Here is a 143,085-nt window from a genome sequence, read left to right on the forward strand (position 1 = left end):
ACCGTTTTGGTTAAGCACAACAACTAAAACTCTTAGTTCCTCATGTTTCTAATGACGTAGAGTTGCAAAATTGCCAACTCCTTGTTGAGACAGAAAGAGATAAAATCTACCATCTAATTGATAAACTACTCTGTCTACTTGTTAGTAAGGTCAACACATGCCTTTTCGATAATGTCTGATTAACTGGGGCTTTTGATTTCAGCCGCCTGTATCATAGCATCGAATTTTGATCAAGTTCCGAATTGTCGGGTGTTGCTAAACTGCTGCTGGTGTGCTGCCTACACTAGTGAAAATTGTGAATGTTTTTTTTTGAACCGGGCGAATCCCCTTTCCATCACTTGAACATAACGGAAATACAACCAAGTTCAGCAAATAGGACGGGAAAGAGGAAAGCGGGTTCAAGCATCGCCGGGAAACCCACCATGAGCACTCGCCATCGAGATTACTCACCATGGGGCGAAAACCCAACGACACTATAAAACCAGGACCCCAACATCTAACTCACAGTTTATCAAAAGACCATTGCTCACATCAGAGCAACATGCTCCACAGCAACCTCACGCAGGAGGTATCTCGACCAAAAGCAATAAAGCAACAGACGCAACAGATCTTCTTCCTTCTTCTCGATCTTTTTTCTCAACGCACTCCTCCATCCTGGTGCGCCGTTGCGCGGATCCTCATCATGCGAGACGTGTTGTCCTTCAGCAGAGCTCCTCCAGCCCTCAGACTCGCCGCATCCTCCTGCTTCATCAGTCCTGCCCAGTAACAAAGAAGTGCACACGCAGAAAAAATGCATTCAAACAGGGTTTTGAGAGGGGTTTGCTCAAAAGTAGCTCGATTGCGGCAGGTCCAAATAGCCCAACATAGAGCTGCAATGCCCACCGTATAAAAGACATCGCCACCCGAGAAAAAAGTATAACACCAAACAAATGTTTGCCACAAGTTGTTAGGGCATAAATCTGTGCCAAACATGCATCCAACTACTCTCCAGGTAACCCTGGCAATGGGGCAAGTGAAAAAGAGATGCTGGGAGGTTTCTCTCTCCCCACAAAAGGAACATTTGGGTTCGTCTTTCCATCCTCGACGTTTCATCACATCTCTGGTCAGCACCGCATCTTGCGATAGCTGCCACATGAAAATTTGAATTTTCAAAGGAATACGGGCTTTCCATATCCAGCGATAATCGCAACCAGCAATGTTTCTTTCCAGGTAGGTATATAGAGCTTTAGTGGTATAGTAGGGCTTGGGACCCAGGCCCCATTTGATACTATCACTTTCTGTAGATACACAGGTTTCCCTAACCATCAAAACCAATTTCTTCCATTGCTCATTAAGTTCAGAGTTCAATCTCCTTCGGAAGAAGGCGATAGGGTTAGCATCCAAACAACCTTCACGGCACAATCAGGATTATTGCAGATGGCAAAAGGCTAGGGAAATTGTTCAGCAAATGGAGCTTGGTCGCCAACTGGTCAATCCATAGCCTAGCTATGTTACCAGAATGCACGACCACTTTCCTCCCAACCATATATAGATCTTTCACTTTCATAATGGCCTTCCAGCACGGAGAGTCAGTGATTCTCCCTTTAACAGAGGCTACCGTGTCTCTACCAAAATATTTGGCTCTGATAATATCTTGCCAAAGCCCCTGTTTCATCTCAAGTTTCCACCACCATTTCACCAAAAGGCATATATTTTGCCTGTGGAGGTCTTTCACACCCAAACCCCCCTTTTCCTTGGATCTACATATCCTTGACCATCTAACCAGGTAGTATCTCTTTCTGTTTTTAGTCACCTGCCAGAAGAATTTCCTTCTGTGTTTATCCAACCTCTCTATGATGGTTTTAGACAAAAGGAACATAGACATATAATAGTAAGCAATGCTGGAAATATTAGCATTAAATAAAGTCAACCTGCCCCCCGAGGAGGCATTACTTCCCAGTCCAGATTCATATCTCTTGACAAATTTTGCCTCTAGGTATTCCCAGTCTACGCCCTTCAGGGTCGAATAACTAACAGGAACACCAAGATATTTCATTGGGAAATGCCCAATCTGGCAGCCAAAGATATTAGCATATTCTTTCAAAATATTCTCATCTCCTCCCACACTAAGAATTTCACTTTTCTGAAAGTTAATTTTCAGTCCTGACATGAGTTCGGACATATACAGCAACAGTTTCAGGTTGAGCGCTTTTTCAGGGTTATGTTCAATGCACAGGATTGTGTCGTCTGCATATTGCAGAATGGCCACTCCCTTATCTACCAAATCCGAGGCCAACCCATCAATTAACCCGTTTTCTTGTGCTTGCAGTACCATCTTACACAAGCACTCGGCAGCAATATTAAACAAGAAAGGGGACACCGGGTCTCCTTGCCGCACCCCTTTGTGACTCTGAAAGTAAGGCCCCGAGGTATTATTAAGCTTTACACTCACCGTGCCATTATGGAGAATTTTCTTCATCCAACCGCACCAAATCTTACCAAAGCCTCTGATCTCAAGGCACTTAAGCAAGAAATCCCAGTTAACCTTGTCATAAGCTTTTTCGAAATCAAGTTTAATAATGATGCCAACTCTCTTCTTAATATGAGTATGATGCAAAATCTCATGTAAAGTAAGCACCCCATCCATGATATTTCTGTGTTTAATAAAGGCATTTTGGTGCTTGCTAAACAAGATGTCAGCATAGGGGGCTGCTCTGTTGTCTAACACCTTTGTGATCAACTTATATGGGCATCTAAGTAAACAAATAGGCCTAAACTGTTGAATTTTGTTCGCACCATTGATCTTAGGAATCAGAGTAATGACCCCGTAGTTTAGCCTTTGAACATCGAGTGTTCCCTCATACATGGCCTCAAAAAGCCTCATAATATCACCCTTCACAATCTCCCAACAGTGTTGGTAGAATTCTACTGGAATGTTGTCAGGGCCAGGGGCCCTGTTGCTATTCATTCCAAACAGAGCATTTTTGACTTCCTCTTCTGAGAACGGCCTACATAAATTTTCATTGTCCTCAGCTTTTAACTTCTCCTCCAGCCCCCATATATTAGGATCCACCTGGAGCAAATTTCCAGGTGCCGGCCCGAAAAGATCTCTATAAAATTCAGTAGCATGATTTAAAAGATCCTTCGTCCCCTCTATGACTGTATCCCCTACATTTAGGGAGTGAATAGTATTTTTCCTTTTATTGCCATTAGCTATTTTCTGATAGTAGGCAGATTTACTATCCTCTTTAAGTAGCCATTTCTCTTTAGATTGTTGTAGTAAGAAAAGTTCTTCATTTACCAATATTTCATTTAGTTCCACTAACAGTTCAGTTTTCCTGCAGAACATAGCTGGATCTAACATACCCCCCTCTTCTTCTTTCTCAATTTTTGCCAACTCATCTCTGATGTTTCTCTTTCGAATCTTCTCATGCCCAAACTTATTAGAACCCCAGCCTTTGAAGAACTTTTTGAAGCGTTTCAGTTTGATGTTTAACACATCAATGGGGTCTGTAGCTTTAACATGTTGGTTCCAAATCTTTTCTACCAAAGGTAGGAATTCTTTAGATTTGAGCCAACTAATTTCAAACCTAAACTCTCTTTGCTGTGGGACTCTGACAACATGGTTATCAGAGGACAGCAAAAGAGCATTGTGAATGTTATATTATGTACAAAATGTTTTGCTGCATATACAGCAGTGTACAGATGATAGTGCTTAGGACAATCAGAGTCAACTTGCGCTTTGGAGTGGAATAATTAGTTCGATGTTTCTGTATATACACACTAAACTACCTCCCTTTGTAAAGGTTTGTGTCAAAACACTCTTATATTATGGAGGGAGTATAAGAAAGTTTTAGTGATCTTTATACAGGGATTTATCTTTTTTGAGGTGTGTGTGTGTGTGGAGGGGGGTATTTTTTTCACTAAACTAAATAAACGGCCATATTTCAATTTTTTTTGAGACAATCAGCCATATTTCATTTGGTGCTTCTGGACTGGTTTTGCCGTTGCATGGGCTTTAAAGGTGTCACAGACTGGGCCAGTTTCCATGGTTAGTAGGCTGCACGCTCGTGCTGGTCCACGGTGCTCCGCTCCCCGATTTCCTAAAGCGAGAAAGAAAAAAAACTCGGCTCAACACTTGAGTCTCCAGCATAACGGCGGTCGGGATAAAGGAGGAGCGGCGCCGCCGGCGACTACGGACCTCCCCGTCCCCGGCAGCAACCAGAGATTTGAGGTCTGGAAACTCCATTCCCTTCCTCTCCTTCTCTAACCCTAGTAGTAATTACTTAAATGCTAGTATTTCCTTTTCATGCGGAAAACCCTAGCCTGATCCCCCCCCCCCCGAACCCTAACTTTCCCTTACTACAACAGTGGACAGAAGAGAGGGTGCTTCCATAGGTGGGAGGTAGATAGGCGAGGTTGGGTAACAGCCAGTTTTTCACACTCGGTATGTTATGCTGCATGGATGGATGCATCATGTATGCTTGTGTTCTATGTGCTGGATATTTGCAACCACACTGAATGAAAAATCTGTTCATTAACTTCACCCATTTCCATTGATTGCATCTGTCTGTGGCCCTGCTGTTTCAGGGTCGATCCCGTTCCCAACTCGCCTTCTGTGGATGGAAAGAGGTTGTGGCAATCTGCGACGCCGGTTGACCCCATGTCCAAGGTGCTTGCCTACTCATCGAGATCCTACTCCTAATCGGCTACCCAACTACCCTCGTCCGTGCTGCTGTCGTCTGCAAGCGATGGTTCTCTCATGCCTCCGACCCCACCTTCCTCTACCGCTTCCACAGGCTCCACCCTCCCCGCTTCTACGTCGACACCGGGACGCTTCGGAAGAGCTCACGCTTCATGCCGATGCTACCGCACCCCCCCCCCCCCCAGAGTTCAACGTTGTTATCCGCTCTGCAAGCTCCAGCCTGGATGCCTGCAGTAACACACATAAATTCATCTTGGATTACTGCAATGGCTACGTCTTCATGAACACGTTCAAAACCACGTAGAAGATCCCGACACCCCGGAGTTGAAAATCCGTTCTCATCACAAAGTTAGAGGTTGATTGGTTTGCTACCAACATTTGACATTGTCAATATTTGGCAAGCCAACATTTGGCAAAATCAAAAATTGCCAGTATTTGACAACCTTTTGTGAGATTGGTAGCGAAAATTAGTATGCAACTAATCTCTAGCCAACATTTGGCAGTTGCCAAAATTTGGCATGCCAACTTTTGACATCAAACCAATTAGGCTCTTACTCCCTCCGTTCGGAATTACTTGTCACAGAAATGGATGTATCTAGACATATTTTAGTTGTAGATACATCCATTTTTATCTACTTTTAAGACAAGTAATTTGGAAGGGGGAGGGGTAGTTCCTACACTATTCGTACACTTTTAGTGAACTCCTTTTCAAAGAACACAGCAACGATATGTCCTACTTCTAAGCCAGATCCATCTAACATAGGAAATCCTCTAAGGAGGGAACAAAATCTATGGTGCACATGTATATGTTGCAAAGCTCCCTTGTCTACCACAGGAACTGAATCCTCTGCTCGTTGGCAATAAAATCTATATGGCAGCCACCCTAAGAGAAATTCTTGTCTTGGATTTGACAGCCTCAAGTTTATCCACATTTCAGCTTCCACAAGGGTTCCTTTCACCCCCTTTCGTCACCATTTTGTATGTTGTAGTTGGAGACTTCCAATGAGGTCCTCTTTTGTAGCCATCTTGTATGTTTTAGCTGGAATTCTGTATTGCTGGAACAGTTTTTATCATTTTGACTTTTGCCTCCTACATGATAATTATTTGACTTTGTTTTACAACTAGTTATATTTTTACTTGTTTTGATCTTGTCGCCATTAATTGTCTCCATCCTTATTCTTGGTCTATTTTTGCTTGCAACAGTGACGCAGCGTGAAGATGAGGAAGGTCTTGGATCAAAGAAGAGTGAGCTGCATTTCTTTGCTACCAGCTGGGTGTGTGGGTGGTAGCAAAAATACCATCTTAGAGAAAGAAAAGAAAACATCTGCTAGCTGTGTTTTGTATCAGTGAGAAGTTATACTGAGTACTGTATTAGGATGCTAGATGGAACCAGATTAGGTGATAAAAAGCCCATCTTAGAGAAGGCAAGTGCATGTAATACTCGGTTAACCGAGTATTACAAGCAGTTATTTGGACCTCCGGAGGATAGTTGTGTGTCCCTCGATAAGTCCAGGACTGAGGATGTGCCTCAACTATCGGCTGCTGATAATGATATTCTGGTTGCCCCGTTCTCAGAGAAGGAGGTGTTTGATGCTATTGCACAAATGAAAAACAATAAGGCTCCCGGACCGGATGGATTCCCGGTTGAGTTCTACAAAAAGTGCTGGCACATTATTAAGGGGGATTTGTTACCTATGTTTCATGATCTGTTCTCTGGACAGCTTCACTTATTTCACTTAAATTTTGGAACAATCACACTGCTTCCTAAGAAAACGGAGGCTGTGAAAATAGAGCAGTTCAGGCCGATCTGCCTTCTCAATGTTAGTTTTAAAATCTTCACCAAGGTCGGGACTAATAGGCTTACATAGATTACGCATTCTGTGGTGCAACAATCCCAAACTGCTTTCATGCCCGATAGAAACATCCTTGAAGGGGTGGTCGTCCTTCATGAAACGCTCCATGAAATCCATTCAAAAAAATTAGATGGAGTAGTTTTTAAGGTGGATTTCGAGAAAGCATACGATAAAGTTAAATGGCCATTTCTCCAACAAGCATTGCGTATGAAAGGTTTTGATGAAGCCTGGCGCCGCCAGGTTGAATCGTCTACGCAAAAAGGGAGTGTTGGAATTAAAGTGAATGACGATATTGGTCATTACTTCCAGACACATAAAGGCATAAGACAAGGAGATCCGATGTCCCCTATCCTGTTTAACATTGTGGTTGATATGTTAGCAATTTTGATAGGAAGGGCTAAGGAGAATGGTCAAGTAGGTGGCTTGGTACCTCATCATGTTGATGAAGGTGTATCCATCCTTCAGTATGCTGATGATACAATCATCTTTATGGAGCATGACTTGGCCAAGGCGAGAAATATGAAGCTGGTGTTATGCCTTTTCGAACAATTGACCGGGTTAAAGATTAACTTTCAGAAGAGCGAGTTGTTCTGCTTTGGTAGAGCCAAGGATGAACAAGAGGCTTATCGGCAATTGTTTGGGTGCGATTTGGGGGCTTTACCTTTCTCTTACCTAAGTATACCAATTGTTTCGCGAAAAAGAAACGTCCCCGGGCAGGGGTATTTCCTAAAGCGCAACGGCAATAAAATGAAGTGCGAGCGTGCCAGTATACATTTGTATACAAATAAATAAAAGAGACACAAGATTAGGGAACTCTATATTTCATTAATTCTTTTGGAGAATTACATTAAATGGTTCCCACACAAGTACATCATGTTTCTCTACAAGACTGTGGTTCCCGGAGCCTCGGAAGACGATCCGATTAATTACATCCACAAGATGCATCTTGTAGAAAACCTCTGATTAAGATGCTCTTGATGGTCGTCGTCTTCAAGCCTGTGTGAATTGTTCTCCAAACGTGCATGAACAGTGCAAACATGTATTCTACCAAAGCCTCGTCGGTCCATGGTGAATGTCATCTAGGACCGCTGGTGGCGGGATTTTTGATGAAGTCTATAAGCGAGAAGTGTTCGGCCTCGTCGGCACCGAACAAATAAAAGTCCAACCTCGTCGGGTTGGACCCTTTTCCAGCCTCGTCGGTCGCGGAATGCAATTGGGACTTCTTGACAAATCACAAGCGTCATATACAGTTGCGTATTAATTCATAACTGTCAACTACAAGTATCATGCTGTTGCACCATGCGTGCACACATGGGATGGCAAGGCTTTGAGTCTGAGAGGCACACCATAAATCATCATGATGGTGAGTGCCAACGTTTGCCCCAAATTTATGAGGGTTGCTCCACACGACCAAGCACCACTCTAATTCTAGTACTAAATTGCTACACCTATTCTCTGGACGCAACTCATAAAAAAATGTTGTTCTCTGTAGCTTTGAGCATTTGAGCCCAAACTTTTAGAGACACTTCTTTGATAATTTAACTTGTTCTCATAAAACTCTCAAGCTTTGTTGCCGAACAAATCAGCCTACACAAAATCATCAATCGGGCGTACTAATTTGCTTCGCCCGACATTAAGATCTACTTGTGCGCACTGCTGCTCCTATTCTCTTGCCTCAAAAATTCTAAAAAAATTACTGAACATATCTGGGCATCTCTGGTTTGCCTCAGAAAAAATTCAGATCAAAACACTTTCAGATTTGGCCGGCATGATTTTTCTGAAGCTGGCTGTACCACCAAGCACATATCCTGTTTTCTGCAATTTTTTGTCTGGCCTTCCTCTCGGCCGAATGACCTAAAATTTTAACACGACATCAACGTGTGTGTCTTCTGCACCTGCAAAAAAATTTGAACCTCATACTCATCATGGAACGTCCGAAAATAATTTCGGAGTGCACCTATGTCAGCCCTGTAATTTCTGTCGAATCTAACTCTGAACATATATTGCTTTTCTGGCCTGATCTCCTCCTCTCCTTGTCCTGTACCTATATTCTACTTGCTTGTTTTATGCAACAAGCATCAACAACAAATCTTGCAACTTGAACCTGTGAGTAAAAAAAAATTGTAGACTGAACAAAGCAATCTACTTTCCGAGGCAACGAAGATCTGATGAACCAATCTATTTCTCTTTTTTCGAGGCAACAAAGATTGGATGCACCAATCTATTTTCCGGGGCAACATATTAGACGGTGTGAACCAATCTAATTTTCCGAGGCAACATATTAGACTGTGTGAACCAATCTAATTTTCCGTGGCAACATATTAGACTGTGTGAACCAATCTAATTTTCCGAGGCAACATATTAGACTGTGTGAACCAATCTAATTTTCCGAGCCACAAAGAACGAGAGGGAGAGGATCAAAGGGATCGCTGCAACGAGCGTGTAGTCTCACCATCATGAAACGCCATGGTTGATCTTCTCTGGAACCTGTTCGCCTGATGTGTTTACGTAGGTGGAGGAACAGCCTTACGGCGTGTAGATGGGTGCGCGTGGATGTGAAGGGCAACGGCCTTGCGGCGGTGTGCGTGCGTGCCTCCCCCCTTTTGCGTGAAGACCTGATGGCCTTATATAGGGAGAGGCTAGGGCTAAAGGGGGCGCCTCGTGCAGTGCGGGCGCCGCCGGCTTTCTGTTAAACAACGAGAATAATCCTGCCTATAAAGCCGGCACCCATTGCTATCCCTTCCGTAGAGTATGCTGCTAACATGTTTACCCCCCGTTGATTAATTATTAAACTAACCATCGTGCGTACGCGGGCGAGCGCTGGCAGCCACGACACATAAGTACACAAATCGACCTGATCAATCACGTTTCGGCTCGTGTCACGGTACTGGTGCTACTGTGCGTCTCCATCCATTACGTACGCTAGTGCATGCCTAGCTATGCCTCCTCACGCATGAAGTGCATGCATGTGTATAAGACTGATAGAGCGTGATAGTTCTGTACGTGAGCCCCAACTCTTGCATGTATATGCACCTTTGATTAATCAGGGGAGTAGCTTAGCATACGTACGTCCTCTACTAGTCACCACGTCCATTGTTTTCTCATTCTTTCTTTTTTCTTGTAATCTTTTTCTTACCAAGTCTAAACACATGGCCTAGCTAGCAAAGTGGCCCATGTAAACATACTCAGACAACTTTATTATAGACGGTGACAAAATTTCATCAAACAAATGCCCCCCACCAAGTGGAGTATGCGTGCGGAGCAAGACAAACTCGACTTGGTGCAAACTTATCTAATATGGCGCAAATATGAATTGATGCCTCAGTTTGGACAAAATAATTATACCTGTTCAGGGTACTAAAGAAAGAACTCATAGAATTTGGCGAAAGTCCATGCCAAAATAATGAATGAATGGAACACCACGGCAAAAGTCCATGTCATGAGTGGACCATATAGATTGTAAGTATGGTTGCAGCGAATCCATGCCACAAACAGTAAGAGAAAAAAAAAACACGGCGAAAGCCCATGCCGTAGATGAATACTAGACGTTGTGGCGAAACCATACCACCAATGAGTGTTACGGATATTATGGCGAAACCATGCCACAAATGAGAGAAGAGATTAATGCAGCGGAAGTCCATGCCGCAAATTAGTGTGTCCATTATCTATGATGCAAGACTAGGAAAACACTAGCACTCATAGAAAATAATGAGAGACCATGAAGAAAGTCCATTCCATTGCCTCAAAATATCTCAAGTACTTGTTGCGACCGCTTTATCACTGCGATGCCAGCCAACAAAGTCACCTTGGATCTTCTTTAATATGTAGCGAAAGTCCATGCCACTTCTTAAAGGAATTTATCAACTGTATTGCGACCATGTAACTGCCACGGTGCCAGCCAATAGAACTGAAGTGTTTCACAGATTCATATGTACCGCACTGGCATACTTCACTGCTCCCGACATGTGAAAGTTGGTCAATGATCTGACCGAGTTGTACCTGAATAGGCAATTCTGAGTAAACCCAAAAAAACAGAGTTGGTTGTTTGTTTTGTTTGAAATTTTGGTTTTTTCTCTTATCACCGAGCTATGAGGTGGCTTCGGGTAAAGCTGCAAGGAGACTAAACCGCTAAAGGAGGTGGTGGTCTGAACATCACAACTTCACTTCCATTGTGTCTGTGTGTAAGAGACAACATTTTTCAATGGGGCTTTGACCAAGGTTGTGTCGACCTCCTCGAGTCATCTATCTGGTTAGAACCCATCATTGGCATTGTGTGTCGGTCCCGTCATGGGACTTAGGATATTGTTGATTGGTATTGGTTTGCATCGGTAAAAGTTTGCTGGGATTCTGCCATTAGTTTTGCTGAGGGGTGGTAAATGGCTACTATCTGCCTTCCTTCCGGGTGGACCCTTTGTTGCTTGGAGATGATGGATACGCTTCTTGGGCCTGCTAGAGATATTTTCTCTTATTGCTAATGCGGTTTTGCTTAATGATCGCAACTTTAAACTGATATTCTCTTGCTTGTGCGGCTTCCTTTGGCTACCGCTGACTTGATATTGATGTTTCATTCCTGGATTTTGCTTGAGTATTCTTTGCTGACCCACAAACTACTTCATGAACTGGACCTGTTTGCTGGGGGGTCCACCTTGAGAACTTGGATAGTAGCCACCCACCTTTGTGGAAACTAGAACCCTCGCAGGCATTTTATTTGGACCCTTGTTTTAGGCCTCACCGGGGTGGCAAGAAGCTACACACTGAGACAACTTTTGTTGAAACAGGCAATAATCTCTGCTCTTTTCCCTATAGTTTCACCCGGCTAAGCAAGATGAGACGCAACACCAATGATAGGCTTTTCACTCGGGCTCAAATCAGTCCCCACAACTTGTTTGCCCCCACTTAGCATGTGACATTAGTGCATTATGTGTAGGTCACTTAGCTGTAAGCCAGATCCACCACAACCTCCCTTTGACAAAGTGACAAGTCTCCTGGCAGTCAAACCTTGCACCACCAGCTCAACGATGTTTGAGAAAAACCATTTTACTGTTGGGCATGTTGATGCCCTTTTTGAAAGAAGAGGGAAATTCATTTATTAGAAATTCCCTCTGAAAAAAATGAAAAGGAAAAAATCACGCAAAGTACTTCTTGAGGAAGCGGCCATTTATAGGGGGCATTGGACGAACGCCCTCCTGATTAATGAGTTGATAGGCACCTCCATCATATACTTGTTCAACAACGAAGGGTCCTTCCCACTTTGGCTCAAATTTGCCTTTCCCCTTGCCAGTGAGGATGATAGGACGCCTTAAAGCAAGCACTAGATCCCCTTTTCTGAATACTCGTGGCTTGACAAGTTTGTCATATGCCTTGATCATGTTCTGTTGATAGAACTGTAGATTTTGGAGGGCGTTGAGACGCCCTTCCTCAAGTGAGTCCAACTCTTCAAACCTGAGTCGGATTTGTTCATCCTGTGTGACCTCCTCATGTATAGCAACTTGAAGTGCAGGAAGCTCCACCTCTAGAGGTAGGACGGCTTCAGTTCCAAACACAAGTGAATATGGTGTTGACTGAGTGGGTGTGCGGACTATCACACGGTATGCCCATAATGCTTCAAAGAGACGGTCATGTCAGTCTCTCTTATGCTTTGTCACTGTCTTCTTTAGAATCTTGACAAGTGTTTTGTTAAAAGCTTCTGCTAGCCCATTTTCTTGTGGATAATACCTAGTGGAATAGTTCCACTGAATCTTATACTTGGCCGCAAATTTGAAGATCTTTTGTGACTTGAAAGCCAGGCCATAATCAGATGTTATGTGGTGAGGCACACCGAAGCGATAAATGATGTTATGCTCTAGGAATCTAATGACATTTTCTGATTTAACTTCCCTTAATGGGATAGCCTCGGCCCACCTAGAAAAATAATCGGTGATGGCTAAGATGAATTGATGCCCCTTAGAAGAAGGAGGGTCAATAGAGCCTATCACGTCAATGCCCCATGCATCGAATGGCCATGAAGGTACTATGGGGTGGAGTGGTGCAGGTGGTTGATGCTTGAAGTCTCCATGCACCTGACAATCATAGTAGGATCGTGATATTTTTATACAATTAGCCATCATGCCTGGCCAATAGCTTCCTGAAAGCTTGATGCTATGATACATTCGTGGGCCACTTTGATGGCCACCACATACACCAGCATGCACTTCTTTTAGGGCGATATCGGCCTCACTTCTGGAGAGACAACGGAGTGGTAGTTCATGCCCAAAAGAACACCTATACAAAACACCTGCTTTAAAGATGTAGGAAGGAAGTCGTCTTTGGAGTTGACGTCTTGAGACAGGGTCACTCGGAAGTGTCCCATATTTAATGTAATCTAGGAAAGGCTTACGACAATCTTCCTCACCAACATCATTGGTTACCACACTATTGACATCATACTTCTCAGGCACAAGCTCTAACACTGCAAGTAAGAGCCATCTTTCTTCTATTCTAATATCGGCTTTACCATTTGGCAAGACAAGGGATGAGGCCAATTTGGCAAATGCATCCGCAGATGCATTTTTACTACGTGGGACATGGTCGATTTGAATGTATTCAAATCTTTCCATGAGCTTCTGGGTAGCTTCACAATATGGTACTAACTCGGGTTTACGAACCTCGTATAGGCCATTAACCTGCCTCACAATTAACTGTGAATCCCCATATGCATGGAGGATGCGCACATCCATGGAGAGTGCAAGCAAGAGGCCAAAGATGAGCGACTCATACTCGGCTTCGTTATTTGAGCATTCTTCTTTGAGTAGTGAGAAAGAATGATAAAATGTCTCACCCTGGGGGTTCTTGAAGACTAAACCTGCACCCGCTCTTCTTCTGGGGGTGCCATCAGGGTCATATTCAGCTCGGGAGTCCCCATCAAAGAACAACTCCCAGGGAGCCTCTGTACTCACAGCAAATACTTCCTCATCTGGGAGGTCGGTAACTAACGGTGAGTCCTGTGGTAAAGGGTGGGCTGCGAGAAAATCAGCTAACGCTTGACCCTTAACTGCCTTTTGAGGGATATATGCAATATCATACTCCATCATGAGTAATGCCCATTTACCTATCCTCCCAACAAGAACGGGCTGGTTAAGCACATACTTTATAGGGTCTGCTCTTGTGACAAGTTGCACATCATGTGCTAGGAGATAGTGTCGTAGCTTCTTGAGAGAAAATATCAATGCCAGACATAGCTTCTCAATAGCGGAATAGTTACATTCAGCCCCTGCCATGGTGCGACTAAGATAATAGCATGCCGCCTCTTTTCCTTCATCATTCTGCTGAGCAAGGAGAGCTCCGACAGAGGCAGGTTGCACTGCAATGTAAAGGATGAGGGGACGACCTTGAACGGTCGCCATCAAGACTGGGGGTTTAGCAAATATTTCTTGATGCTATCAAAGGCATCTTGACAATGTTCATCCCACACAAACGGCGCTCCTTTCTTCATGAGCTTTGAGAATGGTTGAATGCGCCCTGAGAGATTAGAGATGAAGCGCCTTATGTACGCTAGCTTACCCTGTAAAGACTTCAGCTTAGTCAAATTATGTGGTGCTGGCATATCAAGGATAGCCTTTATGCTCTTTGGTTGAATTTCAATTCCACGATGGTGCACGATAAAACCTATGAAAATGCCCGACTTTACAGCAAAAGCACACTTTAGTGGATTCATTTTAAGCTGATATTTGCGTAATCTCTCAAACACCACATGAAGATGTTCTTGGTGATGCTCCCGCTCTTGGGATTTGACAACCAAGTCATCAATGTAACATTCTACCAAATAATGGATAAGGTCACCAAAAATGATCCTCATGGCTCGCTGATATGTGGCTCCTGCATTTTTTAAGCCAAATGGCATAACTATATAATAGTAATTCCCTTTTGGAGTTCTGAATGCTGTGTCGATGACGTCCTTCTCGTCCATCTTGATCTGGTTGTAACCTGAAAAACCATCCATAAAGGAAAGCGCACCATAACCTGTAACAGAATCAATTAACATTTCGGTCATGGGAGTAGGAAAGTCATCTTTAGGGCAAGTGCGATTCACGTCACGGAAATCTACACAGATCCTAACTTGCCCATTCTTTTTCATTACCGGAACAATATTAGCAAGCCATCGAGGATATTGCACCTCTTTTATGAACCCGGCCTTAATAAGCTTGTCTACTTCTGTGATGATATCATCCTCCAACTCCGGTCTGAAACGACGTGGTGATTGCTTGATGGGCATGTATTGAGGGTCTATTGCTAACTTATGAGTAGCGACACTTGGGTCTAGACCCGGCATTTCCTTATAGGACCATGCAAAACAGTCCATGTATTCCCTTAAGAAATTCCTATAATATTCACGTTCCTCAAGTGTGAGGGTGGCGCTAACAAAGGTGGGGCGCGGATCATCCTCGCTCCCAAGATTAATCTCTACAAGCTCATCAGTAGTTTGTTGCCCTCCATCCTCAAGCTGCGGTGGAGCAGGAGTAGGATTAAGGACCTCTCCATGGTGAACTGTCATCGCTTGATGCATTCTATCAAGGAGGTATTGCTCATCATGCCAGAGTTCTTGGGTATCAGAAGTACCATAGAAGGAATATGATTAAGAGAGGATGTCACACAAGTGCACCAAGTCCTCCTCATCGGATGTAACTTCTTCAATATCTTCTTGCCCCCAATCATGGCGTACGTGTGTTACATTACACAAAATATGATCATCAAAATCATACTCATCATCACCATCAGATAGGTCAAGAGGGTGGTAACCAAGACCGTACCTGGGCTGGGACATGCGCCCTTTCCTGATGAGCCGCTCTGATCAACTCCACCATTCCTCACATATGCTCGGTGGTGCTGGCAGACGTTGATTTCTTTGCATCTCGATGCCAGCTTTTTCAAGCAAGGGGACCATTTTTGGTTCAACCCTCATCGTGACCAGGATTTCCTCCGCATCCGTTTTAGCATCTGAAAAGTTTAGCAAGACATCATGAGGTTGTGTTTGCGGTACTTTATAAAAGAGTGTCAGAAAATTATGCCCATGTGAGTCAGGGATGGCCCAGACTTCTAGAGGCATTGCTACAGATGTATACAATGAGGAGGGTTGCATGAGCGGAGAATTTAGCGACACCTTTTCTAATTTTGCCACCATCTTTTTCACTTTCCCTTCCTCTTGAGTTGGGGGAGTAGAAGTAACCTCCTCATTAGCGGGTTGTGCGAAAGTAGCCTCAGCTTGATGTGCTGGCGGACTAGCTGAAGTGGGGCCACCAAGGCCCTCATTGTCTGCTATAAGAGACTTATTACTATGAATATTGTATTCAAATAATGCAGAAGAGTTTGTTTCTCCTCCATGCTTAACATAAGAGGCTCTTATCAAGGGCTCAGATTCTAACCTCGATGTTGGAGGTGCTGGGGAACATGAAGCCTTTACCAATTCTGAAGATAAAGGTGTCTTTGATGGTGTTGGCTGGAGGTTCCAAGTCCAAAATGACGAACTATCCTCCTTTGCCAACTCCTGATGTGCACATTCATGACTCGTATTATACCTAGGTCGCCCTCTGTCTCTACTTCCACGTATCTGTTGGAATGCATTTCTCCTTGAAGAGGATGAGCATGGCGTGATTAAAAATTCCATCTCGGATGATGATGGAGCCGTTGTCGGTGTGACAAGGACATCAATTGCTGGGGTGGAACATCTCAACTGTCTTTCTGCCCCCACGCTTGGAAAGAAATATTTGGCATCCGCATGATGAACTTCCTGAACTGTATACGGATTAAGATTCCCAACAATCCTTTGTTGCTCCCCCTTGTTATCAACAAACTTCATGCACTGGTGAAGAGTTGAAGGAACTACTTGATACTTATGTATCCATGGTCTACCCAATAAGGCAGAGTAGAAGGTACCAAATTCGATCACAAAGAACTTGACTTTGAAGCTGAAAGTTGACATCTGGAGCTTCAAAGTGATTGAACCCAAAGCTGGGTTACCATTACTATCATAGCCACATATCACCACACTCGTCGGCTCAAGGTCCTCTAATGAGTAACCTGCTCGTGTCAAGCTACGGATAGGCAAAATGTTCACAGCTGAGCCAGGGTCTGTAAGGACCCTACGGAGGCGGGCATTGCCAATCCTCCCTTCAATATAAAGTGGATGGTTATGATTGTTACTATCCACTATCTTGTCTTCTTCTGAGAATGTAACTTCATTGGCCTCATGTAGGTTGCTGAGGAGGCGATGCTTAGCCATTGCTGTTTCATAGAGATGAGGCTTTTGCAAAGCCTTTGCTAGTGCATCTCGAAGATCAGGCATTAACATCAGCGCATCATACACGCTCAACATAGCAGGTATGCGTTTCAAATGAGCAATGATATTATACTCCACTTCATCATCTTTAGTTTGCTTACTAGGAGCAGAAAGTTGATGCTCTTGAGCGGGAGTTTCGGGCTCTTGCAACACTTTGGCCCTATCAACTCTATGTTGTTGAGATCTTACCGGTTCGGGCAGTTCTTTACCGCCACGCAAATTCATATTAACCTCTTCTATATCCAAGGTTTCACACTCTTCTGGGGTAAGAGCAATTTCGGATTCTGACTCATCCTCAACACTAACAACATTGCATGATGTGGCATCTGAGGTCATGGTGTGGTCACCATTAGGCTCTTCCGATTCTTTTTCGCCTACCCTCTCCCAATGTCTCGGAAATTACTGGCCTAAGGTTGGCCGAGTAAGCATCACACGGGGAAAAGGTTCACCACCTTCTGACTCAGGTACAAACCGAGGTGGCATGCGTCGTTGGCTTGGGTTGAACCTCCTTGTGTAAACAGGAGCTGGCCTCGAAGGAGCCCTTGTAATAGGGGCCAGAGAAGGCACACGTCGTGGTTGGTAATTTCCTCTTATGGGTTGCCTTCGGCGTACCACCTCCCAGGGTTGGCAACTCATGTCGGGCCTTACTTGTGTAAGGCCCAACCTCTGAGACTGATGCTCTACTTCAAAAAGGGGTACCCAATACTCTTCTTTATCCTGTAGGACTTGTGGTGATTCATCATTTTTTACAGACACCATGTGTGTTGCATGATAGTTTGGATTCATTGCTTCAGGCTTCAAGGCCAGCCTATTTTCATCAATGGCTCTTTCCAGCCATTCTTTGAAAGCAATGCAATCTTCAATTACATGCCCAACGTACCTATGGTACGGGCAATAAAGAGGGTTGTCATTCATAGCCACCTGCTCAGGCCTAGTGGGATTAGGCAAATTCAGAAGGAGTTGCTCATTCATATGTTCTAAGAGATTTTTGATGAGATCCCTACGGAATACATATTGTTTATTGAGGAGCTCTCTGATGTTAGGGCGCCCAACTAGCATTTGCCTCTCATTTCTTGGACCCAACACTGGTATTGAATTGGTTACATTAGACTTGGTCGGAGATTTTGGCTTGTTACCATTGCACATAGGCTTGGTTGCCGAGTTGAACCTCCTTGTATTATCAGTGGAGCCTGCATTTTTATACATTTCCATAATCTGTGGAACCTTTTCAAACTCTAACTTTGTTGCTGCAACTGCATCTCCAAGTGCACTGAATGTTTTGGGATCACACCTTGACACTCCAACAAGCCAGTGTTGTTGCATCCCATGCACACACATTTGTATGGCATCCTCTGAGTGCATCTCTCTCGCAAGGCGCACATAATTGTTACGAAAACGAACAATGTAATCCTCAATTTTCTCATCCGCCTCTGCTTGATTTGTGATAGTTCTAAAATGGATATATTTTTTCTCATGCTAATGAAATGGGACTTGAAGAGGTCCTTCATGGCTGTCCAATTGGGTACAGATCCAGTCGGGAGACGACTGTACCAGTGGAAGGCAGCCCCTGTTAAAGACGCTGAGAACTGACGTAGCAACAATGATGATGTGTTTGCTGTGTCACCACAAACTGACTCAAAATATGCAAGATGTTCCATAGCATCCCCTGTCCCGTCAAACTGGCGGAACTTTGGTGGATGCCATCCAGCGGGGAATGGAACCTTATCATGCCATGCATCATATGGCTTGTCAAGCTCACACTCGGATATTTTCGGGGCTTGTTCAGCCGCCAATTGCTTCATCCTTCTTTCAAAAATATTCTCTGCGATATCATGGTAGTCTCTCAGTGTCCCCACTGTGGCATTAGCCATACCTGGATTCACATGGTCAATCAACACAAGCGGTGCGGTAGAAGTGCTTGGCATGTGTCCTTGATTCCCTCTCACTGCTGAAGGAGCACTAGGTTGCAAAGAGGCCTCTAGTTCAGCAAATTGAGGATCACTATGCGGCTGCACTGGTACTGGCGCACACATACATCCTGCTGTCAAGCTCGCCATCATGGTGAATAATTGATCTAATCGTGCTGCCATGTCATTTACCTTGCGATCCAACAACCCTATGTCATTCACTGCACCAGAACCAGATGCTCGCAATTGCGCTGCCATAGCAGCCTCACTTTGCTCTTGGGGTACTGCCAACTTATTGAGCGGAGATTTTCCTGCCAAATTGTCAGATACTTCATTTTCACCAGCCATGTTTACAGGGGCAATGTCGTCGCCCACAACAATGTTTTCTGCCTCTGATGCTAATGAAGGTGCCAATACGAAAAATTGGGAGATCGAGAATGCATCACAAGCGAGTCTGCAGAGTCACCCCTTGAGCCTTCGCTGTATTCACTTTGTTGCTCGTCGTCAGAGACTTCTGGACTACCTGTTACATGATGGCGAGCACTTATTTTCAAACGTGTGCCTATTCCAGGACGCAAGGCCATCCTTTCAAGGAGTGTGTCACTTGGAAGACGCGAACTGATGTTCTTGTATGGATGATCATAAGGTGTCCTTTTTCTTTTTGAGGATTGACTCCTCCTAGTTACTGGAAAACAAGGAACCGAAGTGAACCCTTCACCTGAACATATTTTTAGTTGCAACTTGATTGGATGAGTTCGACCAAAGAAGGGCTTGGGATTTGGGAGAATTTCCTCTTCTGAAGAATATGTCAAGTCCTGCGTGATGGGAAGCGGTTCCCATTCCGAATCTGAATCTCTTCCCAAAGCCACGTCAACCACCCCACACATTGAAGTGTTGGTATCCACCACTCCTTTACCTGAGCCCTCAGAAGGGGTCTCATAACCTGTCGAAGTACTCATGTTCGTTCCCCCAGGGCTCTGGGCGACACCATCTTTCTGCTCATTCTCCCCAGAAGTGTTCACTAATGGCCCATTATTATGAGTAGTGGCATAAAGCACATTTGATGCTTGAGGAACCAATGGGGGTGTCATCGCTTGCTCATGACTTATCACATTCGAGACCAAAGTAGGTTCCGAAGGGGCATCTCTACGAGCTCGTGGGGCCAAACGACCAACTAGATAGTTGTATCTTGGGTTTTGTTCAAGGTTTGGTGCAACTCGAACACTCACCCTTCCATTGTAAGGATCAAATTGTCCATCGGCCCGTACACTGACTTGTACATGTCTCAAAACCATACTCTGAAGCTCTTCATACATTGCTTGGCGATTCCTTCTACGCCTTTCTCGCCTTTGTTGGTTCATGTTTGCCACATATTGTGCTCTTTGTCTCATTAGCGGGCGTTGCGGAACTGGTGCAACATGTTCCGCTGCTATCACCTCACGCCTTGGGATCCATGCTTGAGTAGGGCCCTGGGCATGCCTCAGAGGTGTATATTGTCTTTGTGGAGGTGAATACTCAGGGCGGCGTGGCCCTTGGTTCCATCGGGGTTGATAATGACTTTGCCTCTGTTGATACACAAAAGTTGGCGGATCTCTCTGACGGGGTGCAAAAGTACGATAGTTATGTTGAGGACAAAGTATCGGAGGCCTCTCCCCGCCCCTTGAGTTCGAGGATCCGACCATGTCATTGGCTTGAAGCTGCCTTTCAAGTACATTCATCTGAGCTCTCAAGTGCTGGAGTTGTTGTTGCAATTCATTGGCGCTGGGTGCTTGCACCTCATTCGGCAGAATGGCAAACTGATTGCCATTGTCAGAAGAGGACGGGTTGCCCCTTGCACTTGTATGGAAGCATGATACTACATTACTCATCTGAAAGCAGTCTTTGCTCCTGTTAATGGCATTGCACTGAGCATGAATTGGTACTCTGCCAAACCGGCGCTTGCAAAATTCAGCCATAATTGCTTGCTGAAGTAGAGACTCAGCACTTGTATCCCCACATGCCCACTCTCTTGGGGTTAACTCAAAAGGCTCCGTGACAAGACTTGGTCGCTTGTGTACCTTGTCCTTTTTCTGACTTGCATTCGAGTGACTATCTTTCTCTATACTCGCACCCTGACTAATGCGAGAGGTAATCCGTTCTCGGAGCTTTCGTGCCTTAACACACTTCCTGCGGTTATTCCTTCGTAGGTGAGAGCTGCATGGAGCATGGGCTACCACCACGTGATGATGCAAGTTGTAACAAACTGCATCCAGAGTCACCATTAGCTCAGCCTCGGTTCGCTGCACTGCTGGCACCTCAGACTTGGGCGATTCCTTCAATAATTCACGAGCCTCATGCATTACAGCACTATACTCTCTCCTTGCCTCTGCAGCTGCTCGCTTCTGAGCCTTTTTTGATTCGATGGCTTGGAGTTGAGCTAGGCCCTGTGTTGGGCGAGCATACACCTCATCGTTATGCTTAAGGATTGCCACAGGTGGTACTGAACCAAACTGGAGCATGAGCGAGACCGGGTTGTCGGTAGCGGCGAGTCCACCTGCGAGAGTAACATCCCAGGCCAGTCATTCCTTCAAGGAATTTATAATCATGGCAAACAATGTGTTTTGCACTTGGGAGAACTTAAGAGGCGAATCTGACGACCATCAACGCGCAGCAAAGATGGGAGGAGAACCTTGTCCCACCGGGCGTGCCAATTTGTTTCGCGAAAAAGAAACGGTCCCCGGGCAGGGGTATTTCCTAAAGCGCAACGGCAATAAAATGAAGTGCGGGCGTGCCAGTATACATTTGTATACAAATAAATAAAAGAGACACACAAGATTAGGGAACTCTGTATTTCATTAATTCTTTTGGAGAATTACATCAAATGGTTCCCACACAAGTACATCATGTTTCTCTATGCAATCTGACTAAGTTTAGCGACTGTGTAGCTTCAGGTTCCCGGTGCATCAAATACCCCTGCCCGGGGGACATTTCTTTTTCGCGAAACACCAATCCACCACCGTAAGCTGACAAAAAGAGAATGGAAGTGCATGGAAGACCGATTTGAAAAGAAACTGAGTTGCTGGAAGGGCAAGCTCGTGTCATACGGAGGCCGATTAATTCTGACAAATTCGGTGCTCACGAGTATGCCTATGTTTCTCTTGTCGTTCTTCGAAGTCCCAGTTGGAGTCAGGAAAAGACTGGATTTCTATCGATTGCGTTTCTTTTGGCAGGGTGATGAACTAAAAAGAAAATACCGACTAGCTAAATGGGATATCATCTGTAGACCGATAGACCAAGGGGGTCTTGGTATTGAGAATCTCGAAGTTAAGAACAGATGCCTTCTCAGTAAGTGGCTGTGGAAGCTGTCCAGTGAGACTGATGCCACGTGGGCGCAAATCCTTCGTAGCAAGTACCTTCAGACCAAAACTTTGTCCCAGGTGACAGTCAGGCCGACCGACTCGCCTTTCTGGAAAGGACTGATGAAAGTCAAACAATCCTTGTTTAATAGGACAAAGTTTATTATTGGCAACAGTGCTAGTACACGTTTCTGGGAGGATACTTGGCTCGGAGAGACACCCTTGGCCATTCAATACACGTCTTTATATCGTATTGTTCAACAATGTGAGGTGTTCGTTGCAACGGTATTTCAACCTATCCCCCTTAATATTCAGTTCAGACGGTCGCTAGCGGGCAATCGTTGGGAAGAATGGCTCCGTCTAGTTAGGAGACTGATGGAGGTTCAGCTTTCTCAACAAACCGATGAATTACACTAGAAGCTTACTAGGTCTGGAGTATTCACAGTTAAATCAATGTATATTGATGTTATCAATTCGAGCTTCATTCCTACCTCCAAGCATGTTTGGGCTGTCAAAATTCCATTGAAAATAAAAGTGTTTATGTGGTTTGTCCATAAACAAGTTATTTTAACCAAGGACAACCTGATAAAGCGTAATTGGTAAGGACCTACTAGGTGTAGTTTCTGTGATCGGGATGAGACGATCAAGCACCTTTTTCTTGATTGCCCGTTAGCCAAAGTTCTTTGGCGGACGGTCCACATTGCTTTTAATATTACTCCACCGAATTCTGTCAACACGTTATTTGGGACATGGCTTAATGGAATTGAGCCTGACTTAGCGCGACATATTCGTGTTGGAGTATGCGATTTGTTGTGGACTATCTGGAATTGCAGAAATGATTTGGTTTTTAACAGAACATCACGTATTCAATTTTTGCAGGTTATTTTCTGAGCCACGGCATTGATCTGTTCGTGGTCGCTACTCACTCCGATGGATGCCAGGGAGCATTTGGTTACTAGATCTATCCGCAGGGAGATGGTAGCTCGGGATATCTTCAACCGGTTTGGATGACTGTCATGGAATAGGATAGGCAATTAGTTTACCTATCTCTCTTTTGCCAGCCGGTTGTGGCGTCCTTTATTTGGCTAGTCTGTGTTTCTAGCCCATTTTGGCTCTGTGTGAGCTTGTTTTCAGTTTTTCCAATTGGAGACTTTGAGACCTTGTTGGAACCTTTTTATTTGGTTAATAAGATGGCCGTATGCATTGTTCTGATGCAGAGGCCGGAGAGATCCCCTTTTAGAAAAAAAGAGAAGGCAAGTGCAGTATCGGTTAGCTGTCTTTTGGGTCAGTAATAGCTTATACTAGGTACTGGATTAGGATTTCCTATTGTTAGATGGAACTGGATCAGGTTCTCCTATTGTTGATTTGAACTGCCTGCTATTTATATCTTCTTTGCAAATCTTGTTCTAGTTAGCAATGTGCTTGTGAAATATGAGGAATGACATTTGTTGCCAGGAGCCCAGGAGTAACAAGACAGTTATGGAATTACAATGAAACACAAACATTGAATGATCACATAGACTTTTTATCCGCAAAGCTTAGTTGTATTTCATGTAATCCCTCATGGTAAGACTTGTGGGAGACACGGAACATGCAGGGGTTGTGGCCTGCCTGGTCTTAACAGGGCTCTAGAGACACGGAACATGCAGGGGCCAGGAGTTGTGGCCTGCATGGTCTTAACACGGAACACAGGGAACCTAAGATAGTGAAGCAATATAAGCCCCACTGTCTCATCAAAAGATTTTATCATGATACTTATTTGAACAATCCACACATTTGTTGGGATGAACTTGCCGGTTCCAATTTAAGTTCAGGGTTTTTGAGCTTTTACTTTAGATTCTGAACATCTTCTGTTACCTGGTACATACAAGGTGGGAACTGATGGGTTTTTTTTTTGCGGGTGGGAAATGATGAAATTAATCCCAGTCTGTAGAAAAAGAGAACAGATCAGAACTGTAGTCTGTATTATCAAACATGCATAGACACAAAAATTTCTCTATCCAATATAAGGCTATAACCTGCGAGCATTGGCAGGGTGGTTGTGTTCCTGCCTAGCCTGTGCCCCCCAAGAGCCTGGAGCTGCCTCCATCACCCGCTGACATCTTCCTGTCGAGGGGTGAGACAGCTGTTATGACCGCTCGCAAGGTGCTCTCAGTGACTAGGCCATATGGATTTGTGTTGTCACAACATGGTTCATTGCTTTTGATGTTCACGTTCTGGGCAGATTGATACTAGTCATGTTCATCCTAATTTTGGAGTCTGAATCTAATATTTGACAGTCTGAATATGATAGCTTACTTCTGAATTTTATGCTTGTAGGTGGATACACGTCGGCTGATTGTGCGGACTTTGAAAGATTACTTGTGGTTACCCGCGTCCAGTCTTGACATTCTAGGCCAATACTCCTCGTGTTGCTGGTTTGTAAAAACTGGCATTCTTGGATAGCTTCCCTCGGTTTACTGTTGGTCGTCAGAGTGTGACAGACTAATTGAGCACATACAGGTTGGTTCATCTTTTGTGATTTGCAAATCCTGGACTCAGTCGTTCTCTCAACCTTGTTTGTCTATAACGACAAAGGGTGTTAGTATCAGTTTACTAATCCCTCCGATCCATATTAATTATCACTGATTTAATACAAAGTTGTACTAAATCAGCGATAATTAATTATCACTGATTTAATACAAAGTTGTACTAAATCAACGACAATTAATATGGATTGGAGGAAATAATATTTATTTAAGAGAGCTATGTTAGATGTGTATAGTTTTTATTTGTACATCTTCATTGTATAAGAGGCTTTTCTGCACTTTAGGACACATGTATATGTTCTGGCCTTTGATACTCAGTAAAGCTCATTGCTTATTATCCAACATGATATCATATGCTAGGTTAGCTTCTCACCTGCATGCTGCAACTCCGTGCGTTTCCCGTTCTAGCCGCTGCCGCCGCTGCTAGTTTTCTGCCCGGATTCGTCTACTGCTGCCTCGTCTGCCCGCAGCTTGCCACGTCCCGACTGGCTGCAGCTCGGCCTCGTCCAGGTCTGGCCGGCTCTGCTCCGGCCCGACCTCGTCCAGGTCCGGCCGGCTCCGCTCCGGCCCGGTCTCGTCCAAGTCCGGTCGGCTCCGTCCCGGCCCAGCCTCGCCCTTGTCCCGTCAGGCCTCGTCCCCAGCTGCCCTCCCGCGCCCAGGGCCCGCTGCTGGTCGGCCGCCTCGTCTCCCGCTGCACTCGCGCCCAGGCCTGCTGCTGGCCGGCCGCTCGCGTCCAGGCCCTCCGTCGCCCCCCTGCCTAGATCGGCTTCTCATGTCGGCCTCCCACTTCTTTGGTTGCAGAGCTCCGCTCGAGCGCAGAGGCTCAATCTGGTTTGAGATCGAACGATTGACTTTCCGGAAAAACAGAGCCCACCATGTCTTCTTCGGGATATGTGGTTGTTCCTAGGTGCACGGTGATCTTGGATGGCACCAATTATGCTGAGTTTGTGGGCTTCATGCGTATCCACATGCGCAGTCTTCTCCTGTGGGGAGTTCTCTCTGGCGAGGTCCCCTGTCCACCATGCTCTATTGCTCCTGTGGCTCCTATCCCGCCGGTCCCGCCTGTTCTTGCTGTTGAAGCTTCTCAGGCTGATCGGGATGCAGCCAAGGCCCTTGATGATGCTGCGGTGGATGCTTATGATCAGCAGGTATCCGCTTACTCAGATGCTCTTTCTGTTTACCGGGATGATCTGTCTGCTTACACTCAGTGGTGCAACGATGATGCTCGAGCGGCTGCTGTTCTCACTGCGAGTGTCTTACCTCAGTTTGCGTCTGAGTTCATGGGTCTCGGTATTGTTGCTGCGATGTGGTCCTATCTGTGTCAGCGATATCAGCCATCTGATGATGCCCTCTACCTATCTGTGGTGCGTCAGGATCATGCTCTTCAGCAAGGTGACTCTTCTATTGATGAGTTATATACAGAGCTCTGCCATCTGGCGTCAGCTCGACTCTCTCAGGACTGTGGTTGGTGGTACTTGTCGCTGTTGCCAGACTGTGCAGTCAGATTTGGAGTTTCATCGTCTCCATGAGCTCCTATCTCGCCTTCGTCCCTAGTTTGAGCCTTGGCGTGCTCATCTGCTTGCTCGTGGTCGTGTTCCTATTTCAGAGATGCTTGCCGAGCTTCGTGCTGAGGAGACTCGCCTCCAGTCTGCTGGTCTGCTTTTTGTTCCCACTGTTCTTGCTGCACGAGCTCCTGTGTCTTCTACTCACCTCACCACTCCACTGCTCCTGCCCACACCTCCAGGGGGACGGCTCACCCTCCTTCAGGAGAGGGTTGGTCGCGCTCGCACACCTTCTGTGGTTACTGCAACAGGCCAGGTCACCCAGAGTCAGATTATCACAAGAAGCGGAGAGACCTGAAGCGCTCTTCTTCTAGTGGGACTCGTGTGTCTTCCTCGACTTCGTCGCTCACTGATCAGGATATTGTGCAGCTCAAGCGCATGTTGGCTGCTATGACAGCCACCACCACTCTGCCCCCGCCGGAGCCTACTCAGACAGGTAAATCCTCGTGGGTTCTGGATTCTGGAGTTTCTTTTCATATGTCTTCTGATTCTTTTGCTTTATCTTCTCTTTGGCCTCTTGATTTTCCTCTTAATGTTCTCACTGCCGATGGCACACCTCTTCCTGTTGCCAGTCGTGGCATCCTTTCCACTCTGTTTTTCTCGGTTCCTAGTGTTTCTCATGTTCCTCGTCTTACCATGAATCTCTTTTCCGCTGCCCAACTTATTGATTCTGGCTGTCGTGTCATTCTTGATGCCGACTCTTGCTCTGTTCAAGATCGTTGCACCCAGGCTCTGGTTGGCGCTGGCCCTCAGCGCCGTGAGTCTGAGGGCCTTTGGGAGGTTGACTGGCTTCGTGTTCCTTCCGCTGCTACCACATACGCCAGCTCACATGCTCTTGCTGCCTCCTCTTCTGTGTCCTTCTAGAAGTGGCATCATCGACTTGGTCACATATGTCCACCAAGGCGTCTTAGGGTCTGTCTCTGGTGATGTTTCGTTGCGTTGTGATGGTTGTAGGCTTGGCAAACAAACCCAGTTACCTTACCCTACTAGTGAATCTGTATCTCAGCGTCCTTTTGACTTAGTTCATTCTGATGTATGGGGTCCTGCTCCTTTTGACTCGAAAGGGGGTCATCACTACTATGTTTTGTTTATTGATGATTTCTCTCGCTACACTTGGCTTTATTGTATGAAATCTTGCAGCGAGGTTCTCCCCATATACAAGCATTTTTCTGCCATGGTTCGCACTCAATTTTCCACGTCTGTCTGTGTCTTCCGTGCTGACTCAGCTGGAGAGTATCTCTCACATGTTGTGTGGTTTTCTTGCGGAGCAGGGTACTCTTGCCCAATTCTCATTCCCTGGTGCTCATGCTCAGAATGGCGTTGCTGAACGCAAACATCGCCATTTGCTTGAGACGGCTAGGGCGATGATGATCGCCGCCTCTCTTCCACCTCATTTTTGGGCTGAGGCCGTTTCCGCATCCAAACACCTCATCAACATTCAGCCCTCGGCTACCTTAAAGGGTGGTATTCCTATGGAGCGTATCTTTGGTTGCTCTCCTGACTACTCCGCTCTTCGTATGTTTGGATGCATGTGCTATGTTCTTCTTGCTCCGCGAGAATGAACCAAGTTGACTGCTCAGTCAGTTGAGTGTGTTTTCCTTGGCTACAGTGATGAGCGCAAGGGCTAGCGCTGTTGGGACCCTGTTGGTCGCCGACTGCGCATTTCGCGTGATGTGACTTTTGATGAGTCTCGTTCTTACTATCTGCGTCCTTCCTCCTCGAGCTTTTCCGTGGAAGAAATTTCTTTCATTCTCCTTCCCGACACCTCTCCCTTTGTGCCTCCTGTTCTACCCTCTCCCTCGATGAGTCTCCCTCCACAGGTGCCACCATCCCCTCCCTCCTCCTCCCCTCCCTCGTCATCTCCCTCCCCACCTTCATCTCCAGTCTTTCGCCCTCACTCCCCTTTTCCTCACTACTACACTCGTCGTTCTCGTGCTATGGATGATCCTACTGATGTGCCCTCTTCTTCCGGTGCACCACCTCTCACGCCTACGCCAGTTCATAAACTTCGTGTTAGGCCTTGTCCCCCACCTGATCGCTATTCTCCTGATTGGTATGGTCTCTCTGCCATTGCTGAGCCCACCACTTATCGGCTGCCATGACTCAGTCTGAATGGCAGCTTGCGATGGCCGAGGAGCTTGCGGCGCTTGAGCGCAATGGCACGTGGGATCTGGTTTCTCCTCCTTCTGGTGTTCATCACGTCACTTGCAAGTGGGTCTACAAGATTAAGACTCGCTCCGATGGTTCTCTTGAGCGTTACAAAGCTCATCTTGTGGCCCGTGGTTTCCAGCAGGAGCAGGGATGCGATTATGATGAGACATTCGCTCCTGTGGCTCACATGACCACTGTCCGCACTCTCCTTGATGTTGCTTCTGTTTGCAACTGGTCTATCTCTCAACTTGATGTCCAGAATGCCTTTTGTGGGAGTCCTGGATAAGGGGGTCTTCGGACAGCCGGACTATATCCATTGGCCGGACTGTTAGACTATGAAGATACAGGATTGAAGACTTCGTCTCGTGTCCGGATGGGACTCTACTTGGTGTGGGAGGCAAGCTAGGCAATATGAATATGTGTATCTCCTCCTTTGTAACCGACCTTGTGTAACCCTAACCTCTCCAGTGTCTATATAAACCGGAGGGTCTTAGTCCGTAGGACAACATACAATCATACCATAGGCTAGCTTCTAGGGTTTAGCCTCTCCGATCTCGTGGTAGATCTACTCTTGTACTACCCATATCATCAATATTAATCAAGCAGGACGTAGGGTTTTACCTCCATCAAGAGGGCCCGAACCTGGGTAAAACATTGTGTCCCCTGCCTCCTATTACCATCTGCCTTAGACGCACAGTTCGAGACCCCCTACCCGAGATCCGCCGGTTTTGACACCGATATTGGTGCTTTCATTGAGAGTTCCTCTGTGTCGTCACTGTTAGGCTTGATGGCTCCTACTATCATCGATAGCGATGCAGTCCAGGTTGAGACTTTTCTCCCCGAACAGATCTTTGTGTTCGGTGGCTTTGCACCACGGGCCAATTCACTTGGCCATCTGGAGCAGATTGAAAGTTACGCCCCTGGCCACCAGGTCAGGTTTGGAAGCTCAGACTACGCGGCCGATATCCGTGGAGACTTGATCTTCGACGGATTCGAGCCTCTGCCTTGTGCGTCACGCGGTCACGATGAGTACGACTTAGCTCTACCATCGGACAGTGTTAAGGAGATCGCACCGGTGGCCGCTCCGACCCTCAATTCGGAGCCAGTTGCGCCTTCCGCGGACGGGTGGATGGACCCCGCCATGGAGGCCTTACCCTCAGCTGTGATCGAGCCGAACATCGACTTTACCTTGCACGAGAGCTGTGTTGTTTAACGGCCGGATACTTCTCCGGCCACGGACTCCGAACCGCATGTGCCCGTTCTGATCAAATCTGGTTGGGCGCCAATCATGGAGTTTACCTCTGCGGATGTATTTCAACACTCGTCCTTCGGCGATATACTGAAGTCATTAAAGTCTCTCTCCTTGTCAGGAGAATCCTGGCCGAACTATGCCCGGCAGGATTGGGATGCGGATGACGAAGAAATTCGCCGCCCATCCACCACCCACTTAATAGCCACTGTCGATGACTTATCCAACATGCTCGACTCCGAATCCGAATACATCGATGGTATGGACGACGATGCAGGAGACGAGCAGGAACCACTGCCCCCAGGGCACTAGACGCCTACTTCACCACATGGCGTATACATGGTGGACACACCAAAGGAAAACGACGACGAGGAACGGAAGGATGCAACAAAGGGTTGTTCCCTTGAGAAGCAGTCAAAACGGCGGCGAAAGCGCCGCCCCAAATCCTGCCTCGGCAGAAACAACGATCATACAGACCCAGCGTTAGAGCAGGGGGAACCATTGCCGGACCACGGCAACACAGAGAATCAAGCCGAACAACCCGACTCTGTCAAAGATCATAGTCCAGCTGACGTCACACCGGACGGACACCCGGAGCAATAGAATGCCCATCAAAGGCTCGTTGCCACCGCGAGGAGTCTAAAAAAGCAAAAGCAAACGCTCAAGGCTGCGCAAGACACACTCCAAATCAGATGGAGCAAAGTACTCAACACAGCAGCAAAGTACGGCGGTAATCGCCCCACCAAGAGCTACCCGAAGCGGAAGTTGCTACCTGAATTCGATGAGGAGGCCTTAGATCCCCCACAACCAAAAATCAAAACAGCCATCTGGCCGGATAGGCGACCTCACGGCCAACATAGAGCGGCAAACAACACCGCACATAAGCCAATACGCGATCCATGCGAGGACTCGCATCAAAAGGACGGCACAACCAGATCCATCTATGGACCACGTAAGCGCACTCCAGCATACAACGCAACACAACAAACATCCGAAGAACACGGTACACCCGGATACAGGGGTGCCGCACACCCCCTATGTTTCACCGATGAGGTGCTGGATCATGAATTTCCAGAGGGATTCAAACCCATAAATATAGAGGCATACGACGGAACAACAGACCCTGGTGTCTGGATTGAGGATTATATCCTCCATATCCATATGGCTCGAGGAGATGACCTCCACTCCATTAAGTATTTACCCGTCAAACTCAAAGGGCCAGCTCGGCACTGGCTTAAGAGCCTCCCCGAAAGTTCCATTGGAAGCTGGGAAGAGCTCGAAGATGCTTTTCGAGCAAATTTTCAGGGGACTTACGTCCGACCTCTGGACACGGACGATTTGAGTCATATAACTCAACAGCCGTCAGCCCAAAAACTTTGGAACAGGTTTCTTACTAAAAAGAACCAAATAGTCGACTGTCCGGACGCCGAAGCCTTGGCAGCTTTTAAGCATAGCGTCCGTGACGAATGGCTTGCCAGACACCTCGGCCAAGAAAAGCCGAGAACAATGCCAGCATTAACAAGCCTCATGACCCGCTTTTGCGCGGGTGAGGATAGCTGGCTAGCCAGATGCAGCATTAGCGACCCAAGTACATCCGAAGTTGGAGATGGAAACGGGAAATCACGGCACAACAACAATAACAAACGCCGGAATAAGGAAGATAGCACGAAGAGCACGGCAGTAAACGCCGGATTTAGAAGCTCTCGGCAAAGTCAGCAAAAGCAGCCCTCTAAAGGCGCCAGAGACGAACTGTCCAGCCTAAACAAAATTCTGGACCAAGTATGTCAGATCCATAGCACCCCCGGTAAACCTGCTAATCATACTCACAGAGAATATTGGGTCTTCAAGCAGTCCGGCAAGCTCAACGCCGTACACAAGGGGGAGGATACACCAAGCGAAGACGAGGATGAGCCTCCTAAGCAAGACACTGGGGAACAAAAGAAGTTTCCACCAGAAGTCAAAACAGTCAACGTGTTACACGTGATCAAGGGGAGAAACAAAGCGGCACTCCCAGAAAAATATGCCCAAGGGCCTATCACCGCGGAGTCCTGCCACTGGTCATCTCAACCGATCACTTTCAACCATCGTGATTACTCAGCAAGTATCCAGCGTGCAGGATGAGCTGCCCTGGTATTAGACCCAATAATGGACGGATACCACTTTACACGAGTCTTGATGGACGGTGGCAGCAGTTTAAACCTGATATACCAGGATACAATCCGCGAAATGGGGATAGATCCAACGAAAATTTGCCATAGAAACACTACCTTTAAAGGAGTAACGCCAGGCCCAGGGGCTCACTGCACTGGCTCCCTGCTACTAGAGGTTATATTCGGCTTCCCCGATAACTTCCGTATCGAACATTTAACCTTCCACATTGCTCCGTTCCAAAGTGGCTATCAAGCACTACTTGGACGCGAAGCTTTCGCTCGCTTTAATGCAATACCACATTACGCTTCCCTCATGCTCAAGATGCCCGGTCCACGTGGCATCATTACAGTGCATGGAAATATTGAGCGATATTTGCGCGCCGAAGAGAGTGCGACTGCCTTGGCAGCCGCACACTAAAAACGGCCTCACCAACTAAAGCATTTGATAGGTCGTCAAGACCACGGACACGGTTAGACGAGTCCGGTGCAGCTATATGTAATTCATGCCGGATTGATGGCCACACCCCTATTACAAATACAAGGGGCTCAACGCGCGCAGACAAGTGGCAATTTTTACTTATCTTTAATTATACATGGTTTCTTTAAAAACTACCTTTTTGCATGACAATTTTTCACCTAAGTTTCTCTCTTTTACAGATGACCATCGTGCTATACCCGTCTAGGATACGGCACAATGAAGACACAGGCGCAGACGTGCAGCAGGGACCCGCTCCAAGGATTCTTTTTAGATTAAGACCCTGTGTAAACCTTTTTTACTGTCTCTTGTTGATATACATCCCTCGGATTCTCAGTACAAATTGAGAATGATGCTGACGTCTTGGCATGTGGCCACGTCAGAATAACGCACGTACCCGGACACAAGGGGCTTCTTACAAAGGGCATTATTTAGGCCCGGTTTATACCATAAAGACCAAATACCTTAGGGAGTGTTCGGTGTCGCGAGTTTGGCCTTATATGCATCAGCTCTGAATCATGTCTTTGGTCAAATGTTGGGTTTGCCCAGATCCTGTGTTTTGGTGCCTTACGTTTCGTTCTATCGGCTAAGGCAGCACCAGGAGAACTACTGCGATTGTGCCCTGGTTCGTCCGGATGAGCACCTTAGTAGAGAAAGCCGAAAACTGACTGTCATGATATAGCGCGAGACTGGTCAACCACTTGATGACCTATCGGAATGTTAGAATTCCTCTGCTTTAACGAAGGGCCGTTTCCCGGCCAGGCATATACGCACCCCGAGTTCGGGAGAGTGCGGAGCCACCAGGGGCTATATAGTAGCCCCACCGTCAAACTCCTATGGCTAAGTGAAAGTGTTAAAGCATCATAGTCCGGTTGCCTCGTTCGCTGCGCTATCACCTCCTTAATAGGACCAAGACGCTGGGTTAAGTGTGAACATGTGTTTTCTGCGAGCACCTCCACATTATATGCGTGGGGGTTGAAGCCGACGACTGCAATCTTTCAGGTTATATACATATATACATAAACGGCCGCACAGGAGGCACCATATTACTTTCCGGCAAAAGTATAAATACAGCCTTACTACATTTCATAAAAACATTGTGTTTAAAATGGGGATACATGTCACTCAAACATAATATTCTTCGAGCATTGGGCCTCTATCAAACGAGCACCCTCAAGAACCTCTTCAAAATAGTGCTCGGCAGCTACTCGGCCTATGGCCGAACCTTGCGCCGCAACAGTGGCAGCATCCATCTCCGCCCAGTATGCCTTGACACGGGCAAAGGCCATCCGCGAGCCTTCTATGCACGCCGACCTCTTCATTGCATTGATGCACGGCACCGCACCAAGGAACTGCTGCACTAAGCTGAAATAGTTGTTCGGCTTCGGCTTCTCCGACCACAAATGATCTACGATGGACCTCATGGCAAGTCCGGACAACCTATTAAGTTCGGCCCATTCGGCTAGCTGATCAGTCAAGGGAAGCGGACGCTCCAGAACGTTAAATTGCGACCAGAACAGCTTGTCCACTTCATGTCCTGTCTGATCTCAGAAGTATTCGACCGCATCGACAGCGCTTGCCGCCAAGTCCATATATGAGTCTGCCGAACTCCACAGCCGATGCAGAGGGGCATACCGCGGATCTCCGAACTTCCTCTGCAGCAGAAAGGGCTTCCCAGCCGCAATATCCCCAGCTTCAGGCAGCTCCTCCTTCTTCGCCCTCATAGCAGAGCGAGTGTCTTTGGTCTCCATCGTGGCCTTTTCAAGGTCCGCTGTCTTCACTCGGTTCTCTTCTTCAAGGAACTGGCAACGGTCGGCAGTATCTTTTAATTCTACGGCCATCTTGGCCATCTTCTCTTTGCTTTCGCAATGCGCGGCCTTCTCGGCTCTTAACTCTTCGGCCGCCTTCAAAGCAGCTGCATTACTAACTCTTGCTTGTTCCTTGGCTCGGGCAAGTTCCGCCCGAAGGGTCTCCACGGTGGCAGCTCCGTCTGCAGTCACAACATATTAAAGATACTAGCATCATGCTGCTCTTATTATGTGACATTCACCAGAAAACATTACTTACCCTGTGACTCGTCAAGTCGCTTGTTAACAAGCTCGATGTCGGCGTCTGCCGCATCCAGTTGCCGCTTTAGTTCGGCAAACTCATTAGTCCGGCTAGCCACCAGAGCTTCCACCACCTGCACATAAAGGCAGTACTGGTTATTACCTGGGACTATGATCCTCTGTTCGCCGCCGTTCTCGACGACAACCAGAGTCTCAGGGGCTACTATCTACACAGGGCACACCTAACATGTGAGGTACTATCAAAAAGTATATCATTTCACGTACCTCAAAGCCCGTCAGTAGACTCATAAAGGCTTCATGTAATCCGCTTTCGGCGGATGAAATTCTTTCCATCATCGTACCCATCAACATATGGTGTTCTTCTGAGATGGCCGCTCGCTCCAACAGCTCCCTCAGAACGTCCGACCGCATACCAGATGGTGTCGGACTCTTTTGTTTGCTCTCTTCGAGAGCCGGACGCTGGGGACTTCGGGTGACTATGGGATTATCTTCTGGCCTCACCGGATCCAGAGAGGCCCTCCGTGACGACACTTCGAGGTCGCCCGCTTCTTGAGCGGGGAAGTCCGGGGGAGGCGTTTCGCTCTCCATCATCTCCGGAAGAAGATCCCCCGAAGACGAGCTCAGCTAAGAAGGGCTCAGGTCCGAACTGCAAGATATATGCTTCGGTAATTTTCCCCATAGGAAAGGTAGTATACCTTCACTATTAAAGTATTTTTTGATCACTTACGACTCGTTGGAGGGCCGATCCCCGCGCGGACTTTGTGTGGCAAAAGCACCCCCCGAGGCAGGACCCTCTGTTGGAGACTTCTTCTCCCGTTTGGAGGCCTCGGTTTCGGATCCTCGGAGGCGGTCCTCTTCCTCCCCGATAGCGAGAGAAGGTCAGAATCTTCTCCCTGGTTATCCTCCCTTATGGAGGCGCTCATTCCCTCGGTTGGAACTGGCAGCGATGGGGGCCTGCTTTCGCCCATATTATCCCCCCCCCCCGTATCTTCCTTCGAGGGCTCCAGGCAAGGTGCGAGCTCGAGCATCTTTTCCAGTACCGGGTTTTCCAAACCCTCAGGGAGGGGGGCCGAACACCGAATCATCTTCGCCTTTGTTAGCCAGTCCTGGTCAAAGGGCGATTTCTCGGGAATGACGTCATGGTAAATAAAAGACGGTGTGTCCAGCTAGAGGATTACTTACCTGTTCGGCGGCGCAGTTGCTACTCAGGCCCACGTCCTCGGTAGTATCCGGATACTCTGTTTGAGGTCCGAAGAATGACTTGTACATCTCCTCATGCGTCAGGCCGAGGAAGCTTTGAATAGCGCGCGGTCCTTCTGGGTTGAACTCCCACAAGCGAAGGGGCCGGCGTTTGCAAGGCTGGACTCGACGAACCAGCATGACTTGCATTACCATGACGAAATTAAAATCTCCCTCGAAGAGATCTTGAATGCGGATTTGCAGTATAGGCACGTCCTTGGTTGGACCCCAGCTCAGCCCTCTGCTGATCCATGACATCAGTTGTGGTGGGGGCCCGAGCGGAAAGCGGGGGGAGCCACCCACTTAGCACTTCTGGGAGCTGTGATGTAAAACCACTCTCGTTGCCATAATCCGGACACCTCTGGAAAGGAACCTTTTGGCCACGGAGCTCCCGCAATCTTGCTTATTAATGCTCCTCTGCACGCTGCGTGCTGTCCCTCGATTGTCTTCGGCTTCACATCAAAAGTCTTGAGCCACAGGCCCAAGTGAGGGGTAACGCGGAGGAAGGCCTCACACACGACAATAAATGCCGAGATGTGAAGAAAAGAGTCCGGGGCTAGATCGTGGAAGTCTAGCCCGTAGTAAAACATCAAACCCCTTACGAAGGGATCCAGAGCGAGGCCTAGACCTCGGAGCAAGTGGGAGATGAACACGACATCTTCGTTGGGTTCAGGAGTAGGGACGACCTGCCCTCAGGCAGGCAGCCGATGCGAAACTTCGGCGGTCAGATATCTGGCCTCCCTCAATTTCTTGATATCTTCTTCCGTAACGGAGGAGGGCATCCATCGGCCTTGAAGGCTGGATCCGGACATGGTTGAAGATCCGGAGCACCTGACCTGGGCTTTGGGTGTTAGAACTCGAGGCGGGGGAAGGATTCGATTGAGCACGGGAGGGAAAAAGGTGAAAGCCTTGGCCCTTTATAAAGAGGGTGAATACCAAGCGTCCTCTCCGTGGCCGTTTGGGGCTTGCCTATAATCTAGGAATCCTAGACGCGGTTGGGTTACCCACGCCTGTATTGATGAGAATCCCGTGATAAGGGGACATGATCTTTGCTTTGACGAGACGTGTCAAAAAACTGCCTTGCGTTATGTGCGGGGCTAGTTAAAAGAAACGGTTCGAATAATCACCGGGCCATGACATAATGTCGTGTTGCCAAAACAAGTCAGCAAATTGGATTTGTGGAAATATTATTCTCTCTATGGTGGTATGTGGAACTTATTTTGCAGGGTCGGACACTATCCTTGTATTCAAATTCTTCCGTGGTGTATTCGAAGGAGGAACCCGCCTTGCAATGCCGAAGACACTATTGCGCGCCGGACTCATCGTCATTGAAAGCCTGGTTCAGGGGCTACTGTGGGAGTCCTGGATAAGGGGGTCTCCGGACAGCCGGACTATATCCATTGGCCGGACTGTTAGACTATGAAGATACAGCATTGAAGACTTCGTCTCGTGTCCGGATGGGACTCTACTTGGCGTGGGAGGCAAGCTAGGCAATATGGATATGTGTATCTCCTGCTTTGTAACCGACCTTGTGTAACCCTAACCTCTCTGGTGTCTATATAAACCGGAGGGTTTTAGTCCGTAGGACAACATACAATCATACCATAGGCTAGCTTCTAGGGTTTAGCCTCTCCGATCTCGTGGTAGATCTACTCTTGTACTACCCATATCATCAATATTAATCAAGCAGGACGTAGGGTTTTACCTCCATCAAGAGGGACCGAACCTGGGTAAAACATTGTGTCCCCTGCCTCCTGTTACCATCCTCCTTAGACGCACAGTTCGGGACCCCCTACCCGAGATCCGCCGGTTTTGACACCGACACCTTTCTCAATGGCGAGTTGCGTGAGGAGGTTTATATGCAGCCACCACCGGGGTACTATGCTCCTGATGGCATGGTCTGTCGACTTCGCCGCTCACTCTATGGTCTTAAACAGGCCCCTCGCGCCTGGTTTCAGCGCTTCGCCTCTGTGGTGACTACCGCTGGCTTCTTACCCAGTGATCATGATCCCGCGTTGTTTGTTCACACGTCTCCTCATGGTCGGACTCTTCTCCTTCTCTATGTTGATGACATGATCATCACTGGTGATGACTTTGACTATATTGCCTTTGTTAAGGCTCGTCTTCGTGACCAGTTCCTTATGACTGATCTTGGTCCACTTCGCTATTTTCTTGGGATTGAGATCTCCTCGACCTTTGATGGCTTCTACATCTCCCAAGAAAAATATATTCAGGATCTTCTTTCTCGCGCTGCTCTCGGTGATGAGCGCACTATTGTGACTCATATGGAGCTCAACGTTTAGCTTTGTGCCTCTAATGGCGACCCCCTTCCTAATCCCACTCGCTATCGTCACCTCATTGGCAGCCTTGTCTACCTTGCTGTTACGCGTCGGGACATTTCCTATCTTGTCTACATCCCGAGTCAGTTCTTTTCAGCCCCCACCTCTGTCCACTATAGTCACCTCCTCCGTTTTCTATGATATCTTCGTGGCACGCTTTCTCAGCGCCTCTTCTTTCCCTCCTCCAACTCTCTTGAGCTCCATGCCTACTCTGATGCTACCTGGGCTAGTGATCCCTCTGATCGACGCTCGCTGTCTGCTTACTGTTTCTTTCTTGGTGGCTCTCTTACTGCCTGGAAGACAAAGAAACAGGCTGCAGTTTCACGCTCGAGTACAGAGGCTGAGTTGCGGGCCATGGATATGTTGACGGCTGAGGTGATCTAGTTGCGGTGGTTACTTGAGGACTTTGGTGTGTCTGCTACTACCTCGACTCCGTTACTGTCGGACAGTATCGGTGCTATCAGTATTGCACGTGACCCGGTGAAGCATGAGCTCACCAAGCACATTGGTGTGGATGCCCACTTTGTGTGTGCTGCTGTGCAGGATCAGACTCTCGCTCTCCACTATGTGCCCTCTGAGTTACAGTTGGCAGACTTCTTCACGAAGGCACAAACTCGAGCGCAGCATAGTTTTCTTCACTCCAAACTCAGTGTTGTTGATCCACCATGAGTTTGAGGGGGGGTGTTAGATGTGTATAGTTTCTCTATGTACATCCCCATTGTATAAGATGCTTTTTTGCACTTTACGACACATGTATATGTTCTGGCCCTTGGCCCTCAGTAAAGCTAGTTGCTCATTATCCAACAAGCTCATGGTTCTCGTGTTGATTATACTCCTGGTCAGAACATTTGAGTATATAATGTTGTTTGGTCAGCATTATAAGGTGATTAAGATATGATCAGACCCTGATTAAGATATTATGGTCAGATCATCCTTCTACATCGAAGACTTTGGACCGTGCCTTCCATAGGGTAGAAAGTTGACCAAAATTTTCGCACCACTCTTCATCTCTGGCTCTTGATTGATTCATATCACCTCATTCACATTTTCTTCAAATAGATGTCCTTTTGCTTGGGCAACTTTATGCAGTGTGAATGTTCTTTACACTCTACCAAAACTTTTTAACCAAATAATGGCCGAAAACGAAAGTTCTATAGTTAATTCCAACCAGTGCCATCCCTGTACAACGTCGCACTTAAGACTTATACATAGCATTGACCACCTGCACCATTTCCCCGGTTATTATTTGAAGATCACATGGTAGTTCATTATTTGGCTGCTTGAAGTGTTCGCATTATCTATGCAGTGTGCACTTGCTTGTGTTCATCAAGCATCGTATGGAAGCATTAAGCAAATAAGCATTAGCAAAAAAACTCCACTGTGCAGCCACTGTATAAAAAAGATTTTAATACCACTCTCAGTAAGAATAAAATGTGAGTTTCAGTTTTTCTTTCTGTCAGCTTCAGAAAAAATGTGCCTGTGGTGTTCTAAAATGTCTGAAATGTTTGCTTTTGACTTTTAAACCAACATGGAAGAGCCAACTCAATGTAACCATATTAAAATAACAAGTCTGCTCATCTAAAACAACCACTACTATTGACTGGTTGTTAAATATTGTAATATCCTTATCCTTCTTTGAATTTGACCTAATCTTTGAATCAATCTTTCTATTGTCTGGCTTAAGATGGGTAAGCAGCCATCCCCAGATAGCAGATGGAAAATAAGAATTGAGGCTTCCTAATCTGGTTCTATCAGGTTTTCTGGAGGTTAGCCTCGTTCTAACCAAAGCCATGGCCTCCAAGCAGATGGTGCATATGAACCAAGGACAAGGGGAAAGAAGTTATGCTCGCAACTCTGGTATTCAGGTATGCTATTATTTGACACTTGGCTTCTCAAAACTGTCCATCAGGAACTTGTTCATAATATAGTTTTTTCTGTTTTTGCGGGAGTTGATAATATAACTATATTCGTGAAATTCAAAAGAAGAAATGAGGAAGTCAAGAAGCATGCTATTTAGCTGAAAGATTATAGTAATAGATTTTCTGAAGAAGTTCAAATCGACTGCAGAATGCTCAGCAGAACAGGATGAAGCTCCTGATAGAAAGAGCCATCATAGACTTATGCAGCAGCACCTTGTTACCTGAAACAATGGTGATCGCGGACTTGGGCTGCTCTTCTGGCCCAAACGCGCTGGCACTGGTATCGGTCGTTGTCGAGGCGATCCATGGTTACTGTCTTCAGTTCCAGCAGCCACCACCGGAGCTATGCGTGTTCCTCAACGACTTGCCTGACAACGACTTCACTACAGTGGTGAAGAGCCTTGTCACACTCCGTCGAATTAACGACCCTGTTGTCGTGACGGGAGTCGCACCGGGGTCGTTTTATGAGAGGCTCTTCACCAGTAGCTCAGTGCATCTTGTGTGCTCGTCCAGTAGCCTGCACTGGCTCTCAAAGGTGTGAGTGTGACACTGCTCGATGGATCCGCTGCATTAACTTGCTAATTCTATAAGAAAAATCTTGATCTTCACAGGCTCCTGAAGTTCTAAGGAGGAACCAGATCCCGGCTTACTACATTGATGAGCATGTTAGGCGTGAAAAGCTCCCTATGGTCCTTGAGGCTTATGTACAGCAGTTTAGGAAGGACTTCAAACATTTCCTGGAACTGAGAGCCAAAGAATTAGTCCCGGGAGGCCAGATGGTTGTTTCCATTATAGGAAGGCATTCTGATGGCATCGCCCCCTTTCACATCTGGGACATCCTTGCTCAGGTTCTAAGCCTTATGGCCTCAGAGGTACAATTTCTTAGTTTTTCTAGCATAGAATTTTATCATTTGCTGACGAAGGCACAAGTAATTGATCTTTCGCGATGATCGACAGGGTGTAATCGACAAGGCGAAGTTTGATTCTTTCTGCGTGCCAGTCTATGGACCTTCAAAGGAAGATTTAAGGGAGATCATCCAAGAAGATGGTTCCTTTTTCATCAAGGAGTTTCTGGTGCATGATTTTTTAAGCGACCTAGACAGTGCACTCGTCACCCCAAGCTGGATCGCCAACCAGATAAGAGTAGTGTACGAACAGATAGTCGTGCAACATTTTGGGGATGTGATGGACGAATTCGTGAGGATCGCGGAGCGGCGCTGGAGCCTGGATGCAAGCTTGCTGCAGCAAGACCATGCCGGATTAGCTATGCTGACTCTGTCGGTCGCCAAGGCCTGATGGATTGATGGTCTTGGCCGGTGGTGTGACTGCTTTGCTTTTTCAAAAGGTACGCCACATTTGAATGAGACTGAGCCGTTGGTTTCTTCAAGGCAACGATGTCAACAGTTTCCTTTGATCTTGATACTCAGGATGGTGAGTTGGTGGCTGGTTTGGAAGGCAACAACATGTTCGCACTTCATTAATCTATTTGCATATTGGAGTGGGCTTTCTTGCGTCATACTATGTCATTGCTTCTCTTGTATGTTTATGGATTTTATACATTTCTATTAATTTTTCATTTGAATGGACTATTCTATATATTGTAAAAATGTGTGACTCGTTTGTCCAAGTACATGTTCACACCATGACCATATTCTAGCTTTCAGTTATTGCCCCAGCTCGTTTTTTCATCGTCTTAAGTGTTCTTTACACATTTGACCTTAATTCAGGCCAGTGACTCTCACTGTATTCTTAACTTTTGTCCTTAATCATGCTAGTTCATTATTTGTCTGCTGATGCATTAGTTGTGCAGCTTCCTGTGTCCAATGTCAGTGGCAATTTGAGCACTGTAGTTCATTAAAAGAATGTGATAGTTTTTACAGAGATAGGATATGCCCTTTTCTTCATATGGTAATTTTGTAAGCATGAAGAAACTTCTTAGATACCATGTTGGTCTAAAATGTTTTCCCTGTTTGCTTTTTTCCATTGGATACCATGTTGGTCTGCTATTGACAGACAGGTCGTTAGTATTGTATTATGATCTGGATTTGACCAGCCTTTCAGTGACAGACAGGTCGCTAGGCTATCCATAAGATTAAAATAATAGAGCAAGGTGACTTACTATTTGCCCCCATTAAGTAGCCACAGGCCTAGATTCTGAAGATTTAAGATCTGAAGTGGAGCAGATTTAAGATCTGGAGTTTAGCCTAGCTTGCTCCAAGCAAAGCCATGGCCTCCAAACAGACGCTGCATATGAATCAAGGACAAGGGGAAACAAGCTATGCTCGCAACTCCAGTGCTCAGGTGTCTTCTCCTGTCTCAACCAATTCTCTTATGTTCTTTGACACTTGAATTATCGGAAGTGCTTCACCAAAAACTTGCTCATACCTAGCTTATATTATTGATTTATCAAGAAGTGGGGAAGTTAAGGAACTACAACTTGACTGCAGAGTGTTGAACAGAATAAGATGAAACCCCTGATAGAAGCAGCCATCCTTGACTTATGCAGCACCACCACCACCACCATGTTGCCAACGGAGATGGTGATTGCCGATCTGGGTTGCTCCTCTGGCCCAAACGCTCTAACATTGGTGTCAATAGCTGTCCAGGCCATACACAGTCACTGCCTTCAGTTCATACAGACACCACCCGAAGTGTGTGTGCTCCTCAACGACCTTCCTCACAATGACTTCAACACGGTGGCGCAGAGCCTGGTCACGCTCCATCAGGGAAATGACCCTATTGTCGTGACCGGTGTCGCACCAGGGTCGTTTTACGAGAGGCTATTCACTAGTGGCTCCTTGCATCTTGTCTGCTCGTCCAACAACCTGCATTGGCTCTCAAAGGTGTGAGTCTGACACTGCTCAATGGGTTGATTTGTTCCATTACTTTTGGATTCGTAGGCAAAACCTTATCTTTACGTGTGAATTGCAAAAAACCACCACATTGAAGCATAGGTTTGTAGAAAACACGGGTTTACGAATTTGTGCCAGAAAGCACTGATTTCTGGCCTAAACTTTTGCAAAAAACACTGATCGATCTCTTTGGGCATCTTAACCACGATTATGACATGTGGGTCCCGCAAAAACTGACGTGGCATAATTGTTGGTCCTTGGTATTTTTGCATAGGCACCCTTGGGAAAAAAATCTAAAACGCAATCAGCTCCTGTCAAGCCGTGCACAGAACTGAAGAACGATGTGTCGGTGCTCATGGATCTCATCGCCGGCCATGCCCACCGCGCCCGAAGGGAGAAGGGGCGGCGCGTGGCTGTCTGCCGGTGGTGCCGCATCCGCATTGGGCGGGCGTCAGCTGGGTCACGCGCGCGGCTCCTGCTGCTTTTGCGTTGCCGCACGACTGCTGCTGCCGCCGCCGCTACTTGCTCCCCTGCTTCTGCCGCCGCCGCCGCTTGCTTCATTGCTGCTGCCGCCGCGTCGCCGCTGCTGCTTGCTCCGCTGCTTCTGCCGCCGCGCCGCCGCTGTTGCTTGCTCCGTTGCTGCTGCTCCTGCATCCATGCCGGCGCGCCGCTGCTTGCTCCGGTGCTCCGCGTCGCCGCGCTACTTGCTCTTGTGCAAGCCCTGGATCCCGACGACCACAAGGGCGAGGACTTGCGGCGGTGGCTGGACCTCGCCGGCGTCGAGGGCGCACCTCCTCTTCCCTCTGGATCGGGGCAGGGAGAGAGAGTTGTTTTTGGGAGGGATTTTTTTTTTTGGAAAAAGACCAGTCATCAAATGTGGGACCCACATGTCATAATTGTCATTAAAATGGTCTAAGTCATCAATCAGTGTTTTCTGCAAAAGATTAGACCAAGAATCAGTGTTTTCGGGCATAAATTCGTAAACCCGTGTTTTCTGCAAACCTATGCTTCAATGTGGTGGTTTTTTGCAATTCACTCTATCTTTACAGGCTCCTGAAGTGCTTACTAGTAACAAGATCTCGGCGTATGACATTGATGGGCATGCTAGGCTTCAAAAGCTCCCTATCGTCTTTGAGGCTTATGGACAACAGTTCAGGAAAGATTTCACACTTTTCCTCAAGCTAAGAGCCAAAGAATTGTTCCAGGAGGTCGGATGGTTATTTCTCTTCCAGGGAGGCGTTCCGATGAACTTGCTTCTGAATTCTGTCACCTCCGGGAAACATTGGCTCAGATTTTACGTGTCATGACCATAGAGGTACGCTGCCCTTACTTTTCTAACATAGCATTATATGATTTGCTAACAAACTCACGACTATTTGATATTTGTGGTCTTTTGGTACTATCGGTAGGGTGTGATAGACAGAGTGAAATTTGATTCTTTCTATGTGTCAATGCATGGACCTTCCCATGAAGAGCTGAAGGTGATCATTCAAGAAGAAGGATCTTTTTCGATCAGTGAGATGCAGGTGCACGACCCCCGAAGCTGTGTGGACAATGCGCTCATGGTCCCAAGTATGTTCGCAAGTATGATGAGAGCCGTATTTGAGCCGATAATTGTCCAACATTTTGGGGATGTCATGGATGAATTCATGGCATGCACGGAGCAGCGATGGAGACAACCGGGCAGCTTGGAGGAAGAAGTTGCGGGAAACCCGCTAGTTATGCTGGTTGTATCACTCACGAAGGCAATGACCAGGTAACTGATGTTTATACTTGCTTGCCTTTTTGTAAAGGTACACTACACACCTTGTGACCTTGTCTCCTTTGATCTTTATGGTTAGTATCTAGAATAGTGACCTGTTACGCCCCTCTTAAGAGGTTATAGTGTGTCTTGAGATTTTAAAAGGCGACGACCAATGCATAGCACTTCATTATTTAACACATCCCTGAGTGTTGTGAAAGTTTTCATATCTATATATGACTGCTCAAGATTGTAACCTTGCTCTCTCTTTTTCCTTTTTATTTGACAAAATGGTCTCGATGTGTTATTTGTTTCTGAAGATTAAATTTGCTCGGGAGATTATGAACCAGACACGGAAAAAGAACTTACAAGAGACTGCAGGGAGGATATAAGAGCAGAAACAAGACTAAAACTAAGTGCCCGGGCTGCCCGAGACTGTAACACTTGTTCTGGTTATTCTTTATATCTCCCTTTTCTTTCAGAAAGATGACGGGTGTTTCATTTTTTCATGTAACTCAATTTTATTGCAATGTTAGTCATGGCGACAGTTGACAGTATTGTAATACTTATTGTGTGATCTATTCCATAACAATGTCTGGAAACTCCAATTTACTGCTCTTATTCTTATTCAGTGAAAGATCTTACTCAGCTGACGGTGTTCGTGTTAATGACTTAATGCTAACGATGTACTGGAAATTTCGGTAAAACAGAGAATGTACTGGAAGTTCAGTTAACATTCTGTTTCTATATATGCTCAGTAGTAAGAGCCAACAAATTTAACCATGCCAAATAACAATTCTGCTGGTCTATCAAAAATACAATCTCTAGCATTGACAGGCTGTTATTCTTATCCGAATATGACCTTATTATTGGCCGTTGACCTTATCATTGCACCCAGTAAGCAGCCAGAAAATTCATCCCCAGTTGAGCATAGAAAAGAAGAACTGGACTTGGAGTTTGCAAGCAAAGGCATGACCTCAAAATGACAAGTCTGCTGATCTAAAACAAACTCTAGAAGTGACAGGTTGTTAATGTATTATATGCTGATCTGAATTTGACCTAATCTTTTATTCAGTCTGTCTGTGAGCTGTCCCTCAGATTGGTAAGAACGTCGACCCTAAGTCATCCCTACTTCCATCACATGTTGCTCTCTCGGGTTCAAGGTCTCTGAATTCCAAGACAAGCACCTTGACAAAAATTATGGAACGGAGGGAGTATGCAGCAACACAAGCACCTTGTCGCGTGGAAAGATGGTGATAGCGCACTTGGGCTGCTCCGCTTGAGGACACCTGCAGTCACTTTCTTCAGTTGCAACAGCCACCTCCTGAAGTCAGTCTAGTCCTTAATGATCTCCCATACAATGACTTGAACGCAGTGGTGAAGAGCCTGTTTGCGTTCATGCGAATCAGCAAGCATGTTGTTGTAACTGGTGTTGTGTCTACGAGAGGCTCTTCCCTAGTGGTCCCGTGCATTTCTTTTTCTGCTCACCCTACCGCCTACACTGGCTCTCAAAGGTACTCCCTCCGTTTCAAAATAGATGACCCAACTTCATACTAAGTTAGTATAAAGTTGGGTCATCTATTTTGGAACGGAAGGAGTATGAATCTGACACCACTCCAGTAGCCTTGGTGCCTTCACTAACGGTTTAGAGGTACAAGCTCCTGGAGATTTAAGAATAAACCAAATTCCAGCATATGACATCGATGAGAATGTCAGATGTAAAAGAGCTGGGATTGAATGTCATGTCAAATAAGAACATAATATCTCCTGCAAGAAGTAAATCCCTTTGAATAACATACATAAATCATACAATGTTAGTTTGATTCGAGTGGGTACGAGCAGCAGAGTGCTGTGCTGACAGAAACGGTTGGGGGCACCCAGACGCAGAACATGGTTCTTGCGAAGGAACAGAATCCGTCTCCGCGATCCCTCTCCACGAAACCAGCTCAACTCTGCTTGCCGTCATCACCGCCACCTCCTCCCACCGGCGGAATGGTCTGCGGGTGGATCGGAAGAAAAGAAAGAGTGCTGAGCCATGAGCGTGCATTGCGTCGAACACGTTGTGGGCATGGGGCAACGTACGGGTGGGTGGCAGAGAGAGACTAACGTACCATGTCGGGCTTGTAGACGTTGTGGACGACGGAGGCCCCCGCGAGGAGGGAGACGACCACGACCACCGATGACCAGGCCAGCGACGGAGTCCCCGTCGGCGGCCGCCCACCGCCGAACTTCCTGCCGCCGCCGTTCATCTTTTGCTCTCTCTCTCTCTCTCTCTCTGCCGATCTCGATGAGGACTGAACCGTTCCTCTTGCTTCTGGCTTCTGGGCCGTGTGAAGCCCACGCTTGATTGTAGGTACAAAGAAAAAAAAATATCTGGTCCTGCAAAAAAGAAAAAAATATCTATCCTTTATTAAAAGAAGCACTATCTCAAAAAAAAAAACCTAAAAAATGCTCGAGGGGGAAGTGCTCTGTTCCAGCCTGGAACTCTCTGAACTGAAACATCTGCACTTTCTGCGTGTTTTTCTTCAGCGAAAACTGGTTTTTTCGCCCATATGACCAAACTGGTCGGATACCCCTAAAAAGAAACTGGTCGGATTAGACTTTCCGTATGATGCGTATTTGAGAATGCTTTTTTAGACAATATATTAGGAATTGCTTGATTACCATCTCGATTTGCACTGTATGAATGTGTCTTCTGGAAAATGCCCCTTGGATCTCGGGCGCATATGCACCTGATATGTCAAAATAAACTGAATTTGCTGAAAAAGAAACTAAAAATCTTAGTTTTTTTACAACAAACTTGACCTTCTGTTGTACTCGTATAAGATTTTACGCAAAAAAAAAAACCTCTGACGACTGTAGGGACAAAAGGTGTGAATAGTAACTTCATTATAGTGTTGACTGTGTCTTTGGTTCGGAACTAATGTTTGATAATGCATTGTAATGTGCTTGCGCTGTGTGCTGCTGATTCTGTTGCGTGATTTTACCGTCCAGGCACGTGGGCACGTGCCCGGGCTCGATGCCGCCACTTACCAGGATTTGGGCGAGCTGCCCCAGCCGTGAAATACGCTTCAAACAAGAAAACTGTCCTAACTGGGCCGGCGTGATCTTTTCCTTGCCTATTGGGCCTTACTTAACATAGCCCGAAGACCCTAGGTTCATGTACCGAAATCACTAATTGAGTTGAGGATTGTCTCAAAAAAAAAAACTAATTGAGTTGAGGAGTACTTCTTGCAAAGATCACTTCAACTTTTCTGATTGCGACAAGTGGCGAACATGCAGCGCGCCACTTATCGTAACCTGGAAGTTTTCCTTTTTTCGTAGATCCGTTTATTCAAAATGTTTTATCTCTCAAACCGTGCGTCTAAATCTCGAACCGCTTTCTTCGTTGGATTCCTCGCGTCGAGATCTTCAAAACTAGATCCCATGCTGATAGATTTTGATGAACTTTTTTCACAAAAAAAAACCCAAATAAAAAAACCGTACGAAAAAACCAAACCAGGAGCACGGGTTTTTTTCCTTTCCGAAAGAGGCACGCCCGTGCCTCTCACAAAATCACAACCGTGCCTCTCGCGGAAGCAAAACCGTGACTCTCGTGAAAAAAAAAGAGAAAATGTGTTTTTTTCCGTTTCCGAGGAGGCACGGTCGTGACTCGTGAAAGCACAACCGTGCCTCTTGCGGAAGCAAAACCGTGACTCCCGCGAAAGAAAAAAACAGAAAACGCGTTTTTTTCGTTTCCGAGAGGCATGGTCGTGACTCTCGCGAAAGCACAACCATGCCTCTCGTGGAAGCACAACCGCGACTCTCGCGAAAGAGAAAAAAACACGTTTTTTTTCGTTTCCGAGAGGCACGGCCGTGACTCTCGCTAAAGCACAACCATGACTCTCGAGAAAGGAAAAAAACAGAAAACACGTTTTTTTTTCGTTTCCGAGAGACATGGTCGTGACTCTCGCGAAAGCACACCGGTGCCTCTCGCGGAAACAAAACCGTAACTTTTGTGAAAGAAAAAAAAAGAAAACGCGTTTTTTTTTCGTTTCCGAGAGGCACGGTCGTAACTCTCGCGGAAGCAAAACCATGACTCTCGTGAAAGGAAAAAAAAGAAAACACGTTTTTTCGCGCAATTTTTTTAAAGAAAAATTAATCGAAAAGGTAAGGAAGACCGATGAAAAACCAAAACGTCGAAAAAACCGGAAAAAACCATTTAAAAGGCCAAAACACGTGTGAAAAAATAAAAATAAATAAAATCCGGACGGAGCTTCCAGAGCGTGACATGTGGTGAATGGCTGAGAGCGCGTCAAATAGCGTTGATCGTTGGGAGGCTTCCGAAGAAGCGCTCGTTAACTAGTTGCTCTCTCCATGTACTCTTTTCCTCCTCCGTTCAAAAAAAATATATACTCTTTTCCTAATGTAATCTGGAGAGAATTGATCAATTCGTTGCCTAGTAAGCAGAGACGAGGTCCGGCAGTGTTCGGCAACCCACCCCAGCTCCTCATAATACGAGAAGCTGCGGAGTGGAGGGACTGCAGCTCTGTACTATTTAACTACAGCTCCGCCCTGCTCCCAGAGTGGAGCGGCGGAGTGGAGGGATTCCGAACAACGCTGAAGTTGGTCAGACTAGAACGAACGCTCGCGCGACCTTCCCAAACCCTAGCTCGGTACTCCGGCCCCATAGATGATCTGGCCACTGGTGGAGGATGCCCTGGAGAGCATCGATGGCTGGCAAGCCGTAAGAGAGATGGCGCATGGTGAGGCCGTGACTCTGGCAAGCAAGGCGGGCGAGGGTCACGATTGGAAGTGCCGGTGCCAAGGCGGCAACTCCTCTGATGAGAATTCCACTCCGCCTGCCGGTGGACGGTGGCTCATCGTCGACGACAGTAGCCACGGAAACAGCACCGGCAAGTGTTCGACTTGTGCAAGGCCGGGTCCAGGAGGCGGTACCGGTGGCACGCGACAATTTGGTGAGTTGTTCTCTGTAGCTTATCCAAAAGTTGTGCAATTGAATATCGATTGTGTCGTAAAATTATGTTTGTTCAAATTTTCGGATTGAGCAAATTTTGGCATACCAAGTATGTGAATTTATGGCTTTTGAAAGACAAAAAATATACTTGAGCTTACAATGTGCCCAGGCTTCGGCAATTTGCTAGCTCCGCCGCTGTATCGCTGGATGTATATAGCGAGTGAAGCACAACCGTGACTCTCGCGAAAGAGAAAAAAACAAAAAACATGTTTTTTTCGTTTCCGTGAGGCATGACCGTGACTCCCGCTAAAGCACAACCGTGACTCTCGAGAAAGGGGAAAAAAATAGAAAACACGTTTTTTTTCCGTTTTTGAGAGGCACGGCCGTGACTCTCGCGAAAGCACACCCGTATATCTCGCGGAAACAAAACCGTAACTCTTGTGAAAGAAAAAAAACAACAGAAAACGCGTTTTTTTCGTTTCCGAGAGGCACGGTTGTGACTCTCGCGGAAGCAAAACCACGACTCTCGTGAAAGGGGAAAAAAAGAAAACACGTTTTTTCACGCAATTTTTTTTAATTTTTTAATCAAAAAGGTAAGGAAGACCGATGAAAAACCAAAACGTTGAAAAAACCGTTTAACAGGCTAAAAAAGCGTGTGGAAAAATAAAAATAAATAAAATACGAAGGGAGCGCCCAGAACGCGACACGTGGTGAATGGCTGAGAGCGCGCCAAATGGCGTTGATCGTTGGGAGGCTTCCGAAGAAGCGCTCGTTAACTAGTTGCTCTCTCCATGTACTCTTTTCCTCCTCCTTTCAAAAAAAATTAAATGTACTCTTTTCCTAATGTAATCAGGAGAGAATTGATCGATTCGTTGCCTGGTAAGCAGAGACGAGGGGAAGTTGGTCAGACTGGAACGAACGCTCGCGCGACCCGCCCAAAGCCTAGCTCGGTACTCCGGCCCCATAGATGATCTAGCCACTGGTGGAGGATGCCCTGGAGAGCATCGATGGCTGGCAAGCCGTAAGAGAGATGGCGCACGGTGAGGCCGCGACTCTGGCAAGCAAGGCGGGCGAGGGTCACGATCAGAAGTGCCGGCGCCAAGGCGGCAACTTCTCTGATGAGAATTCCACTCTGCTTGCCGGTGGACGGTGGCTCATTGTCGATGACAGTAGCCACGGAAACAGCACCGGCAAGTGTTCAACTTGTGCAAGGCCGGGTCCAGGAGGTGGCACCGGTGGCACGCAACAATTTGGTGAGTTGTTCTCTGTAACTTATCCAAAAGTTGTGCAATTGAACATCGATTGTGTCGTAAAATTATATTTGTTCAAATTTTTGGATTGAGCAAATTTTGGCATACCAAGTATGTGAATTTATGGCTTTTGAAAGACAAAAAATATACTTGAGCTTACAATGCCCCAGGCTTCGGCAATTTGCTAGCTCCGCCACTGTATCACTGGATGTATATAGCGAGTGAAGAGCCGTGCCTCTTCCTATAAAAAAAGTAAACAATAAGCCAGTTGGTGGAATAGATTCATAACTGCATGTCTTTTATGAAGATGAGATGCACATCACATGTACGCAGTTTATTGTAAGATGCTCACTCCCCTACGACCACTCACTGCCGACTACCAGAGAAGATTATTTGTAATTTTGTATGCAATAACAAAAGTGACAGAAAATAGAGTCAAACAAACACAAAATAGGCGGGAAAAAAGGCCAAGCAAACGAGATTACAATAATCTAGCAACACCTGTGTCAAGATTGCTCGTCATGAATACTGTGTTTTCTCATGCAGCCACCTCCTCCCATAAGCCTAGGGCTCCTCTGCCTTCCGTTGACGCTGCCGCTAGTCCGCCTTGTCTCCGACCGCCACGGCGGTGCGATGGATCCTGACCGTTGCCGGCAGGAGGGCTTTGCTTTTTAAATGTTTCTTTGAATTTTGTTACGGTTTGTGTCCTGTTCAGGGAGACGAGACGATGACGACTTCTTGAAGATGGAATAAGATTCTTTCTGTCTAGCTCCCGTTTTCGTGGTGTGTCTAGCATCGTTGATGGGCATGTGGGGTTGTATTTCCATCGGGTCTATCCTGATCTGATTGTATTTCGTTTACGTTAGTGTGTTTTTAAGTTGGATCCGTCCGATCTAAGCTACTCTGTATGAGCGTAGATATGACCGAACACTACTAGTTCCTGGCCTTGACTTGTTAGCAATCCCTTGCATGCCGTGTGCAGGATCCGTGGATCTGATGTTGGCTATAGAGAGCTCAAGCTTACCTGACACCAAAGACACACATTAACTTGTTGCTAAAAATGTCGGAGCAGGTTGTTGTTTCTAGCGTGGATCTTGTCCTCGCGTCGTGCCTGACCGAGTTGTCCGATGGTGTAGTTTCTGGAGATCCATTCGTGCCGGAAAGCTCGCTGGGCAATGTTTTCTTTTTTTTTTAGAAAAAGAAGAAGACCCCAGCCTTTGCATCTGGATGATGCATGCAGTCATTTTATTAATTGTTTATACAAAATCTTACAAAATAATACAACAGTAAGACTAAAACCACCGTTTAGGCAATATCTGTCGCTACTCCTATCCAATTGATGAAGGGATGTTGATAGTCTGGACCTAATACCAAACAGACCTCGCAGCTAAATCTAACATCTAAGACGTCCCATCCAGGACGCCTGCTGGGTATGGGTCACTCACCGGTCCGGCGTGCTCTCAGAGGCCGCCGCCGCCAACTGTCACCACTCCATCTTCAGAACTGTACTGATGCATCAACCTTACTCGGTCCAGCTATCGTCGACGCCACCACGGCACCCAACGGCACCTCCTCCCTGCGCGCAAACAGCTGAGCACGTCGCGATCGCCACTGATACACCTCAGCACCATGCGGCCAAGTACCACCGGCCGACATAGCTTGAAGTCTTTGGAAGATCTGTCATGCGTAGCACCTGCTGACCAGGCATGACAAAGCGTAGCACCTGTCGGTCAGGCATGACTCGACACCTCCACGGAAGCTCCGTGCAAGACGAAGCCGCTCCACCTCCTGCCTCTGACTTCCAGCGCTACTCCACAAACAATGCTCTTAAGAGAGAAATGACACCGCGGTGCAGCCATCGTCCGATCCGGAACACCAGATCATTGGGTTTCCCCTGGAACAGGACGAGTGGGTCGACAGTAGTTACACGATGATGCCTTCATCAAGGTAACGACGTAGAACGTCGCCATCGCCTGCCGTCGGCTCGGTTTTCACCGGCAACCATGTCTTCCCAACTCGCAGCTGGGACTAGATGATGGATCTCGAGATCCGATCACCAAACCTCTGGCCGGTCACCTCCGACGAAGAAGATGACCACCATCACTGGCTACACCGGCCAGAACAGACCAGAGGTGCCGCCAAGCAGTCCATCAGGCCCTCGACGTCGTCGCCGATCTAAGGCCAGATGACATACCGCCGAAAACCGCATCGCGCCGCCGTCCGATCCAGGCCAGCCGCCGCAAGGAGCCGGCCGTGGCCCGAGAGCTGGCCAACCGCCGCCGCCGTCGAAGTCATCGTCGTCGCTTCTACATCGGCCGCACCTCCACGTATGTTGGGGCCCCACCACCCCTGAGACGCGGGAAGGAGGAAGGGCCCCCGCCATCGCCGTCGGCCTCCGGGCGCAAGCCGTCGGCGTCCTCCGGCAGCGGCGGGAGGAAGCGAGGAAGATGAGCTAGGCCCCGGCGGCGCCTAGGGTTGGGGAGCCATCCGAGTCGCCCGAACGGGGGCGACGCCAGCTCGCTGGGCAATGTTGCGGTGAGTTGCTCTTTGCTTTTTACTAGTACTTGCCATGCTTGTTCAAATATCATGCCAATCTTCACCTCCAGCTTCTCTTCGCGGCGTCCCACTTCCTACATCCACAATGGGGACGCGAGATTAGAAGCTGGATACGAGGCGAGGCAGAGACGAGACGAGACGAGGAGCAGAGCGTGACGTGTCCAGGCGTTCTCCCATGGCGACGAAGATACGCGTGCCCATCAATCTCATGTAGCGTCGAGTTCGAGCTCGCCGCGTCTACTCGAGGACCCGACGACGATAGCGATTAGCAGGTGGCTCTTCGTGTGTTTTGGAGTGGAGATGCCACGAATGAATGATTTTCTGTACCAGGGCGTGCGTGCTTTGGTTGGACGATCGCGCAAACGGGCCAGCCCATACCCAAGCAACGAGCGAATGTAAAAATGACACGAAAAAACAAAAGCGCACGCGATGGAGTCCAACACCCGACATCACGCTGAGTAGCAGGGACGCCAACAACAGGAGCTAGGCTAAATTGCAGCGCTGAAGTTAAACTATGTACAACGGCAGATCTGGTTTTTTTTTTTCTTCAAAATTTCCAACAATTCTTGGAAAACAATGTAAAGAATTTTCCTTCAAATATTTGAATAATGCTTCAAAATAATGAATAAATTTCTAAATTCGAACAAACTTTAGAAACTTGAACAAACTATTGAAATTCCAAATGTTTATTGATTTTTTATATACAATGAACAATTTTAAAATATTCATTGAACATGTTTTTGATATATTCTGAACAATTTTTAAATACACATTGAACATTTTTGTGATATACTTTGAACAATATTTAAATACACATTAAACATTTTTGTGACATATGTTGAACAATATTTAAATTTACATTGCATTATGTGAATAAGACGTGTGCAGATTTTCCTAAACAATGATAAAATATTTGGAGATCATGATAATGTGATGAACACATTTTAATGTGCATGACGTACCTTTTCCAAATTGTATTTTGAAAACGTTATACTTTTTTCAAAAATAAGCAAAATCAATTTTTGAAACACATGATGAAATTTTTCTAAATACACCTTGAGCAATTTTTTTTGAATACGCAATGAGTATTTTTCAATGCAAGGTGAACCTTTCCCGTAAACACGGTGAATATTTTCTAAATACACCTGACCAGTTTTTGAAATAGGCGATAAACATTTTTAAGTGGATGATGAACCTTTTATATAAATGCGATGAACATTATCTTATACACAATGAATAATATTATTAAATACATAATTTAAAAAATACATGATAAACATTCTTTAAAACATGATGATCACTTTCAGAATATACGTTGAACATTTCGTTGAAATATGGGATGAACATATTAAAAAACATGATAAGGTCTTTTGAAACAGTTTGCACATTTTATAACATACGCAAAGGAACCAGGAACTGAAAGAAAAGAAACAAACTTTAATAAAAAAAAGGGAAATGGGAACAAAAAAAGAGAATAAAACCTTTTTAATACACGAAAAAAAGTTTTGAAACACACAATGAACATTATTTAAATACACCATGAATATTTAAATACGCAATGGATATTTTTAAATGATTGGTGAACCTTTGTAAACACTTAATGGACTTCTTTTATACATGATGAACAATATATCTGAATACACAATGGGAATTTCTTTTAACATGATTGCATTTTTATATATGCAATGAACATTTTTAAAATAAAAAGGATAGTAAATTAGAAAAGTTGTCACCTTATTTTACAAAAATAAGTTATGCATTCATAAAAAAAGTGCATGTAATTTAATGCGAAAGCGAAAATGGAAACAATGACAAGATCAAGGAAACCAAAAAAAAAAAGGAAAATGTAAAACCTCAAAGAAACATGAAAGAGCAAACAAAACTTTCACCCCAAAAAAGATTAACATAACATAACAGAAACCCCCCGAAAAAACCGCTAGGAATTGTTGCACGGGGAGTTTGCATGTGATGAACATTCGGTATACTTGTTGCCCCCAAAACTCAATGGTGATGCCGCAATTAAAAAGAATGACATGAAAGAGGTTGTAGCTTCTCGGGTAGTTTGTAAACTGACTTTGTATGCAATTTCTTCTCTTTACCGAAAAAGACTTTAGCTCCGCTTTATAGATAAAGCACCATAGCCAGACAATAACATCCAAACAAAATGCAGGTTCAAGTACGAAAACACACCACGCGCAAATAAACGAGAAGTACAACAGGTTCTGCTGAGGGCACAACTCAACAAGCCCTAGAAAAGAGAAAATAAAAGCCTAAGAAGGCTGCAGCAACATGAATTTTTTTCCTTTTCTAATTCTATTTATCTATTCACATGCATTCCTCCTGCATGGTTCGATTAAAAAAAGGTTTTGGCCATGGTAACAAGGAATGGTGATGGCACATTCGCAAGGGCTTCAACGATCACGTTTGAAGGAATTCTGGACCCCGAGATACTCAAGGCACTTGGTTGCACGGAAGGCTTAGCTCTAGCAAGTGATCTGATGATGTGAAGAGTTTGTACTACAAGTTATTGTTCACGTGTGATCAAATCTTTGTATGAAGGAATTGCTAGAACTTATGCATATATGACCAAGGAAATCAAAGCCCGAAGCACAAACACAATAAAAATTACATCAAGATCCTTTTGACCATCGAACAACTGCTACGAGTAGAAGTCTAGAACGAGCCCCACATGCAGAAGCTAGCTCATAGTTGTTCACATGTTGAGTGTGGATGTTGAATTTGGCTGTCTGTTCAGCCCTTCCGACGTCTGTATCCCAAATTCTATTGTGGGTTTTTCACACAAAAAAAACTCTATCGATTTTTGAATTAATGGGGTATAATTCTAAAACAAAAGTGGTAACAAGACCAAGAACTTGGTGGAGAGCATGCACGCGCTGATCATCCATTGCTTCGTCACAAAAGAAAAACCATCACCGACACTACCGATCTCTGATCTCTATGGTCAACGCAATATTCTTGGATGGCGCCTCGACGTCGTGCCCTGATGACTTGTGATGATGATAACATAGAAAACACAAGCAGGTCAGAGTCCTCGAGCAAACATCAGCTCACACGTATGCCTGCATCGCCCGGCCGCCACCACCATACATGGGCATTGCAAATCTAGCATTCTACCTCGCAACCTGACCTGCTCGCACCAATGGCAGCCGAAATGCGGCAACCCAAACCCCTCCACTTTCTGCGCGCTGGCGTGCACGGTGTCGGCGGGAGACGGTGGCAGCATGCCGCTGGTCACCGCGATCACCAAGGACGCGGCCACCTCCCTCTACACCGCGCCGCTCAAGGACACTCAGCCCCTCGTCCTCGACCTCTCCGGCCCCATCGTCTGGACCACCTGCGACGGGCCCTCCCATGACACGCTCGACTGCAGCAGCGACGCCTGCATGCGCGCGCACCGGTTCCAGCCGCCCAACTGCCCGCAGACCGGCTACGGCGAGCCCGACGCCCGCAGCCGCAACCGCTGCAAGTGCACCACGCACCCGCACAACCCCGTCTCCGGCGACACCGCGTCGGGGGACGTGACGCGCGTCACGCTCTCCGCCAACGCCACCGACGGGAAGAATCCTCTGTATCAGGTGTCGTTCACCGCCGTGGCGTCCTGCGCGCCGGGCTCGCTCCTGGCGAAGCTGCCGGCGGGGGCGGCCGGCGTCGCGGGCCTCGCGGGCCTCGCGCGCTCGGGCCTCGCGCTCCCGGAGCAGGTCGCGGACACGCAGAGGGTCGGTAACAAGTTCGCGCTCTGCCTTCCCAGCGCCGGCTCCGGCGCCGGCGTGGCCATCTTCGGCGGGGGCCCGCTCTTCCTCCTGCCGCCGGGCCGGCCAGACATCAACGCGACCCTGGCCGGGTACACGCCGCTGCGCAAGCACGTCGAGTCCCCCGGGTACTACATCTCGGCCGACAAGGGCATCGCCGTGAACCAGGCCCGGCTGCAGCTCGACGACGGGTACGGCGCGCCGTTGGTTCTCGGGCTGTGCTCCACGATCCCGTACACGGCGCTCCGGCCCGACGTATACCGTGCGTTCATCAAGGCGTTCAACACGGCCACGGCGGGGAGGGCGAGGATCACGCCGGCGGTGGCGCCGTTCGAGCTGTGCTACAACTCGACGGAGCTGGGGTCGACGCGGCTGGGCTACGCCGTGCCGCAGATCGACCTGATGCTGGAGGGCGGCAAGAACTGGACGTTGTTCGGCGGCAACTCGATGGTGCAGGTGAACGACAACACGGCGTGCCTCGCATTCGTGGAGATGAAGCAGGAGGAGGTGGACAAGCATGGCGGGTCGCCGGCGGCGGTGATCGGAGGGTTCCAGATGGAGAACAACCTGCTAGTGTTCGACGAGGAGAAGCAGCGGCTCGGTTTCAGCTCGCTGCTGTGGGGCAGGCAGACGACGTGCAGCAACTTCAATTTTACCATGGCTGCCTAGTGCCTAGCTGGTGGTTTTATGCCATTGTGTGCTGCGTGGTTGTATGAGCATTGTGGTTTTTCATAGTGATGATCGTTTCTCTGAAACAAAACATGTCACCTGTAAGATTTCTATATTCACCACATAATATGAACAATAAACTTGTCCACAAATCATTTTTTCTAACACAGTATAAACGCATATGATTACCTACATGTATATACACTCATCCATATAAAAACACACACACACACACACCCACCCTATACCGAGCCGGCCGACATAACCTTAAGATTGACGAAGTCACCATAAATGCATTTGTAATCGATGAGAACATCTCCTCCCACTGAACGCACATTATCGGAAGGATTGGAATAAATACTGGAAAATGAGACCACTAGTTAAGTCTAGGACTTGAACCTTAGTGGGTTGGTTCCACCACAAAGGAACCTAACCATCTTAGCTACGCTTAATCCATTGTGCCCACAAATCATTATTTGGCTCTTAGATGAGGAGAATATAGGGACACAGAGATTTTTCTTGCCGGAGTTCAAAGATCTCAGTCTATATTTTTAGCCAAGAATGGACTCTATTAGTTAAGCAAAAGAGAGTTGTCCGGTTAATCAGAAAAACTCAATGAAAATCCTTAAGTATAAAATGCTTATAAACATTTTTTTGCCTCTCATCCAACTGAACAATAGGATCAAAGCATAGGGCACCCCAAGAAAAGTCTAGGGTTCCCCTGCCTCCCGCCAGCGCCGCCGTCGGTCCACCTCGTTACCGGTGGCCTTAGGGCCATGGCAGCGTGGTGGATCTCGGCCCTTGCCAGAGGGAGGGCTCTGTTTTCAGTTGTTCCTTCATGTTTTGTTAGGGCTTGTCCCCTGCTTAGGAAGACGAGACGACAACGGTTCCCTGAAGACAGAACAAGGGGGAAGGGGGGGGGGGTTAGAGGGAGGCAAGCGAAGAAAGGGGTTTATGATCCAAGGCGAGCGAACTAGGAGGAGGAGGGGGGGGGGTTAAAATCAATTCATCCTACGCTATCTACTATGCGTCTCATTTTTCTTGTCCATAAGCGTACGCCATGCACTTGCAGCCTGGTCTAACAATGCACCCTGGAAAGAAATGTTTACACAACTTGAACGATCACATGACACATACACCGGTTTAATTGTTTTGTTGGTTATCGTTTCCAGTAATCAACCTGACTTTATTAATTTAGTACAAAAACTATTACTGTCAAAGAAATAGAAAACAAGCATGAACAACATAAAGCCCTGGTGAAATCTGGAGTTTAATCTAGATGACTAGATCATACGAACTATTTAGATAACCTAATTAACTTCCCTCATAGCACCGACACAGTCCGCCTTCCGTTCTCCCACATCATATCTTCCATTCCGTGCCTCTGATCTTCTCACCGCACCAAGGCACTATGTCACTCATCGCAAAACAAGAAGGTCTACGTGTGTCGACTTGTTAAAATGGGGGGGGGGGGGGGGGGGTTGTAGCATGGACGTGTAGTCATATCTCCATCTGCAATGTGTGTATCTTGCATTGCCATCTGACTTGATTGAACCGCATGCTCCTGCAGGAGTTTCATGGATTTTGGAAAAAAGAGAGGCCTCTCTCTTACACAGAGAAAGAAAGAGGGAGAGATTTGGCACTCTGGTTGTGAGGTTTTTCTTTTTCGAGAAACATTGTCACCCTTTATTCAACAAGGAGGTTCACAGGAATTGTTACATAATCATGTGGCTGGACTACACACACATGTCTACCAAAATTCAAAAATAAAGAAAATTTAGCTAAACTACCAGCTTCAACTAAGTGACTGGCCTGGTGTTTCTTTTTGTGATAATAGTGACTGTCCTGGTGGGAGCCACTGGCAGAACCAGCGGGGTGCTTCCAGCCCATTTGCGAAGAAGTCCAGGAGGCCTTTGAGTGAAGGACCTTGAAGCCCACTGCCTTTTTTTCCCCGTCGCTGCTCCTCCACACGGCGGCGTGCAGGTACAGTACGGCACGCGCTCGCGGCGGCCGGCCGGCGGGCGGGCCCCCTCGCGCTCTCGGCCTCCCAAGGACACTAGCCGGCGGCGGCAGGCGGCCAGAGGGGCGCTGTAACGGTGGGCGGGCCCGGTGCGTCGGTGGGCTGGTGGCGGCGAGCAGGGGACGCCGGAAGGAACTTCAGAGATCGACAGATTACTGGTGCAGTGATCAATTGTTGGTTGGTCAGGTAGCAATTCCCCCCCCCCCCCCCCCCCCCCCCCCCCCCCAAACTATGAACAGATTGAAGTATGCCCACATTACATCTGGATTTAATCCTCTTAAATACTTCCTTTGTAAACCAATATAAGAGCTTTAGTGATCTAAATGCTCTTATATTTCCTTAGGGAGGGAGTAGGAAATATGCTAGGTTGTCTATTCAGCTAATGTCAGCATTTACAGGTTGTTGTACCTTGTGCATTCATCCCCTGCTTTTGGACTCTGCAGGCAAGATTAGCTAGTAAGTGCGAATTCTTGTTGGAGATGGCAAACGAACACGAGAGAGACAAGCAAATCGGAGAAGAGGAAGAGGAGGAAGAAGAAGAGTATGTCTTGCTAGAGTTGGATGGTTGTATGTATTCCAACATTCAACCAGATGCCCCTTATATACTCTCTGTAAGTTGCTTCTTCTCTGTGTCCGCAGCTTATACTAGCTAGTACAAAAGGATATTAGTCTCTGTTGTGAATGTTTCCTTACGCACTTTGAGAAAAAGGGTTTCCCCCGCTTTATATTATAAAGCACACAACCGAACATCCAGCTCGCTGGGGCCGCAGCACAGATAAGCCCAAAAGAAAACAAAAGAAAATGAAAGAGAAATAAATGCCGACACCGGCAGATCAATGGAGAAAGGAAGACCGGCAACTGCTGCACCCTCCGACGAAGTACCACCACGCTCCCAGTATCTCGAAGCGCCTCGCACCAAGCAGCACCTTCAAGAAGGAATGCGACGCCGCCACCGTTGTTGCCCAAACAAGTTCTAGGGTTTCCCTCGGTATGCGAGGGATGATGGGGAAGGGATATATCCGACGCCCCTCGGGAAGGTCCGATGGCGCCAGCAAACGTCACCACGTCGGTGCCGGACAAGCCGACAAGGATTTCTCCCGATCCACAACCACCACCATCACCCCAGGCACTTTGAGATGCACCACTCCGACAGCCGCCCACCAGCTTGTGCCACCACGATTACCGGACAACCCCGCCGCCTCACTGGAGCTGCCAACACAAGGCCTAGATCGGGCAAGGGGACCCCGGCCACGGGAGCGACCACAACTCGACCAGGGGGAGGGGACAACCTCCACCGCCGCAGCGGAGCCGACCAGACGCGGCGACGAGGACTTGCCGGGCCTCGATGACCCGGCCGGGTCCACTTGGACCCGGACAGTCCTGTCGCCACGCTGCAACTCGCCGACCGACGAAGTCCTCACCGCCCGAGACCGCCGCCACCATGCCATCACCAGGGAACGATGCCACTGAACACCGAGCCACCGGCCCGCCCCAACCCCGATGGGGCCCAAATGGGCCCAGATCTGGGCTGGGCGGGCGCCACCAGCCACCGCGCCGCCCCACGGCCAACGGCCGCACCGCCGCGTCAAGAGCCACTGTGGCACGTGGCAGCACCGCCGATGAGCCACACCGACGCCGGCCGAGGAGCACCTCCACCGACCACCACCATCCGAGCATGAGGGGCCGCGCGCGGGGAAGGGCAGACCCGCCGCTACCAGCACCACGCGGCCGAGGCCCGGCGGCGCTCGCTGGCAGCGGCGGGAGGAAGGAGCCACGAGGAGGGGGCCTGGAGGAGAGCGGCGTCAGGCCCCCCCTGTCGCCTCTCCCAGGGAGGCGACATGGGGGGTACGAGGGGAAGGGGGAAGGTGGAGGGAGGGGCGGGGGAGCGGGAGAGGCGAGCGGCGACGGCAGGTTCCGGCCGCGGCGGCGGCTCCGCACGGGGGAGCCGCCGGCGGCGGCGCGGAAACCCTAGGCGGAAGGGTCGCACGCTTCCTCGTGGTTGTTGGAGTTACTTTTTCCTTAGGCACTTTTGCTACCTCTATGCTATTGATATCAAGAACGAGTTCAGATTTGATTATATCAGAAATGTTTAAATGGCGAGTATAGTTCCACAGCATTTCTTTTGCTTGTTTAACATGAAGAGGAAGCAGTAGGCTATGTGCTGATTACTCTAGCGCTGGTCTGGTACTGCCCACTGATATTATTACACCAAGGGACTAGATGCCTTTCTTGTATTTGGCCGAAATCAGATTTGTTTTTAGGTTACCATCATCAGATACAAAATGCTGTTCAGGATGTGTCTGCCTCTTCAGTAGATTTTATGAGAAAATCTGGGCAGTAATCATGTTGGGCCATGGTAATTTTTCAGCACGTCTCCTGCTTATTTAGATTTTTGGCGCCCTACTGTGTACAAACGACTAGACTGGTATCACAATTTCTTGATGCGAAGAAGTCAATGTTGTTTCTGTGAGATATTTAGTGGTTGGCTAGTCCACGAAGTTCTTGTAAACATGTTTTTCAGGGTTTGGATACATTGGCCCCTAACTTGATAGTAGGTGACGCCGTGACGGCGTGAAGATGGTGAGTGCCTGTTTGAAGTTTATCTCATCGAACTTTTAGCAGTGATGTTCTATGTTTGACCATACCGCTAGATGTGGAGTGTCAGTGTGTTGGTATGATGTAGATCCTTTGTGTGTGCATATATAAGCTAATGTATCACTGTTAGAACTTCACTTAGAGTTGTCATGTTAAAATGCTGTTTGGATACACCCATTTATCTAGAAATGTTAGAGCATTTTTTTTTCTGTTGATGCATTTGCTCTTAAAATGTGTTTCTCAGATGCTTCACCAAAACCAGTTCATGATCATAGTGCACCTCCCAAAGTAAATAAGGACAAGATAGGCAGCACCAATAAGGAAGGACCATCCAAGGAGGTGAAACATCTCGCAAGAGTTCAAAAGATTGTCAAATTCCGGTCGATCAATGAGGATCATCACGAGCAGAGCATATCAGCATAAGGATAAGGAGTTTTGCTTTAACCCTTCAAATAGAATGTAAGGATGATACTTCCTAATTTTAATTGTCCACTAGCATTCTCTATTTTGAGGTAAGTTGCAATATGCAAGTCTGGTGGTTCTTATCATCTCTTTCTGAATTTTCAATCTTCTGAAAATCTGCATAGTGGATGTCTTGGCTCTGTGTGAACTCATCGAACAATATCTAAAACCTGAGAAACACCTTGTACCCTCCAGTTTACAAATAAGTGACGTTTTGACATACATTGAGTCATTTAAAAAAGAAATTTTGATAGCCATTCTTGTTTTTGATATGGAAACTTGAAGATCATATGTATAGGTTTGACTCAAATACTTTTTCACCACTCATGTATATCATGCTCATTGGCGGCCACAAGCTAATTAAATTCACTTCATTTGTGAACCACTTCTTACCTGAAGTAGCAGCAATATGGTTTAGTCGGGCACAACTGCAAGTGTTTAATATGAAATGGTCTTGTTTGCACATAACCTCCCATTCTTTAGCTCATCGACTTGCTCGTGCTAACCACTTGAACTGGGAGGCTGGGGTGCTTTTGAAGTTCATCTCTTAGTTGGCCAACATTGGTGCCACATTAGAACCAGGTGCTGACAACATTTGATGAGTGCTTATGTTGAGGCCAACTAAGATATGAACTTCAATTTTTACCAAGCGGTAGGGGACACAGGATGCCAAGTTGAAACAAATTGAAGAAAGAACAATATTTTAACCAAGTGAAACATACAGAGATGCAAAAATTGCTGCTAAAGAATGCTAGCAATTGCAACCATAAAGATGCCAATATTGCTTGGACCAATGAAAACACTCGAAATGAAAGCCCCGCACAAGCAGTGTTTGACAATATATGGCAATAGTCAATAGTTGTACACAATGGCCGGCAATGTTAAAACTAGAAAGTATACTTTTTCTTACCTTGATTATACAGAATTACACAATAATTTACAGACATCATTGGAAAGTACATGTAGAATTACACACACATCATTTACATTGAAATAAAATGAAAAACTAGGTAAAGTATCATGTCACATGCGGCATCTCCGTTGCGACATATTGTTGGGATAGTTGGTCATGAGGCATCTTCGTTGCCACACATCGGCCCTTGTTGCGGAACAATGACCACGCTGCGTAGGCTGCAATATAGGCGAGCACAGGAACGACCAGAGCGATGACATGGCTGGACGTCCCCCATTCCCTTGTGCTACCAGCCGCATAGGCGCAAAGGAGACCCATCATGTCTAGCAAGATGGCAGTATGCATTGGCCAGAGTGGCAACTTGTGGGTGTTCAGTGGAAGCAGCAAGATGATGACGACGACAGAAGCCATGAATGAAGTGGAGTTGCTGTAGAAGAAAGCACGGAACCGGCCTCTGTCGATGTCATGGAGGATCGAGTTGCCTGCGGTATGCCCATTGTTGTTGTCTTGCCAGAGGCCACCTGGTGGTTTCAGGCCAGTCTGGTATGTTACACTTGCAGCCAGGACTCCTAGCAGCATCAAGTACTCGCGAAGGTCCTTTTCTTCAGAACGCTCACGAGAGTCCTTGTTCACTGGACCAGATGAGGTAGATGGCTGCTCTTTTTTGCAATAACTTTGTATCCAGAAAATGACCACCTGAATGATTACGAAGGCAAAGACCGCAGCAACTAAAGTGAACACATAGATGGAGGTTCGCACATGGCGGGAGCTTCCAGCGGCATAGGCACCCATGAGACCAAACATGCCCACCACCATGCACATATACAGTGCATAACACTTTATGCCCGGCTTGTATAGGGTGGGGTTCACCAGAAGAACTATGAGAGTCACAGATGCCATGAAGCTTGCCGCATTGCAGTAGAAGAATGCATTGTATCGGCGAGGGTAGTTATCAAAGAGGATCGGAAACCCGGCATGATGACCAAAGCTGTCGTCTGCTGACCAGAAGCCACCTGGCGGGGTGAGCCCAGCTTGGTAAGTGAGCGTTGCAGCCAAGATGGCAAGCAGCAGCAGCATCTCACGCCTCTTATCCAACTTTTCGAGATCCTGGGGGCTGTCCACCTGCTGGTCTTCTAATGTGAAAAACACTATATGGATCACCACATACACAAGGACAACACCCGCGAGGGCGATAGCATAGATGGAGGTGCTTAAATCCCTACCGCTCCCCGCGGCGTATGCAGTTATGAGGCCAAACAAATCCAGTATCATGGCTGCGTGCAATGTATGGCGCTTTAGCAGGAATCTACTCTGAACCATTATGATGACCACTAAGGATGTCACGAAGGCGGCTGAGTTGCTATAGAAGAACACTTTGTACCGAGTAGGATGGGTTGTGAGGAGTACCGGGTCGCCGCCCTTGTGCCCATCCCGGTCATCTGGCCAGAGGCCGCCCGGTGGATCCAGTCCAGCTGTGTAAGTGATGCTCACCACGAGAGTAGCAAGCAGCATGACAAGAGAGCGATTCCTTTCCAATACTTTGTCAGCATGTTGTGTATCCCTGGTAGTTGCATAAATAGAGAGTTAAAATTAATTGCATCCTAGAGTTGAAATATGTGCGCCAGTGGTAATTTGCCAAAGAAGAATTAACAATACATACGTGATTGCGTACCTGTTAGGGCTAGGAGTAGTAGGAGTAAACCACTCTCTTACATTCTTCAGCCATTGTGAAGTACAACGACGTATGGGTGTGAGTAGTTTCTCACCCCAACTGCCCTCCTTGTTCATGGCGCTAGTAATAGCCACCTGTAGAAATATGCTTGCAAGAACCGCACCAGCCAGAGAAACGACGTAGATGGTAGCATCAGCTTCCCTGCAGCTTCCTGCAGCATAGGCCCCCACTAGGCCGATGAGCGCCACCGCGATGAACCCATAGAGCGCGACAAACTTTACAGAGATGGTCCTGCTCAGATTCTTGTCCATGAGCAGCACGATGATGAGCAGGGACGCGACGAATGAGGTGGTATTCCACACGAAGAATGACTGGTACCGGCTGGTGTTGTGGTCCTGCATGATCGGGTCGCTCACGCGGTGGCCGTCCCGGCTGTCGCTCCAGAACCCACAAGGTGGGCCCAGTCCGGCCACATATGTGATGGTGACGACGAAGGTCGCGAGCAGCATCAACACCTCGTGCTCATCTTCGCCTTGCTCCTCAGGATTCTTCGATCCTTGTGTACTCTTGGGAAAAACCTTCTGGAAGGCATCGGCGAAGACGGTTCCCCACTTCATGACATGGGTGCAGACACTACCACGGAAGGCATAGGCGAAGACGGAACTTAGGAAGACAAGCATAATGTAGGCGAAGACGGAAGTGACCAGCAGTGAGGCAAAGATGGTCGTGAACTTGTCCCGGCAGCTTCCCGCGGCGTAGGCCCCCATGAGGCCGAACAGGTCGAGCACCATGACCGCCCGCAGGACAATCGCCCAATTTGTGTTCTCCTCGTCAAGGACGAGGAGGAGTAGGCAGGCCACGAGCGACGACGCGAAGGCGGTGGCGTTGCAGTAGTAGAAGGCCAGGTAGCGGCGGTAGTGCGCGTCCGGGAGGATGGGGTCGCCTGCGAGGTGCCCATCCTGCGTGTCCGGCCAGGCCCCCCCTGGCAGGTTGAGCCCCGCCGCGTACGTCACCGTCGCCACCAGCGTGGCCAGCAGCAGAAGGTACGCCTTCAGCTGGTACTCCATTGAAGTTGAAGGAGGGTGCTTGTTGCCCTCATCATCCCGGCGCGGCTGATCTCGCTCCATTGAACTTTGGGATGCTGTTACTTGGTTGCTGCCTTGCTGTGGCATATTTGGTGGTGGAAAACTGTAACATGAACACGAAGAAGCTGGACGCCTTAGGCGGCGATCGATGCGAAGTTGTGGTTGGCTGAGCTCGTTTTTATATAGCTGCGCGGAGGGATGTACCTGCATGGCATTGGCAATGGCATCACGGTGCCTTGACTCTGGCAATTGGCATGGTCTTTTCCGTTCCAGGAATCTGTCTGCAATCTGCTAGTCTTGTTTAAGTATTTGTTCCCTTGCCTTTGTACCAAGCTTGTATCTGGCAACTTGACAGGCATCAACCAATCGTCTTTTTTCAGTTGTGCACGCATAGGATCTATGCTATTGGCCACCCTTCGTTCGTTTAGCTTACTTATTGTTCACATTGCTGTTCCTTTTTTCCCTACACATGCGTACACTTTAAGCTGTACTAACATTCTTTTTGTTATGCAAACTTGTTTCTCAGCACAGCATGTATAAAAAACGCCTTGAAATCTTGATTATCTATCATCTCTGTCCCAAAGATGTTGGGCATGCGGGCCAAATAGTGCGGTTGTTTAAACATTACAATGCTTAGTTTACGTGACCCTTTTTCTAGGACTCATTGAGATCGATCTGGGAGATGCTTATTCCATTTAGCTACCTGGCATTAGCTGCACGCCAGGGCATAAAGAGTATCACTTTACCTTATCCTCTCATTTCAGAGCAACTTTAGAGCATCTCCAGCCGCGCCCCCAAAAAGGCCCCCCAGGCGATTTTTCGGCCGCCGGCGCCAAAAAATCGGTCCAGTCGCGCCCCCAAGGGCCCAGTTTTCGCCGGCTCAGGCCGAAATTGGCGCCGGCGGACCCAACCCGAACTCGGCGCGCTGGGGGTCGGTCGGAAGCGCCGGGCGAATCTTTTTTGGCGCGAAGAGCCGCGGGCCCGCCGCGTCAGTGACTCGACTCTTTTCTCGCCGCTTCGTCGTCCTCATCGCCTCGTTTTCTCGCGGCGAATCAATGCAAAAGCTGTGCGCTGCGCGCACTGCCGCGCCGGTCAGCCTCCATTGATGCCTCACGGGCGGCGCAGTGAAGGCCGTCGTGTCCCCTCGGCCGCCACGCCATCAAGCCACGCGTAACGCGCCGGCCAAGCCTACTGCGCGGCGCCTCCGCCTATATAAGCCGACCACCAGCATGCCGGAGGCACGCACAGACACTACACCGCCGACGCACCCATTTCTCCCCCCTTCCTCCTCTCGCCGTCTCCAGTCCAGAAGAATGGCCGAGCGCTTTCTAGGCGACGGCGCGGCGGCGAATGGCTTCGGGCGCCGCCATCTTCACGAGGACGAGGCTCGCCTCCTTTTCGAGGTTGAGTACCCGGTCCCGCCAGACATGCGGGTGCCCGGGGCTTGGAGGATCAGCGCCGCCGGCGTGTCGGTGCCACCACCAACCATCGGGGCGGCGTGGCGTGCAGAGATCACACGTATCCGCGCGTCCCTGCCGCGGGCGGCGAGGGAGGGGCCACGGTACATCCCCGAAAGCCCGCTCTGGGAGCCCTACTTCCGACGCTATCACGCCGAGCAGCTCGAGGCCACCAACGGCGTCGTGCCCTCCGGCAGGCTCAACTCCGATGGCCGGCGCCGGTGGTGGGGCGTGCCCGGCCGTACGTTGGAGGCCGTCCTCGAGTACATCGAGGGCGGCAACACGCCGCGCCTCGAGTACCCCGCTCCCCCGTCCTTCTCACGCCACCGTGGAATCTCCTGGACGCCGAGGCGCATGGAGCGGCCCGGGGCGTCCTCCTCCTCGTCCGGTCGCTCGTCGGGCTCTCCCTGCCTCCGCCCCGTCAAGCCAGAGCCCCAGGACACGCCTGTCAGCGCGCGCACCCGCAGCTCCGGTGTCCGCATCGGCGACTCCGCCCACCCCCCACCAGCCGCTTCGTCCTCGTCGAGCCCAAGACGGAGCCCGGCCTCCCCGCGGAGTACGAGGAGATAGCCCGGCGCGGCTTCTCCGACGAGGACGCCCTGCGGTGGGCGCGGGATGACTACCTCCGGACGGAGATGACCCGGCAGACCCGGGCCCTGGAGTAGATCGCCGCCCGCAAGCGTGGGCGTGAGGACGAGCACGGCATCGTCGTCCTCGACAGCGACGGCGACAACGACGCTCTCGGACCGTCCAACCCGCCGCGCCAACCGGGAGAGGGATGCAGCAGGGACGGCGGCGGCGGCGGCGGAGACATGACGACGACGACGACGGTGGCGACTACACGCGGTTCTACCGCCTCCTCGGCATGTAGAACTGCAAAGGCGGGCGGTGGGCGGCGAGCGGCGAGGTAGACGGCGAGGAGCGGCGATGGAGACGGCGGGGGCAGCCTGTGCTAGTTTTCTTTTTGTAAAATATGTTTAAATTTGAACGAACTCGCCGATGTTTGCGATAAATTTGAGCCGTGTTTACGCCGTATTTGACTTTTTCAAAAAAACGTGGGCGCCACGACTGGGAGGCATCTCGCCCCCAGTGCGCGATTTAGCGCCGATGCGCCCCTAGGGGGTGATTTTTAGCCCCTCCTGAGGGGCCAACGGCCGAAGATGCTCTTAGTAGAGTTGCCATATTGACAGCCTCCATATCACATATGGAGCATGCTCCATAATATTTTGAAGGTTGTGGAGGTTATGAGTAAACACAAAGTCGTCATAATGTAGCCTTCATATTTCCCCTGCAAGTAGGATCCACCTGCCATTGGGTCATACGTTCTTTTTAGCCTATTTACAATAATTTAGATCAAACAAGTCAACAATTCAACAAAAATGATCACAAACCATTAATCCAAATTAACAAATAATCCAATCAAATAAATTGTTCAAGTAAAACAGATGAATTTTAAAGCAATTTAAACACCTATATTCCATCTAGCTACCAATGATGTTCAATTAGATCCTTCTTCAGCTGATGATGGGAGAGAAATGCTTGAATGCAGGTTGCGTTCCTACGAGGCCTGACGAGGTTGTTAACATCTTCATAGTCCATGGGTCCCGGCATATACTCTCATCCTCTATGATCATGTTATTATCTCACAGCCGTTCGGTCACGCGGAAGCGTCGCCGTAACATGCAGGAAGGTGCAACCAAATACAAAGTAGTTGAGCATGAGCTGGCATACCCGTTTCGACGAAATGTCGCATGGCCAAGCTGCGATTCGACATGCTTCCTCTCCGCTCTGGTTGATGCTATCCATTTAGTAACCATCAACATCACCTCATCTTCTTCGGCGCCCATGATCTCACCCTTAGACTCACAACTCGAATTCGACGATGAATCATCAAAAAACATTAGATCCACCATCTATCCATCTACACATGATGTGAATCCCATGTCATCTGCACAAATAGATGAGCGGCTAAACTAAATGTAGGAAAAAAAGGTTTACGAAATTTACCTCTGGCAAATCATTGAGGTCGTGCAGCGGAGTGAGCGACGCGGTCGGATGGTGGGAAGAAGGCGCGGGGCTGCATCGAAGCGCGGAAGGTGTGGGAACGGCCTAGCGGAGGCAACACAGGGCTGCTCGGAGCGTGGGAGGTCCAGGACCGGCTTAGCGAGGCGACATGGGCCAAAAATGACGGGGGCCTGGGCGTTGGGAGGTGGCACAAACCGAAGGCAGCGGGTGGATGTGGGCGACGACATAATTGAGTGTGCATGGTAAAATGTCCGGCACACCAATATTTGGGTGGATCGAGGGTGTGCCTTCGCCCAACCCTGAAATATGGAGACTCGCAGGCTTGATTTGAGCACATTCCAAAAATTATGGCGATCAAGGGTGGGATGACGACTATGCTACAATGCCATTTTGGGCAAAAATAGCCATACTGGTGGTTCTTATAGCGATCAGGCTAGGTCATATCTCTTCTGATATCCCGTTCCCTGGTCGCTCCCGTGCGCGGCCAGGAGCCAACCCTAGCCACAACCAACGTCAACCCACCACCCACACCTTCCCTCGCCGCCGTCGGACGGCGTCGTCGGGCAAAGCCCGCGCGGCTTGGCGCCGGCGGGGTCCTTCTCCTTTCGCTCGGGGTGGGCAGCGCAGGATGACCACTTCAGCGGGAGCTCAGGCAGGGCGGCGCGACGAGTCAACTTTGGCATGGCGAGTCGAGGTAGCGCTGGGACGGCACGTCAGGGGAGCGCAGGGGCAACACGACTCTGTTTTGCAAGCGCACTGAGGGGCAGGGCGCAGATGTGCGCATGGGAGCTCGTCGCTGGCGTCCTAGTCATGTGGAGGGCCCTAGAGTCACTGATCTATTGCGGGGGCGCCACGGCTTGGGCGCCGGCAGGCCGAGTGTTGGGGTGAGCAGGCCTGACAGTAGTTAGTGGCAGTGGGGATCAGGGTCTCGTGCCCATATTCGTTGGTTTCGGTGGTGGGCATCGCTTGTGGTAGTGTGTGAGGGGCCATGGCTCGCGCTGCGCGGTGGAGGAGTGTCAAGATGGAGCACGCTGGCGTGGGCCTACCGGATCCGGTGTCTCTGTCCTCCGGCGAGTGCGCTGTGGCGTGCATGGCGCATGGCGGCGGTGGGGCCCTGTGGCAACAATGACATGCAGCAGGTGGTCTGTTCGGTTGTCTTCCACGGCGCCAACCATGCATATTTCTCCTTCGGACCTCTCCATCAAAGTTGGAGTTCTGCTGCCTTCGATGTGGGTGGCTGGGTCTGGCACGGTTCTTCTTATGTTTCAAAGCCTCTACGGTGAGGGTTGGGTTGAGGTTCGTCTTCGGCGAAGTCAGAGTCGCTTTACTCGGAGACTAGGGAGGGTAATGACGCCCATTGAGGAGAAGTAATGATGATGACCTCAGAGTGTATCTTGGATGAGGCCCTCTTAGTTGAGGGGTGTATGGGATGGACTGGGATCAGGTGACATGCGCTACAGTGACATGCACGGTGACATGCGGCCCAAATTCAAATTTAAACATTGCGAAAAAATCTGAAAAAAAGCATGCATGTTCACAGCACATATTAAGATAACCCCTAAAAATTTCAGATCAAAATTCGAAACATACATCGAGAAATAAAAAAGAGAAACTCAGATGTGAATAGTCTATAGAGAACCATTCGGAAACTATTCATGACAGATCGGGGATCATGTATGTGCCGCTCGGCAGTTTGTGAAGGTTTTAGCCCAGTTTTTCATTAATTAACCGTTTAAAAAAAAGTGATGGGGCCAATGTGGCGACTCTGGTAGAGTTTCTCTTGTAGTTTACCTATAAGGCAGTGTTGGTTACTTGACGCCTTCCGGACTTGAAAGTAGCAAGTGTTCTTTTTTCGCTTTTGCAGGGTAAGTAGTAGGTGTTCACATGCCACGTCTCAGTTGATCATCATCTGGCACCTTAATCACTCTTTTTGTCCGCCCTGAAATATTATTATGTACCATCTCTGTCCAAAAGCTAGCTGATGAGGATTGGGGAATAGTCTACACATTAGTGTAAACATGACGATGCCTGGTTTGCATCACCAAATTAAGATTTGTGGACAGGACAATGCTTTTCTAGGACTCGTTGCTTATTCCACAAGAATGAATTAGTGCACCGGAGAAATAATCTTTGCCCCCTAGTTCGTAGGAGAAAGAAGATAATATACCTGAAAACCGGAGTTGTGAGCATAGTTTGTTTCACCTTGTCCTTGATTCACATTTTCCAGGCTAATTAACCCATCCAGCTTTCTAGTTTTTAATTTGAGGACTAGCCCATAGGAAGGAAAGGTTGGTCAAATCAAGATCAGGATACTGTACTAACAACCTGTAACTAGCAGAGGCAAAATAAAATAAAATTATAGATTGGCAGACTTGTAATTGTAAATCGTTCAACCTGGATCCAATGCTTGACTTTGCCAATGGACACAACAAGTGCAGAACTAATGCATACATAAACATCAAGAAGCCAGATAATAAATAAGCATAGCATATGAGCTCAAAATAATAATCCATCGAGATGCAAATTATTAAAATGGTAAATTATCATGGTAAAACTGAATATTTTTTATATAGGTATGATTTTTAACATATAAGAACGGAAGGGAATATCTTGTACCTCACAAAAACTTGTATCATACTCAAATGCATTTTGAGATAAAGAAAAAAAGACAAATACTTGGCTCAACCAATGGAATATTATTACAAACGATATTTTTCTGTTTCGTCTCTCAGAAATCCCATTGAGTTTGATTTTGACTTTTACATAGATGTCTTGAATTGATGAATGATACAGACTAAGAGGTAACACAGCCGTTATCATGTCATGCCTTGGTGAGCGGTACAACCAGCATAACTATCGGTTTTTTTGTCTGCTTGACTTGCGAGCTGCCTTGCAGGCTCAAGTGCTTTCAGCGGTCCTCGCAAATTCATCCATGACCTCTCCGGATAATTCAAAATGCTGGACCATTATCGGCTCCAATGCAGCTCTCATACAATTCGCTATCTTGTTTGGGGTGAGGAGCGTGCTATCCATGCCGCTTGCAGGGTCGTGCACCCGCATCTCTGTGATTGATAAGGAGCCCTCTTCTTGGATGATCTCCCTAAGCTCTTTAAGGGAAGGTGCATATACCGGTATGTACAAAGAATCAAACTTGGCTTTGTCAATGGCACACTGTCGATGGAAAAACTTTAACCAGCCCGCGACTCGCTCCCGCCCAGAAACCCTTGCTGCCGCCACCTCCCCTGCCCGTCTCCGGCGGGATCCGGCCGCCCTCGCCGGCGCGCGGCCCGAATCCGCCCCCCTCCCCCGCCCTTCCTTTCCAGCCCCTCCTTCCGCCTTCGCGCCGCCTTCCCGGGAGGCGGCCGAGGCGGCCCCTGTGTCTCTCCCGTCGGCTTCGCATCCTCTTCCTCTCCCCTGCCGTCGCCAGCGGGCGCCCCCGGCTCCGGCCCGGGGGATGCCGGCGGCGGCAGGATCTCCTCTCCCCGCGTGCATGTCCTCCTGGCTCAGGGCAGGGGGGCGGCGGCGGTGTCGCTCGGTTTGGCGGCGGTCCGGTGACCCGGCGGGGTGGCCGGCGGCGGACGTGGTGGCGGCGCTGCTCCTTGGCGGCGGGGCGGCCTGGTGGTGCGGGGTGGCCGACATCGCGCCCCGGGCCTAGATCTGGGCCCGACGGGCCCCATATGGGTCCTAGCGGGCCGGCCCCCGGTGTGGCCTCGTTGTCTGCGGCGCGGTGAGGAGGAGGAGCGGCTCGGATATGGGGAGTCGGCGCTGATGGCGTGCCGGCAGCAGCGCGAAGGCGGGAGCTTTACGGGCCCACGAGGGCTCGGCCGGGCCTGTGGGCCCACGGGCCTGGTGTGCTCCTGCTATTGCGTCCGGACGGCTACCGTCGCTGACGGTGGAGGTGGGGCCCTCCCGTGTGCCGACGGTGCTGATGCCCTAGTCCCGACCCAGATTCTTCGCCGCGCTATCCTCACTTCGCGGTGCCGTGGTGAGACGGCGTGGGGGGCTCATGACTGCGTTGGCGCATGGTGGTGGTTGGTTTGGTGGCTGGATCCGGAGCGCCCGAGGTGCGGGTTGGGATCGGGGGAAACCCCTGTCGGCGTGGCCGACACCGGCACGATGGCGCCTGTGGGTGCCACCTGACCTTCCGGGAGGGCGTCAGGGGCTACCCTTCCTCTCGCCTCGTTGTGTACCGGGGGAAACCCTTGGCAGCAGCGTCGTCGTCGTCGCGATCCTTCTTGGAGGTGTTGATAGGTGCCTGCGCTTCGAAGTCTTGGAGCCTAGTGGAAGATCCCGGTGAGCAATCGCGAGGCTTCTTCGTTCTTGTTGATCCGCCATTGTCAGCATTTGTTTCTTTTGCTTTTTCTCTGTCGTTTCTTTTGGGCGTGACTGTGCTGCTTCCGCCCCAGCACCTATCTCTGTATGGTTCGGTTGGTTGCTTTGTATATAAAGCGGGGGAAACTCTTTTTCGGCAATGGCACACTGTCCAACAAACAAAACCAGGAAGTCAAACACTCACATGCTCGTTAGCAAATGACAAAAGTAAAGTCTTGCATTTACCTCTGAGGCCATGACGCCTAAAACCTGAGCTGTAGTTCCCCAGACGTGAGTGATTTCGGTGACTAGCTCATCTGAACGCCTCCCTGCGAGGGAAACAACCATCCGGCTATCTGGGACCAATTCCTTGCCTCTCAGCTTCAGGAAGAGTGTGAAATCTTTCCTGAATTGTCGTGTATAAGCTCCAGCGACCACTGGGAGTCTTTCATGCCTGACATTCTCATCGATGTCATATGCAGGGATTTGTTTTATCCTTAAATCTTCAGGAGCCTGTACCTCGAAATGATCAGATAGTGAAGGGACAAATGCTACTGGAGCAGTGTAAAATTCATACCTTTGAGAGCCAATGAAGGCTGTTGGATGAACAGAAAAGATGCACGGAGCCGCTAGGCAAGAGCCTCTCGTAGAATGACCCTGGTACAACACCAGCTACAACAATAGGCTCGTTGATTTGCCGGAGCACAACCAGGCTCTTCACCACTACGTTGAAGTCATTGTATCGGAGATCATTAAGGAGTAGACTGACTTCCGGAGGTGGCTGTTGCAACTGAAGAAAGTGGTTGCGGGTTGTCTCGAGGGCGATCGACACCAGTGCTACTGCATTTGGGCCAGAGGAGCATCCCAAGTCTGCGATCACCATCTTTCTGCACGGCAAGGTCCTTGTGTTTCTGCATACATCAACAATCGCGGCTTCCACAAGGGGCTTCATCCTGTTCTGCACTTCTGCTCAGCCCTCTGCAGTGGACTCGTATTTTTTCAGAAATCTAGTTTAATCAATCCCAAATTTGTTCTTATTTTCCTTTGGGTCGTTAATTTAGTTGTCAGTAACACAAGATACTAGTAGAATGCCCGTGCGTTGCCACGGGCTTCTGAAATATTTTAGGGAAGTTATATAAATATAATGCATGCTAAATTTCACAGGTAGAGACAATATAAAAATGGGCATAGTCTGGCAAGCATATTTTGGGGAAGATCACAATTGTATAAAAATTGAAGTCCACTAAAAATGGCAAATTGACAATATATACATATAAAGTGACGATTCAACTAAAAACCATGTCTGGCAAGCTATCTAAAAAAAGGCATCGAGCACTCCAGAATTTTCCTCGAGAAGCTGTTGGCAGGCGGCGACGAAGCTGAGGATTATCCCTCCACACAGTGGCGTAGCTAGGATTTTAGGTCAGGGTGGTCCAATGGACATCTTTTTTTGTACCACGAATGCAAAATATGCACATACTGGTATATGATTTCCCAAAAGCATATATTAATAGGGTCTTGCAAAGCACACAAAAAATCATGGTTTAGGTCCTAAATTTGCCCAAAAGAAAATAACACACCTTATTTGTCGGAATAACACACCTTATTTGTCCGGAAAGTCTTGATTATAACATTCTCATTTACTCTAAAGAAAGCATATCACTTAATGTATGTGATGCAATGTCTTCGGTTCTCTTCATTTTTCAACAATTATACAATAAAAGGAATTTCAGTTTACCAATTATCAGTTCAAACGAACTCATGTAATCATTGAGCTCAACTTGTCAATTCCAAGTTGCGAAAAACTTGAAAGTTTGCACTCACGGCTAAACTTGTTCAAACTATAAAGGTGAAATTGTATTTTACCTAAGGGATTTGGAAATCATACTTCGAATTAGAAGAGATGTGAAGTCCGTGGAGAAGTGGGGCTCCTTCCTTAACCGATGCGGCGCTGTGCGCGGCCTCCGGGCTCTGGTGCATAGTCTACCTCCGCCCTGCGTCTTGCTAGTGCCGCCGGCCAGCTGGCCGCGGGTCGGCGATCACCGTCTTGCTAGACGCTAGGGCTTCTGTATTTTTGAGATTGGCCAATCTTGTGTCGCCCTGCGTCGGTTTGAGTCTTCCAGCGGTTCAGCGTGCGACGAGAAAAAAAAATTCAGAGGATTGTACGAGCTAAAAAGGAGAGGAAACGAACGAGCTGATCGTGTAGATGTGGTCCTGTTCGTGACTTGTTGGACTTGGGCCTTAACCCAACTCTTTTTTCACATATTGTAGCAAGGTAATGGGCCGCATCCCAGGGTGGTCCATGGACCACCCTGGCCACCCCCTGTGGCTACGCCACTGACTCCACATCCAGTCCATTCTCTGAACGTCATCCACTCCCCTGCCCGTGTCGCCCTCCTCTTCCCCGCATCGCCGCCGGCCACCGGCCTCCGCCCTCACCCTTGCTGGTCGCCGGCCTCCGCCCTCACCCCCGCAGCTGCCGGCCTCCGCCCTCACCTCCCACTGCCACGCCCTCTCATCCCCTCCCCTGTTCTCATCAGAAAAGAGAAGTGGCAGATCGAGAGATCAGGCAGCGGCCAGTCCACTCCTCTCCCTCGGCCGCGGAGTTGCTCCCGACGGGCCACCCGGACCCATCCGTCCTCGAGCGTCTCCTCCGCCTGCTCGCCTCCCGTGGCTTCTTCTCCGAGCACACAGCTGACGACAATCGGAGGCGGTACACGCTGACCGCCCTGAGCACTTCGTGCGCGCCCACGCCGGCGTCCCCGCCCACGCCTACTACGGCCAGTCCACGCCGACGGCGATCAGATGCAAGCACAACCGGCTCCCTCTCTCCCACCGCCGCCCCCTCCCATCCCCTTCCTCCACTCATCCGACGACGTGGACTGGGATTACAGGTTCACTGGCATTTGCAGTGTATTGACATTGTCATTGTGGTTTCAGTAGAAATGACCTTCTTCCTAATTAGTAGCAGAGATCAAAGTTAATATATTTGTGATATTTTCGTGTAATATTATTGTTCGCAATGAGACTACTCGGGAATACAGAGTACTGTGTTTTTTTATAACTGAAGAGGGAGTATAAAATCGTCCAGTGAGTACAATATAGATTGAGTATAAACATGATAACCTACTGTGATATTTTAGCAGGCATCATATTCGTGATGGTCTGCAAGCTATCATTATTGTCATATGTGATATTTGATTTTAGTAGTGCCATTTTTGTTCCCCTTATAAAAGTTGTGCTGTGCCGATTGACAGTTTAATAGTTGTTTCACTTGGCAGGCCAGAAGGTGGTTTACAATATTTTTGTTATATTCTAGTAATAAAGAAAAATGCCCACAACACAGCTTATGCAGAGAGCAAGTGATCATTGTTCTTTCTCCCGTCTGTCCTAATTGCTAATTCACTGGAATCTTAATGTGCAGACTGACACAGAAGCAAAGTGTTTCAAGGCACATAAATCCAATGATGAGAGTGGTAGTTTCAGAAAAGATGATGAAGCTGATTCAAGAAATACTACTATGGCTGTTGATCAAAATCCTCCACCACCAAAGCAAGGTTTCATCCATGTGAGGGCAAGAAGGGGTCAAGCAACTGACAGCCATAGCCTTGCAGAAAGGGTTAGTTCAATGCACAATTTCCAGTTTTGACTATTCTAAATGTATTCCTTTTGAATTTGTGTATTCTTATACACCCCATGGATACACATTCACACTCCCCATTACAGAAGCTACAAATCTGGTCGCTGAAAGTCTACTTTTTTTGATGGGCACGGCGTGAGAAAATAACCAAGCGGATGAAAATTCTCGCTCGGGGGTATATCAATATTGTTCAAATTCCATATACCCGGACCCTCGCTCGGGAGTATATCAACATTGGTGATATCACCAAGAGGGCGTCGGAAGTTATTTGTTGCCTCCATTTGTCGCTGTCGGTGTTGCTTATAAAGATTCACCCTTTCCCACCGAGAACCAAACGGGGTCAAGTCATTTGAGGACATCACTGTCACAGACAACTATCATTGGAAAAACAGATCAACAAGTACCGTCTAGTATATTTAACATACGTTAACCTACAATATCTCAGACCCATTAACATCAACTACTTGGAAAGCCCATGACTCAGCACTAAGGAAGCGCCAGAGATTAAACCCTCAATATTTGTGATAACTAAACATATATATGCAACAAATGTTGGATTTATTCCTTCCTGCTTAACTAAAATGTGATTTACGCCCTCTCTCTACCATCTATAAAAACTGTGACAATGGAAGCTTGCATTGGATTTATTCCTTCCTGCTTTTAAATAGTTTTTAGTTTTGCTGATTTTCCCCTGTTACTGAAGTGATTTATGTTGTTGAATGCACTCATCAGGTTATAAAACGTGCAAAAAACTCATCACATGCTCACCAATACCCCAGCGAGGCATCACTACCTGGGTTCCTAGTTCATTGAAGAGACAAACATCAAAGTCTGGAAGATATTTTAGAAATGATGAAGTCGACGTCCAGCAAGAAGCTCAAGGAGTTTTAATGGGCCACATTAAAATCTGTGAGCTCATCGGAACAGGGCAGTAACCTTTTCATCCCCTTGCATACTATTTGAGGAAAGAGTTCTTAGAAAACAGTTGAGAACTACTGTATATCTCCATATGGCATTGTAGAACAAAACCGGTGATTTACTAAAAAGTGATTTACACACTCTGCCATCTATAAAAATTGTGACAATCGAAGCTTTGCATTTGTACATATCAAGAACAGGAGTATAGATTCTAATCGCAGAGATTTACCTCTTTTACAGCGATTCTAATACCATTTTTTCCTTAAATCTAACAACTCGATGCCTCGCTCGTACATAAGAAGGCCATGTGTGCATCGCTGGAGCTATAATGAACAGTCGGGGCTACTACATAAGAACAGTTGCGGCACTCACCAACAAAGGTAAAGTTGGAAATTGTGAAGCGTGCACAACTTACTGCCCTATGGTTTAAACTCGGTCGAACAACAGTAGGTGCTAACCTGTTGCTCGCAGCCGCGGCGGCACCGGTGCCTCCTGCTCCGATGGCAAACTTTGAAAGAAACAGGCCTCGCCCACCCGCTCCAATGGCAAACTGGTAGGATCCCAAACCGAGACCTGGAAGCATGGAGAAACAGGCCTCGCCCGTCCCGCTCAGAAACGTTTTGAAAATTGGTTTGTTGTTGTATATGGAAGGCGTGAGATGGACAGAGTATGATTGGTCGCTTTATTTTTGGGCATTGGAGGTGTAAGATGGAAAGAACGAAAAGATTGATTGGCGTTGTATATCTGTTTGCGATTGCGATGCGATTTGATTCCTGTTGTGTATGGAAAGTATTATTTGGAAAGGATAATATTGTTTGGAAAGGATGCCATCGGTTAATATTTGATTCCCGTTGTGTATGGAAAGTATTATTTGGAAAGGTTATTATTGTTTGGAAAGGATGCCATCGGTTAATATTTGATTCTTGTTGTGTATGGAAAGTATTATTTGGAAAGGTTATTATTGTTTGGAAAGGATGTCATCGGTTAATATTGTTTGGCCTTTGTAGGGTTTCTTTGGGATTGTCTCGGTTAATAAAAAAATCAAAAAAAAATCGGTGGAAGTGGGATGGGATCGAGGGGTGGCCTCTCATGGGAGGGGAAGGGTACGAGCGAACGAAACCACGTACGGACTGAGACATTAGGAGTAGAGATAGTGTGAAAAAATTCTTGACGAGTCAGTCTTCAGAAGCCAAGTTTCAGGAGAAGGGACCGTAGAAACAACACTCCTGAACTAATTAAGACACCTGAATACTGGAGTTTTGAGCATAGCGAGTTTCCATTTCTCTTTGACTAGTAAACGCGCACGTGCAACGCACGTCTCTTCAATGGCAATGTAGGGGCGACGACCTCAGAAGCGACATCATTTGAGTGCACAAGGCATGTTGGAGCAGTGGATGTCGGGGCGGCGACCTTGAGAGCTTTCCATCTTCAACGACATGGACCTTGTGTCGTGGGTTGCAAGTATTGTAGGCATGTGTAATGCTTGTCTCTTCATTGCCCCGGAAGAGTGCCTCATGACTTCTTTTTCGTTTGCTGGTGTTTGTTATGGCATTTGGCACGCCGTCGAGAGTGGGGTTCGCCTTCTTGTTTTGATTTTTGCCTGGTTTGCCATGATTAACTATCTTATGCTTAATCAACTAAACGACAAAGCTTTTTCTTTTGTGTGTTTGAATTTATTTTTACTCATGCTCATTTACTCAACTAAAATTCAAACATATGGAATGTGTTTTTTACCAGTCAAGAAGGCATGATAAACACAAAGGATAACACTCATGTCTACTTTGAAAATCCATACAGGATAAAATCGAATTAAGAAGCAAGACCATAGAGAAATAGACCTAGAGAGTGCAGTTTCCCATACTTACATATTCATGACATCTTCTGCCAATTTTTAGTGAATCGTGTTGATAACTTTCACCCCTCTTAGAAAAAAGAAAGAGAAAACAGGCTATTCATTGCTAATCCTTTGGAATGATATAAAGGAATCATGTACTGAACTGATGGTTATACATCATACCAAATTCTAGATCAGATCAGAAATAATACCAAAGGAAAAATCCATAATTGGGCTTCAAATAACACCGCCCGCTGAATTTAGTTACATTTTTACTAATCCAAACAGGCAAAACGTTATTTTTGAATTTAAACATATTTACATGCTATACTTTAAGGTGTGGATATAAAGAGAGGAAATATACAAAATAAGATAGAGTAGTGGAGCGGAGAGCCGCATCATCGGTCAATCTATGATAGGCAAGTGAATGATGCGGTGCCGTGTCTGCTTTTCACTGGTGGCAAATGGAAGCGGCTGCCAAATGAAGGAGATGCCCCTGGATGCTGTGCCTCCCTGGGAGTCCTCCCGTTCTACACTCACTGTGTAAAACAGTCGAGGAATTGCACAGGTGCTCCTAGTAATCTTGCACGCGAACATTGCACCAAACAGTAGAGAAATCACACAGGGTAACTTGTTAGTATATCAACAAAGAAACTATACCAACTCTGCCTTGCTGTAGCACATGTTTACTTATAGTAAAATACATACACCAGTGCAAATATTATTCACACAAATGAAGTAAAATATAGCTACAATCACACAGAGAGAGAAATAAGAGACGAACCTTTAGGTAGAATCCCTACAGTTGAGGTGAAAGGCCTGACAAAATATTAAAAGTTACCAAATTAGATGAGCATATAGAACCATGCTTTAAATTGTCTGGGAGAATACAACATCCATACATCTTTTAAGAAATATCACAATCAGATTGTAAACAGAATACCTTGCTAGTTGCAAAGCCTCCTTCAGTACCATCTTTATACTATTATTTAGTAAAAAGCTCCCTGGTTTCAATTATCCTAATATAACAGCTCATCATTGTATGCATAATATGCAAATAAATCACTAAAAATCAATTAAAGGAGGTGAGTAATATGTCCTAACAATATAACAAGATGGATTGGCGTGTCAGAAAACAAACCTGTGGTGTCCCTCCAAGACATCTCTGCAGACAACATTCTTGGTGATTTTTCTAGTGGGTGAATAAACTATGTGTTAGACATGCACAAATTATTATCACCTTTCAACTGTCGGCATGTAAAAATACACAACAATAACTCATTGGCAATAAAGGAAAGTTTCAATTTCATCTACCTGCATACCAGTCGAGTGAAATTAAAACTTTCCTTACAATGTGTATATACAAGCTCTAATCAACAATTGTACCTTCTGTACTTGGAAGAATATGTAGGTGTCTAGGGACCAATAGCACCTTTGTTGTTGCATCTACTACTAATTTCTTAAAATAAAATTATAAGTTTGAGAGGAAAATGAATACTTGTACAATTGCCATATATAATTGTACCACTGTGTACTACAAAAGAGAAAAGAACAAGCCAAATCAAGGACATCTTTTAATTCTCAGGTTTCTATCCATTGCAAATTTCATGTTTATTAATTATTCCAGTGAGTAATAGCAATAATCATGTAGTGCATACCTAGTTAATCTGCACGGTTTGGGAAGAATGATGTGTAGAACTGTGTATTTTTAGTTTGCCCGGTAATGTGCATAGTGGTTTATCACCATGCTAGGATCAAAGGCTATTCAAACATCTCAACCTACCAAGATTGCCTGCAAGATGGCAGACTTAAGCCCTTAACTGGATAAAAAACGCTAAAAATCTACTAAATAATTGTAATCCCTGAGATTTTACATCTTTTCATGATCACCCACATAAGCATGCTTACCTTCCATTGACCCAATAATGCCATGGGGCACACAATAAGAACACCTCGTAATATAGTGTTCTAAGTGCATCTCCTAGTATCACAGCCTCTCATAGCCCTTATATCTCTTTCTGTGTAGTTGGACTGCTCCCCCCTTGGATCCAACAATATCAGGGAAATAGTCATGACATGTTTTTCCGAGACGCATTGCATTTGACTGCATGTACAAAGAAAAAGATAACACATAAGTAGTTCTCACAATAGTACCACATAACTACGGTCCAGTGAGGAAAATGAAAGTGTAAGCTAATAAGAAAATACAGTACTAATATCAGTGTGGTGACCATAGTGTCAGCAAACAAGCACAAATATTACCAAAATCAATCTCTGGTAGACAACTAACCAATTCTGTTGACGAACATGATTACATAATCCTCAACGAAAGGCAATCATAAGTATCCAAAACCCACAAGAAAAGGCAATCATAAGCATTCATCTGCCATTGAAATAGTTAATCGGTACATTCAAAAAGCATTGAAAAGTCTTTTCAAATAAAACCAAATGGCACATACATGAAGAACCATCGCAAACTTCTCACCCCCTGCTCGTGCAATCTAACTTGAACCTGAAAGTTGGTTATTTCTTTACCCAAGAAAACATTAACGTAGATGGCTCGATCCCTGCCGAAAAGTTTTAAAAATAATAATTACACTGACCATTTAAATTCTTTGTAAATCACACAAATAACACAGAAAATCACATATTGTCTGCAACAGTACAGGCACTCAAGCAAGGATGTATTTTTTTTCATCCAGAAGAGAGCTTCTTTCTGTAGGTAGGATTTTTTAGAATAGAAACAAAAGTACATGGCGGATCTGCTTCTTGTTCTACATAGCATAGACAAAATATTCAAAATGGTAAATTTGTTTCCATGCAGTAGGATAGTCTAAGTAAGAGTGGAAATAGAAGGGCACTACTTTTGTTACCTTAGTGGCATAATATGTGGATGATTCTTCCACCTGGTTCCCAAAAATAGCAAATCTGTGTAAAGAGTAAGAAGGCTTTTTCCTGCTACTTGAATCAGTGAATGACAAAGAAGCTTTACAATATCAGGGTTTCAGAGAGAAGCACATTTCAGTTTGGTTACCTGCAGAGAAAACTCATAAGCTATCTGCATTCCGTGGATAGAAAGATTAATGTTGGAACTTGGAAAGGCCTGTCAAATAGTAGTCCAAGAAATGCCGTGTGACACAATTGAGCAGAACAATTATGATTAAACATCTAAGCCGACCTTTGCAGTATCGCGAGAATTTGTGCTGTAATCACCAAACAAAGTGGAAAGCAGGTTAAAAATGATCATGACCGATGTTTAATCCTTTCATTGTCACAAAAACATGTTGGAAAATAGCAGTATACAAATGTTTTTGTTACAAAATTGATTAATCTTTAGCACTGTCTATTATAGCTACAAACACAATGTACATGCACCAAGAGAATCAGAAGTTGGGTTATACGTTTGTCTTATTCTATTTGATTATTACTATTCATTACTGCTAGGAAGATAATATCACATAGAAGTTGCTTCTTACTTTGTTTGGGAGGATGCAAAGGAAAGGTATATCAGTCAATTAGCATCAATTTGATTGCTGTGATACTTTGAGTGCCGGACACTTACCTCACGTAACTAATTTATGATCTCGCTTATCTCCTTGTACTCCGCCTCCAACAGGACGTCCTTGGTCTTACTCCGAGTACTCGCTGGCCGCTGCAACTCGTGCGCTTACACTTCCGTCGACGGCAGAGGACTCCGGGTGGGGAGGGGTCTTGGTTCCCGGAGGGGCTTGCTGGCGTTGATCCAGACCTCGGGGAGGCGGAACTCGTCGACGTCCTTGATGCGCCTCTTATGACGGCTTCGAAGATTGCAGCGGGGTTGTGAGGCGGCATGGAGTTGAGGCGCCACGGCGGTGCAGATGTGAGAGGGTGAGGGTGGCCGGAGCGACGCGGGGCAATGAGGCCGTCGGGATGGCGTAGGAGGCGAGGGGCGACAGCGGTGAGGGCGTGGGGACTGGAGAGGCAGCGGCGGCGAGGGCGTGGGGGATGGGAGAGGCGACAGCGAAGGGCGCGGTGAGTCGTGGCCTCGTGGCTTCGTGGGTGACTGGGTGGGGCAGATGGGATCTACGTTAACTGTGTTTAGCGTACGCCACCATGGTTGATGGCTTGGTGTTAAACACGAAGAGAATTTTGACCATTAGATTTATCGGTTAGACGGATCAGATTAAAAGTGTCTGCCCCTCTCGTGCTTTTATAGTGGTAGTAGATAGTAGATAGATTCATATGCACCATCTGTTAGGAATCCATGGCTCTGATTGCAGCAGGGTGAACCTCCAGAGACTTTGAACAAGAGAGAGCGATCTTCTGGCTGCTTGTCTTATGCTAGGCTGCTTATTGGGTCGAATAATAGGGTCAACGTGCTTATCCATCCTAGGGCCAGCTAATAGAAAGGTTGAATATAAGATTCGATCAAATTAAGACCAGGATATAATATGCATTGTTGTGTAGATCAATTGTCCGGATATGCATTGTTGTGTAGATCAATTGTCCGGATATGCATTGTTGTGAAGATCATTTGGTCGGATATGCATTGTTGACAATGTTTTATTTTGTAGCCTTTCCGTGCGTGTAGTGTATTCTTGAAGTTGGAGAAGAAGAATTTCACCGTCATGCATTGTTGGTTGAAGTTAAATGGATAACCCAAGTGAAATCAATACATTGCCAAGACCGTCGCCCATGGCACTGAGGAAGAAATCGGTGATCCAACCTACCCAACAAAAGAACCACCCAAGAAGGTTAGAAGAGGGTTCCGAGGAAAGAAGTGGACGGAGGAGAGGGCAAAGCGAGATGGTGCGGTGGCATGGAAGACGGAGAGATTCAAGGATATCTTATCGAAGATGTAGGACAGAGGTTAAACATGTTGATGGCGCCGACCGAGAAGAAGCTCAAGTTCAAAGAGAAGAAGACCATGCTCGAAGAGAAGAAGGTTGAGATCGCAACTGCTTCGGAGGACGCGAAGATGTTGACCTAGCTTGAAGATGGAGGATTTAGATGATGAAGCAAGGATGACTGTGCAAGCCGTTCGTTTCAAGATGTTTAAGCATTATAAGGAAGAGCTCGAGGCAGCGGCAGCGACGGAGAAGGAGGCATAGGTGACGACGACATATTAAGCGTGGAGGCTCGGATTGTCGGTCTGAAGGGCAGAAAATCCATTTTTTTTCCACAAACTGTTGACTGATATTCTTTTTTGATGGGACATATAAAACCTATGCATACTTGCCCCCTTTTTGGTTGTGATCGGGGGCTGACGTGATCTGACGATCGTTTTATGATCATATGGATTTGAATTTGAAATTGTGCGTACTAGTGGACATTTAGGGGATAGCTTTTGATCGGCTCACACATCTATGTTCGTGGGCTGGCCCCTCAGTCCACAGACGGATGCGGTGTTCGGTTGAGATGCCTTAACGAATACTCCCTCCGTTCTTGAATATATGACCTTTTAGAAATTTTAATATGAACTACATGCGAAGCAAAATGAGCGAATCTACACTGTAAAATAGGTCTATATATATCCGTATGTAGTTCATAGAAAAATCTCTAAAAAGGTTTATATTTAGAAACGGAGGGAGTATAATTCAGATCCGATAGTATTATCTTAAAGGATTCTTTTCTATCGGACGCAATATGGAAAATGTTTGTAGTCGGTGCGCCGGCCGAAGCTTTGGCAAATCGCTTCACGCATGTCCGATCCCTGTGGACCGTGCGTGCCCCTCATGCAGGCACTGCCATCGCCGTCTGCCCCCACCCCCTCCCCGCGCAGGCACTGCTATGCGCCCCTCGTGCCGTTTGCGCCCCACAGGCCACCGCCCAGCGAGCTCACGGACGCCGTCTGGCCCCTTGTTGCCATGGACACGTACGTCGCCATGACCGCGCCCTTCGCCATGGCCGCGTGTGACGAGGCCAATCACGGGATGCCTCCGACCAACAGTGGTGCGACCAACGATGACGTACAAGGGGGACACTATGCTGTTGCAACCACTAATACTGGATTCGGCCGTCGCCAGCACTGGGGCCGAGCCAGGGGAGATGTCATGGCTGCCTGCTGGAATGGAAGTCCCCGTGCATACGCAATTGTTGCAACCATCACCTAAAACAACTTCAAAAGCTGTTGAAAGAAACTTCAACCATAGATAGGAAAAGCTTCAATTGGTACTACCCAACAAAGGAAAAGCTGCAATCATTTGACAGAAAAGCTTCAATCATATATAGAGAAAGCTTCAACCACGGCACCGCGCAAGCGGATAAGAATTGCAACAATTGACAGAAAAGCTTCAACCACTGATACGAGTGTTGCAACCATTGATAAAAAAGCTTCAAGCCTATATAGAAAATGCTTCAACCATCAACAGAGGAAGCTTCAACCAGCCACTATCAAACTGAAAAAGGTGCAACCCTTACGAGAAAAGCTTCAACCTTAGGTCAAAAAAGTTTAAACCGAAAGATATACAAAGTTTCAACCGGGCACTGGAAGATGAAAAAAATTGCTACCGTTTACAGAACAAGGTTCGATCGTAGATGAAAAAAGCTTCAATCTGCGAAAAAAGCTTCAACCGGCATGGGAAAAGCTTCAAACTGACGCGGAAATTGTGGCGAGCAGCAACGTTGAGAGCTGCACCGGCAGCACGACAGTGCATCAACGACAGTGTAGTGACGACGGCGGCTGCTAGGTGCTACAACGACACAGGGTGTCGGTGTGCTTCAAGACATCGTCATATTGTTTGCTACAAGGGGGCGACGGCTTCCTGCTGGACCGGGCCAAGACGGATGTTGCAACGGCGACCGGCGGCAACGAGGATGGCGATGGGGACGGAGAGCGCATCCAGCAGCGCCGGACTGCGATAGAAGCAGATCGATGTGAGTGGGGTGGTGACCGGTGGCCAGGGCGGATCAGACGGCTGGGGCTCGCTGTATCGGATGGGCTGGGGCGCGACAGACCGAACTGTTGGGCCAACGCGCCAGGGCTTAGGAGTGCCCCTGCAATATTGTATCTTCTTTAGCATGCATGACGATATGGGCGCAGAGATGTCCTTATCACACTAGAAGCGTCCATGTCTTTTTTCCACTACCGAGAGCTTCCCACAAGAGGAATAATTCCTTTCTATCTTTTTGATGAGTTTGGAGATAGCTAACGGTTCTTGGCACGCGGTGACTGCTCTCTCTTTTTAGTTAAAATCTGTTGATCCTATGCTTCTTCAAGGGTATTGATAGGCCAGCATTCCAGCAATTTCAAGTACGATATGTGCATTGTAAGCGCCACACCACACAACTAATATCCTATCTAATATCTGTGTGTAATTATTAAGCTACCTTATAGCTCACATCATTATAACGCTAGGCTCTTGCATGAGAGCCTACTCCCCTTACTTTTTCACATCTCTCTTCTTCACATCAACAAAAATGCTATAGCACACTATTTAAAATATTTGTTCATGTGTTTGGACCATGGTTTCCAATTTCAGTTTCAGAAAAATTTCAGCACCAACCGAAAATTCGAGTGATTTCAGTTTCCATTTCAGCCAAATGACCGAAATATTCACTTGAATTCAATTAAAAAAAATTAAAAATATTTTGAAAAATATTGGAATTGTTGTGCTATACTGAAATTTCTGAAATATTTTGGCCGAAACATAATACTTCAGTGCTTGCTGAAATTACTGAAATTCAATGAATTTCACCAAAATCTCACTGAAAGCGAAAACCATGGTTTGGACCGAAGTCCCTTAGAGCAAGTAATAAATCAGCTATGTAAGAAGGTTATAAGAGTTCGAATATTATTTTTCAGCTTACATGGAGGGGAGAGAAGAGGAGCCAGTTACAGAATAAGAGTCAGTTGCAGCACGTGCTCCTAGGCACTATGTGAGAGTGGAAGGTGGGCCATGTATTAATAAACTATCACATCTTTATATCTAATTATGGTACTTGGCAGCTATAAGTTTGGCTATAGATGACATGACAACGTTATATATCCATCAGCTAGCTATACTATTAACCATTCTCTTAGTGCATGACCTCTAATAAATTAGCGCATGACCTCTGCATGGAACTACTCTAACTAATTGCTCCCACTTTTAATATGTATCCAGATTGACACTCAGAGTCATCCGAATTGGTGTAAAAGCTTGCATCGACGTAACTCTTTATGACGAACTCTTTATTACCTCCATAACCGAGAAATATTTTCTTAGTCCTCTTAGGTAATTAAGGATAACTTTGACCGCTGTCCAGTGATCCGCTCCTGGATCCATATAGTACCCCCTTGCCAAACTCATGGCAAGGTACACAATATATTTGGTACACAACATAGCACACTTTATAGAACCTATGGCTGAGGCATACGGAATGACTTTCATTCTCTTTCTATTTTCTGTCGTGGTCGTGATTTGAGTCTTACTCAACTTTACACCTTGCAATACAGACAAGAACTCCTTCTTTGACTGTTCCATTTTGAACTACTTCAAAATCTTATCAAGGTATGTTCTTTTGAAAGTCCAATTAAGCGTCTTGATCTATCTCTATAGACCTTGATGCCCAATATATAAGCAGCTTCACCGAGGTCTTTCATTGAAAAATTCTTATTCAAATATCCTTTTATGCTATCCAGAAATTCTGTATTATTTTCGATCAACAGTATCCACATATAATATTAGAAATGCTATAAAGCTCCCACTCACTTTCTTTTAATACAAGCTTCTCCAAAAGTCTTATAAAACCATATGCTTTGATCACACTATCAAAGCGTATATTCCAACTCCGAGAGGCTTGCACCAGTCCATAAATGGATCGCTGGAGCTTGCACACTTTGTTAGCACCTTTATGATCGACAAAACCTTATGGTTGCATCATATACAACTCTTCTTTAAGAAATCCATTCAGGAATGCAGTTTTGATATCCATTTGCCAAATCTCATAATCGTAATATGCGGCAATTGCCAACATGATTCGGACAGACTTAATCATCGCTAAGATGAGAATGTCTCATTGTAGTCAACTTCTTGAACTTGTCAAAAACCTTTCGCAACAAGTCGCGCTTTGTAAACAGTAACATTACCGTCAGCATCAGTCTTCTTCTTGAAGATCCATTTATTCTCCATGGCTTGCCGATCATTGGGCAAGTCAACCAAAGTTCACACTTTGTTCTCATACATGGATCCCATCTCAGATTTCATGGCCATTTTGTGGAATTTGGGCTCATCATCGCTTCCTCATAGTTCGTAGGTTCGTCATGGTCAAGTAACATGACTTCCAGAACAGGATTACCATACCACTCTAGTGCGGAACATACTCTGGTCGACCTACGAGGTTCGGTAGTAACTTGATCTAAAGTTTCATGATCATCATCATTAACTTCCTCATTAATTGGTGTAGGCGTCACTGGAACTGATTTCTGTGATGAAGCACTTTCTAATTTGGGAGAAGGTACTGTAACCTCATCAAGTTCTACTTTCCTCCCACTCACTTCTTTCGAGAGAAACTCTTTCTCTAGAAAAGATCCATGATGAAGCTATGTACCTAGGGTAGGGTCATAGGCCTGACCTAGACACCCTCCCCTAGGACATCACCCTAAAACCAGAAGCATTCGAAGAGGAGTCATCATCCACTCGACCATGAGGACTTCCACTCGGAAGACTTGAAGTCACTCGACCGCGGAGACTGTCACTCGACCACCAGAATGTCTAAAGTCGCTCCGAACTACAATGGTTGGACATCACCTCATAGCTTTAATGGTCATTATGTCTCTTTATTTACTAGCGTTACCAGTAACGTCTCCCCTTTAATGTACCTTAAACCCTTTGTAATGTGGGTCGGCTAGGGTCCTGGCGCACTCTATATAAGCCACCCCCCTCCACAGGCACAAGGGTTCGCATCTCTTGTAAACACACACACACACACACACACACACACACACACACACACACACACACACACACACACACAATCCAGTCGACCGCCTCAGGGCACCGAGATGTAGGGATGTTACTTCCTCCGCGAAGGGCCTGAACTCGTAAACTCGTGTGTACAACTACTCCATAGCTAGGATCTTGCCTCCTCATACCTACCCCTCATTCTACTGTCAGTCTTAGATCCACGACAGTTGGCGCCCACCGTGGGGCAGGTGTCTTAGCAGTTTATTGGAGAAGTTGCGATTCTTCTGATTCCCATCATCATGGTTTCCGGCGGAGGATTGGCTGAGGGCCGTGAGATCCATCTCGGCGTGCTCGTCTTCATCGCCGATGATTCCGCTTGGCTCCACGAGGCTCCACTCGACGTCGAGGCGCTCCTCGTCCGCGGGGCGATGCACTTCTGCACATGCGTCCGCGGCGTCCTTCTTCGGCAGCCATCGACTCAGTATCAGTCAGCTCCTACGGCATCCTCGCTTCCCGTTGTCCGCCAGCGTCAGCGATCCGGTTGGTCGCGGCTTCAGCGGTGGATGAGACAGGCGGTGGCCCGCCAATCGACCACCTCACAAATTGCGGTGATCGAGCCCGATGAAACTCTCTACGGCCTGTTCGATCTGTCGACTGGCTCTGTCGAGACTGCATCCGAGTGCGACAACAGCGACCCCACGGCCGAAGTCTTGATGGTCAATGGACCACGCAGTCCTCCTGGCTTCGCCCATGAAAACGGTGGCGATGGCGTCGGCGACCCATCGCATGTTCACGAGGAGTACCGCCCCGAACCCCTCTCTTCACAGCGGAGGGAAGATCTTCGCCGCCGTAATATGGATGCACTTCACACTCCTATCGTTGGAGAAACCCTTGAGGCCCAGACCTTGGAGGAGGCGCGCCTAGCCAACTTGGCTGAGCGCACTCGACTAGAGAACCTCCAGCGTGCACTCGACGAGTGTGCTCGGTAGCGGATTCCCGAATCCAGTCGACGACAACTTTTTCCGCCTCCGACTCAGGTATACCGAACTCTGATCCAGAATCTAACGGCTGCAGCTCGAATAGCAGAGTCAATTCAACCTTCCCAGTCAGAAGCTGGCCGAGGTTTGATGCAGATCTGGACTTTACTCCGGGCAGCGGGAGAGCAAAACACAGCAGTATCTCAGTCGCGGAACATGATTCATAGCAGATCTGTAGTGGCAGACACTGTCCAATCTGCTCACAGCCAAGATCGCCTTTGCAGCGTGAGGAACGTGGGCACCGGCAAGATCAGTACAGGAACCGCGAGCAGTATGATCATCGACCCGACCACGATGGCCGTCGTCGAGTGCCCACGCCTCCTCCGAGGAGTGGGTCATACACGCCTCAGCGGCAAGATGACAGGCGCCCCCACAGCGGCGAATGAAGAATTCCGGTCGACCCCAGAGAGCCAGGTTTTGATGCAAGATCTATCCTCGTCCAAGGTCTGGTCGATAGGAACAAGGCTCACAGAGAAGGCCACGATAGAGATCATCCGACTGTTAGCAGGGTGCATGTCTCAGGACCCGAGTGTTTCAGCAGAGCCATCAGAGCATCAGTGATTCCTCCTAACTTCAGGTTGGCGACTGGAGTCAGTAAGTTCACCGGCGAGTCCAAGCCAGACACTTGGCTTGAAGACTACCGAGTGGCCGTGCAGATGGGTGGCGGCAATGATGATGTGGCTATGAAGCACCTCCCCTTGATGTTGGAGGGCTCAGCCAGAGCGTGGTTGAATCAGTTGGCTCCTGGCAGCATATATAGTTGGGAGGAACTTGCTCGAGTGTTTGTTAGGACCTTTGAAGGCACTTGCAAAAGGCTGGTAGGGTTGACAGAATTGCAGTGTTGCATCCAGAAACCGAATGAAACCTTGAGGGATTATATCTAGAGGTGGATCATGTTACACCATACAGTGGAGAATGTGTCAGATCACTAAGCAATCTGTGCCTTCAAGGAAGGCGTTAAGTATCGAGAGTTGAATCTGAAATTCAACCAGATAGGAGATATGACTCTGACTCGGATGATGGGGATTGCCACCAAATATGCCAATGGTGAAGAGGAAGACCGACTCCGGAGTGGCAAACACAAAACAGTCGCCCAAGAAATCGGAGGAGGGAATTCCAGTCAGAAACAGAAGCAAAAGGCCGAACCAGCTGCTCCTGGTGAAGCTTTAGCTGTTACCCAAGGAAAGTTCAATGGAAAGCCCAAAGGGACCTGGACTCCCAAGAAAGTTAAAGATCAAGATGGGAATGATGTGTTGGATTTACCATGCCATATTCATACCAAAAAAGATGAAGAGGGGAATTTCATTTACCCTAAACACACCACTCGACAGTGTCATCTCCTGATCCAGTAGTTCCGAGAGAAACAACCCAAGGAGAAGGAAAAGGACTCGGATAGAGGTGAAGATAGGGAAGAAGATGATGATGGTTTTCCCAATGTCAATTCCACACTGATGATTTTTGCTGATGTTGAAAGAAAAAGTCGATTGAAAGTTATTAACAGGGAGGTGAACATGTTTGCTCCGGCAACATCCAGTTATCTGAAGTGGTCCCAGACTGCCATCATGTTCGACCAATCAGACCACCCAGCGCATATAGCCACCCCCGGGAGGCAAGCACTGGTGGTCGACCCGGTTGTAGAAGGCACTCGACTGACTAAAGTGCTGATGGATGGAGGCAGTGGCCTGAATATCCTTTACGTTGAAACTTTGGAAGGAATGGGCATTCTGATGTCCAAGCTTAGTGAAAGCAACATGAGTTTCCATGGCGTCATACCTGGCAAGAAGGCTCAGTCACTCGGCCAGATCACCCTTGACGTGGTTTTCGGTGATTCCAAGAATTACCGCAAAGAGAAGTTGATGTTTGAGGTAGTGGATTTCAAGAGTGCTTACCATGCTATTCTGGGGAGACCCGCTTATGCACATTTTATGGCTCGACCATGTTACGTGTATCTCAAATTGAAGATGCCTGGCCCCAGAGGAGTAATCACTGTCACTGGCAATCGACAGAAGGCAGAAGAGTGCTTCCAGAAGGGCTCAAAATTTGCCGATGCACAGATGGCAGTAGTGGAACTGCACGAGTATCAGGAAAATGCAGATCCGACTGATTTGCTGCGAGCCAAGAAGCCTGCCACGGATTTTGCATTTCAGTCGTCCGGTGAAACAAAGACGATTCATATTCACCCGACCGACCCCAATGCTGCTCCGGCCCATATCTCAACAACACTCGATAGCAAATAGGAAGAAGCGCTCATCCAGTTCCTCCGTGAGAACTGGGACATCTTTGCATGGAAACCTTCTGACATGCCGGGTGTACCCAGGGGACTGGCTGAGCATCGTTTGCGAGTTGACCCAAAAGTAAAACCAGTCAAGGAACATCTTCGACGGTCCGCCGTCCAGAAGAGAAAAGAAATTGGCGAGGAAGTGTCTCGGCTCCTGGCAGCTGAGTTCATCCGAGAGATCTACCACTCCGAGTGGCTCACCAATGTTGTCATGGTCCCCAAGAAGGATGATTCACTTCGCATGTGCATTGACTTCAAGCATATCAATCGGGCCTACCCAAAAGATCATTTTCCTCTTCCCACATCGACCAAATTGTCGACTCGACTGCGGGGTGTGAGCGTTTGTCCTTCTTGGACGCCTATACCGAGTACCATCAGATCCGACTGTATGGACCCGATGAGATAAAAACGGGTTTCATCACTCCATTCGGAAGTTTCTGTTATGTCACTATGCCATTCGGCCTGAAGAACGCCGGAGCCACATTCATGAGGATGATCCACAAGTGTCTACTCACTCAAATCAGTCGGAATGTGGAAGCATACATGGATGACATTGTGGTCAAGTCACGTAAAGGTTCCGACCTGCTGGCTGACCTTGCCGAAACATTTGCCAACCTTAGAAGGTATGCTATCAAGCTTAATCCATCAAAGTGCACATTCGGAGTTCCTGGTGGAAAGTTACTCGGTTTCCTCGTTTCCGAACGAGGGATCAATGCTAACCTAGAGAAAGTTGGTGCCATTCTTCGGATGAAACGCCCTGTGCGTGTGCACGATGTCCAGAAGCTTACTGGTTGTTTGGCCGCCTTGAGTCGATTCATTTCTCGTCTCGGTGAAAAGGCACTGCCTATTTACCGACTGATGAAGAAGTCTGATAAGTTCGAGTGGACTCCTGAAGCTGATGCAGCGTTTGTAGAGCTCAAAGCCCTGATTTCCACCCAGCCGGTGCTTGCTGCACCAATCAGCAAAGAGCCTTTATTGCTTTACATTGCAGCCACTGGACAAGTTGTCAGTACAGTACTCACAGTCGAGCGGGAAGAAGGAAAAACTTATAAAGTTCAGCGCCCAGTATATTACGTTTCTGAAGTTCTGACTCCATCAAAGCAAAGATATCCCCATTATCAGAAGCTTGTTTATGGAATTTACATGACCACGAAGAAGGTTGCACACTATTTCTCTGATCATTCTGTTACAGTCGTCAACGACGCTCCATTATCGAAGATTTTGAACAACAAAGATGCAACTGGTCGAGTTGCAAAGTGGGCAATTGAACTCCTTCCCCTGGATATCAAGTTTGAAGCAAAGAAGGCTATTAAGTCCCAAGCAATAGCTGATTTCCTCACCGAGTGGATCGAACAGCAACTTCCATCCCAAATTCACTTGGAGCATTGGACCATGTTCTTCGATGGGTCCAAGATGCTGAATGGTTCCGGTGTTGGTCTCCCCCCGTGGTGACAAACTCAGTTATGTTCTCCAGATTCACTTTGACTCCTCCAACAATGAGGCTGAATACGAGGCATTTCTGTATGGGTTGCATATGGCCATTTCACTCGGCGTCCATCGCCTCATCACTACTAGGGAAAAGCCTATCAGTAGCGCCGGTTTTTGGCCTATCAGTAGCGCGGGTAGGCGTGCTACTGATAAGGCGCTACAGCTAATGCTTAGCAGTAGCGCCTACATGCACTCGCTACTGCTATATCTACTTAGTAGTAGCCCTTGCCTAGTCAAGCGCTACTGCTAATTACTAGTAGCGCTTTCGAAAACAATCTCTACTACTATTATTCCCTATTCCATTTCTCTTGAATTTTAGGTCGTATTCATATACCTGTATACAATTTTTCATACAGTAGCAATTTAGAGATTTTTTTACAGCATAATGAGTTATTAAATCACTAGGTGAAAGAACCTTGGATTAGTTTCAAGTGCATGGATCCAAAGTAACCAATGGTCAGTTTGGATCCATCCATTTGAAACTAATCGGCGGTTCTTTCACCCAATGACATAATAACTTATCATCATCATCATAATATCATTAACAACTTATCATAATAATACATCATTGTCACATAACTCCTCATAATCATCATTTTCGTCCAATGTCATATAACAACTTCATCACTAGTTATAATAACAACTCCTCCTCCTCATCATCATAGTAATCATAATCACTACTCCTACTCAGCATCACCATCAAGTCTAAGACATTGTAGTCATATATAATCAACACTAACTAATTGTTCTTAATACTTATGACCTACTCCTCTCTCCTAGCTAAAATACCATAAAACAGATAAACTGGTCCTTCACCATAATGGGGAGTGGACATAAACCTATCTCCAACTTGTGGCTTGCGCACATTCATTTTGTCTCCAATTATTTACGTGTGCGCATTCATCACTTTGCTCCATTCTTTGATTTTGAGCCTTCCATCATTTGAAGAAATCGAGTATGCAGTATGGTAAGCCTCCGAAGGAGTTGGTCGTAAGCTAACCATATGCATATCACCTTCAGTAAATAGCATATCAGGCACAACCTGCTGCGGGAGTCTCTGTTCAAAAATGGAATAGTAACATATATAGTTAGCAATGGTTTACTTAAGAATAATGTATGCAATGAAGTTACCATCATTAACAAAATCTTACCAAGTTTTTGGCAATGAAGTTATCATCAAGCAATGTATGGACTAGTGGCACGTATTTAGTATAATTTGGGCTGATAGAGTGACTGTTTTTGAAGGCCTCAACATCTTCTATGAATGAGACAAGATAACCTTTCTCCTCACAATTAAGCTTGGAGTCATAGCTGTAGTATGTGTTGTCTACTACCTTCTGAGTATTTCTTGTAGATAAGAAATAAGCTGAAAATTATAAATAAATAAGTTTAGTACGGATGAACACCAAATAGTTTTAAATTAACAACATAAATTACTGAACTTAACAAATTAGTTTGGCAAACTCACATCTAGGCAAAACTGGAGGCATATCCACATCCACCCAGATGTCGATATCATCATCATCATCATCATCATCATCATCATCATCATCATCATCATAATCTTCGGGACGAATATCAAATCTTATTCGCATTCCCTCCTCAAATCCATATGACTTGCAGAGAGCTTCCCAATTAGAGCAACCAAAATGGGAGGGATCGACCGCATTGTAGAATTTAACCAGAAACTCAAAACCATGTTTAGTTCTTAAGTGAGCCCTCCTCGTCTCCACATTCTCAAAGTCATCTAAACCAAAACCAAGCTTCTCCAATACATATGGTCTAGCATGGCACGGGATGTACTAATCGAATTGAAAGAAATCCATAAATTACACGTTGAACAAAAGAAGCACAAGTGATGATATTAATTACGATGAAATGCTTGTCGTTGCATATCGTACAAACATCGAAGGTCTCTTCCAGCTTCACGGTGAAAAACCTATCGTTTTGCAGGTGAGGAAACCTGTCGCACACACCTCGGTCATCGTAGCAGTACACACACTCCGGGATCCCATCGTCATCAGACATCTCCTGTGTTCAAAATTCAAAGATTATAACTCGACGGCAAAACCCAAAAAATCTGGCATGACCTTTGCTAAAAAAGGACATATTGAGCGCCTGAAATTTGCCGGAACGGAAATTAATCAACACTCCGGCAAAACATAGGCCACTTATCGATGGTCATTGCATTTCAATGGTTCAAAATATGAAAAAAACATTTGAAAATATCTTATATATAATCCTAACAGTAAATAAACTAGTTTTATTAACTACTTACTAAATAAACTAGTTTTATTAACTACTTACTAAATAAACTAGTTCTATTAAGCACTTACTAAATAAACTAGTTCTATTAAGCACTTAATATAAATAAACTAGTTATAATAATCACTTACTAAATAAACTAATTACCTATGATTTGCAAAAACAGAGACAAGGGAGGGAGGGAGGGAGGAGAGAGGAGGGGGAGGGGGCGGCCGGAGGAGGAGGAGGGGCCGGCCGGAGGAGGAGGAGGGAGGGGCGGTCGGAGGAGGAAGAGGGAGGGGCGGTGGGAGGAGGGCTGCCGGCGGAGGAGGGAGGAGGGGGCGTCCGCAGGCGGAGGGAGGAGGAGGGAGGAGGGCACGGTGGGAGGAGGAGGGACGGAAGGAGGGAGTACCTTGGTGGCGGACGGACGACGGCGGCGGCGGCGACGAACGACAATGGTTATCGGCGCGGGCGGGAGTGACTGAGAGAGGGAGAGTGAGTGAGAGAGACAGGGTCAGCCGTACGTGTGGGGATAAGGTAGGGTTAGTAGTAGCGCGAGCATGAGAAAGCGCTACAGCTAAGGAGAATAGCAATAGCGGGGTAAGGCATAAGGCGCTACTGCTATAACTAGCTGGACGGCGAGGTCATGGCAATGGGAGCAGCATCGCGGTTTAGAGATGACGCGCTACTGCTATTTTCTATTCAGTAGCGTGTTTTCACGGAACGCGCTGCTGCTAAATAGCAGTAGCGTCGTATTTTGAAGAGCGCTGCTGGTAATATTCTGTGTATAAGGTTTTCCCTAGTAGTGCATGGTCTATGGTGACTCGGATTTAGTGGTCAACCAGGTGATGAAGGAGTGGGACGTCAGAAGCCCAGCCATGACTGGTTATAGCAATTCAGCAAGAAAGTTAGAAAAGAGGTTTGAGGGGTTAGAGCTCCATCACATCCCTCGACTGAAAAATCAAGCAGCCGATGATCTGGCAAAGATAGGCTCCAAGAGAGAAGCCATTCCCAGTAATGTGTTCCTGGAGAATATTCATACACCTTCAGTTCAAGAAGATCCCTTCACTGAAGAGCCCCCACAGCCGAAGAGTGCCACCGATCCGACTGAAATCGAGATTCCAGCCGTGGTCGACTTGATCATGGAAGTTTTGGTCATCACCCCCGATTGGACAGTACCATATATGGCATACATTCTTAGAAGGGAACTCCCAAAATATGAAGAAGAGGCTCGACAGATCGTCCGTCGATCTAAGGCCTTTACTGTGATAAGAGGACAGTTGTTCAGAGAAAGTGTGTCTAGAGTTTGCCAGAAATGCATAACACCTGAAGAAGGTCGATTGATCCTCAATGATATCCACTCGGGGACCCGTGGTCACCATGCGTCCTCTCGGACCATTCTGGCCAAAGCATACCGAGCGGGATTTTACTGGCCTCGGGCAAATGAGATGGCACAAGAAACAGTCGACAAATGTGAAAGTTGCCATTTTTACTCCAACATGTCTCACAAGCCCGTGTCAGCCCTAAAGACCATTCCACTCGTCTGGCCTTTTGCTGTTTGGGGATCGGATATGGTTGGACCTTTGAGGACTGGCAGGAGTGGATTCACTCATGTGCTTGTAGCAGTCGACAAGTTCACCAAGTGGATTGAAGCCAAGCCTATCAAGAACCTTGATGCCAGTACTGCTGTCAGCGTCATCAGAGAGATACCATTCAGATATGGTGTTCCACACAGCATCATCACTGACAACGGATCAAACTTCGATTCTGATGAGTTCAGGACTTTCGGTGCTTCACAAGGTACTCGAGTCAACTATGCCTCAGTTGCCCACCCCCAGTCGAATGGGCAAGCTGAAAGAGCTAATGGATTGATTCTCAAAGGACTGAAACCCCGACTGATGCGTGACCTCAAACACGCAGCAGGAGCCTGGGTCAATGAACTTCCATCAATATTATGGGGATTGAGGACAGCTCCCAATCGGTCGACTGGCAGAACCCCATTTTTCTTGGTTTATGGAGCCGAAGCTGTACTTCCGAGTGACTTGCTCCACAATGCACCCCGAGTCAAGCTTTTCTCAGAGGAAGAAGCAAAACAAGCACGGCAGGATGCAGTTGACCTCCTGGAAGAAGAAAGAGAGATGGTCCGATCAACCATCTATTAGCAAGACCTGCGTCGATTCCATGCCAGAAACGTGAGATGTCGAGCATTTCAAGAGGGAGACTTAGTTCTCCGAGTGGATCAGCAGAAACCACACAAGCTTGCTCCCTCTTGGGAAGGCCCCTTCATGGTCACCAGAGTGCTCCACAATGGAGCGTACCACCTCTACGACATCGAGCACAAGAAAGACGAGCCACACGCCTGGAATGCAGAGCTGCTTCGCCCCTTTTATACTTAAGCACTCTGTCTGTTGAGATGTAATAAGAAGCACCTTTATAGTTTGTTTATCAAAGACAAGAATTTTTTGCAGTCTCCCAAAATGATTGTTGATTGCTTATGTTTGTTTTTGAGATCCCCTAGTGGGTGGCTTAGCTGCGAATCCGTTTCGCCTAAGTTAAAAAAAATCCTACCAAGTGTCGAGCAAACCTCTCACTCGATGGCTTAGCCACGAATCCGTTTCACCTAAGTTTCAAAAAATCCTACCGAGTGATGAGCAAGCCTTTCACTCGGGGGCTTAGCTGCAGTCCAGTACTCGCCTAAGTTAAAAAAATCCTACCGAGTGATGAGCAAGCCTCTCACTCGGAGGCTTAGCTGCAGTCCAGTACTCGCCTAAGTTTCAAAAATCCTACCGAGTGATGAGCAAGCCTCTCACTCGGGGGCTTAGCTGCAGCCCAGTACTCGCCTAAGTTTCAAAAATCCTATCGAGTGATGAGCAAGCCTCTCACTCCGGGGCTTAGCTGCAGTCCAGTACTCGCCCAAGTTGAAAAAATCCTACCGAGTGATCAGCAAGCCTCTCACTCGGGGGCTTAGTTGCAGTCCAGTACTCGCCTAAGTTGAAAAAAATCCTACCGAGTGATGAGAAAGCCTCTCACTCAGAGGCTTGGCTGCAGTCGAATACTCGCCCAAGTTTCAAAAATCCTACCGAGTGATGAACAAGCCTCTCACTCGTGGGCTTAGCTGCAGTCCAGTACTCGCCTAAGTTGAAAAAATCATACCGAGTGATGAGCAAGCCTCTCACTAGGAGGCTTAGCTGCAGTCCAGTACTCGCTTAAGTTTCAAAAATCCTACCGAGTGATGAGCAAGCCTCTCACTCCGGGGCTTATCTGCAGTCCAGTACTCGCCTAAGTTTCAAAAATCCTACCGAGTGATGAGCAAGCCTCTCACTCGGAGGCTTAGCTGCAGTCCAATACTCGCCCAAGTTTCAAAAATCCTACCGAGTGATGAGCAAACCTCACACTCGGGGGCTTAGCTGCAGTCCAGTACTCGCCTAAGTTTCAAAAATCCTACCGAGTGATGAGCAAACCTCATACTCGGGGGCTTAGCTGCAGTCCAGTACTCGCCTAAGTTTCAAAAATCCTACAGAGTGATGAGCAAACCTCACACTCGGGGGCTTAGCTGCAGTCCAGTACTCGCCTAAGTTTCAAAAATCCTACCGAGTGATGAGAAAACCTCACACTCGGGGGCTTAGCTGCAGTCCAGTACTCGCCTAAGTTTCAAATATCCTATTGAGTGATGAGCAAACCTCACACTCAGAGGCTTAGCTGCAGTTTAGCACTCGCCTAAGTTGAAAAATCCTCTCCGCGGAGCTGCGCCACAAGTACAATGTCCGCTCCATCCCTATCCGCAAGGATGATGATGTGCAGGTCGACTGCAATCCTCTCCACAGAGCCGCGCCACAAGTACAATGTCCGCTCCATCCCTATCCGCAAGGATGACGAGGTGCATGTCGACTACAATCCTCTCCAAGGAGCTGCGCCACAAGTACAATGTGCTCTCCATCCCTATCCGCAAGGATGACAAGGTGCAGGTCAACTGGGATATCTCCTTCAGAGTTGCATCTCAAAGAATATTCCGAGTGAAGAACAAGTTCCGCTCGAGGACGAACACAAGCATATGTAGAAGATAAACCAAGATCGGATAAAATCTCAAGAGTTTTAGGACGAAGATAAAAGTACTCGGGCGTCAGGCCCGAAGGAGTTTAACGGTTACAAAAACCACTTGGCATTCTGAAGCAAATTTAAAGCAATTTTAAGTATCAAGTTCGTTCACTTGGTAGGAGGAGGACTTCCAGGCTCGACGAACTCGTCCAAATCAATCTCGTTAGCGATCCAAGTGGCAGCAGCAATGTAAGTCTCCATGAAGGACTGGAAGTCATGCCTTTTTGTGTTGGCGACCTTGATCGCCACCAACTTCTCTTCTCGAGCTTCTTTGAAGTGGACCCTGACCAGTGACAGATCCACGTCAGCACTGCATCGGGCAGAGGACTTCTTCCTTTCCTGCACTCGACTAGGGACCTCATTGAGTCGAGCCATCAGAGACTCAAGATCATTCTGAAGCGTTGCCCTTGGCCAGAGTGATCCATCAATGCGTGACACCGCCACCTTCAGACGAGCAAGATAGCTGGTAACACTGGCAACACGAGACTCCAGTCGAAGCACATTCATAGCAGCCTCATCACCGGCTGGAGAAAGGATTGGATCCAAACCCGTCTCGATCCGCCCAGTCTCCTCTTCAAAGTTTTGGCAGAATTCTGAAAATTCAAAGATTTAATAAGTCGACTGGTCAGGATTAACTTGGAAACAGCAAAGCAGTCGAATTAAAAGTGATACCTTCGAGCATAAGAAAGAGCTTCTTAGTGAGGGTTTCCAGATAAGCTTCTAAGTCATTTCTCTTGCGAGCCATGTCTTCCAGCTTCTCGTTCAGAGCCACCTTATCCTTCTTCAGTCGAGTCACCTCTCGGTTGGATTCACTGAGAGACGACTTCAGCTTGCTTACTTCCTCTTCCAGCGCTCCGACTGAAGCCAGCTTCTTATTAGCAAGGGCAATCTTCTCTTGAGCCTCCTTTTGCGCAGCTGCAAGGTCCACATCCTTCTTTTCCAGAGCCAACCTCATTTTCTCTGCAAAATAAGCATTCAGATCAAATAGAAGAACTAAGGGATAATTTGAAGGATGGTCGGGACAAGCAGTCGACAGGCAAGTTACCTTCCGTACCAGCAACTTCATCTTGAGCCTTCTAAAAGTTCCGTTGAGCCAACTCCAGATCAAGGTTGAGTTGCCTCTACTTTTCCTCAAATTCGACGAACTTGGAGATAAGCGTACACGATTTCTATAGTGAGTAAAAGACCCCAACCGACTGCCAGCAGTCGACTGCGGTCTCGGGGACTACATCCAGTGGGTGCACTTAGCATGCCCCCACTGGTTCGGATCCCACTCGACATGGTCCGCTCAGGCCGAGTAAAAAAAAGGTGCTCAAACCCCAGCCGACTGCCAGCAGTCGACCGCGGTCTTGGGGACTACACCCAGTGGGTGCACTTAGCGTGCCCCCACTGGTTCAGAGCCCACTCGACGTAGTCTGCCCAGACCGAGTGGAAGAAAGAAAAGAGACAAAAAGTGCTCAGACCCCAGCCAACTGCCAGCAGTCGACTGCGGTCTCGGGGACTAGACCCAGTGGGTGCACTTAGCGTGCCCCACTGGTTCAGATCCCATTCGACCAGACCAAGTGGAGGAGTGCAAATAATAAAGACGACAAAACACCCAGTGAGTGTACAGATTCGAAGCAGACAATAAGAGATTGTGCGAAGGAAAATATTCAGGTAGCATATCCTAATAAGACAAGTTCAGTCGGAAGTCAACTTACCTGGACATTGGCTCGAAGAGCCGCGCTGGCATCGTAAGCAGCCTGGCTATTGTTGTGCACCGCCTTCATCCGCTCCATCATTACGCCAGCATGCCGGATAGCCTCCGCAGCGGCGTCCGACTGGCTTTCCGGAACATGATAGGTGGTGAAGAAGGGGACACTACAAAAAAGACACATCCGTGACATTTTGGGCCGAACGAATTTTTTTCCTGTGATACATATGACACTTACATGAAGATAATTGTGACAAAACCCGGTATCATCATAGATGTGGTGGGCTCCTACTTCTATGACAAAAAATCTTGATAGAAAATGGGCTTTTTGTCCTGGACGGGCCGGAGACGCAGCTGCATGACATTCTTTGGGCCGTCCATGACGGAAAAAACCGTGGTAGAAGCGAGGGGGAGGAAAATTTCGGGGAGTTCCCGGTTATGATGGGAGGTCGGGGACCGAGCGATGCGCGTTTCTCTCGTACACGTACGCGCGTGCGTGCGAGGCGTTGGCTCTAACTGAACCCGAGCGAGGCGTTGGGCTCTAACTGAACCCGAGCGATTGCACTGTAGGCTACGCATTACTGAACCCGAGCGATCGATCGATCGATGTTAACTGAACCCGATCGAGCGATTCCTTCGCTACTACTGTTAACTGAAGCCGATCGATGCTGCCTCTAGGATGAACAGTGAGCGTTGCAGGGGGGGTTGGATGAACAGTGAGCGGTGGCGTTGCCTCTGGATGAACAGGACCCCGTGGTGTGGTGGAGGGCTGGTTGGACAGTAGACGGTGGAGGGGTGCCTGTGGAGGGGTGGTTGAATAGGACCCCGTGGTGTGGAGGGCTGGATGAACATTAGACGATGCAGGGTTGGTTGAACAGTAGCCGGTGGAGTAGCACGCGGTGGAGGCTGGATGAACAGGAGCCCGTGGAGGCTGGAGGAGGTCGAGGGTGGAGATGAACAGTATCCAGTGGAGTCCCGTTTTGCAGTACGCCACACCCCTCCCGATGAACAGGACCCCCGTTTCGACCGTAGGAGGTCTGTTTCGTCCGTTTTGCGGTACGCCACACCCCTCCCGATCAACAGGACACCCGTTTCGACTGTAGGAGGTCCGTTTCCTCCGTTTTGCGGTACGCCAGACCCCTCCCGATGAACAGGATCCCGTTTCAAACGTGGCCGGTCGAACACAAGGCCGTTTCCTCCATTTTGTGGTACGCCAGGCCTCGTTTCCATCGCATGTTCCGTCCAAGCCCCCCCGATGAACACGACCACGTATTGCGTTCCGACCCAGCCGATTGGCTCCCACGCGTTCCGTTGCCTCGCAATGAATACGACACATTCCGTTGCCTCCCCATGAACACGACGCATTTCGTTGCCTCCCCATGAACACGACGACGGCACTGCCTCCCCATGAACACAATGACGACGCTATTTCTCCGTTCCGACCCAGCCATGTACACGAGCCCTGACCGTACGTATGCGCGAGTAGGTGTTCGAGACCCTGCCCGTATGTACACATACGTGGCCGTATTTTCTTTCTTGCACCTCGGCCGCTGTACGTACGTGTACATGCTATGTGTGTGCCTCTACTACGACACGTACGCGCCTCTACTACGACACGTGCGCACCTCTACATCCACCAGTATATATGTACGTACACGTTCGCGACCAGAATGACAACACTACGCACGCTTCGACCAGGTGGGTCCCGACTGTCAGGCACTTCCTTGCGTGCGAAGATGTAGCTGGTGGGTCCCAGCAGTCAGGGGGGCGAATCGTGTTTTTTTGCCCGGACGCTGATACGTCCATTTTGCATCATGCCTTTATATCGATATTTATTGCATTATGGACTGTTATTTCAATTTATGTCACAATACTTATGGCTATTCTCTCTTATTTTACAAGGGGGAGAATGCCGACAGCTGGAATTCTGGGCTGGAAAAGGAGCAAATATTAGAGACCTATTCTGCACAACTCCAAAAGTCCTGAAACTCCACAAAACATCTTAAAATAAATAAAGAAAAATCCTCGCAAAAGATGAAGGCTAGGGGGCCCACACCCTTCTCATGAGGGTGGGGGGCGCCCCCTAGGGCGCGCCCCCTACCTCGTGGGCCCCCTGGTGGCTCTCCGACGTCCATCTTCTCCTATATGAGGTCTTTCGATGAGAAAAAAATAGGAAAGAAGTTTTCGGGATGAGACTCCGCCACCATGAGGCGGAACCTTGTCGGATCCAATCTAGAGCTCCGGCAGAGCTATTCTGCCGGGGACACTTCCCTCTCGGAGGGAGAAATCATCACCGTCGTCATCACCAACGCTCCTCTCATCGGGAGAGGGCAATCTCCATCAACATCTTCACCAGCACCATCTCATCTCCAAACCCTAGTTCATCTCTTGTATCAATTCTTGTCTCAAAGTCCGGGATTGGTGCTAGTAGGTTGCTAGTAGTGTTGATTACTCCTTGTAGTTGATGCTAGTTGGTTTAATTGTTGGAAGATCATATGTTCAGATCCTATATGCATATTATTACCCCTCTGATTATGAACACGAATATGCTTTGTGAGTAATTACGTTCGTTCCTGAGGACAAGGGAGAAGTCTTGCTAAGAGTAGTCATGTGAATTTGGTATTCGTTTGATATTTTGATAAGATGTATGTTGTCTAGCCTCTAGTGGTGTTGTGTGAATGTCGACTACATAACACTTCACCATTATTTGGGCCTAGAGGAAGGCATTGGGAAGTAATAAGTAGATGATGGGTTGCTAGAGTGACAGAAGCTTAAACCCTAGTTTATGCGTTGCTTCGTAAGGGGCTGATTTGGATCCATATGTTTCATGCTATGGTTAGGTTTACCTTAATACTTTTGTTGTAGTTGCGGATGCTTGCAATAGAGGTTAATCATAAGTGGGATGCTTGTTCAAGTAAGAACAGCACCCAAGCAATGGTCCACCCACATATCAAATTATCAAAGTATCGAACGCGAATCATATGAACGTGATGAAAACTAGCTTGACGATATTCCATGTGTCCTCGGGAGCGCTTTTCCTATTTTAAGAGTTTGTACCAGCTTGTCCTTTGCTAAAAAAGGATTGGGCCACCCTGCTGCACTTTATTTACTTTTGTTACTTGTTGCTCGTTACAATTTATCCTATCACAAAACTGTCTGTTACCACTTATTTCAGTACTTGCAGAGAATACCTTGCTGAAAACCGCTTATAATTTCCTTCTGCTCCTCGTTGGGTTCGACACTCTTACTTATCGAAAGGACTATGATAGATCCCCTATACTTGTGGGTCATCAGACGCACTTCCTTGCGTGCAAAGATGCAGCTACTGGGTCCCTACAGTCAGGGGGGTGAATCGTGTTTTTTGCCCAGACGCACTTCCTTGCGTGCGAAGATGTAGCTGGTGGGTCCCAGCAGTCAGCGGGAAACGTTTTTTTTCGCGAAATATGGTGGCCCGTCCGGTGGGTCCCCGCTGTCAGGTGGAGGAATCATTATTTTGCGCGTAATAAGGAGGCACTTCCTTGCTGCGGCTGTGGACCCAGCTGTCAGCCTCTCCACGTACAGTCCACGTCCGATGGAAGTCGTTCCTTGACCATGTTGACCATGCCGCGCCGAGAGAACCACGGGGTGGACGACGGCGTGGACTAGGAAGGGGACGACTCAGAGCCGGGGAAGATGCAGCAGTGGATGCCCATGTGAAGAGGAGTACGAGGGTTCACTAGTTCGGCTGCGGTGTGAGGCTGCTGTCGCCGCAGAATAACAGGGGGTGTGAGTGAGTAGAGGGATGGCCTGGCCAGCGGTAGGAGTAGTAGGGGGCGGTGAGGCCTCCGCGACATCACAGCCGGCCACGGGAGGTAGGAGCACGTGGCACGACCGATGCTGGTTTGGGCGGCTGGAGCAAGAAGACCAGAGGTTGAAGAAGCACTACAGCCGTTGGATGAACATCGTACGGTAACAGGAGCTAGAATCGTTTATTGACTAAGTTGACGAAGCCCTCCGTCCCCGTCAACTTGGTAGGCCCACAAGTCAGCCTCCCACTATGCTGGGTTCCAGCTGGCAGGGGGAATATTCATTTTTTGTGTGTAATAAGGAGGCACTTCCTTGCGTGCAAAGATAACTGGTGGGTCCGACGTGTCAGCGAGGGGCACGTTATTTTCGCAAAATACAGAGGCCCTTTCGGTGGGTCCCAGACGTCAGGGGGAGGAATCATTATTTTGCGCGTAATAAGGAGGCATTTCCTTGTGTGCGGCCGTGACCCAGCTGTCAGCCTCTCCATGCACAGTCTACTTCCGATGGTGTCGTTCGTTGACCACGTTGACCACGCCGCGCAGAGCGCATCCAAGGTGGTGGATGACGGCGAGGCCCCGGACAGCAACGAGCCGGAGATGGGAAGATGCGGGAGTAGAGTCGCAGACGGAGAGGTGTACGAGGGTTAACTGGTTCTAGTGCGGTGTGGTTCGGCAGTCGGTGGAGAAGAACATGAGGTGTGGAGGGGTGGAGGGATGGTGTGGGAGTCCTGGATTAGGGGGTCTCCGGACAGCCGGACTATCTCCTTTGGCCGTACTATTAGACTATGAAGACACAAGATTGAAGACTTCGTCTCGTGTCCGGATGGGACTCTACTTGGCGTGGAAGGCAAGCTAGGCAATACGGATATGGATATTTCCTCCTTTGTAACCGACCTTGTGTAACCCTAACCCTCTCCGGTGTCTATATAAACCGGAGGGTTTTAGTCCATAGGACACAAGAACTACAACATACAATCATACCATAGGCTAGCTTATAGGGTTTAGCCTCTCTGATCTTGTGGTAGATCTACTCTTGTACTACCCATATCATCAATATTAATCAAGCAGGACGTAGGGTTTTACCTCCATGAAGAGGGCCCGAACCTGGGTAAAACATCGTGTTCCCCGCCTCCTGTTACCATCCGCCTTAGACACATAGTTCGGGACCCCTACCCAAGATCCGCCGGTTTTGACACCGACATTGGTGCTTTCATTGAGAGTTCCTCTGTGTCGTCGCTGTTAGGCTTGATGGGTCCTACTATCATCGATAGCGATGCAGTCCAGGGTGAGACTTTCCTCCCCAGACAGATCTTTGTGTTTGGCGGCTTTGCACTGCGGGCTAATTCGCTTGGCCATCTGGAGCAGATTGAAAGCTACGCCCCTGGCCACCAGGTCAGGTTTGGAAGCTTAAACTACACGGCCGATGTCCGCGGAGACTTGATCTTCGACGGATTCGAGTCTCTGCCTTGTGCATCATGCGGTCACGATGAGTACGATTTAGCTCTACCATCAGGCAGTGTTCAGGAGATCGCACCGGCAGCCGCTCCGACCCTCAATTCGGAGCCAGTTGTGCTGTCCATGGATGGGTGGATGGACCCCACCACAGAGGCCTTACCCTTAGCGGCGATCGAGCCGAACATTGACCTTACCTTGCACGAGAGCCGTATTGTTGAACTGCCAGATCTTTCTCCGACCACGGACTCCGAACCACCTGCGCCCATTCCTATCGAATCCGATTGGGTGCCGATCATGGAGTTTACCTCCGCAAATATCTTTCAGCACTCGCCCTTCGGTGACATACTGAACTCATTAAGGTCTCTCTCCTTATCAGGAGGATCCTGGCCGAACTATGTCCGGCAGGACTGGGATGCGGAGGATGAAGAAATTCGCGGCCCACCCACCACCCACTTAGTAGCCACTGTCGATGACTTAACCGACATGCTCGACTTCGACTCCGAAGACATCGACGGTATGGACGACGATGCGGGAGATGAAGAGGAACCACTGCCCACAGGGCACTGGACAACCACCTCATCATATGATATATACATGGTGGATACACCCAAAGAAGGCAATGGCGACGAGACAACAAAGGATGACCCCTCCAAGAAGCAACCCAAACACCGACGTCAGCGGCGCCTCTCTAAGTCCCGCCAAAGCAAAAGTGGTGATACCGACACATGAGGTAATAACACTCCGGATAGTGTCGAAGACAACAATAACCCCCTCCAGCAAGAGTTAGAGCAGGAGGATGGAAGAGCCAGCCCTCCTGAGAGAGCGACAGATGGAGAAGTGGAGGATGATAATTACATGGCCCCCTCCGAAGACGAGGCAAGCCTCGGCGATGATGAATTCGCCGTGCCAGAGGATCCCGTCGAACAAGAGCGCTTCATCTCCGTGCCAGAGGATCCCGTCGAACAAGAGCGCTTCATCTCCCGCTAACTAGCCTTAAGAAAAAGCAGCAGCAGCTTCAAGCTGATCAAGATCTGCTAGCTGACAGATGGACTGAAGTCCTCGCGGCCGAGGAATATAAACTCAAGTGCCCGTCCAAGAGTTACCCAAAATGCTGGTTGCTACCTCGACTGGAGGAAGAAGCGTATGACACGGCTGATCGGCCACCTCATGGCCGTGATAGAGAGGCATTCCAGCTAAAAGCTCAGCCGGCACCCCAACGCCATTCCAATAAAAAAGCATGGGGAAACACACCAGACCTGCGAGACGTATTGGATGACAAAGCAAAGCATGCAAGATCGATCTATGGATCATGAGGGCGCGCCACTATGCGAGACGATGAACGTCACGGCGGATACAGTAAAAGTAAATCCAGCCGGGCCGAACACAGCGGGCAAGCCCCATTCAAGCTGTGTCGCGATATAGCCCAATACAGAGGCGCCGCACACCCCTTATGCTTCATAGACGAAGTAATGGATCATCAAATCCCAAAAGGTTTCAAACCTGTAAATATTGAATCATACGACGGCACAATAGATCCTGCGGTATGGATCGAGGATTACCTCCTCCACATCCACATGGCCCGCGGTGATGACTTACACGCCATCAAATACCTCCCACTAAAGCTCAAAGGACCAGCGCGACATTGGCTTAACAGCCTGCCAGCAGAGTCCATTAGCTGTTGGGAAGATCTGGAAGCCGCATTCCTCGACAACTTTCAGGGCACTTATGTGCGACCGCCAGATGCTGATGACTTGAGCCACATAATTCAGCAGCCAGAAGAGTCGGCCAGACAATTCTGGACTCGGTTCCTTACAAAGAAAAATCAAATCGTCGACTGTCCAGATGCAGAGGCCTTAGCGGCTTTGAAACACAACATCCGGGACGAGTGGCTAGCCCGGCACCTTGGTCAGGAAAAGCCGAAATCTATGGCAGCCCTCACGACGCTCATGGCCCGCTTTTGCGCGGGAGAAGACAGCTGGCTGGCTCGCAGTAATAACATATCAAAGAACCATGGTACCTCGGATACCAAGGACGGAAATAGTAGGTCACGTTGCAACAAACATAAGCGCCGCATTAATAGCGATAATACTGAGGATACGGCAGTCAATGCCGGATTCAAAGGCTCTAGACCCAGTCAGCGGAAGAAGCCATTCAAACAAAGTACGCCAGGCCCGTCCAGTTTGGACCGCATACTCGATCGCTCGTGTCAGATACACGGCACCCCCGACAAGCCAGCCAACCACACCAACAGGGACTGTTGGGTATTCAAGTAGGCCGGCAAGTTAATTGCCGAAAACAAGGACAATGGGACCCATAGCAATGACGAGGAGGAGCCCCGACAGCCACACACCGGAGGACAAAAGAGGTTTCCCCCACAAGTGCGGACGGTGAACATGATATACGCAACCCACATCCCCAAGAGGGAGCGGAACCGTGCGCTCAGAGACGTATATGCGTTGGAGCCAGTCGCCCCAAAGTTCAATCCATGGTCCTCCTATCCGATCACTTTCGATCGCAGGGACCACCCCACTAGTATCCGTCATGGCGGATTCGCCGCACTAGTCCTAGACCCAATCATTGACGGATTTCACCTCACTCGAGTCCTTATGAATGGCGGCAACAGCCTGAACCTGCTTTATCAGGACGCAATGCACAAAATGGGTATAGACCCCTCAAGGATCAAACCCACAAAAACGACATTTAAAGGCGTCATTCCAGGTGTAGAGGCCCATTGCACAGGCTCAATTACACTAGAAGTGGTCTCCGGATCCCCGGAAAACTTCGAAGCGAAGAGTTAATCTTCAATATAGTCCCGTTCCGCAGTGGTTATCATGCACTGCTCGGGCGAACCGCATTTGCTAGATTCAATGCGGTACCACATTATGCATACCTCAAGCTCAAGATGCTAGGACCTCGCAGAGTTATTACTGTCAATGGAAACACAGAGCGTTCTCTCCGAACAGAGGAGCACACTGCGCCCCTCGCGGCAGAAGCGCAAAGCAGCCTCTCAAGGCAACTACCAGTTCGGCGTTTCAAAACCCGGACACCTCCAAGCGCGCTCGGAGTAATCGGCAATTAGACTACCTAGCGCGATCTGAGCTCGCGTAGCAATGCGGCCCCCACCCCAGTCCCAGCCAAACGGCAAAATCCGTGCCACGCGTATATAATTACGCATTAAAAATACCATGGGCGCAGGTGGGGAGGGGGGCACAACTGCGGCACGCCCCAAGACGCGGCTTAAACCGCACTAGGGGCTTCCCGCTTTGTTATTTTTCTCTTTTTCAGAACTTTAATCTCTGGAAACCCTACCCGGCAGCACTATTGCCGAACACATGATGCAGCAACCAAGGAGGCAGAAAGCTACGTCACACCACGGAATTCCCAGATGGATTATAGTAACGACCAAAATATTTAATTTAGTACTATTCCTCAGCCTGCCCTTGGAAGGGACACAGTCCTACTCTTTGCTTATCGCACTATCTGTATCATTCTGCTTTAACGCACCTTTTTGAATAAACAATGCATAGCACTGCCCCTATTATTGCATTCTTGTTTTATATATATGTGTTCATTTATGACGCCTTGCAACCGTACACTTTGGTACGGCCGATACACCAGGGGCTTAAGTACCCACAATATGGTGTGAGAAGTCTGAACACTTTCACAAAGTGCGGCACCCCGAATGTCGGTGTCAAAACTGGCGGATCTCGGGTAGGGGGTCCCGAACTGTGCGTCAAGGCCGGATGGTAACAGGAGACAAGGGACACGATGTTTTTACCCAGGTTCGGGCCCTCTCGATGGAGGTAATACCCTACTCCTGCTTGATTAATATTGATGATATGGGTAGTACAAGAGTAGATCTACCACGAGATCAAGGAGGCTAAACCCTAGAAGCTAGCCTATGGTATGATTGTTGTGTATGGAGTTGATTGCCTACGGACTACAACCCTCCGGTTTATATAGACACCGGATAGGGTTAGGGTTACATAAAGTCGGTTACAATGGTAGGAGATCTTGAATATCCGCATCGCCAAGCTTGCCTTCCACGCCAAGGAAAGTCCCATCCGGACACGGGACGAAGTCTTCAATCTTGTATCTTCATAGTCCAGGAGTCCGGCTGAAGGTATAGTCCGGCTACCCGAACACCCCCTAATCCAGGACTCCCTCAGTAGCCCCTGAACCAGGCTTCAATGATGACGAGTCCGGCGCGCAAATTGTCTTCGGCATTGCAAGGCGGGTTCCTCCTCCAAGTCCTTCGTAGAAGATTGTAAACACCAAGAGTAGTGTCCGGCTCTGCAAAATAAGTTTCCACATATTGCCATAGAGAGAATAATATTGACACAAATCAAATCTGCCGACGTATTCCGCAGTGCGTCATCACACTACGGCCAAGTCCTTTACTCGAATCGTTTTTACTTTTCCACCTCAGCATGTTTTGCGAGGCGGTTTCCTTGGCACGTCTTGTCAAAGCAGAGATCGTGTACCCCCTTTACGGGATTCTCATCAATACGGACGTGGGTAACCCAACCGCGCCATTTATCACGGCGCTTGGGAGGCAAGCGAGTTTTACTAGGCTGGTGGGGACGCACAACCGCATCCGCCCATATAAGGGGATAAGGATCCACCCTTTTACCTACGCCTTCTTCCTCTTTTGCCTATCCATCTCCTGCGCACTCGAGCTCCAGCGCCCAAGCCCGCACTTCCACCTCAACCTTCTCCAGCAATGTCCGGAGCGGGAGGCAAGTGGATGGTCTCCTCCGTCACGGAGGGCCATGTCAAAAATCTAAGGAAGGCCGGATACTTGTGCAAAGACATCACGCATCGGCTTCCCGAGGAGGGGCAGCTTCTCCCCACCCCAAGGCCCCATGAGAGGGTAGTATTCCTTCCCCACTTCCTCCGCGGACTGGGTTTTCCACTCCACCCATTTGTCCGGGGGCTCATGTTTTACTATGGCCTGGATTTCCACGATCTGGCCCTGAACTTCGTCCTCAACATCTTGGCATTCATCCTCGTGTGCGAGGCCTTCCTCTGCATCTGCCCCCATTTCGGCCTCTGGCTCAAGACCTTCAACGTCAAGCCCAAGGTGGTGCGCGGCAGCCAGGCGGAATGTGGAGGTGCCCTGGCGGGCAAGATGGCCAACGTCCTATGGCTCGAGGGCTCCTTCGTGGAGACCCTGAAGGGGTGGCAATCGTGGTGGTTTTACATCACCGAGCCGTGCGATTCAAAATGGATCGCAACCCTCGAGTTCCGATCCGGACCCCCCACGCGGCTTATGTCCTGGAAAGAGACGGGCCTGTCATGGGGCGACGAAAAAGAGGTGACCGGACTGCAGACATGCATCCAGTCCCTGGTGAGCAAGCCGATCAAGCTCGTCAATGTAGTCCAGGTTATGCTCGTCCGCCGGATCCTCCCGTGTCAACAACGGGGCTTTAATCTGTGGGAGTTCAACCCGGCGCAGCACCAAACCCTTAACAGGCTCTTCGACACGACGTATGAAGATGTCTGGAAGGTGCTAACCAAAGGCGCCGAGGCTCCCACATCCGCTTCCGAGGACCGCGGATACAGCTCGCAGCGTCACGCTAGCGAGGTAAGCTATTTTCACCTTTTACAGGATGTTAAGTTTTTTCATAGTTTGACTCTATGCGGGATCTAAGCTCCCTTACCTTTGACAGGCTTGGCGGGCGAAGTCCGGATCGATTAACTGTCCGGCTCCCTTGCCCGAAGACCCAGCCCCCGCTCTACTAGCGAAGCTGCTGGTTCCGGCACCTTATGTGGTGCCGGAGAAGAAGGCCAAGAAGAAGAAGGCCACGGGGACTCGAAAGAGTTCCCGGCATATGGTGGTGTCGGACTCGTCGTCCGACGAGTCCGAGACGCACTCCCCCCGTGAAGACGAGGAGGAGGAAGAAGAAACCTCTCCCCCCCAGCGGGGGGAGGAGAGAAGAGGAAGGCCGCCCCAACGGGGGAGGCCGAGGGGTCTAGGAAAAGGAAGACCCCTCCGCCGGACTACGCCCCCAACGCCGAAGAGGGCAAAGAGGAGTGGCCAAACAGGGCCAAGCGTCCGGCGAAATCGTAAGTTCGGATATCAGAATAACTCATGATGTTCCTTTGTTGCACAACTTTCCCTAAGGTCGAACATAATTATGCAGCCCGCCCCGGGCCGAACTCAACGAGTCGTCGAGCGGCTCCCTGGATTCATCGGACGTGAACTCAGTTCCGCCCGCTGTCTCCCCCCGCACTGCGGACGACGCCGAAGTGGCGTCGCAACAAGCTCCGGGGCAGGAGGAGGTGGTCTTGGAGGAGCCGCAGGGCGACCTCCCGGACCCCAAGAGTAAAGGGGACAAGACCCCCCAGGGCTCCGAGTCCGACTTTGTGCCGGACACCGCGCCAGAATCTTCAACAGTTCCGGACCGTGGTAGGCGAACTCCTTCCAATAGGAGCAAGCCTTCTGAGCCGGCGGCCTCCGTCCAACCGGAGGTGCCAGACAATCTGCTCGAGGTGCTTGATGGCGCCTCCATCGACGAGGAGCACCGTACTATTATGAGTATGGTGATCCAGAAGGTTCAGTCCGCCAAGAGCGGACTGAGTGAAGCTTGCGCTAGCCTCCTAACAGGCTTCGAGGTAAGTAAAAATATAAAAATATAACCGCATAGACAGTAGCCCCTGATGCTCTGTTTGGTGTTCGGAAAGAAAAGACGAATAGAGGATCTAGTAAATTTCACAGGAGTCTAACAATAAAGAGTCAATATGCGTGTGCAGGCTTCGCTGCTATCCACCGCCGCACTGACTGCGGAGGTGGGTGTCCTGAAACAGGACCTCAAGCGGACCGAGCAAGAGCTCGGCCTTGCCAAGCGGCAGCTCGAGGAAAAAGAAGGTAGGAAATACCTTACAGAAAAAGTGCCTATAGAGAGGCGTGATTGCAAAAAATAACAGGATTGCACTGCTTATTATAGGGGCCACGACTGAGGTGGCGACCCTCAAGCAGGCGCTGTCCGAGGCCGAAAAGAAAACGGCCGCGGAGCGCACCGAGCGAGAGAAACTTGGGGCTCAGGTCGGCGAGGTGCAGCAAGAGCTTCAGGCTCTCATGAAAAAACATGAGAGTTTGGAGCTTGAGTCAAAGACCCAAGCGTCCGAGCTCGCGGCGGCCCTTGAGACTGCCAAGTCTGCCAAGGCCGAAGCCCAAAAGGCCCTCCAAGAGTTGGAGGAGATTAAGAAGATAGCAGCGGGTAAGGCATTCTTTATGCAAAGCAGAAATATAAAAGTAAACTACTTGTTACTTACCCGAATCCGGAGTTCTCCAGGGGCATTCGCAGATCTTCCCCGCAGCGTATCCGACGCCGCCGCATTCTACCGAGCTGAAGAGGGCAGCTCGACGGAGAAGGTGTTCTGGTCTCAGTATGCTGAGGCCGGACACCCTGTGCCCTTGAGCGACCAGCTGAAACAGCTGGTCGAGCTCCACAAGGCGGCCGAACAGGCCATGAAGGGCTTCATAGTTCGGCTGTGGCCCGGAGAGGCCCTGCCTGGGAGCTACTTCGGGCTGGTGCGGCGGCTGGTGGAGGCCTGTCCAAGGCTCGAGGTCATCAAGCGCTCCGTCTGCATCGAAGGTGCCCGTCGGGCCCTTGCCCGTGCAAAGGTGCACTGGGGTAAGCTGGACGGTGAGAAGCTTGTGAAGGACGGGCCGCCGCCGGGGAAGGAGCATCGCAAGCCCGAGAACTATTACAAGGATGTTCTTGCGGGTGCCCGCCTTGTGGCGGATGAATGTACCAAGGATGTAATTTTTGAATAAACTCGCTCGTTTTTATCCTGTGCGCTGAAAACTTGTTCATAGGCGCTTAAGCAATGCTTGTTGAATTTAAAATATTATTTTCTGTGCGGCCGTTTATCAAAAAATTGAGAGATGGCCAGTCGTCGGCTTCTGCCCCCATGCCACTAGTGCTGGGGTGTTCGGGATAAACCTGAGCGCTCTTTTTCCCATAGTTGGGTCCTTCGAGGGAGGCGCTCAGCACAACGAACCAGGCAATCGGACTATAATGCTTGAACACTCTCACTTAGCCATAGAACTTTATAATTTTAAATTTCGGCGAAGCCCCTAGTTCGGAAGACCGAGTTCGGGGCGCTATCCACGCCTTGGCCGGACAAATCCGGCTCCTCGCTCGAAGCGGCATAAGTCTTTAGGGACTCGAAAAAACCTCTCGAACAGCGACCGGTCTCTCGCCTCATCATGACAGTCAGTTTTAGCTTTCTCCACTGAGGTGCTTAACCCAGCTCAACCGGGGCACAATCGCAGTGGTTCTCCTAGTGCTACCTTAGCCGATATAGCGGAACGTAAGGCACCAAAACATAGGAGCCGGGCAAACCCAACTATTGACCCAAATCATGATTCGGAGCCGATGCATATAGTGCTATAAGTTCGGGGTGCCGCACTTGTGAAAGTGTACAGACTTCTCACACCATATTAAAGGGTACTGAAGCCCCTGGCGTACTTGCCGTACCACAGTGTACGGGTGCAACATGTCATTAATGAACATATATAAAAGAGAGTAATGCAGAAAATAGACAAAAGCTATGCATTGTTTATATAAAGGCTATTTATCAAAGCCGAACGATACAAATAGTGCGGTAAGCAAAAGATATTGGACTATTCAGTATGTCCTGACCGGGGGCAGGCCACAGAATTGTATTTAAAATAGGTATACCGCTCGTAACAGAGACCACCTAGGAGTTCCATAGTGCGGCATGGCTTGTCTGCCTCCCTGGATCTTGCATCGTTTGTGCGGCAGTCGAATTGCCGAACAGGTCGTCCGAAGTATGGAGTCCTGAAGGTAAGAAAAAATTAAAAAGAGAATCCGGCAGCCCCTAGTACGTTTTAAGCCGTATTCTGGGCGTGCCGTTATTGTGCCCCTTCCCCTGTGCCCATGGTATTTCAAGGGCGTAGTTATGTACGCGAGGTACTGGTTTCGCTATGTCGCGATAGCTGGGGTTGGGGCCGCATTGCTATGCTTGCTCAGAGTGTGCCAGGCGGTCCTGCTGTGGGTTACTCCGGGTGCGCTTGGCAGTGTCTGGCTTTTTAATGGCCGGACTGGAGAATTGCCTGAGAAGGCTACTTCGTACCTCCGCTGCGAGAGCCGCCGTATGCTCCTCCGTACGGAGGGAGCGTTCGGTGTTTCCGTTGACCGTAATTACTCCTCGAGGGCCTGGCATCTTGAGCTTGAGATATGCATAGTGCGGGACCGCATTGAACTTTGCAAATGCGGTTCGTCCGAGCAGGGCGTGATAGCCACTGCGAAACGGGACTATATCGAAGATTAACTCTTCGCTTCGGAAATTGTCCGGGGATCCGAAGACCACGTCAAGTGTTACTGAGCCTGTACAGTTGGCTTCTACACCTGGTATAACGCCTTTAAAGGTCGTTCTTGTGGGCTTAATCCTTGAGGGATCTATGCCCATTTTCCGCACTGTATCCTGATAAAGCAGGTTCAGGCTACTGCCGCCGTCCATGAGGACTCTTGTGAGATGAAATCCGTCGATGATTGGGTCGAGAACCAATGCGGCGAAGCCGCCATGACGGATGCTAGTGGGATGGTCCCTTCGATCAAAAGTGATCGGGCAGAGGACCATGGGTTGAACTTTGGGGCGACTAGCTCTATCGCGTATACGTCCCGTAGCGCACGCTTCCGCTCCCGCTTGGGAATGTGGGTTGCGTATATCATGTTCACCATCCGCACTTGTGGGGGAAAGCCCTTCTGTCCATTGTTGTTCGGCGGCTTGGGCTCCTCGTCGTCACTGTGCAGCCCCTTGTCTATGTTTTCGGCCCTTAACTTGCCTGTATGCTTGAACACCCAACAATCCCTATTAGTGTGATTGGCTGGCCTTTCTGGGGTGCCATGTATCTGGCACAAGCGATCGAGTATTCGGTCCAAACTGGACGGGCCCTGAGTATTCTTTTTGAATGGCTTTTTCCACTGACCGGATTTATAGCGTTTGAATCCGGCATTGATTGCCGTGTCTTCATTGCTGTCGCTATTAACGCGGCGTTTTTGCTTATTCCGACATGTCCTGCCACTTTTGTCCTTGGTATCCTAATTACCAGGGTTCTTTGATAAGTTGTTACTGCGAGCTAGCCAGCTGTCTTCTCCCGCGCAAAAGCGGGTCATGAGTGTTGTGAGGGCTGCCATGGATTTCGGCTTTTGCTGTCCCAGGTGCCTGGCAGGCCACTCGTCGCGGATGTTATGCTTGAAGGCTTCTAGGGCCTCTGCGTCCGGACAGTCGACTATTTGGTTTTTCTTTGTTAGGAACCGTGTCCAGAATTGTCCGGCCGATTCCTCTGGCTGTTGAATTATGTGGCTTAAGTCGTCGGCATCCGGCGGTCACACGTAAGTGCCCTGAAATTGTCGAGGAATGCGGCTTCCAGGTCCTCCCAAGAACCGATTGAGTCTGCTGGCAAGCTATTAAGCCAATGACGGGCCGGTCCTTTAAGTTTGAGCGGGAGGTATTTGATGGCGTGTAGATCATCACCGCGTGCCATGTGGATGTGAAGGAGATAATCGTTGATCCATACCGCCGGGTCTGTTGTGCCATCGTATGATTCGATGTTTACGGGTTTGAAACCCTCTGGGATTTTATGATCCATTACTTCATTCATGAAGCATAGCGGGCGTGCGGCGCCTCTGTACTGGGCTATATCACGACATAGCTCGGAAGCGCTATGTCTGTTGTGTTCAGCCCGGCCGGATTTGTTGTATCCGGAGTGAAGATCATTGTCACATGCCATAGGGCACCTGCGTGATCCGTAGATCGATCTTGTTTGTCTTGCATTATCCTCCAGTATGTCTCGTAGGTCGGGCGCATTTTCCCGTGCCTTAGTTGAGCGGCGTCGGGGCATGGCTTGGGTGGAGGGCCGAGGGGCCTCTTTGTCACAGCCGCGAGGTGGCCGGTCTGCCATGTCATGCACTGGTGATGTAGGTGCTTCCTCCTCTGATCAGGGTAGCGGCCTGCGCTTCGGGTAACTCTTGGAGGGGCGTTCGAGTTCATACTCTTCAGCCGTAAGGACTTCAGTCCATCTGTCAGCTAGCAAATCTTGGGCAGCTTTAAGCTGTTGCTGCTTTTTCTTGAGGCTGCTTGCCGTGGCTAAAAGCCTGCGTTTAAAACGCTCTTGTTCGGCGGGGTCTAATGGTATGACGAATTCGTCGTCATCGAGGCTTGCCTCGTCTTCGAAGGGAGGCGTATAGTTATCATCCTCGACCTCTCGGTCTGCCGCTCTCTCATGAGGGCTGGCTTCTCCATCTTCCTGTGCCGAATCTTGCTGAGGTGGGTGTTCTTCGGTGTTATCCGTGGTAGTATTATCTCCCGTGCCGGAATCACCGTTTTTGCTTTGGCGGGATTTAGAGCGGCGCCATTGACGCCGGCGCTTTGGCTGTTTCTTGGGGGCGTCATCCCCCACTGTTCCATCGCCATCTCCATCTTTTGGAGTATCCACCATATATATGTCATATGACGAGGTGGCCTTCCAGCGCCCTACAGGTGCTGGTTCCTGTTCGTCTCCTACATCGTCGTCCATGCCATTGATATCTTCGGAGCTGAAGTCAATCATGTCGGTTAGATCGTCGACAGTGGCTACAAAGTGGGTGGTGGGTGGGCTTTGAATTTCCTTATCGTCTGTATCCCACCCTCGCTGACCATAGTCCGGCCAGGGCTCTCCTGATAAAGAGAGAGGCTTGAGAGAGTTCAGGATGTCGGCAAAAGGCGAATGCTGAAAGATGTCTGCGGCGGTGAACTCCATTATCGGCGCCCAATCGGATTCGATTGGCAGGGGCGCGGGGGGTTCGGAGTCCAGGGAGGAGTCCGGATCCTCGGAGTCACGGGCCATGCGGAGTGCGGGGCTGGAGTTCGGCTCGATCACCTCTGAGATCGCAGCCCATGAGGCAGCGTCTAACCGCTGATCCTCGATCGGCGCAGTATGCTCCGAATCAATGGTCGAAACCGATGCGTATGCGGCCTCCAAGGCGCTGTTCGGCGGCACAGCTATATCATGCCCATCGAGACAGTGCGGCGCGCTTGGCTGTGGCTCGAATCCATCGAAGATCAAGTCCCCGTGGATGTCAGCCGTGTAGTTTAGGCTTCCAAACCTGACCTGATGGCCAGGGGCGTAGCTTTCGATCTGCTCCAGGTGGCCGAGTGAATTAGCCCGCAGAGCGAAGCCGCCGAAGACGAAGATCTGTCCGGGGAGAAAAGTTTCACCCTGGACCGTATCGTCGTTGATGATCAAAGGAGCCATCGGGCCTAAAGGCGACGACACAGAGGAACTCTCAATGAAAGCACCAATGTCGGTGTCAAAACCGGAGGATCTCGGGTAGGGGGTCCCGAACTGTGCGTCAAGGCCGGATGGTAACAAGAGACAAGGGACAAGATGTTTTTTACCCAGGTTTGGGCCCTCTCGATGGAGGTAATACCCTACTCCTGCTTGATTAATATTGATGACATGGGTAGTACAAGAGTAGATCTACCACGAGATCAAGGAGGCTAAACCCTAGAAGCTAGCCTATGGTATGATTGTTGTGTATGGAGTCGATTGCCTACGGACTACAACCCTCCGGTTTATATAGACACCAGATAGGGTTAGGGTTACATAAAGTCGGTTACAATGGTAGGAGATCTTGAATATCCGCATCGCCAAGCTTGCCTTCCACGCCAAGGAAAGTCCCATCCGGACACGGGACGAAGTCTTCAATCTTGTATCTTCATAGTCCAGGAGTCCGGCTGAAGGTATAGTCTGGCTACCCGAGCACCCCCTAATCCAGGACTCCCTCATCGAACTTATAGCATTATATGCATCATCTCCGAATCATGTCTTTGGTCAAATGTTGGGTTTGCCTGGCTCCTATGTTTTGGTATCTTACGTTCCGCTCTACCGGCTAAGGCAGCCCTAGGAGAACTACTGCGATTGTGCCCCGGTTCTGCTGGGCTGAGCACCTTAGTAGAGAAAGCTAAAACTGACTGTCATGATAAGGTGAGAGACTGGTCGCTGTTCGGTGAGGTTTTTGATTCCCTAAAGACTTATGCCGCTTAGAGCGAGGGGCCGGCCCTGTCCGGCTTAAAGGCATGTATTGCGCCCCGAATTCGGCGTTCCGAATACCAGGGGCTTTGCCGAAATTTAAAATTATAGAATTCTGTGGCTAAGTGAGAGTGATAAAGTGTCAGGACCCCGATTCCAAGTCACATCGATCTAGCCGGTAACACCTCATATCACATTGTGGCCTCACTCACGGTATCCCCACGGGTGTCACCTTACCATGGCCCGGGACCATTTGCGCCTTTTGGCTCACATATATGATAGTGTTGCTAGCATCCATATGACAGAGAACCCGGGCCGACATGGCTAGTCGTGAACCCAAGGCGACACAGACCTATGAAGACAGGCATACATGAATCACATCGAGCATGTCGGTCATCAGTGTGTGAATCTGGGCTGTAGCACTGGGCTAACAGGACTCCGGGGAACCCGGGCTGTAGCAGGCTAGGCAGGACTCCGAAAGTCACTGCGTGACATTTCCCTGAAGGGACAGACATAGGAACGAAGTGAAACACATGCCAGCCAGTCAAGTGTCCTGAGCAGTAGTGCTGGGCTAGTAGGACTCCGGCGAACCGGGCTGTAGTGGACTACTATGGCTCAAGGAGCACTAGACTACATTTCCCCATAAGAGAGGCTGCCAAGGATAAACAACTAGATTGTCGGATCCCCACACATACCAAGCATTTCAATCATACACACATTATGCTCGATATGTGCAAATACAACATGGCATCACAACAAAACTCTACAACTCAAGTACTTTATTTAAAGGCTCCAGAGAGCCATACATAACATGTTCATACAGGTAGGGGTCACATGACCCAACACTCAAGTCATACAAGCATACAAGCACATGCGGAAGCAAATAGTCTGAGTACAGACACTAGAAAGAAAGAAGGCTTCTCGGAGCCTGTCTATCTACATAGGGCCCTCCATGGCCAGGATCACCACCTGGGTGGAAAGTCACTCATCAACGTCGAGATCTACATAAAACCCATCGGAGGGGGCGGTGTTATCGTCTGAAAAGAGTCATTAAGCAAACATGAGTACAAAGGTACTCAGCAAGTCTTACATCAGAACCTACTATACATGCTCATTCTCAAGAAGGTGGTGGAGTTATTGCAGCAAGCCAGCTTTGACTCTTGGCTAAGCTATCCTACGAGACACCACTAGTCAAATAGTTTTCGCACACGAGTCCACTAATCACCAACACAATACTCCACCGGAGATCCTCCCTCGTCATCCTACGAGAGAGCCATCCTCGGTACTCACACTTATCTTGAGTCTTTTAGTAGTAACCATTAACTTGTCTATGAACTGTGTAGGCAACCAAGTAGTCCTTTACCGCGGACTCGGCTATTCGAATAGTTTTATACCCTGCAGTTCGTCACACATGTTTCCACCACTTAGCGTCTGCACACGACATGTGCTCGACAGACTTCAAGCGAAAGCCGACGTGGGTGTAGACCACGACCTGACTAACCGCATGAAAGTGCAACTATCCCTAGGTGGTTTTGGTAATTCATAACAACATATAGCTCATTGAGCTAATGCTATTCCAAGATGATTATTTCAGGAAAGCTCAATGATTGGCATGGCATGGATGTGAAAGTGGAACCCTCAAAATGCTAAGGACAAAGGATTGACTCAAGCTCAAAAGCTCAAGACTCTTCATTTTATATTTTAGTGATCCAAGATCACATTGAGTCTTTAGGAAAAGTCAATACTATCAAGGAGGGATGAGGTGTTGCTTAATGAGCCTCTTGCTTCATGTGCTTAGTGATATGCTCCAAAACCCTCAACTACTTTCCCATATCCACATATGACCTAAACCCTAAGCCAAACTCGGTCCTACCGATTCTTCCTATCTGGCGCCACCGACTTTCACTTGTCATTAGCCACTGCCAAACCCTAGCAATTCGGTTCTACTGATAAGGATCTCGGTCTCACCGAGATGGGATTGCAAACTCTCTGTTTCCCTTTGGTAACTTTTCGGTCTCACTGAGATTGCAATGTAAACTCAGTGGTTCCCCTTTGTAAATTTTCGGTCTCACCGAGTTCCACTCGGTCTCACCGAAAGAGCAAATCGGTCCCACCGAGTTTGCCTGACCAACTCTCTGGTTATCTAATTACCAAATTCGGTCTCACCGAGTTTGTGTAATCAGTCTCACCGAGATTACGTTATGCCCAAACCCTAACCATATCGGTCCTACCGAGTTGCATGTCAGTCCCACCGAAAATCTCTAACGGTCACTAGGTTTACATTTTCGGTCCGACTGAGTTTATTGATTCGGTCCCACCGAGATTGGAAAACTGTGTAACGGTTGGATTTTGTGTGGAGGCTATATATACCCCTCCACCTCCTTCTCATTCAAAGAGAGAGCCATCAGAACACACACACCATTCCAACTCATATGTTCTGAGAGAGAACCACCTACTCATGTGTTGAGACCAAGATATTCCATTCCTACCATATGAATCTTGATCTCTAGCCTTCCCAAGTTGCTTTCCACTCAAATCTTCTTTCCACTAAATCCAAATCCTATGAGAGAGAGTTGAGTGTTGGGGAGACTATCATTTGAAGCACAAGAGCAAGGAGTTCATTACCTACACACCATTTGTTACTTCTTGGAGAGTGGTGTCTCCTAGATTGGCTAGGTGTCACTTGGGAGCCTCCGACAAGATTGTGGAGTTGAACCAAGGAGTTTGTAAGGGCAAGGAGATCGCCTACTTCGTGAAGATCTACCGCTAGTGAGGCAAGTCCTGTGTGGGCGATGGCCATGGTGGGATAGACAAGGTGGCTTCTTCGTGGACCCTTTATGGGTGGTTGCTTCTTCGTGGACCCTTCGTGGGTGGACCCCTGTGTGGACTCGCGCAACCGTTACCCTTGGGTGGAGCCCTGTGTGGACTCGCGCAACCGTTACCCTTCGTGGGTTGAAGTCTCCATCAACGTGGATGTAGGATAGCACCACCTATCCGAACCACGGGAAAAACATCCGTGTCTCCAATTGCGTTTGAATTCTCCAAACCCTTCCCTTTACATTCTTGCAAGTTGCATGCTTTACTTTCCGCTGCCTATATACTCTTTGCATGCTTGCTTGAATTATGTGATGATTGCTTGACTTGTCCTAAATTAGCTAAAATCTGCCAAGAACTAAAATTGGAAAAAGGTTAAGTTTTTATTTGGTCAAGTAGTCTAATCACCCCCCTCTAGACATACTTTCGATCCTACACCGCACAAGTCTCTAGTCCAGGTTTATCGGCTATTCAGGTTCTATCCGCAAGGAGATCCGGCCGGGGTGTCCTCAACGGCCCCAAATGATGTGTCCAGGGTTCCCGAGACACCAAACGGGCGACTCGGTACACCGTGCCATGGTGTATCTACCACATCATAGCCCACCCCTAGGGTCAGCGCTACGCACGACCGCCAACACATAACCTACAAACACCAGAAACTAGTTGCAACTCCTGGACAGAGGATGAGAGGGGTCAGTAAGTTGAGCGGGGTCATATTTCAAGGCCCAATGTGTGGTAGTAGCTGAATCTTAAATCACACATACAGATCTCAGTTCTTATGGACGGCCTCAATGAAACAACCCACCATGTACTCCTACATGGCCTCTCATCGATACCTTTACCAAAATATATTCAACACATCCCTCACATTATTGACATAATCATTTTGCTCTAGCCCATCACCCAGATGAACCAGACCTGACACAACTCTAAGCATAGCAGGCATAGCAAGGTAGGAAACACATACATGGCTCAATCAACTCCTACACATGCTAGTGGGTTTCATCTAATTACTGTGGCAATGACAGGTCATTCAGAGGATAAGGGTTCAACTACTGTAGCACACAGCAGCTTGAAACGTTGTTGTCTTAATGTAGTAAATGAGAGCAGAGGCGAGAACATGGGATTGTATCGATATGATCAATGGGGCTGCTTGCTTGATGGAGCGGTAGTAGGGTACTGCCCTTGAGTTGGATACTCAGTGATATCCTTGGAGGCAGGACCTACCACGAAGGACACACAGAACATAATCAACACATGACAATATGCAACAATATGATGCATGCTATGACATGGCAAAATGATGTGTCCTGCCTAATGCAATGTGAAACAAGTTGAAATGGGTCCATTTGAACCAAAGATTCAAATGGAAGTTAAAGTTCCTATGCATAATAAGTGTGTTAGCTTGTTTCACCTAAACAACAAGGTTAAAGTGGTTTTTCATGCATGAAACCATTACAGATGGATAGATTGAATTTTTCTGATCATTTTTCATATATAATTTGTTTGATTTGGAGCTATGGTTGATTTTCTATGATTTTTCGAAGTTTTGGCTATTTTCTGGAATTTCCTATATAAAAATAAATCTAGAAAATGAATAATTGCGTCAGCACTGCATCGCTGTGACGTCAGTGAGTCAAAGGCACCAGGGCCAGTCAAACCTGACTGGTGGGCCCCGTCTGTCAGTGTCTCAGCTAACTAACAGAATTAAGTTAGTACTAACTAACTGTCAGTGGGGCCTGGGCCCACATGTCGGTGACCTAAACTAACTAAAATTAGTTAGCACTAATCCTAAACTAATTAACAGGCCGGCCCCACCTGTCATAGGCTTAGGGGGGAAGTCAACCAGTGTCAGCAGAGTCAACCTCGCCGGTCAGTGGGTCAAAGCCTGCCGGCGTTTAGCCGCCGGCGAGGCCAGACGCGGCGGCGTGCTGCGGGATTTGCCCACAGGGCACCATTTGCTGCACAGAGAGCATCCAGCCGTGGTGATGGCTTGGCTGGGGAGTGGCCGGAGCATCGCCGGCGACGAGCTTGGCGGAGGCCGAAGCTCGGGTCAGCTCGTGCGCGTGGCTGCAGTGGCCTAGGCGGCGTGGCACTAGCACGTGCAGCTTCTACGCGATATAGTGAGCATGCTGGACATGCCAGCGGGACCGCTAAGCGGCCGGAGCTACGTCGGCGACGAGCTCAGGCGGCGGTGTGTTCGGACGAAAGAGGCACGGCGGCTACAGAGCTCTAGCGACGATGCGGAGAGAAGGGGGAGGAGCAGTAGCTCACTGGGAAGCCGCAGAGACGGTCAGCGTGCTCGGGAAGCCTCGGTGCGGTCTGAACGGCGACGGCGATCTCAGGCGGCCCGAGGTTGAAGACGACGGCGGCGGGGACGATGCAGGGGCTCCGGCGTCGTGCGGCTTGGTTTGCCGACGTAGTCGACGACGACGTATCGTCCGGACACGATGAGAGGGTGCGGGGACGGCGTTGGATGCGGCTGCGGCGAGCGGCGGCGACGGTGACATGTCGGGCGACGTCGGGGAGGGCGAGAGAGAGAGGAGCCAGAGCGGAGAGCGAGTGTTTGCGAGGTCGGGGAGAGAGATGGGGTTTGTCCCACGTCGACAGCTCGACGAGGGGAGCGGCGAGGTGGCGGGCAGCTGCGTGCCACACAAGCTGTGCTCGCCGTCTAGAGACGACGCGGAGAGAAGGGGGAGGAGCAGTAGCTCACTGGGAAGCCGTAGAGACGGTCAGCGTGCTCGGGGAAGCCTCGGTGCGGTCGGAACGGCGACGGCGATCTCAGGCGGCCCGAGGTTGAAGACGACGGCGGCGGGGACGATGCAGGGGCTCCAGCGTCGTGCGGCTTGGCTTGCCGACGTAGTCAACGACGGCGTACCGTCCGGACACGATGAGAGGGCGCGGGGACGGCGTTGGATGCGGCTGCGGCGAGCGGCGGTGACGGTGACATGTCGGGCGACGTCGGGGAGGGCGAGAGAGAGAGAGAGGAGCCAGAGGGGAGAGCGAGTGTCTGCGAGGTCGGGGAGAGAGAGGGGGTTTGTCCCACATCGACAGCTTGACGAGGGGAGCGGCGAGGTGGCGGGCAGCTGCGTGCCACACATGCTGTGCTCGCCGTCGAGCAGCTGCTTGCCTGCCTGGCCAAGCCAAGCAGCTCGCTGGAGCGGTGGCTGGGCTGGGCCGGCAGGTGGGCCTGCTGGGTGGGCGCCAGGTAAGCCTTTCTCTTTCTCTCTTTTCCTGTTTTGTTTTCTTTTTCTATTTTTCTGTAACTTTAGAGCTTTATTAAAAATACTTACGCACTTACTAAAATCCTAAAAATAATTGTGGGCTATGTTGGGTTTATTCCTAACAGCCCTCACTTAAATCCAGAATTATTTGGGCATTTAAAATATTTTATAGCATTTAAATGCCCAAATTCAAATACTTATGATTTAATTCAAAGAATCCAGAATGTCCTAGAAAAGAGTGCACCATTTTTGCCAGAGGTTTTAACCCAATCCAGAAATGATGAACATTTTGTTAAGGGCATTTTGGGTTCATTGAAAATAATTTTAGTAAACCCTTGTTGATTCCAGGGGGGGTGCTAGGGGTTCTGTCATCCCCATTTCAAGTTTCTGTAAAAGTAGACATGATGCAACACTCTAATGCATGAACCAGCTAGGGTGTGACAACTCACCTCCACTCAAAAGAATCTCGTCCCGAGATTTAGGATGCTCCGGGAAGAAGGTGGGGTACTCGAGTCGAAGACGATCCTCCCTTTCCCAAGTGGTTTCTTTCTCGGAATGGTGTGACCATTGAACCTTGAGAAACTTGATATTATGGCGTCGAGTGGTACGCTCGGCTTGATCAAGTATACAAACGGGATATTCCCGATATGAGAGGTTATCTTGTAGATCAAGCGTTTCGTGGTCCACTCCACGGATAGGATCCGCGAAGCAACGCGTGAGTTGAGAAACGTGGAAGACATCGTGAACTCTGGAAAGATGCGAAGGTAGTTCCAATTGGTAGGCAACTTCTCCTCGTTTGTCAAGAATGCGAAAGGGTCCAATGTAACGAGGAGCCAATTTGCCTTTGATACCGAAATGATGGGTTCCCTTTAACGGAGTAACCCAAAGGTAAGCCTTCTCGCCGACTTCATAAGTCATGAGCTTATGTTTACGATCATATTGGCTCTTTTCATGAGATTGGTCTGTTTTCAATTTCTCACGAATAACACGAACCTGCTCTTCTGCTTCCTGAATCATATTCGGGCCAAAGAGTTGTCTTTCCCCGGTTTCTGACCAGTTAAGAGGCGTTCGACATTTTCGTCCATAGAGAACTTCGAAAGGAGCTTTGCCCAAGCTAGCTTGATAACTATTATTATAAGCAAACTCCACGAATGGAAGGCATTTCTCCCAGCCCATTCCAAATGAGATGACAGAAGCTCGGAGCATATCTTCCAGAATTTGATTGACTCGCTCTACTTGACCACTTGATTGAGGATGGAAGGCGGTGCTTAAAGATAGACGAGTTCCCATAGCATTTTGGAAACTTTCCCAAAATCGAGAGGTGAAGAGACTCCCACGGTCTGAGTTAATTTCCAATGGGACACCATGAAGAGACACTATTCGGGAGATGTATAAATCAGCTAGCTGGCTAGCGGTGATACTCTCACGAACAGGTAGGAAATGGGCTACTTTGGAAAGACGGTCGATCACGACGAAGATGGCATTATTCCCTCTCTTGGTCCTGGGAAACCCAGTAATGAAATCCATACAGATTTTATCCCATTTCCACTCAGGAATAGCCAAAGGTTGAAGGGTGCCAGCAGGCCGTTGGTGCTCTGCTTTAACAGGATGATAGACGTCGCAACTAGCAATGTATTGAGCAATTTCTCTCTTCATCCTAGTCCACCAAAACCTCTGGCGGAGGTCTTGATACATTTTAGTACTCCCGGGATGACTGGTGAGAGGGGATTCATGAGCTTCCTTAAGAATCAACTGGCGTAGATGTTGTTTCTTGGGAACCACCAAGCGATTCTCGAAGAAGACAACACCTCGCTCATCCATGGAAAAACATTTAGCAACTCTGCTAGCAATGTTTTCCTTAATCCGAGATATGCCCTTATCACGCTTTTGGGCAGCTATGATTTGATCCGTAAGGTTAGGCTTCGCCACCAGGGTGGATAGGAATCCTTGAGGAACAATGTGAAGGTTAAGCTTACGAAATTCCTCATGGAGAAGTGGTTGAGTTTGTTGTAACATCAGGTTGTTACAATAAGATTTACGACTTAGCGCATCAGCCATGACATTGGCTTTGCCCGGGGTGTAAGTTATTCCTAAGTCGTAATCCGAGATCAACTCGACCAAACGTCGTTGCTTGAGATTCAAATCCGGTTGGGTGAAGATATATTTCAAACTTTGGTGATCGGCGAAGATCTCACAACGATTACCGAGAAGGTAATGTCGCCAAGTTTTGAGTGCATGGACTACAGCTGCAAGCTCTAGATCATGTGTGGGATAGTTTTCCTCATGTGGGTGTAATTGCCGTGAGGCATAGGCAAGTACCTGATGATCTTGCATGAGTATGCAACCTAGTCCTTGTCGCGAGGCGTCGCAATAGATCATAAAGTCCTTGGAAAAATCTGGTGGTACCAGTACGGGAGCAGATGTCAGGCGTCTTTTCAGTTCCTGAAAGCTAAACTCGCACTGTGGGGTCCACTCGAACTTTTTATCTTTCTCGAGGAGTTCAGTTAGAGGTTTAGCAACCTTGGAGAAATTCTCGACGAAGCGGCGGCAATAGCTTGCTAAGCCAAGGAAGCTGCGAACTTGCTTGACCGTCTCAGGTGGAGTCCAATCAAGGATGGCTTGAACTCGCTCGGGATTGACAGCAATACCCTTACCGGATATTACATGTCCTAGATAGGTCACTTCTGGCAACCAAAATTCACACTTGGGAGAATTTGGCATAAAGGCGATGCTCTCGAAGTTTCGTCAATACCAGCCTTAGATGTTCGGCATGTTCCTCTTCATTCTTGGAGTAGATGAGTATATCATTGAGGTATACTTCGATGAATTTATCCAAATACTCCATGAAGACCAAGTTCATTAACCGAGAGAAGGTGGTCGGGGCATTGGTTAAACCGAAGGACATGACGGTGTACTCGTATTGGCCATAACGAGTAACAAAGGCTGTTTTGGGAATGTCCCCATTTCTGATTTTGATTTGATGGTAGCCCAATCTCAAATCCATCTTGGAAAAGACCGAGGATCCAGCGAGCTGATCATACAGATCGTTGATCCTGGGAAGTAGATACTTGTTCTTGATAGTGACCAAGTTGACAGGTCGGTAATCTACAACCATCCGATCTGTTCCATCCTTCTTCTTGACAAAGAGGACGGGGCAAGCCCAAGGAGAGGAACTAGGATGGATGAAACCCTTTTTCAAGGACTCATCGAGTTGGTTCTTAAGCTCGGCTAGTTCTAAGGGTGCCATCTTATAGGGTCTTCTAGAAATTGGAACGGTTCCTGGAACAAGGTCTATCACAAACTCGACATCCCTGTCAGGTGGCACACCTGGTAGTTCTTCTGGAAAGACATCCAGAAAGTCCCGGACTACCAAAATATCTTCAAGGTCTGGAAGGGGTTGGCATTTAGGGAGTAAAGCTGGCACTTGGCCACTCGAGTTAAGACATTGACTGTCTTGCCCGATGGGTGAGTAAGTTGAACGGTTCTAGTGGCACAATCAATCTTAGCATAATGAGCTGACATCCAGTCCATAGCCAACATGATGTTTATGTCCGAGGACTTGAGAGCTATTAAGGATGCAAGGAAGACAAGTCTATCGACAAGAATTTCGTTCCCATGGCTTACTCTAGAAGTTTTCCATTTGGAACCCGGAGTTTGAATTACCATGGAAGTGGGCATGTCACAGAATGTCGGGTTATGCAATCGATCATAGTTCTTGGATATGAATGAATGAGATGCTCCAGTATCGAAAAGAACAGATGCCGGATGGCAATTAACAAGGAGCATACCAAGGATGACGTTAGGATCCTCATGAGCCTCCTCGGCTAAGACATAGCTGACATTGCCACGTGCAGTGGTGACCGGCTTGGGGTAGAATGTCCTTCCCGCTGGCTTACCACAGCCAACGGACTTTCCAGACTGATTGGGGTTGTTGTTCTAGGGACACTCTCGACTATAGTGACCCGGCTCTCCACACTTGAAACATGTCACAACATTGGGGCATGGAGCAGCATTAGCAGCCGGGCCACCATAGGGCTTAGACGGTGCAAACTGCTGGTTGGGGCGAGGCGCCTCAAAGGATGGCCTCGGAATGAACCTGGGTGGCAGTGCCGTGCTTAGAATCCACACCCGGCGCTTCTGAGATCCAGAGCCGTATGAAGAGCCAAAATCACGAGAGTGCTTGCGTGAAGCGTCATAGTCAGACTGGCCTGTCTCAGCACTGATGGCTTTATTGACCAACTTCTGAAAGGAGATGCACTCGTGCAGACGAAGATCGCGGCGAAGCTCAGGGTTAAGTCCCTTGCGGAACCTTGCCTGCTTCTTAGCGTCGGTGGATACCTCTTCAGGAGCATCTCATGCCAGATTCCCAAATTCATGACTATATGCATCCACAGTCAGTCTTCCTTGGGTGAAATTGCAGAACTCTTCCCTCTTGCGATCTATGAGACCTTCCGGGATGTGATGCTCACGGAAAGCCTCACTGAATTCAGCCCAAGTAGTGATTTGGCCGACTGGGCGCATAGCTTCAAAGTTTTCCCACCAAAGGCTAGCAGGGCCTTCGAGGTGATAGGGAGCATAGGTAATCTTATCAGCTTCATCTACGTTAGCAGAACGTAGCTTGTGTGTGATGCTGCGGAGCCAATCATCCGCGTCGAGGGGCTCGACGGAATGATTGAACTTTGGTGGGTACAACTTGATGAAGTCATTGATTGACACCAAGTCATTTCGCTGATGGCGTGCAGTGTTCTGCTCAATCCGCTCCAGCAAGCGGTTAGTCTCACGCTTGTTTCTTTCCGCCTCCAGCATCACTTCGGCCAGAGAAGGCGGGTGAGGCAGATTTTCACCCCTAACTGCATTGGCTTCCCCCTGCTCTGGGGCAGCAGGGTTGCTGCGGGTGTTGACCATCCTAGAAGAAAACTAGACAATAGTTTAGATAAGGATGGCACAAACTTAGCAAGGAAGTGCAGAATGTAATGGATAACATGGAATGCTAAGATGTTCATTGCACGACATGGTAGTATGGAAACTGCCACATATATACCATTGGTCATACACGCCGTACATAGTTTAGTACAAGCCCAAGCTAGAGTACAACTACGGTGAAAGACATTACATCTCATCGAAGGCATTCCAAGCTCCTATACATTATTTTTCTACACCTCCGGAGCATGATACACACCAAGTTGTATCCCACGGGTCACGCAGGACTGTGGAGAATACAACTATTACAATACTAGTGAAACTACTACTAGCTCAGACGGCTCCGTAGTAATCCTCATAGAAGTCACCACCAAGGCCTGGAAGTGAAACATGATCATCTGGGAACAGACGGTCCTGCGGAGCCTGCGGACCATAGGGACTCGGATGTGCCCTTGGTCCCACAGGTGGTGGCAGACGGGGACCACGAGGAGGGGTGATGCCTCTTATATCGCGCCACTCCATACAATCTGGCAATCCAGACCGTACAGGGTACAGATCCCTCATGTCCATGTATCCTGCCTGCACCGCAGGTGCAAACCGAGTCAAAGTGGCCCAATGATCAGAACGAGTGTGGAAAAGCTCCATACGCAAGGCCCGATTTTCGCGGTCCTTATCCTTGAGCATCTCGGCAGTGGTGCAGAGTAGTGACTCCTCATGTGTAGAGTCATAGTACAAGGCCTGATAGTACCCCTGTGTTCTAGGAAGTGAGGCTGGCATGTAACGGAAGTCGGTGTTCTGTAGCAAGGTAGTCCTGGCTCAAATGATAGTCATCATTGAATAGGCTGCATCCTGCACCGACATGTCAATAGTGACCCCAAGTCCATAGGAACTATGAAGGGGCCCAGTGGCTCCAGGATAAGAGGGATATATCCTGACGGTATAGAGGTACTGGCTCTGGTTGAAGTCTCTGAACTGCTCCTCGACGGTATATTCCGGATACCACCGATAGCCTGACTCAACCATCACTCGAACCAACATGGCCGTGTGGCCGGGCACATGAAGGCACCGGGTCAGATGACCACTTGGTTCTGCGAACGGGTGGCCATCTGAAAGCACAGAATAATGCAAAGGAATTAGAACTTTCTAGGGGAAATCGGACAGCATAACGGCTGTAAATGCTTAGAAAAAGATTTGAGACATCCACAACAGTTTGCAATACCACTCAATAACTTCATATCAAGGTTCTGATTCAACTGGCAACATGCTAAAAGTAGTAGAAACTGTACTGAGGCTTGTAACAACTATCCTATAAGCTACTACAGATTAGTAACACGTGAACCTGATAGAAGAAGAGAGCCTAGTACTTAACCCACGTTGAATGAGAAGAGAATGACTCAGATCAGAGGGCATAAGGTAAAGGAGTAAAAGAGCCTTACGTTCCCTCCCACAATCAATTCCCCTACATATAACTAAAGCATTTCTAGACTCGACATCGACCAGTTTGGCTCAACGAACCTACAGGCAGTCCGGCTCTGATGCCAACGCTGTCAGGACCCCGATTCCAAGTCACATCGATCTAGCCGGTAACACCTCATATCACATTGCAGCCTCACGCACGGTATCCCCACGGGTGTCGCCTTACCATGGCCCAGGACCGTTTGCGCCTTTTGGATCACGTATATGATAGTGTCACTAGCATCCATATGACAGAGAACCTGGGCCGACATGGGTAGTCGTGAACCCAAGGAGGCACAGACCTATGAAGACAAGCATACATGAATCACATTGAGATGTTGGTCATCAGTGTGTGAATCCGGGCTGTAGCACTGGGCTAACAGGACTCCGGGGAACCCGAGCTGTAGCAGGCTAGGCAGGACTCCGGAAGTCACCGCGTGACATTTCCCCGAAGGGACAGACATAGGAACAAAGTGAAACACATGCCGGCCAGTCAAGTGTCCTGAGTAGTAGTGCTAGGCTAGCAGGACTCCGGTGAACCGGGCTGTAACGGACTACTATGGCTCAAGGAGCACTAGACTACATTTCCCCATAAGAGAGGCTGCCAAGGATAAACAACTAGATTGTCGGATCCCACACATACCAAGCATTTCAATCATACACACATTATGGTCGATATGTGCAAATACAACATGGCATCACAACAAAACTCTACAACTCAAGTACTTTATTTAAAGGCTCCAGAGAACCATACATAACATGTTCATACAGGTAGGGGTCACATGACCCGACACTCAAGTCATACAAGCATACAAGCACATGCGGAAGCAAATAGTCTGAGTACAGACACTAGAAAGAAAGAAGGCTTCTCGGAGCCTATCTATCTACATCGGGCCCTCCATGGCCAGGATCACCACCTGGGTGGCAAGCCACTCATCGATGTCGAGATCTACATAAAACCCATCGGAGGGGGCGGTGTTGTCGTCTGAAAACAGTAATTAAGCAAACATGAGTACAAAGGTACTCAGCAAGTCTTACATCAGAACCTACTATGCATGCTCATTCTCAAGAAGGTGGTGGAGTTATTGCAGCAAGCCAGCTTTGAATCTTGGCGAAGCTATCCTACGGGACACCACTAGTCAAATAGTTTTCGCACACGAGTCCACTAATCACCAACACAATACTCCACCGGAGATCCTCCCTCGTCATCCTACGAGAGAGCCATCCTCGGTACTCACACTTATCTTGAGTCTTTTAGTAGTAACCATTAACTTGTCTATGAACTGTGTAGGCAACCAAGTAGTCCTTTACCGCGGACTCGGCTATTCGAATAGTTTTATACCCTGCAGTTCGTCACACATGTTTCCACCACTTAGCGTCTACACACGACATGTGCTCGGCAGACTTCAAGCGAAAGCCGAAATGGGTGTAGACCACGACCTGACTAACCGCACAAGTCTCTAGCCCAGCTTTATCGCCTATTCAGGTTCCATACGCAAGGAGATCCGGCCGGGGTGTCCTCAACGGCCCCAGACGATGTGTGCAGGGTTCCCGAGACACCAAATGGGCGACTCGGTGCACCGTGCCACGGTGTATCTACCGCATCATAGCCCACCCCTAGGGTCAGCGCTACGCACGGCCGCCAACACATAACCTAGAAACACCAGAAACTAGTTGCAACTCCTGGACAGAGGACGAGAGGGGTCAGTAAGTCGAGCGGGGTCATATTTCAGGGCCCAATGTGTGGTAGTAGCTGAATCTTAAATCACGCATATAGATCTCAGTTCTTATGGACGGCCTCAATGGAACAACCCACCATGTACTCCTACATGGCCTCTCATCGATACCTTTACCAAAACATGTTCAACACATCCCTCACATTACCGACATAATCATTTCACTCTAGCCCATCACCTAGATGAACCAGACCTAACACAACTCTAAGCATATCAGGCATAGCAAGGTAAGAAACACATACATTGCTCAATCAACTCCTACACATGCTAGTGGGTTTCATCTAATTACTGTGGAAATGACAGGTCATGCAGAGGATAAGGGTTCAACTACCGTAGCACACAGCAGTTTGAAACATGCTGTCTTAATGCAGTAAATGAGAGTAGAGGCGAGAACATGGGATTGTATCGATATGATCAATGGGGCTGCTTGCCTGATGGAGTGGTAGTAGGGTACTGCCCTTCAGTTGGATACTCGGAGATATCCTCGGAGGCAGGACCTACCACGAAGGACACACAGAACATAATCAACACATGACAATATGCAACAATATGATGCATGCTATGACATGGCAAAATGATGTGTCCTGCCTAAGGCAATGTGAAACAAGTTGAAATGGGTCCATTTGAACCAAAGATTCAAATGGAAGTTAAAGTTCCTATGCATAATAAGTGTGTTAGCTTGTTTCACCTAAACAGCAAGGTTAAAGTGGTTTGTCATGCATGAAACCATTACAGATGGATAGATTGAATTTTTCTGATCATTTTTCATATATAATTTGTTTGATTTGGAGCTATGGTAGATTTTCTATGATTTTTAGAAGTTTTGGCTATTTTCTGGAATTTCCTATATAAAAATAAATCCAGAAAATGAATAATTGCGTCGGCACTGTGTCACTGTGACGTCAGCGAGTCAAAGGCGCCAGGGCTAGTCAAACCTGACTAGTGGGCCCCGTCTGTCAGTGTCTCAGCTAACTAACAGAATTAAGTTAGTACTAACTAACTGTCAGTGGGGCCTGGGACCACATGCCAGTGACCTAAGCTAACTCAAATTAGTTATCACTAATCCTAAACTAATTAACAGGCCGGCCCCACCTGTCATAGGCTCAAGGGGGAAGTCAACCTGTGTCAGCAGACTCAACCTCGCCAGTCAGCGGGTCAAAGCCTGCCAGCGTTTAGCCGCCGGCGAGGCCAGACGTGGCGGCGTGCTGTGGGATTTGCCCACAGGGCACCATTTGCTACGCGAAGAGCAGCTACGGGCAGCTGGTGCTTGCCCGCATCCAGCCGTGGTGATGGCTTGGCCGGGGAGTGGCCGGAGCATCACCGGCGACGAGCTTGGCGGAGGCCAAAGCTCGGGTTAGCTCGTGCGCATGGCTGCAGTGGCCTAGGCGGCATGGCGCTAGCACCTACAGCATCTACGCGATGCGGTGAGCATGCTGGACATGCCAGCGGGACCGCTAAGCGGCCGGAGCTACGTCGGCGACGAGCTCAGGCGGCGGTGCGTTCGGACGAAAGAGGCACAGCGGCTACAGAGCTCTAGCAACGAAGCAGAGAGAAGGGGGATGAGCAGTAGCTCACTGGGAAGCCGTAGAGACGGTCAGCGTGCTCGGGGAAGGCTCGGTGCGGTCGGAACGGCGACGGCGATATCGGGCGGCCCGAGGTTGAAGATGACAGCGGCGGAGACGACGCAGGGGCTCCGGCGTCGTGCGGCTTGGCTAGCCGACGTAGTCGACGGCGGCGAACCGTCCGGACACGGTGAGAGGGCGCGAGGACGGCGTTGGACGCGGCTGCGGCGAGCGGCAGCGACGGTGACATCTCGCGCGACGTCGGGGAGGGTGAGAGAGAGGAGCCAGAGGGGAGAGCGAGTGTCTGCGAGGTCGGGGAGAGAGAGGGGGTTCGTCCCACGTCGACAACTCAACCAGGGGAGCGGCGAGGCGGTGGGCAGCTGCGTGGCATGCATGCTGTGCTCGCCGTCGTTTAGCTGCTTGCCTGCCTGGCCAAGCCAAGCAGCTCGCTGGAGCGGTGGCTGGGCTAGGCCGGCAGGTAGGCCTGCTGGGTGGGCGCCAGGTAAGCCTTTCTCTTTCTCTCTTTTCCTGTTTTGTTTTCTTTTTCTATTTTTCTGTAACTTTAGGGCTTTATTAAAAATAATTAGGCACTTACTAAAATCCTGAAAATAATAGTGGGCTCTGTTGGGATTATTCCTAACAGCCCTCACTTAAATCCAGAATTATTTGGGCATTTAAAATATTTTATAGCATTTAAATGCCCAAATTCAAATACTTATCATTTAATTCAAAGAATAGAGAATGTCCTAGAAAAGAGTGCACCATTTTTGCCAGGGGTTTTATCCCAATCCAGAAATGATGAACATTTTGTGAAGGACATTTTGGGTTCATTGAAAATAATTTTAGTAAACCCTAGTTGTTTCCAGGGGGGTGCTGGGGGTTCTGTCATCCCCATTTCAAGTTTCTGTAAAAGTAGACATGATGCAACACTCTAATGCATGAACCAGCTAGGGTGTGACATAAAGCATTATTTGTCCGGTTGCCTTGTTCGCTGTGCTGAGCACCTCCCTCGAAGGACCCAAACATGGGAACAAGAGTGCTCGGGTTTATCCCGAACACCCCAGCACTCGTGGCATGGGGGCAGAAACCGAGGACTAGCCATCTCTCAGATTGGATAAACAGCCAAACAGAAGGCAATATTTTAAATTCAAACAAGCGTTGCATAGCGCATATGAAACAAGTTTTCATAAATACAGGATAAAACGAGCAAGTCTCACTCAAATATTACATCTTTTGAACACTCGTTTGCTATGAGACGGGCACTCGTCAGAACACCCTCGTAGTACATCTCGGGGTGGCGGTCCTCCTTGCCCTCCGGCGGCCCTTCCTTGATCAGCTTCACGGAGTCAAGCTTGACCCACTGCAATTTCACATGGGCGAAAGCCCAGCGTGCACCTTCAATGCAGACTGATCGCTTGACGACCTCCAGCCGCGGGCAGGCATGCACAAGCCGCCTCACCAGGCCGAAGAAGCTGTTTGGAAGGGCGTTGCCAGGCCACAGCCGGACTGTAAAGCCCTTCATGGCCTATTCGGCCGCCTTATGTAGCTCGACCATCTGCTTAAGCTGGTCGCTCATTGGCACCGGGTGTTCGGCCTCAGTATACTAAGACCAGAATAGCTTCTCCATTGAGCTTCCTTCCTCGGCTTGGTAAAATTGTGCGACATCGGACACGCTGCAGGGCAAATCTGCGAATGCTCCTGGAGAGCTCCGAATTCGGGTAAGTAATCAGCAATTTACTTTTACATGCTTGCTTTACATATAGAAAGCCTTACCTGCTGCTATCTTCTTCATTGCGTCGATCTCCTGGAGGGCCTTTTGGGCTTCGGCCTTGGCACTTTTTGCGCTCTCGAGGGCCGCGGCAAGCTCAGACTCTCGCGTCTTTGAGTCAAGCTCGAATGCCTCGTGCTTCGCCACGAGAGCCTGGAGCTCTTGCTGCACCTCGCCCACCTGAGCCTCGTGCTTCTCTCGCTCGGTTCACTCCTTGGCCGCTTTATCTTCGGCCTCGGACAACGCTTGCTTTAGGGTCGCCACTTCGGTCGCGGCCCCTGGCAAATTCATGGTAACCCTATCATTTTGCAATCGCATTATTTTTATACATATACATAGACTAGGTACTACTTACCTTTATTCTCCTCAAGCTACCTCTTGGTAAGGCCGAGCTCGTCCTGGGACCCTTTAAGGTCCTGCTTCAGTACGGCGACCTCCGCAGTCAGTGCGGCAGACGCCAGCAGCGAAGCCTACATATGCATATTGACATACTTCTATTAGACTCCTGCGATATTGTTTGATCCTCTATTCGGCTTTTCTTTGTGAACACCGAACAGAGCATCAGGGGCTACTGTCTATGCGGTAATATTTTTCCCATACTTTAAAAACTTACCTTAAAGCCTGTTAGAAGGCTGGCACAGGCTTTAGTCAATCCGCTCTTAGCGGAATGAGCCTTCTGGATCACCGCACTCATAATAGTGCGGTGCTCCTCATCGATGGAAGCGCTGCGAAGCACTTCCAGCAGATTGTCCGGTGCCTCTGGATGGACAGAGGTCACCGGTGCAGGCGTCTTGCCCCTCTTAGAAGGAGGCCGCCTGCCCGAGTCCGGAACCACTGGAGGTTCCGGCGCGGTGTCCGACTGAGGGCCGAGCTCGGAGCCCTCAGGGGCTTTGTCCCCTATGCTCCCAGAGTCTGGGAGGCCGCCTTAAGGCGCCTCCGGGACTGTCTTCCCTCAACCTGGTGCTTCGTGAGACAGCACCTCGGCGTCGTCCGCAGGATGAGGGGAGGTGGCAGTCGGAACTGGATCACTATCCATATCCGACGAGCCCAGGGAGCCGTCCGATGATATATCGATAGGGGATCAGGGTGGCCTGCATAATCATATTTTGGCGTTAGGTAAAGTAGTGCGGCAAAGGAATGCTATGAGTAACTCTGGTATCCGAATACTTACGATTTTCCCAGAGGCCTGGCCCTGGGTAGACGGCGGTGGTAGAGCTGTCCGGAAGGAGAGTCCTTCCCTTCTTGGACCTTTCGGCCTCCCCAGTTGGGACGGCTTCCTTTTCTTGTCTCCCCCGTCTAGAGGGGGAGCATCCTCTTCTGCCTCCTCGTCTTCGGGGGAGGATTGCACTGAAGAGTCCTCGAACAGTGAGTCCGATGACACCTGGCGTCGAGAACTCTTTCAGGTTCCCTTGGCCTTCTTGGTCTTCTCCGGCACCGTATAAGGAGCCGGAGTCAGCATCTTCGCCAGAAGAGCGTTTGCTGGGCCTTCGGGCAAGGAAGCCAGACAGTCGATCTGTCCGGCCATTTTCTGCCAGTCCTTTCAAAGGAACGGGAGTTTAGATCCCGCATAGAGTCAATCTATAAAAAAAACAAGTATCCTGTAAGAGGTAAAGCAGCCTACCGCACTGGCTTGGAGTTTCGCGCTGAATCCACGATCCTCAGTAGTGGGAGGGGGGACCTCGGCGCTCTTGCATAGTACCCTCTAGGCATCTTCGTGAGTTGTGTCGAAGAGCCTGTTCAGAGTTCGGTGCTGCGCCGGGTTGAACTCCCACAAGTTGAAGGCCCGTTGTCGGTGTCAAAACCGGCGGATCTCGGGTAGGGGGTCCCGAACTGTGCGTCAAGGCCGGATGGTAACAGGAGACAAGGGACACGATGTTTTTACCCAGGTTCGGGTCCTCTCGATGGAGGTAATACTCTACTCCTACTTGATTAATATTGATGATATGGGTAGTACAAGAGTAGATCTACCACGAGATCAAGGAGGCTAAACCCTAGAAGCTAGCCTATGGTATGATTGTTGTATATGGAGTTGATGTCCTACGGACTACAACCCTCCGGTTTATATAGACATCGGATAGGGTTAGGGTTACACAGAGTCGGTTACAATGGTAGGAGATCTTGAATATCCGCATCGCCAAGCTTGCCTTCCACGCCAAGGAAAGTCCCATCCGGACACGGGACAAAGTCTTCAATCTTGTATCTTCATAGTCCTGGAGTCCGGCTGAAGGTATAGTCCGGCTACCCGAACACCCCCTAATCCAGGACTCCCTCAGTAGCCCCTGAACCAGGCTTCAATGACGACGAGTCCGGCGCGCAGATTGTCTTCGGCATTGCAAGGCGGGTTCCTCCTCCAAGTCCTTCATAGAAGATTGTAAACACCAAGAGCAGTGTCCAGCTCTGCAAAATAAGTTTCCACATATTGCCATAAAGAGAATAATATTAACACAAATCAAATCTGCTGACGTATTCCGCAGTGCATCATCACACTACAGCCAAGTCCTTTACTCGAATTGTTTTTACTTTTCCACCTCAGCACGTTTTGCGAGGCGGTATCCTTGGCACGTCTTGTCAAAGCAGAGATCGTGTACCCCTTTTACGGGATTCTCATCAATACGGATGTGGGTAACCCAACCGTGCCCGTTAGCATGTTTCCTCGATTAAAGACGAGTCCCGAACGGTTACGGGGAGGGCTCTTGGTATTCAACCTCTTATAAAGAGACCAAGGCCTTACTCCTTTTTTCAGTCTCAAGCGAGTTCGCCCGTCGCCTCGAGTTCCAACACCCTAGGCTCCAGATTCTAGGCGCTTCGGACCTTCGATGATGTCCGGTTCTGACCTTCAAGGCCGATGGACGCCCTCCTCCATCACGGAGGAGGATGTACTAAAGTTGAGGGAGGCTAAGTTCCTGACCGGCGAAATTTCGCATAGGTTGCCTGCTCAAGGGCAGGTCATTCCCAGTCCCCAGCCCGGTGAGAGCGTGGTGTTCATGTCTCACTTCCTTCGGGGGTTGGGCTTCCCAATGGATCCCTTTGTGAGGGGACTGCTGTTTTATTACGGGCTGGAATTCCATGACTTGGCTCCGGAGTCCATCCTCCATATGTCCTCGTTCATTGTCGTGTGTGAAGCATTCCTCCGTGTTACCCCTCACTTCGGATTATGGCTCAAGACCTTCAAAGTGGAGCCGAAGATGATCAAGGGATGGCACGCAGAGTGCGGAGGCGCTGTTATAAGCAAAAATGTTGATGCTCCATGGCCCGAGGGCTCTTTTCAAGAGGATCTAGGCTTGTGGCAACGAGAGTGGTTTTATATTACCGCTCCCCGGAGCACCAAGTGGGTGGCGCCTCCTGCCTTTCGCTCGGGTCCCCCACCACGGCTAGCGTCATGGGTCAACAGAGGGTTAGATTGGGGTTTGCCCAAAGACGTGCCCTTGTTGCAGGGCCGCATTAAGGATCTCTTGGAAGGAGACCTCAGCCGGGTCAAGGCGACGTAGGTCATGCTGATTCGCCGAATATTGCCCGGGAAACATTGCTGCCTTCGCCTGTGGGAGTTTAATCCAAAGGGACCGCGAGCTCTCCAGAATTTCATGGGCGCAACGCCTGCGGAGATGTATAAACTGTTCTTCGGATCACAAGAGATGTGTCCGGATTTAACCGAGGACGCAAGCCTAAGCTGCAATCGCCCGGATACTCAAGTAAGCAACCTTGTGCCCGGACCTTCTATCCATATAATTGTCATAAACCAGGAGTGGATAGCGAAGGCAAAGTTGATCAGGTGTCCGGCTCCCCTTCCCGAAACCAGGCCGGATCCCATGCTGGTCAGGATGCTGGAGATAATGCCTTTGGAGGGAAGCAACGGGGAGGACAAGGAAACTATGGCCTCCTCGAAGGAGGCTGCTCCGAAGGGAGGAACCGACAATTCCTCTCCTAAGGGGAAGAAGAGAGCCGCCTCTGACGACCCGGAAACCATGGCCTCGAAGCGGGGGGAAAAATCCTCGAGAGAGGGTCCGACGCCGGGGAGTTCCTCGGCCGGACTACGCCCTCAAGGGGATCAGCCCTCCAGCGAGCCGTAAGTAGAGAAAGATCTTCCTTTTGAGGGATGAGGGAAATCCTTGATTTATATC

General features: G+C 48.4%; 6 protein-coding genes, 2 long non-coding RNA genes and 1 pseudogene across 8 annotated transcripts; 5 read left to right on the forward strand and 4 right to left on the reverse strand.

The window, feature by feature from the left end:
- The first annotated feature begins 39,643 nt into the window (after positions 1-39,643).
- On the forward strand, positions 39,644-41,111 carry LOC123063351 (probable jasmonic acid carboxyl methyltransferase 2). The gene is made up of 4 exons (XM_044487111.1): positions 39,644-39,718; positions 39,921-40,307; positions 40,384-40,644; positions 40,730-41,111. Exons 1-4 carry the CDS (start codon positions 39,644-39,646, stop codon positions 41,066-41,068), a joined length of 1,062 nt encoding a protein of 353 aa, XP_044343046.1. The 3' UTR covers positions 41,069-41,111.
- A 218-nt stretch (positions 41,112-41,329) lies between these two features.
- Positions 41,330-44,970, forward strand: LOC123063352 (probable jasmonic acid carboxyl methyltransferase 2; annotated as a pseudogene).
- Positions 44,971-46,077: 1,107 nt separating this feature from the next.
- LOC123059263 (uncharacterized) lies at positions 46,078-46,703 on the reverse strand. The gene is made up of 2 exons (XM_044481870.1): positions 46,477-46,703; positions 46,078-46,362 (listed from the first exon to the last, which is right to left on the reverse strand). The coding sequence occupies exons 1-2, from the start codon at positions 46,612-46,614 to the stop codon at positions 46,312-46,314; spliced, it is 189 nt and encodes a 62-aa protein (XP_044337805.1). The 5' UTR covers positions 46,615-46,703; the 3' UTR covers positions 46,078-46,311.
- Positions 46,704-56,336: 9,633 nt separating this feature from the next.
- On the forward strand, positions 56,337-57,787 carry LOC123059264 (chitinase CLP-like). The gene is made up of 2 exons (XM_044481871.1): positions 56,337-56,488; positions 56,639-57,787. Exons 1-2 carry the CDS (start codon positions 56,371-56,373, stop codon positions 57,565-57,567), a joined length of 1,047 nt encoding a protein of 348 aa, XP_044337806.1. The 5' UTR covers positions 56,337-56,370; the 3' UTR covers positions 57,568-57,787.
- Positions 57,788-59,461: 1,674 nt separating this feature from the next.
- On the forward strand, positions 59,462-62,826 carry LOC123059265 (uncharacterized). Its single transcript, XR_006427399.1, has 3 exons — positions 59,462-59,773; positions 60,031-60,198; positions 62,427-62,826. It is a non-coding gene; the product is annotated as an uncharacterized lncRNA (long non-coding RNA).
- A 716-nt stretch (positions 62,827-63,542) lies between these two features.
- On the reverse strand, positions 63,543-66,451 carry LOC123059266 (uncharacterized). Its single transcript, XM_044481872.1, has 2 exons — positions 65,230-66,451; positions 63,543-65,118 (listed from the first exon to the last, which is right to left on the reverse strand). The coding sequence occupies exons 1-2, from the start codon at positions 66,399-66,401 to the stop codon at positions 63,663-63,665; spliced, it is 2,628 nt and encodes an 875-aa protein (XP_044337807.1). The 5' UTR covers positions 66,402-66,451; the 3' UTR covers positions 63,543-63,662.
- A 6,243-nt stretch (positions 66,452-72,694) lies between these two features.
- LOC123063353 (probable jasmonic acid carboxyl methyltransferase 2) lies at positions 72,695-75,059 on the reverse strand. The gene is made up of 3 exons (XM_044487112.1): positions 74,685-75,059; positions 74,354-74,620; positions 72,695-72,967 (listed from the first exon to the last, which is right to left on the reverse strand). The coding sequence occupies exons 1-3, from the start codon at positions 75,057-75,059 to the stop codon at positions 72,695-72,697; spliced, it is 915 nt and encodes a 304-aa protein (XP_044343047.1).
- Positions 75,060-75,568: 509 nt separating this feature from the next.
- Positions 75,569-79,573, forward strand: LOC123057208 (ESX-1 secretion-associated protein EspI). Its single transcript, XM_044480302.1, has 5 exons — positions 75,569-75,589; positions 76,402-77,001; positions 77,532-77,726; positions 78,480-79,045; positions 79,137-79,573. The coding sequence occupies exons 1-4, from the start codon at positions 75,569-75,571 to the stop codon at positions 78,558-78,560; spliced, it is 897 nt and encodes a 298-aa protein (XP_044336237.1). The 3' UTR covers positions 78,561-79,045; positions 79,137-79,573.
- Positions 79,574-82,407: 2,834 nt separating this feature from the next.
- LOC123063354 (uncharacterized) lies at positions 82,408-84,530 on the reverse strand. Its single transcript, XR_006430263.1, has 2 exons — positions 82,790-84,530; positions 82,408-82,603 (listed from the first exon to the last, which is right to left on the reverse strand). It is a non-coding gene; the product is annotated as an uncharacterized lncRNA (long non-coding RNA).
- Between the last annotated feature and the right edge of the window lie 58,555 nt (positions 84,531-143,085).

Source organism: Triticum aestivum, chromosome 3A (genome assembly GCF_018294505.1).
Source record: "Triticum aestivum cultivar Chinese Spring chromosome 3A, IWGSC CS RefSeq v2.1, whole genome shotgun sequence".
Taxonomy (NCBI): domain Eukaryota; kingdom Viridiplantae; phylum Streptophyta; class Magnoliopsida; order Poales; family Poaceae; genus Triticum; species Triticum aestivum.

What these genes read in the sequence shown, in the direction of transcription:
- LOC123057208 (XM_044480302.1), top strand. Translation starts at nt 75,569, where the DNA reads ATGCAAAATATGCACATACTG. An exon ending in GACGTGGACTGGGATTACAG is followed by an intron (nt 77,002 to 77,531) that starts GTTCACTGGCAT and finishes CTTAATGTGCAG; the next exon opens with ACTGACACAGAAGCAAAGTG. An exon ending in GCCATAGCCTTGCAGAAAGG is followed by an intron (nt 77,727 to 78,479) that starts GTTAGTTCAATG and finishes TGCACTCATCAG; the next exon opens with GTTATAAAACGTGCAAAAAA.
- LOC123059266 (XM_044481872.1), bottom strand. Translation starts at nt 66,401, where the DNA reads ATGCCACAGCAAGGCAGCAACCAAGTAACAGCATCCCAAAGTTCAATG. An exon ending in ACTACTCCTAGCCCTAACAG is followed by an intron (nt 65,119 to 65,229) that starts GTACGCAATCAC and finishes TGCAACTACCAG; the next exon opens with GGATACACAACATGCTGACA.
- LOC123063353 (XM_044487112.1), bottom strand. Translation starts at nt 75,059, where the DNA reads ATGAAGCCCCTTGTGGAAGCCGCGATTGTTGATGTATGCAGAAACACA. An exon ending in GCCTTCATTGGCTCTCAAAG is followed by an intron (nt 74,621 to 74,684) that starts GTATGAATTTTA and finishes TTCGAGGTACAG; the next exon opens with GCTCCTGAAGATTTAAGGAT. An exon ending in TAGGCGTCATGGCCTCAGAG is followed by an intron (nt 72,968 to 74,353) that starts GTAAATGCAAGA and finishes TTCCATCGACAG; the next exon opens with TGTGCCATTGACAAAGCCAA.
- LOC123059264 (XM_044481871.1), top strand. Translation starts at nt 56,371, where the DNA reads ATGCCGCTGGTCACCGCGATCACCAAGGACGCGGCCACCTCCCTCTAC. An exon ending in CATCGTCTGGACCACCTGCG is followed by an intron (nt 56,489 to 56,638) that starts ACGGGCCCTCCC and finishes ACCCGCACAACC; the next exon opens with CCGTCTCCGGCGACACCGCG.
- LOC123059263 (XM_044481870.1), bottom strand. Translation starts at nt 46,614, where the DNA reads ATGAACGGCGGCGGCAGGAAGTTCGGCGGTGGGCGGCCGCCGACGGGG. An exon ending in ACGTCTACAAGCCCGACATG is followed by an intron (nt 46,363 to 46,476) that starts GTACGTTAGTCT and finishes ATCCACCCGCAG; the next exon opens with ACCATTCCGCCGGTGGGAGG.
- LOC123063351 (XM_044487111.1), top strand. Translation starts at nt 39,644, where the DNA reads ATGGCCTCCAAGCAGATGGTGCATATGAACCAAGGACAAGGGGAAAGA. An exon ending in GCCTGCACTGGCTCTCAAAG is followed by an intron (nt 40,308 to 40,383) that starts GTGTGAGTGTGA and finishes TGATCTTCACAG; the next exon opens with GCTCCTGAAGTTCTAAGGAG. An exon ending in TAAGCCTTATGGCCTCAGAG is followed by an intron (nt 40,645 to 40,729) that starts GTACAATTTCTT and finishes GATGATCGACAG; the next exon opens with GGTGTAATCGACAAGGCGAA.